The 105,512-nt window shown below is 43.7% G+C and overlaps 4 protein-coding genes across 8 annotated transcripts; 1 reads left to right on the forward strand and 3 right to left on the reverse strand.

Annotated features, from left to right (window-relative positions):
• Positions 1–21,600: 21,600 nt before the first annotated feature.
• On the reverse strand, positions 21,601–25,712 carry fkh (fork head domain protein). Of its 2 annotated transcripts, XM_014162052.2 has the most exons (2): positions 25,207–25,712; positions 21,601–24,292 (listed from the first exon to the last, which is right to left on the reverse strand). In XM_014162052.2, exons 1-2 carry the CDS (start codon positions 25,276–25,278, stop codon positions 23,057–23,059), a joined length of 1,308 nt encoding a protein of 435 aa, XP_014017527.1. In that variant the 5' UTR covers positions 25,279–25,712; the 3' UTR covers positions 21,601–23,056.
• A 1,128-nt stretch (positions 25,713–26,840) lies between these two features.
• LOC106580746 (interferon regulatory factor 2-binding protein 1-like) lies at positions 26,841–32,955 on the reverse strand. 2 transcript variants are annotated; one of them, XM_014162110.2, is made up of 2 exons: positions 30,783–32,955; positions 26,841–30,538 (listed from the first exon to the last, which is right to left on the reverse strand). In XM_014162110.2, exon 1 carries the CDS (start codon positions 32,699–32,701, stop codon positions 30,803–30,805), a length of 1,899 nt encoding a protein of 632 aa, XP_014017585.1. In that variant the 5' UTR covers positions 32,702–32,955; the 3' UTR covers positions 26,841–30,538; positions 30,783–30,802. The 2 variants fall into 2 exon arrangements, with proteins under 2 accessions (XP_014017585.1, XP_014017584.1); XM_014162109.2 differs by having other exon boundaries at positions 26,841–30,541.
• A 109-nt stretch (positions 32,956–33,064) lies between these two features.
• Positions 33,065–34,852, forward strand: LOC106580747 (DNA-directed RNA polymerase I subunit RPA34). Its single transcript, XM_014162111.2, has 3 exons — positions 33,065–33,347; positions 33,582–33,717; positions 33,938–34,852. Exons 1-3 carry the CDS (start codon positions 33,272–33,274, stop codon positions 34,677–34,679), a joined length of 954 nt encoding a protein of 317 aa, XP_014017586.2. The 5' UTR covers positions 33,065–33,271; the 3' UTR covers positions 34,680–34,852.
• An 11,426-nt stretch (positions 34,853–46,278) lies between these two features.
• Positions 46,279–101,903, reverse strand: LOC106580748 (RNA-binding protein Nova-1). Of its 3 annotated transcripts, XM_014162112.2 has the most exons (5): positions 100,168–101,213; positions 98,220–98,294; positions 88,724–88,867; positions 67,964–68,130; positions 46,279–56,403 (listed from the first exon to the last, which is right to left on the reverse strand). In XM_014162112.2, the coding sequence occupies exons 1-5, from the start codon at positions 100,322–100,324 to the stop codon at positions 55,375–55,377; spliced, it is 1,572 nt and encodes a 523-aa protein (XP_014017587.1). In that variant the 5' UTR covers positions 100,325–101,213; the 3' UTR covers positions 46,279–55,374. The 3 variants fall into 3 exon arrangements, with proteins under 3 accessions (XP_014017587.1, XP_014017589.1, XP_014017588.1); XM_014162114.2 differs by lacking the exons at positions 98,220–98,294; positions 100,168–101,213 and adding an exon at positions 101,772–101,903; XM_014162113.2 differs by lacking the exon at positions 98,220–98,294 and having other exon boundaries at positions 100,168–101,221.
• Positions 101,904–105,512: the final 3,609 nt, after the last annotated feature.

Genomic DNA, 105,512 nt, shown 5'->3' on the forward strand with positions numbered 1-105,512 from the left:
GGGTGGCGGTTCGCTTTGTTATTGTGTCACGTCCTGACCTTAGAAAGCTGTTATTTTCTATGGTAGAGTAGGTCAGGCCGTGACAGGGGGATTTTCTAGTTTAGTTTTTCTATGTTGTCAGGTTCTAGTTTTGTATTTCTATGTTGGGTTTTGTTTGGGATGATCTCCAATTAGAGGCAGCTGGTCCTCGTTGTCTCTAATTGGAGATCATACTTAAGTAGGGTTTTTTTCCACCTGGGTTTGTGGGAGATTGTTTCTGAGTTAGTGTATGTTTCTACTCTGCGTCACGGTTTGTTGTTTTTGTTCGTTCAGTTTATTGTGTATGTATTGCAAAGTTTCACAGTGAAAATAAAATGTGGAATGACACACACGCTGCACTTTGGTCCGCTTCTTCCTTCGACAACCGTGACATATTGTTTCAACTGCTGATTGCCCCTTTAACTGGCAAGTTATTACATTATATAATCAAATCAAATTGTATTTGTCAAATGCTTCATAAAAAACAGGTGTGGACTAACAGTGAAATGCTTACTTATGGTCCCTTCCCAACAATGCAGAGAGATAGAAATAATAGAAAAGTAAAACCCGTAATAATAAAAGTAATAATAGATACACGATGAGTCGCTATTTAGCAGTCATATGGCTTGGGGGTAGAAGCTGTTTAAGGTCCTGTTGGTTCCAGACTTGGTGCATCGGTGCTGCTTGCCATGCGGTAGCAGAGAGAACTGCTGGAGTCTTTTACCATTTTTAGGGCCTTCCTCTGACACCGCCTGGCATAGAGGTCCTGGATGGCAGGGAGTTCAACCCCAGTGATGTACTGGGCCATACGCAATATCTTCTGTTGCGTCTTGAGGTCAGATGCCAAGCAGATGCCATACCAAGCAGTGATGCAGCCAGTCAAGATGCTCTCAATGGTGCAGCTATATAACTTTTTTAGGATCTGAGCACCCATGACAAATCTTTTCAGCATCCTGAGGGGGAAGAGGTGTTGTTGTGGCCTCTTTAATAGTGTGTTGGTGTGTTTGGACCATGATAGATCTTTAGTTGTGTGGACAGCGAGGAACTTGAAGCTCTCGACCTGCTCACTACAGCCCTGTCGATGTGAATGGGGGCGTGCTCGGCCCTCCGCTTCCTGTGGTCCACAATCAGCTCCTTTGTCTTGCTGACGTTGAGGGAGAGGATTTTGTCTCTGACCTCCTCCCTATAGGCTCTCTCTTCGTCATTAGGTGATCAGGCCTACCACCATCGTCATGTCGTAGGCGAACTTAGTGATAGTGATGGAGTCTTGCGCGGTCAAATTAGGTAAAATAGATTGCAGTTTTCCTGCATTGAAATCACCTGCCACTAGGAGTGCTGCCTCTGGGTGAGCATTTTTTTATTTGCTTATGGCCCTACACAATGTGTTGAGTGAGGTCTTAGTGCCAGCATCGGTTAGTGGTGGTAAATAGACAGCTACAAAAAATAGAGATGAAAAAACTTGGTAAATAGAACGGTCTACAGCTTATTATGAGGTATTCTAACTCGGGCAAATAGAATCTTAAGACTTCCTTAATATTAGAGATCGCGCACCAGCTGTTGATAAATAAGAGACACACACCACCCCCCTCGAGCTTACCTGATGCTGCCGTTCTGTCCTGCCAATGCATAGAAAAACCAACGAGATGTATATTATCCATGTCTTTGTTCAGCCACGACTCCGAGAACCATAGGATATTACAGTCCTTCAGGTCTCGTGGATAGGATAGTCTCAAACGGAGCTCGTCCAGTTTATTCTCCAGTGATTGTACATTCACCAATAGAACAGAGGGTGGAGGCGGTTTATTTGCTCGCCGCCGTAGTTTCATCAGGGTGCCCGCTCTTTCTATTCCGAATGTCGGGGTGTAGGGCCTCATTCGGGTTGAGCAGTATGTCCAGCGCCGTCGACTCGTTGAAGTAGAAATCTTCATCCAAATTGAGGTTAGTGATCATTTTTCTGATGTCCAGAAGCTGTATTCGGTCATAGGAAACAATGGCGGAAACATTATGTACGAAAAAAGTTGAGATCAGTGCAGAAAACACACATAAAATAGCAGAATTGGTCAGGAGTCCGTAACCAATTTTATTACATAAAAAAATCTAAAAGTTATTACATTTAATAAATGAACCACTGTTATTATATTAACTTTTGTTACAGACCTTTGTCCAGTGCCAGGTCATAACCACTACATTGCGGTTTTTGATTCAGCCTAGGAAAATTAATTAGTGAGCTGTATGAATGATGTATTTTGTTTCAAGTTCCTCGTGTCATTTACGGTACAATTAATAATTGTGTCTGAATATGCAGCCATAGGTTTAACATAATCTACAGAACTGAGTTCATGGGTCGTAGCCCTTTCCTGCAGTCAAATGACCTCAGGGGTGGAATGCTATTCATATTTTTCATAATTTCATATTTAATACACTTTTTTATTAACATTTTTTATCCATTGTTTCTATGTCAAACAGTATTGTTATATGTGATGTATATAAAGTGTAATATTGCGATGCAAACTCAAATGTAATACATTTCTTCTCTATATCTGACATGGTACAGGTGTCTTCTTTTTGTAAGCCTATAACCATGTGTTTTTGAGGTGTATACTTTTGTTTCAAAGTAGATTTGTTCAAGACTACCAAGAAACACTCTGTGTGACTCTGATTTAGCCCACTGCAGTAAAAGGTTAAAGGGTGTTTCATTTATGCTACAATACCTGCTTCTACCTGCTTCAGTTTTGGATCTCACAAGTTGACATTATTGGAGACCAAACACTAATGGAATGCTTTCCTGTGTATTCTAATTAAGGCACCATAACAAGGGGACATAACATGCAAATCATACTGATAAAACCCAACCAATTACACTTTCAACAGTCTGTGTGTACTCTCTGATTGGACCTGCTATCATTAATGGTGATGGTAATCATAATGTCTTTTTGTGCTATTATTTGCTTGGCACACATCTTGGTCTAGTGTAACCTCCAACTCTCACTACCGTTTACTGTTTATAGATGACGTGGTTAAATCACACTCACCGGTCGAAACAGTCTCACAACCGTAAACTGGGTTCAAATGCAATGAAGAGCACATCCTATGTGGCCAGAGAGCAGTCAGACCCTCCTGAGTACTTCTCACAATACTATTCCAATGCAGAAGAGGGGAAATAGTCTGAATGAATAACGTCTTCCCCTTTTGGGGGTCACACTTTGTTCTTTACACATCTCGTATCTTTGTCTTACTTCATTTATCATAGGCATTCTGTGTCCGTCCCAAAATGGCCCCCTATTCCCTATTTGGTGCACTATATAGGGAATAGGGTGCTATTTGGAACACACCCTTTAAAATTGAGTTTTGGTACGAACTACGGCTGTCACAGTTAATTAGTTAACTCGAGTTAACTTTTTGTAATGTTAGTGCACTCATTTTTTTTAATCATGATTAATCTCGCTGTCTGAAAACGTTCAAAATATATTGAAAACTCTCATATATACAGCAAAAAAACTGGGGTAACCCAGATGTGGAGATCGGGGGTCACGCTGTTGAGGTCACAATGGATTTACTTCATCTTTAGAGGCATCCTTCCCACAATGCACATTGTTTCTCCCTGATGGTCCCTGCTGAGCCATTGTCTCGTTACCCAGCACCCTTCACAAATCTTGACAGCCTTCACATTATGTCAGAGAGGCATACATACCGTACCTGTGTGTATGTGTGTGCGTGCGTGTGTGTTTGTGTGTGCATACAAGCGCATGTGTGTGTGTGTGTGTGTGTGTGTGTGCCTTCCTTGTCCTGGGTGACACACTAGAATAGGGGTTCCCAAACTTTAGAGTGCATTAAATTAGCATACAAGGAGTTTTTACTATAACTGCTGCAGCGCATGATTGGACTAACCAAGTTTAAAGCCCCTCCTCTTCGCATCGGAGATAACATTTAAACGTTTTCAAGGTCATTTCCTGCTATTGCCATTGGGCAGAGACACACTTTTGCAGTTTTAAAGCTTAAATTACAGTGCAAAACAACATTTTAAGGAATACAACAAGTATTGAGTTGAAAATTGTATCCTTGTTAGAGTACTGTGGATCCCTGTGAGCCTCCCAGGCCCAGTTGTGCGTCTAAGGGTAGCCTGTATTGTAGTTTAATAATATTACACTGTATTGTAATGCACCCTGTAAAATTGTTTAACAGACCTCTAGGCCAAATTTGTTTCATCTGTTGTTGCTAGCAAAACATTTCAATTTTTTTTTTTAGAACAATTCATTTGGGGTTCGTGGGAGATCTGGCCGCGGACCCCCTGCAGTACCTCCACGGACCCCCAGGGGTCTGCAGACCCCAGTTTGAGAACTCCTGCACTAAAAGACAATCACCCGATGCCCTCACGACCAAACAAGGGCTGGGCCGGAGCAGGTTCACACAGAGGCTTCTCGCTGATCCCATTAAAAGCAATTAGCGGTGTGTTGACTCAGTTGTCAAAGCCACAGTGTTCCCCTCCCCAGCCTCTCTCAGAACCAGGTGGACACAAAAAGCCCTCTCTCAAACACATGGATGCGCTGGTGGTCTCGGCAGGGGGGAAACTTCCATCATCGGGTGATAACAGGAACAGGAACTGATTGTTGAATTTACACTACACTCTTAGAAAAAGGGTTCCAAAAAGGTTCTTCGGCTGTCCCCATAGGAGAACCCTTTTTGGTTCCAAGTAGAACTCTTTTGGGTTCCATGTAGAACCCTCTATAGAAAGGGTTTTACATGGAACCCAATAGGGTTCTTCAAAGTGTTCTCCTACGGAGACAGCCGAAGAACCATTTGAGGTTCTAGATAGCACTTTTTAGTCTGAGAGTGTAGATCTGTTGAAACTTGTACGTTCAATCTCAAAGTTGTCAAGTGTAACTGATGCTATTAAATGGGCAAATCCATTGTGGATGGATACATCTTCAACTGGTACAGGGAAGCATCTAAAACCGATTTGGAGAACATCTTATCACTGAACTGTAACATAACACCCCACACAGAATATAAAGACTGGTGCCATTGATAGTATATTCAATGAATTCCATATATTCAATAATATTTATATCCTTCAATTAACTTTTCCATCTCCTAACCCTATGCATCCTAGCCCTGCTGCTGCCTAATCCCTGAGCCAGGCATTGTGAGTGGGCTGAAACCCTCATCCCAGCCATCCATTCACAGATAGAGCCAGGTGAGTAAATTAGCAAATAGTGGACACAATACCAGCCAACCCGATCATCCACTCTCCTCTCACTCTAAGAAGCCAGGCATTGTTTTGGCCCTGGCTCTGGATGTGAGTGATCTACCTGAGCTAGTCCCCCTGCTGCCCCCCACCCCCCACCCCCTGCCCCCCTGTCCCTCACCCAGGTGGTTCAATTATCTGCAGAGTCTCCCACTGGCTATCTGGAGCTATGGACCCACCCCTCACAGAGGGGATAACACAAGGGAGGGCTAGGCTCACTCAGACCAGAGGCTAATTCCTCTCTTAGCAGCCGGCCGACTATAAACTATTATAGAGCCGTCGTTTTATGTCATCTAGGAAAGGTGGCTGAGAACACCTGGCTTCACGTACTGTATTGAGGGAGCGAGAGGAAGCTTCTCCTTATGGCAGATGGGTATTTTGAGGGCCAGCTGTTGGCTTGTTTTACATGCAGTGCCTCGAAAAGAGTCATAAAGACCTTATCTAGGCCCTAGAGAAAATGTGCGCTCATTGAAATATAAAATTAAAATATGCTTCAATGTGAATCACATGCAAATATTGTATGTACTGTCATTTAGTGCATATTTTGTACGTTTGCACATTGTTTACTATAGAGTTACATAAAATGTTGATGTACATCCCCTAAATGGCAAAATGAAATCATAGATACAAATGTCCAGTTAACATTATATTGCTGAATAAATGTGCACTATTCTATTACTATCTCTATGACTATTCTAGTATCAGATGTTATCAAGCACTGTCTATATCCATTCAATAATCTATCAACTTGTGCCTAACAATCTCTGTTATTGTGGAAATTATCAGTTAAGCTACTGCACTGCTGTTTCTTTAAGTTTATCCCTGGGGATCTGTTCACACACTGTCTCGGGCTGTCTCCCCTCTCTCTCCCCAACCAGTGGTCGCCCCATCCCCAGCCCCATTGCCCTGTTGCCCACCCACCATATTGAGCAAACAGGACAAGCAAACAGCGGGGAGTGCCTCAGATAGGTCCCCCTGCCTCCGCCCAGAGCACGGGCCATGAGCAAACACTCCAGCCTGCAGAACAAAGGAGGATGAATAATCGGAGGGAAATGTCAACGTTTCATCATGGCTGCCTTGGCCCGGTGAGTTATCCATTAACCACAGGCTGAGTGCTCTATCGCAGGGACACCTGAATGTACCTGCAACAATAGAGAGAGAGAGAGAGTGAGAGACAAACACCATTGTAAATACAACCCATATTTATGTTCATTTATTTTCCCTGTTGTACTTTAACCATTTGCACATTGTTACAACACTGTATGTATACATAATATGACATTTGTAATGTCTTAACTATTTTGGAACTTATGTGAGTGTAATGTTTACTGTTCATTTTTATTGTTTATTTCACTTTTGTATATTATCTACTTCACTTGCTTTGGCAATGTTAACATATGCCAATAAAGCCCATTGAAATTGCCAAAAATTGAGAGAGAGAGAGAGAGAGAGGGGGAGGGGGGGTGGAGAAGGCTGAAACATTTCACACATATAGAGACAGAAAGAGGGTAAGGGAGCTAGAGAGGAAGTGTGAGAGAGAGATTGAGGCAGAGGTGAAGAGGAAAGACAAAACGTGTGTTGAAGAAGTAGTTGAAGAAGTGAGAGACAACATGGAGTGAGAGAGAGAGAGAGGGAAAAACACGATTCTCATTAGTATTATTGTAGACAGACACATTACGTCACCCTGCACCTGTTGGGGGAGTAGTAGGACTGAACCAAATCTATTACTTCAAAGCCAAATTACATAACAGTAAGTCATGCTTACCAACAATGTTGCCAAGTGCTTATTCAATTCTAATGAAATATTGGACTATTTCGTGGCAAAACCAAGTAATGACTTTGAATCTGATGCTTGTATTCATGACGATATATCAAAGAACTTGATAGTCATCGCTGTCATCGCAATTTTCCCATCACAGCCCTGTAAAGGCGGACTGTAGAGGTGCACCGTAATAAGGCCTATACCTATATCTATACCCCTAAGTGTGACCGTATCAATGTCCACAGAACATCTCTCCTGCCCTCCTCCCCATATAAAGCAATATAAGATGCAATTAAAGGAGATGTAATTATAGTTTCATTGCGTATGTATAGTGTACAAAGAACTTAGTGTTGGTGTCTCTTTTCCCCGGGTTCGAGTAGGGAAACATACCAGGGTATTTATTCCAGAGAGAGAGAGAGAGGTGGAGGGAAGAGGGAGGTGGTCAAGACAGTAGGGGCGGGTTGGAGGGGGGGGGGTACTCTGGAAATAAGATGTCTAATTCATGAAGCGGATGTTTTGAAGGAAACTGTCTAAGGACGTCGCTGCACCAACTGTACCTTCCAGCGGCTGTTTCGGTGCCGGTCTGCTTCCCAGGTTCCTCAAGTATAACTGTGATGATACACGTGTTTTTTTTTCCTATTTAAATGGACTGGAAAGCATGGCCTTAACCAGACTCATAATTCTCCCATTGATAGACTTGTGAAGCCTGTGTCCAAAGGCCATCCTGCTGGTATATGTCATTTGCGAGAGATGTAAAATTCACTACCCTCCATTTATTACCTTCAAATAAAGGGTGATTTCCTTCTTAACGATACAACAACAAAAAGATTTAAAGAAATGTTGCATTGGGTCAATTGAGGTGTTTGCGCTGGGTAAAGTCTGAGAACTTGTCTGACCTGTGGAAGTTCAACCATAACCTTTAAATTGCCACTCTGTGCCACTCTATTCCACTCTATGCCACTCTTTCCTATTTATTCTTCTATTTATATCGAATGTGGGGAAGGTTTTTTTTCCACGTTTTTTTTCAGTGCGAACCAGAGGGAAAAAAACTGTAAATGAATCTGCATTATTTATTTGGTTTGGAGCCCTGAACCTTTAGCAGTGAAAAATCACCCACCGTATCACTAATTCCGTCTCCTCCGGCTGCCTGTGGAATTAAAAGACCCCTGAAAGAAACGCTGAACAGAACCAGCCTGTGTGCCCTGCCCTGCCCTGCCGGACATGAAGGATTTCGGCAGCCATGTGCAAAACCACAATTTTTGTCCCTGACTACTGCCCTCTTCTGATAGAGTGGCCTGAATCTGATGTGGCCACTCATAGTCCATTCAGAAAAATACTCTCCTCTTCACCTATTCTCAGTGAGTATAAAACCTCCTCAATCTTTGTGTGAAAAATCCATAGAAAATCCAGAACTATTTTTGTTATTTATTGTCTTACACGTGGACACCACCAATTGGCCAACACAGTTTCAGGAAGAACAAGTGCAACATTGAAGGACAGGTCATAATACTGTCTTTACACAGGGGAAACAAATAACAACCAGCCAGCCTCAAAACAGCAATCAAAATGGCCCCCATATTGACAGAGTAAAGCCAAAGAGACACAAGAGGGACAACAGCATCACCTGATTCATCCATGTAACGGGGTTTGGACAGTATGATTATTCTACACCATGGGCACACCTTCATAAGAAGACATAATGGTGAGTTTGAAAAAAGGCCCGTACACAAAGAGGTCTTTCTAACGGCACACATTACTGTGGTAGAAGAGAGAGAGAGAGAGAGAGAGAGAGAGAGAGAGAGAGAGAGAGAGAGAGAGAGAGAGAGAAGCCAGTGGGTTGTGTGAGGGATAAGTGACGGTGAGTCATGAATGAGTACACATTGTTAGCGCAGTGAAATATCCTCGCAGGTTCCTGGAAGAAAAAAAGTATTACGTGACACCAGGATGCAAGACAGCTCCTGAGAACAGGATCACCCACCCCTCCCTGCAGCCTGCAGCCAGGCCTCCAGCTAGCTGCCCCAGGCCTCCAGCTAGCTGCCCCAGGCCTCCAGCTAGCTGCCCCAGGCCTTCTACCTCCTTTACTGTCTACAGAGGGATTCTCATTCGCATCAAGACTGGCCCCAGGACAGCTTTTTGTATTTGACATTTGTTTTTCAATGTCAAACTCTTTGATTCAATGTTTTGATCAAATGTTTGAGATGTCATTTGTATTGTTGAGAATGACAGCTACCAAAAAGATAGTAGAGCAATGATCAGCTTGGTCTCACAGACTAGACGTAACATAGTAAATGTAAATCCAGGACACTGAAATTAGTAGGATGTGTTACGTTTGGTGTGGTTACAGAAGACAGAAGGTTGCTTAAGGCGAAAACAAAAGGAAGGTGGTTGGTTAAGGGGGATGGGTGATTGTATAATGCAAACGTCTAGCAACGCGAAGGTTGCGCGTTCAAACCTCATCACGGACAACTTTAGCATTTTAGAAGCTTTGCAACTGCTCACTACTTTTTAGTTACTTAGCATGTTAGCTAACCCTTCCCTAACCATAACTTTAACCCTTTTAGCTAACCCTTCCCCTAACAATAAACTTAATCCCTTAACCTTACCATGATCTTAATCTTAACCGTAACAGAATAATACGAAATGCTCTGAGACCACTTTGCAAAGATAGCTATTAAGGCAGCCCCCCGCACCTCTCTGACTCAGAGATGCTGAAGATACATTTCTGTTGAAGGCATTCAGTTGTACAACTAACTAGGTATCCCCCTTTCCCCTTTCCCTTTGTTGAATAAGCAATATTGCATGGAATGAATTTTATGCTGTGGTTTATCTCTAAGTGAATCGAGCATTGCTTATCATTGACGTGATAGGTCTGTGTCCTGCCTACTGAATGGGAAGATATGGGAAGCAAGAATCCCTTTCTCACCTATGTCTTTCATTCAGGATGTGAAGTAGTGATGTATGTTTTGATGATCAAGGATTATGTTTACTGTTTCCAGTCTGAATGTGGCACGGCTAGGTTGTCCTCAGATATACTGAACCCCTACACTCATCTCGAATCCCTCTGAATCTGAGCGTCTCCATTGAGCTAATCTTTATTTGGTGTTTACCGCAACTCTTTGAATAAGGCACACAGCTCGTTTATGGGAAACACACAGGGCACCATCACACCCAGCCACCTCATGCGTCCAAACCTTTTCCAAATTGCTTTGCACGAAGCAAACCATTTAGAGATTTCTTTAGAAAGAAATCCTACTCCACGACAACCCCAGTAGCTAAAAAATGGTCAGCGGTGAAAAATAAGTTTTTCTAAATATAAACCCGTAAAAAGGTAGCTTTGTAAACCAAGGTGGCTTGAGAGAGTGAAAGTGAGAGTCAGAGAACTTCTCCCTGCGGCCTAACTGCTAGGATGGAGCCAGGGGTCTGATTCTTTGCCCACTATGAAAGGATTGATTGTCCCGGGTCCCACAGAGCCAGGAAAGTTCCCCCGGCAGCGGTTAGAACCCTATCTGCCAGGAACGCAGAGCGAGAGAGAGAGGATGCAGAGAGAGAACCAGCACTAGTTATGTCAGATACCTTTCAAGAAAAATACCTTTTGAGGTGTTTGTAAATGCCTGTGTCAAAGTAAGGAGCACGCACCGTGTGTTCGGACCATCTAAATAAAAAAGAGCTCTCAATCTGTTTGTTTTGACAGAGAGGAGTGAGAGAGGGTGGGGGGGTGAAAAGGAGAGAAAATAAGGAGGGAAGAGGATAGATATTTTGGGGTTGGACATTCCACTTTGAAAAGAACATTCCATTGATTGTCTGTTGAGATAGACAAAATGGCGTACATGTTTTCAGGCACTTCGTAGCTGTCACAATGCAAATATCAGAGCCTGAGGGAATGTGGATGGTGGACTGGGAGCCAAGGTGTCTCAATATAATGAGAGCCTGGGACCCTTCTCTTCCACTAACTCAGAAGGCCCTGTAAGGTTTATAACACTGTACCAGTCTATGTCCATATTAGATCAAGCCAGTTCAGTGAGAATTGGCCAAAGTTAATTTGATAGAAATGCTGTTTTAGGAAAAAAAACATACACAACACAGTATAGATAATCATGGCAGTTCCAGAAACAGAATGGTACTGAACGTTGTGTCCCAGCTATAGAGTCAGGACTCCGCAGTACTCTTGGAAATGGTGGTGTGTGGAACAGGTGCTCTAAGCAAATCTCGCTGACACTTGGTGTTGTTGATGTGAGAATACACCCGTTCCACCAGTGCTGTGAAAACCTTGAGTTTGTTTATGGTGCGTGAGACGTTCTGGGCTTTCATGAAGTCCTGTTTGTGAGAGAGCCATCGACTCAGGAGCCTCATTCATCCCTTTGCGGCCCAGCTCCCTCCCCTGCTTTTTTCGTCCCCCATCCTCCTCTCCCTCCCCCTCTCCCGACCACTGGCGTTCATGGTGCCCAACAGCACGTAAACAGGCTGGGGTAGAGGTGTGTGGGACGGGACAGGCCAGGGGATGCGTGGTGGACACATTCGTGACAAACACATGGTGTTCAAACCAGTAGTGGTATCCAACATAAAGTGCTGCTCTACTGTTAAAGCTGTATCATGCCATGTTAAAGGGTATAGCGTATGTGTTGGTGGGATGACATTGTGTACAATAGTAAGGTAAATGTGAGTCAACATGTTTGTGAGAGAGAAAGAGAGAGAGAGAGAGATCAGAGAGAGAGAGAGAGAGAGAGAGAAAGAGAAGAGAGAGATCAGGGAGAGAGAGATCAGAGAGAGAAAGAGAAGAGAGAGAGCGAGATCAGAGACAGAGAGAGAGAGAGAGAGAGAGAGAAAAAAATAGAAGAGAGAGATCAGAGAGAGAGAGAGAGATCAGAGAGAGAGAGAGAGAAAGAGAAGAGAGAGCGAGATCAGAGACAGAGAGAGAGAGAGAGAGAGAGAGAGAGAGAGAGAGAGAAAGAGAAGGGGAGAGAAAGAGAGAGCGAGATCAGAGACAGAGAGAGAGAGAGATAGAGAGAGAGAGAAGGGGAGAGAAAGAAAGCCATAGGGCGGCGCACAATTGGCCCAGCGTCGTCCGGGTTTGGCCCGGGTAGGCCGTCATTGTAAATAAGAATTTGTTTTTAACTGACTTGCCTAGTTAAATAAAGGTTAAATAAAAAAAATTAAAGAGTGAGAGAGAGAGAGAGAGAGAGAGAGAGAGAGAGAGAGAGAGAGAGAGAGAGAGAGAGAGAGAGAGAGAGAGAGAGAAAAAGAGAAACTCAGAAGAAGTAGGAGTGTGTCTACATAGGTCCAATGAGAGTGAGTGTGAATGATTGTGTATGCTCGGGACATACTGTATTGTTGCTGGCAGCCCTTTCTCCCGTCTTTCTCGCACCCTCGTTGTTTTTAGCCCCTCGCACCAGTAACCCGAGAGGCGGGCAGCACGCCTGTAATATGGCCCAGCTGGTTCCTGATGTTGCTAATTGGTGCAAACGAGAGGGACCTGTGATTGCGTGGCCATGAAAACAAAACCCCCAGTAACAGGCTTGTGACAGGGCGGGGACCCAGGCTTCAGGGGCTGCTTCCACCAAACTGTGACCTCTCACTCAACCAGGAGCCAGGGGTGGGGGGCGACCAGGGACTCCAACTATGGACTCCAACCAGGGACTCCAACCATGGACTCCAACCATGGACTCTAACCAGGGACTCCAACCATGGACTCCAACCATGGACTCCAACCAGGGACTCCAACCAGGGACTCCAACCAGGGACTCCAACCATGGACTCCAACCATGGACTCCAACCAGGGACTCCAACCAGGGACTCCAACCATGGACTCCAACCAGGGACTCCAACCAGGGACTCCAACCATGGACTCCAACCATGGACTCCAACCAGGGACTCCAACCAGGGACTCCACAGGCTCTTATAGATGTACAGACACAGGGAGAGGCTTTTTATGGACTTACTCAATTTAGAGTAATCATTCTGCCTTTAGGTGTAGACATGTCTAACATCCTTATATAGCCATAACTGTCACCTGAAGTTAGATTTTTATGTTCATGTAATAACCAAGGGTGGTAGATGAAGTGTCAGTGTTTTTAGCTAGACTTTTGCCAAGTAAGTGATGATAATGATGATCATAATGATGCTGACAGGGATGAGTAAATACAGCCAGTGTTATGGATGATAAGTCGATTCAGGAGGATTGCCATTTCCAGGGTAATATAGTCACCACACAGAACAACTGATAGAGCTACAGTATTATCCATTTGTACAGCTGAATACACACTGAGGTCATTCACTTTAAGTGTCTGGCTCAAGTTCTCACACCCGTGTGACAACCTTTAACCCTCTGGTCAAAAGTCCAGGTCTGTTATAATAGCCTTACTACTCCTTTACTACATCTGTCAGTGGGTCAGGGAAACTAGTGTGTGTCAGATATGGGACAAGACAAAGAAAAGCTTATCTGATTGGACTGAGTAATGAGGTCACATGCTGTAACGGTAAAGGTGCTCCAACGTGCTTGGAGAACAGGAAGAAAATCTGTAGATTTCATCATCTACATTTCATCAGATCATTAAACTTGGTCTAAAGCCTGTGAGATCCTAGCTAGATCCTATCTTGTCTACAATTGAGCACATTCAGATTAGTTTTGTAAGGATGATAAAACCCTTTTCAAAATGACCATGTATTGTGCTATGTATAGGGGCCATGTATTGTGCTATGTGTAGGAGCCATGTATTGTGCTATGTATAGGGGCCATGTATTGTGCTATGTATAGGGGCCATGTGTTGTGCTATGTATAGGGGCCATGTATTGTGCTATGTATAGGGGCCATGTATTGTGCTATGTAAAGGGGCCACGTATTGTGCTATGTGTAGGGGCCATGTATTGTGCTATGTATAGGGGCCATGTATTGTGCTATGTATAGGGGCCATGTGTTGTGCTATGTATAGGGGCCATGTATTGTGCTATGTATAGGGGCCACGTATTGTGCTATGTGTAGGGGCCATGTATTGTGCTATGTATAGGGGCCATGTGTTGTGCTATGTGTAGGGGCCATGTATTGTGCTATGTGTAGGGGCCATGTATTGTGCTATGTGTAGGGGCCATGCATTGTGCTATGTATAGGGGCCACGTATTGTGCTATGTATAGGGGCCATGTATTGTGCTATGTGTAGGGGCCATGTGTTGTGCTATGTATAGGGGCCATGTATTGTGCTATGTATAGGGGCCACGTATTGTGCTATGTGTAGGCGCCATGTATTGTGCTATGTATAGGGGCCATGTGTTGTGCTATGTATAAGGGCCATGTATTGTGCTATGTATAGGGGCCACGTATTGTGCTATGTGTAGGGGCCATGTATTGTGCTATGTATAGGGGCCATGTGTTGTGCTATTTATAGGGGCCATGTATTGTGCTATGTGTAGGGGCCATGTATTGTGCTATGTGTAGGGGCCATGTGTTGTGCTATGTGTAGGGGCCATGTATTGTGCTATGTGTAGGAGCCATGTGTTGTGCTATGTATAGGGGCCATGTATTGTGATATGTGTAGGGGCCATGTATTGTGCTATGTATAGGGGCCATGTATTGTGCTATGTATAGGGGCCATGTATTGTGCTATGTCTAGGGGCCATGTATTGTGCTATGTGTAGAGGCCATGTGTTGTGCTATGTATAGGGGCCATGTATTGTGATATGTGTAGGGGCCATGTATTGTGCTATGTATAGGGGCCATGTATTGTGCTATGTATAGGGGCCATGTGTTGTGCTATGTATAGGGGCCATGTATTGTGCTATGTATAGGGGCCATGTATTGTGCTATGTGTAGGGGCCATGTGTTGTGCTATGTATAGGGGCCATGTGTTGTGCTATGTATAGGGGCCATGTATTGTGCTATGTATAGGGGCCATGTATTGTGCTATGTATAGGGGCCACGTATTGTGCTATGTGTAGGGGCCATGTATTGTGCTATGTATAGGGGCCATGTGTTGTGCTATGTATAGGGGCCATGTATTGTGCTATGTATAGGGGCCATGTATTGTGCTATGTATAGGGGCCACGTATTGTGCTATGTGTAGGGGCCATGTGTTGTGCTATGTATAGGGGCCATGTGTTGTGCTATGTATAGGGGCCATGTATTGTGCTATGTATAGGGGCCATGTATTGTGCTATGTATAGGGGCCACGTATTGTGCTATGTGTAGGGGCCATGTATTGTGCTATGTATAGGGGCCATGTGTTGTGCTATGTGTAGGGGCCATGTGTTGTGCTATGTATAGGGGCCATGTATTGTGCTATGTATAGGGGCCACGTATTGTGCTATGTATAGGGGCCACATATTGTGCTATGTGTAGGGGCCATGTATTGTGCTATGTATAGGGGCCATGTGTTGTGCTATGTGTAGGGGCCATGTATTGTGCTATGTGTAGGGGCCATGTATTGTGCTATGTGTAGGGGCCATGCATTGTGCTATGTATAGGGGCCACGTATTGTGCTATGTATAGGGGCCATGTATTGTACTATGTGTAGGGGCCAAGTGTTGTGCTATGTATAGGGGCCATGTATTGTGCTATGTATAGGGGCCATGTATTGTGCTATGTATAGGGGCCACGTATTGTGCTATGTGTAGGGGCCATGTATTGTGCTATGTATAGGGGCCATGTGTTGTGCTATGTATAAGGGCCATGTATTGTGCTATGTATAGGGGCCACGTATTGTGCTATGTGTAGGGGCCATGTATTGTGCTATGTATAGGGGCCATGTGTTGTGCTATTTATAGGGGCCATGTATTGTGCTATGTGTAGGGGCCATGTATTGTGCTATGTGTAGGGGCCATGTGTTGTGCTATGTGTAGGGGCCATGTATTGTGCTATGTGTAGGGGCCATATGTTGTGCTATGTATAGGGGCCATGTATTGTGCTATGTGTAGGGGCCATGTGTTGTGCTATGTATAGGGGCCATGTATTGTGATATGTGTAGGGGCCATGTATTGTGCTATGTATAGGGGCCATGTATTGTGCTATGTATAGGGGCCATGTGTTGTGCTCTGTATAGGGGCCATGTATTGTGCTATGTATAGGGGCCATGTATTGTGCTATGTATAGGGGCCACGTATTGTGCTGTGTGTAGGGGCCATGTGTTGTGCTATGTATAGGGGCCATGTGTTGTGCTATGTATAGGGGCCATGTATTGTGATATGTGTAGGGGCCATGTATTGTGCTATGTATAGGGGCCATGTATTGTGCTATGTGTAGGAGCCATGTATTGTGCTATGTATAGGGGCCATGTATTGTGCTATGTATAGGGGCCATGTATTGTGCTATGTATAGGGGCCACATATTGTGCTATGTATAGGGGCCATGTGTTGTGGCTGCTCATGTCCTTACTCTCCAGAACCTCCAGAGGACAGAATCTTAATTGTGGAGGTGGTGGAGGAGGCTTCACCCAGGGGAAGCAGGGTGGGTGATGAACGCCTCTGGAATGTCCTTCGCCATCTGGGGTCCATGTGGACGTGGGGGCCAGCCCTGACCCTGGCCCGGTGGGAGCAGAGGAAGAGCGTGTTAGCCCCGGCTAGACCTTAAGACAACACGGCCAGGTCTGACAGCCACTGTCCACTGCCTCGTAAATCACCGGCCACACTGTCACAGACTGTCTCTCTTACCCTGCAGCGAGACACTGCTTTGTTTGGACTCGGAGAGTGCCGTGTTTTTGGAAAGGAAGAAACAAGCATTCCTCCCTCTGACTGAATGTCCTCGTCAAAATGTGTCAGCTCGTCTGTCGCAGTGTTAGTACCGAGAGGCAAATGAGGGTTTATGGACGTGTGAGCGACCGAAACTGTATCAGACGTACGGAGGGCAACTATTACAGGCCATACCAACAGTATGTGGTAGTTGGACATCAGCCAAGACATAAGAGCAGACATAAGCTCCTACGTGCCGAGTTAAAGCCAGAGGTGTGACTGTGGCAGCGGGCTGGCCATGGAACTTTTCTCTCTGTATCTGTTGACTCAACGCTCAGGCCCTGATCAATCCAGTAGCTTTCCTTCTTTCTTTCTCACAGGGAAATATAATCAGTCCCCTTCCCTGTCTCGTTCTCTCCCAGTCCTGCTTTATCAGGAGCCACTTTAACAACACCCACAACCCAAAGAGCAAAGTCCAGCGTATTATCTCTGCCTCTGTCTCTCCCGTGTGCACTCGCTGACTGGCCTCCTCTGCACAGCACAACATTCAGCTGAAGAGAGCTGGAGCAGGATATGAAGTAGTGGGCGACAACAAGCACAGTCTAAAATAAAATATCTATATCTGTGTCCCGTTACCACACTCTAAGAAAAAAAGGTGCTATCTAGAACCTAAAAGGGTTCTTCGGCTGTCCCCATAGGAGAACCCTTTGAAGAACCCTTTTTTGGTTCCACGTAGAACCCTTTCCACTAAGGGTTTTACATGGAACCAAAAAAGGGTTTGACCTGAAACCAAAAAGGGTGCTCTTATGGGGACAGCCGGAGAACCCTTTTGGTACCCTTTTTTCTGAGAGTGTATAACGATATAAGCACAATGCCTAATGTACACTATCTACATTAAACATATGACAAGGCATGTTTTCATAGTCTCATATCTAATGTAATTATTATATAAGAGATTACATTATGAATGTAGGCTATCCATTATAACTGTAAAAACATGCAATATCACAATGTTATATTTCACAGGGCTCAAACTTGTAATATTTCAGTACATGCTTCAAAGGGCAGCTACATTTAAAAGTGCAGTCATCCCACTTGCGCAACAAGTCTTTCATTATTTCACAAACGTTTTCCTCCAACAATCCAACACGAGAGTATAGCCTGAGGGTTGAACTGTAAGCCTCGGCTTTTTCTTTCTTCTCTTTCCCTGCTTAGGAAATGTCAACAGGATGCAGCGTTGCATCCAGGATACAGGATACAGCTCTCATTTGCATAGTATATCTTAAAGGGATGAGCCAGGAGCCACCCTTCCCTCTAGCTTTACCTGTCACATCCACAGGTAACAGCCAAAATAATGGAAACGCTTGAGTAAATGGGGGGACCAACGTATATTGAAAGCAGGTGCTTCCACACAAGTGTAGTTCCTAGGTTAATTAAGCAATTTACATCCCATCATGCTTAGGGTTATCTATCAAAATGTTTGGCAGGCTATTATTTTGGCCAATATTTTGGCAACCATGGCTATGCCCCAATGGGATGATAATGCCCCCATCCACAGGACACGAGTGGGCACTGAATGGTTTGATGAGCATGAAAATGATGCAAACCATATCCAATGGCCGTCTCAGTCACCAGATCTCAACCGAATTGAACACTTATGTAACATTACGGAGGGGCGCCTGAGACAGTGCTTTCCACCACCGTCAACAAAACACCAAATTATGGAATTTCTCTGGGAATAATGGTGTCGCATCCCTCCAAAAGAGTTCCAGACACTTGTAAAATCTATGCCAAGCTTCATTGAAGCTGTTCTGGCCCAACACTCGATTAAGAAGCTCTATGTTGGTGTTTCCTTTATTTTGGCAGTTACCTGTACATTACATTTACATTTTAGTCATTTAGCAGATGCTCTTATCCAGAGCGACTTACAGTAGTGAATGCATACATTTCATAAAAAAAATTTTTTTCTGTGCTGGCCCCCCGTGGGAATCGAACCCACAACCCTGGTGTTGCAAACACCATGCTCTACCAACTGAGCTACATACGACTAAAAAGACACAGCCAGGTTATAGGTATCCAACATCAACCGCCTGCTATGACAGCTTTTAACATCCCAAATTGAGTGATGGCTGACAAGCCAGGAAATCCAAAGTGCATTAAGCAACAACTTAACTGAGGGGGAAAAAAAGAGTTAATTAGATACATGGTCTGGATGAACAATACATCTTTCCTATCAGTGTCCGTGTCATATATCCAGCCATATTCCCTAACAATCAACCAGCTCGCCGGAAGCCATTATTCACTTATTTTTCTCAGCATACTGTCACGCCTTGACCATAGAGAGCCCTTGTTTCTCCATGGTGTTTAGGTCAGAGTGTGACTAGGGGGGTGTTCTAGTCATTGTATTTCTATGTTGGTGAGTTGTATGGTTCCCAATTAGAGGCAGCTGGTAATCGTTGCCTCTAATTGGGGATCATATTTAGATAGCCTTTTTCCCCACATGTGTTTTGTGGGATATTGTTTTTGTGTGTGTGCATGTTGCACCCCGGCTATCACGGTTGTTGCCTGTTTATTTTTTATGTTTCACTTTAAATAAAAGATGTGGAACTCAACTCACGCTGCGCCTTGGTCCATCCATTACGACGATCGTGACACATACAGAACACCCGAAAGTGTTAAAGTATGTTTTTCCCCTGTGTGCTCCTGGCAATCGCATTAAATTGCTGTCACCTGTTCCTGGGCCTCAGGTGAAACGCTAAACAAGAGCAACTACAGCGGAGTTTCTCTTGAGAATTACATTTTGAGATACTATGCAAAACTATACCCTCTGGGTAAAACTGGATTGAGTCGAAATAGTTGACTTGCTATTTTCATCTTACTTTAGTGACGTGACTTGGTTGAATTGGCAAAAAGTTATCAAATTGTAGTTAATATTTTTGTCTCATTATGCTGTTGTCAAAAGGGAACCGATTCTGATCATCAACAGTGTTATGTTCATACAACTATCTGAGAGGTGTTTGAATGGGGTTATCATGGTTCACAACAGACTGCAAAACCAATCACAGCTAATATATGGGGGTGTTATTGTTGCAGGTTAGTCATAACTGGGCAGGGCTCTGTCCCTTGTTCCCAATGTACTTTTGTGTAGCTGTGGCTGCCATATCAGCTAAATACTGGCCTATCTTATCGAACCAACTGCACCATTTTGTGTGAAAGATGACGAACGGCCATAGATTCCCATGAAAACATTCAGACCAGAGAGAGTGCGTGCGTGTGCGTGCGCGTGCGTGTGCGATCTACGGTCAGCTTCAAAAGCTTGTGACGTCACACTGGAGAATGGCTTTGCACCCCTACGTGACAACTCCGAAAACACAGAGCAGTGTTGAGCAAGAAGGCTGTGGAGGGCTGTCCTACTGTCAATGGAATGCTGGTCTCTACTGAAACTCAACATAAAGGTCTCCTCGCCCTGGATGACTCCTTCTTGTAAAAAGTGAATAACATGCAGTTATAGCCCCTCCAAGAACAACACAGACAATGAGTCCTGTCTAATATGATGCAGAGATGTCTTCTTTTGGTCACACAAAATCATTTGAAGGAAACATTTTATCAAACTAGAAAAAGTCAATGTTCTGAAGAAACTTTGTGTGTTCGCTACATCTGTGTCTGGCAAGGCATTACAGGTCACTAAGAAGTATATGTAAGAATCTAAGTTAGGGTAGCCTGAACACATTCAAATTAGTTTTCCTTTAAAAATTTGAATAGTTACAAAGTTACAGCGTTTACTAGGGACGCAACTGTTTTTGTTGTCGCATAAACACTCCAAACAGCCTACCCAACCACTCGGAGGCGTCCGCATGGTCCTAAAGCAAAGCATCACATTCCAATGATAAAAATGCAATTTCAGAATGTGAGGGGAGACATTTTGAAGTTACACATTTTAAAGATTATTTTTTATTAAGTTAATTAATATGAATCCATGAAGTGTTTCTATCTTCCTGAAGTTGTTGTTGTGTTTCTAGCTTAAATGGTTAGTAGTATTTTGAATGTCTACCCATTGACTCCCAGGTTATTAATTGGGCATAACATAATCCAAAACAAAACCAAAACAAGCTGCAAATGCATCTAACAAGTTTGTAGAGTCACAAGCTTGATGTAGTCATTGCGTGCAATGAATATGAGACCAAATACTAAACGTACACAAGTGCTTTCATTTCTAACCGGTAAAATAGATATGTATGAAAATACCCTAAAATAAAAGCTGACATTATGTACTGTCGCCTAATACGAAACACTATCTCATATCTAAAATGCTTGAATATAGAGCCAAACTTAAAATGTTTGCTTCACTGTCCAAATACATATGGAGGGGAGTGTATGAGTTAAGATTATTTACAGTCAAAGTAGGATATCCTGAAACAGCATGACAAAACAAAACTGCAATTAGAGATTTTTTAATACCTAGAATTATACTTTTTGTTAAAATGTGAAGGCACCCGATCCTGATTGAAACACTCTGAGATGATTCACTGGCCATCACAATACAGTAGTGTCTAGAAGCCAGTTTATGTTGGGGCCAGAGGGCCAGCATGAGCTCGACACTGTTTAGTCTAACCTACCCAAAAGTCACATACAAGAGTAATTTGGTACTGTAGGGAGCTGTTTCAACAACCCTAGAATTCAGCTGAACCTGTCAATCCTGCAGCAAGACCTTCGTCACAGAGCCTCTGTGTTACCATCCAATTGTAAATAAAAACAAAATTAACATGTAAATGACATACATCTGATATATTTGATTTTTTTAAAAAAATTTCATGATACGTCTTTAAATTATTTTAAAGGATTTTGTAAAATAACATATACACCCATTTCATCAAGTCTATAGATAATCTCACGTATATATTTACTTCAACGGAACAGACAACAATCGCGTTTCACCCCAGTTTTGCTTTTTAATAAGAAAAACATGAATCATTCAAATCACAACATTCAAACCATGAACAACAACCTCACAATATATACATAAACATACTTTTCCAAGTCTGAAAAGCAACACAGTTTAAATAACAAGTCTTTAAAAACTAAAATACAAGAAATAAAAACAGTATTTCTGACCTGAAACTCATGGTTTATATTTCAAAAAGTGTTCCTTCAGTGAATATTCACTTATTGGTCCTCCATTATCAGAACATCTTGAAAGGCACTTTGAGGATGAGGGTTGCAACATAAAGCTCAATTGCTTTCATAAAGCTCGTTGACATTGTTACAGTGGTCCAATTCTAATTGGCCATTTGCAGTAGAAAAAGGTCATTACATAGCATTGTTGTAACATACACTATCAGGGCCACCCCAGCTGTGCAAAATGGTGGGAACTCTTGTGCAAAGTACTGTATGTAAATGGTCCTCTTACTGCATTTCCATTCAACTTCTATCTTAGTAACTGACATACCATGGCTCCTCTCCCTCACAACCCTTGGTATGGTGTGTAATATAATGTGAAACCATTCCAAAAGATCCTATGCCATGAAGAGCTGTGGAACAGCAGGCTCTCATCATTGATAATGAAAGGGTCCTCTGAAAAAAATCATGTTTTAAAACAGACAAACAAAGCTGAAATTAGATCTACCACAGTTGTATCCCTTTTTAAACAGACTTCATTTTGGATACCTGGTAAAATGGATACCTGGTAAAAGAATACAAGAAATGGCTCTCTTAAAAGTAAAAACAACATCCTTCCACCACTTGTAAAAATGAACCATGGCAGCTCATTTGTGTTCACGGATGTGTATTTGAAGAGATTAAAACAGCATGTTAAGAATAGGAATGAAGCATCATGCTCTACAACACAACAAGAATTCCCTGTAATGCAGTAACAACTGCCTCGGAGCAGTAACCTGAACCTTTTCTCACTCCCACAATCCCTCAAATTGTTTCATGTCACATTTGTTTTGTAACTTGTCAATACAGCACTGTACAAGATATATTAATTTTCTTCCCTTCATAAATAAATGCACAACTCCTTTCCCCCACTCTGTCTATTTACAATGTGTACAACCCAAGTAGTCCTGCTTGTCTGTTGAACAAACTAAAACCCAGTATGAAATAGTCTAAAAATGGCTTCGGTATGAATTTATGAATGTATCAGTTTAAAGACCTTCTGATGAATGGGTGTCTATCCAGCACTGGGTTTTACCTTTGTCTTCTACTTCATGTAACTGCAGGGTTTCCCTGATCAACTGTGTATTCAGCTCTGCTCAATATTATTTCGTCCCTTTGGCCCCTCGTGAGTAGACTTTTAATGGCAGCCATCTTACACTTTGGGATTTCAAGGCTGCTAAAAGTCCTTGTCAGCACCACTTGGCTGTGGTCCAGAGGCCTCCATGTTAGGAGGCATTGAGGACCGACCGGCTGTAGAGGGTTTGGTAGTAGGCCCCAGAGTCCATGACCGAGGGTCCTGCGCTGTCGTAGATCTGCTTGGCTGCTATCGGAGAGGAGGCGGCGTAGCCATTGTAGGCCATCACCTGGTCCTGGTACGTCTTCAGATCCATCTTCTGCTCATTGGACATGAGGTTGGTGATGGAGAAGGGGTGATTGAAGTTGTAGTGGGGATCCATGGCCTTGAGAGGGTCGTTCTGCAGGTCCAGATTATGCATGGCGCTCGGGAGGAGATGGGGGCTGCCTCCCATGACCTGGGAGTGGAGGAGAGGGGTGGAGGAGGTGATTGCCACAGGGGCGCTCTGGACGTGGGACTGGTGCTGTGGGGGGCAGTCCAGCTGGACCATGCTCCTCTGCTGCTGCTCCTCTGAGGAGGAACCAGGGTGGGAGTTGTCAGAGTGAGCCGAGTCGGCCCCCTCTGAGCCCCCCGCTGGGCTGTGCTCCTCCATCAGGCTGTCTCCATGGCCCCCTTTCCCCGAGCCTCCCTCCTGGGCCTTGCCAGACTTCTTCGCAGCCTTCTCTTGATCAATCTTGAAGCGCTTCTGGCGGCGCAGGTAGCAGCCGTTCTCAAACATGTTGCCTGAGTTGGGGTGCAGGGCCCAGTAGGAGCCTTTGCCGGGCTTGTCGGGCGAGCGGGCCACCTTGACGAAGCAGTCGTTGAAGGACAGCGAGTGGCGGATGGAGTTCTGCCAGCGCTGCTGGTTCTCGCGGTAGTAGGGGAACAGGTCCATTATCCATTGGTAGATCTCATTGAGGGTGAGCATCTTGCTGCCAGACTGCTGGATGGCCATGGTGATGAGGGAGATGTAGGAGTAAGGTGGCTTGGCGTGGGTCAGTGAGCGGCGGTAGGGCTTGGGCACCTCCTTGGCCCGGTTGAGGGAGGTGGGAGAGGGGTAGCTCAGCTGGCTCATGGGCTGGCCCATGTTCTGGTAGTGGGAGAGGGAGCCCAGGGAAGGGCCTGGGGAGCCCAGCTGGGAGAGAGAGCTGGGGTTGAGGGATGAAGTCACCGGGGACAGGTTCATATGGTTGGCCCCTCCACCCATGGATGCCAGTTGACTGTTGAGCCCAGAGCTGCCATAGCCCATGTTCATGGTGGCTGGAGAACCAGCTGGGTTCAGGTTGATGTAGCTGTTGATGGTGCTCATTGAGCTCATTGAATTCATGGCAGTGGGAGAGGAATACATCTGAAAACAAAACAGAATAGTTGACTTAGTCATTTAGAAACAAAAAAATATAGATATGTCGGTTTAAACAATAAATAATGTAATTCATTTTTCGTATCCAAAAGCCTGTACTAATGGAAAGCATCAATGGACAATGATACCATTCGTCTGAAAGGGACATGGATTTCACATATCATTGTTAAACCTGAAAATGCGTAACATGCGCGTCATGGATTCTTTCCCTTTCATTTAGTAGTTCTCCCTCGTCACTACTAAGTGTTACTTAACCAAGTCAAATAAAACAAACTTTTTAAGAAACGTTCCAAAATATCTGACCTGATCACCCAGCCGTAAACTACATAATCATCAAAGTATCCTAATAATTATTTGAGAGCATATAATGTTGATTAAAGACAGGATTTCATTTGCCTTTAATTTAATCACGAATTTCTTGGGGGAAATGTATCGTTTATTTCAACTCTCGGAGGTAGCCAACCTTAATCAAATTCACTGATAATTTCATTTCCGAGATGCTTTATCATTCACATAATTTGCATATTTAAATGGACTAGTCCATAAGTGTTAGTATAAACAGACTAGGCAATTCATTTAAAAAATAAGATAGATTTTATGTAAACAGGCCTCTAAATGTCACATACAATTTCAACAGGTCGCACAAGGACAAATTGAGCCAAATCCTATCACATCAGTGTTATATGTTGAATTGTAAAATTCTAACAGTACTAAATCAAAGAAGTTGCAGCCACAATTCTGGAGTGAAAAATATCAAAATCAATCCAATGTGTTGGTAAAATACTGAATTTTCGATTCAATAACTTACTTTTAAGAAACTCTAGAATAGACTTTAAAGAAACAAATATCCAGCATCCACACATAGCCCATATGGTAAACTTATATAGAAAATTGTGTTTTACCTCACTGGCTTCGCTGTAGAAGGCATTCCACTCTGGCAGTTCATGAGACTCCATCTTCACTGAGCTCAACATCCCAAATACAACTTTTTATAGTAAGAAAATATATTTGAGCGAATGAAAGACAGCAAATCCTTTTTTGAGTTTATAATACCTTTGAGTCTCTGCTCAAAATTCAGGACTCCAGCAAAAGGAGTAAAATGTTAATCCAGGATAACGAAAGAGTTCCACTGACTAGATAGAAGACTATAATAAAAATAAACAAGAACTAAAAAAACAAACAATGCTTCCTCGGGCTATGAGTGGGTCTTCAGTGAAATGTCAATATTTATTCGTCGATTTATCAATCATCCATCGTTTCATAATCAAGAGTAACAAGTTATTTATCTAAAGCGGACGTGCTCTTTGGGGAACGCTAGATCCGTATGAAGTCCGCAGAACGCTCCTGTGCAAGGCCAGGTCCGTGTGCGTCAGTCAATGTGCTATGGGCAAGTAGAGTAAAAGTTGGACGTGCCTTCTTAAAAACTCAGGTAAGGTCCCGCCCCATAGGGCCATTTGAATATCGTCCAAGGCAATTTCAATATCGTAAAAAGACGTCTCTTGCCCCCTAGTGAGGGTGTATATTGGCCCGGGACAGACACATCCATCTCAATTGCAAGCATGCATCCTCAATTTCTTGTCTCAAAACTGCTGCTTTACCGTCTCTGGATGCAGATACTGATTGTAGGCTATTTTCATCATTTATTTTACACCACAATTATAACCTCATAAGTAATTTATGGATTTAAATGATTAGAATATGAACGTATAAAGGATTGCTTAACACCGAGTCGTCTTCTGATTGACTTCAATTCGCAGTCAAACCGACGATCAATATGTAACTCAATGGAAATTAAAGACCTTTATTTGGCTCTCATTTTAATACACTCGACCAAAGAAGATATCTGCTCAATAGGTCAAGATCCGAAATGAAGGAGAATTATTGCAGGCCTTGATGAGGTATTGATGTGGACAGGGGTATAACGTTCTCACGGGTTATTAAAGTCATCAGTGGGAGGTCTGATAAGGGAGCCCGAGGTGACTGACCAGTGTGAGAGCTGCTCATTCCCGCGACAATCACTTCTCTGGAGCTCCAACGGCTTTATGGAGGGTGATTAGTTGCTGGGGAACTTGACTTCTCAGAAACACGTTGGTTCCCAACTCCCATAGCTTCGTTATAGGTCTGCAAAGTGTTAGTCCAATTGAAGGCCACATGAACGAAAATGTGTATTATACGTGTGCAATACAGGTTTACATGTTAAGGTAAATTAAGTGAAGAATATATTGGCAAACCAAAATAATGAAAAACAAATAATGTAGACCTAATCCAATGTGTAATGTAGGACTATCCTTGGCCTGATTCAGAATACACATCTCGTTGTCAAGCGCAGACAGTAAAATCTGAATGTCAATGAATTTCTTAATTGACCATGAATAGAGCTGCAATGATGCGCATAGGTGGTCAACAGGATTAGTTGAGAAAAGCACTAAGGAAATACGCAGCAAGGAGACGTCGCGTTCAGCGCAATACGTAGAAATGTCTTACTTCGGGACACTGCTTTTTAAAATAATTGAATGAATGAAAAACAACATAAGTATTTAAAAGTTTCAAAACAACAGAATTCGTTTATTTAGTCTGATTTTTTTGATTTCACAGTAATATTAAACAGGACTATAGGAAAGCATGATCTCGATCAGGCCTAATGGTCTGAACACTTCCAACGATTTGCGCCTTTTTGCAAAACGTTGTCAGGTCACATTCAATGGGATAACACATGGCTGTCTGTAATGATAGTAATTAAGCTTTATAGAACAATGCTTTCCTAACCAACTATATACCTACATGATTAAAGTATCTATAAGCAACACATTTTAGCACTGATTTGAACAATTATATTCAGGCATGGGCCAAAATGTAATTGAACTGTTTCCCATGGCCAAATACACATAGCTAAACTCAATTGTCTTGAATCGAAGGCCAGCTATTTCGATAGATATAGATAACCCGTTCAAAAATGATTCTACAATATGGAGAGCTTTGGAGGAACATGCTGCGCGCGCTGAAACGCATTTGAGTAATGAGCAGAGAACTACTTCCGCATTAATCCTATTCCCCCATCACAGATCCCTTCATCCTCCTGCAGGTCGGCCGCTTCTAATGCCAATGTGACAGTAGATCGTTCATTAACACCTCAACAATTAGCTAACAATAGCTTTAATGAGTTGCCACTAATAGAGGAAGCCAGAGATTTCAATATGCTTTCTAGTGGGGGGAGTTACGATTGGGATTCGCCCTCTACAATATCTTGGTAGGCGGCGTTGTACAATTAGGCCTACCTTTAAGTGTGTTTAAAGAAGTGTATGCCTACAGTAAAATACATTGAGAAACAAATGTCTCCATCACATAAAAGAACACATTATCTAAGTGAAATTATGGCCGGTGTCAAATACGACGCCATCTAATTGATGAATCGGTAACTGTGCCATTTCCCTCCAATATAGACGACCGCCTAGATTTGTATTTACAAAAACATTTTTTTAGTTCACAACACATCTCTAAAGTCAAGATCTGCACAGGTTAAAGTGCGCCATCTACTGGACATAGCAAGACAATGACCATCGAGCGTTTCATTGCGACACAGTATAAAACCGTGGTAGTATTTTAATTTTTATTTATTTATGTACGCTTCAAATTTTGGGGTCAATTACGTAGAAGCTTCATGAGAAATAACAAATAAAATGTGACATTTACATCCAATGAACAAAACAAATTATATGAAACGAAACAGAGTTTAAATAGTTGGAATACAAGCTTTTCCCTTAAACTGTGTTGAGATAAGCAACTACAAAAAGAACTCAACAGGAGTCCATGGCAGACAGGACCATAAAGGACCAGAATAATAGAAAGGCCAGCACAAGACAATCCAAAACAATCCTTACTAATTTAGGGGCCAAATACAAAAGTCCATAGACTTATATGGATTTTTAAAAAGTGCTTTCAGACAGAGGAACGCCATTAAAGGCACTTGAGGAAAGTTGCATGAACATAGTGCTTTTGTGGGAAATTCCTTTTTTGTTGTATGGGCTACATTTGAATTACAGTATCCTATTTTAGATAAGAAATTGGCCTAGGCCTAATTTTAGTACTAAATACACTTTCAGATACAGCCACAAGTGTACAATAGCTATGTTTGTACAGTATACATTCATGCCCATGTGATCAGCAATGGCTTGATGCATTGTCCTCATTTAATTTCATATTAACACATGCACATGGTAGGGTATTGATTGGCACCAGCTTTGCAAATTGATAATTAAATTCATATATTCATTTTGGTGACGAACATAAAAGGTTATGGAAAATCTGACAGGGAAGTATTTTGATATACATGTATATATTATCTTTTAAACAATTCAAAGCGTTAAGTTCATATGTAAAACTGAGCATAAAATTGGGATATTATAGAACTTATTAAAAAATATATCCTAATTTCACGAGGATCACGTGAAACAAACCTTCAATCTCAGTCAATATAGAAAAAAACCTTTGATTTTACATGAATAGTAAATTCCTTTAAATGAAACACCATAAAGTACACAATATTAGTTTAATCTCTACAACTTCAATTAACCGAACCTATAGCTATCCTAACAAGAACCGTTTCACCCACTCTTTCCCTGGCACATATTGAATTAATAAAGACATTTAACACATAAATGACATAAATGACATCTACGCCCCCTTCGACATTTTCCACATTTTGTAGTTACAAAGTGGGATTGAAATTGATTTCATTGTCATTTTTTCATTAACAATCTGCACAAAATACTCCGGAAAGTCAAAGTAGAAGATTTTTTTGAAAGATTCTTCAAGCTCTGTCAAGGTGTTGGGGATCATGGCTAGACAGCAATTTTCAAGTATTGCCGTAGATTTAAGTCAAAACTGCAACTTGGTCACATTCACTGTCTTCTTGGTAAGCAACTCCGGTGTGGATTTGGCATTGTGTTGTAGGTTAATGTCTTTCTGAAAAGGTGAATTCCTCTCCTAGTGTCTGGTGTACAAGCAGACTGAAGCAGGTTTCCTCTAGGATTTTGCTTGTGCTTAGCTCCATCACATTTCGTTTCTTCCTGAAAACCTCCCCAGTCTCTGCCTGTATCAAGCTTCTGAACTCATTTAGGCTTGCCTAAACAAAAAGGGTGAATACTTATACAACGACTATATTTCAGTTATTTCATTTGTAAACATTTTTAGATTTTTTTCCCCCCTTCACTTTGACATTACGGAGTATTTTCTGTAGATCAATGGCAGAACAAATTACAATTAAATATATTACAATCCTACTTTGTAATGCAACAACATTTGAAAAAAGTTCAAGGTGGCGTAGACCTTCTTTAGGCACTGTACATTTACTTTAGCATGAATCTTTGGTTTCTATGCACGTGTTTAGGCTACTCAGTGGTACACACCACAAGCTGTATTGTCTCAAAACTATAGATTGCACATCTGATTACCATGGAGAAAGATTGTCTTGCATTCTACATTCAGTATAAAATAGAGAGGTATCCATCCCATTTCATACACGCTGGATAAAGCATCTTTGTTCGCCACTGTGAAAGCCACGTTACTGTGTCGCATAGCACTGAAAGTCCCCGTTACTGTCGTGTAAAATCGATGGCGCGACATACATTAACTACTGCTGGTTTGAGGTTTCAACAAAGGCAAACCATTCACTCCGTGACAGTCGACGTCAGTTTTACGTAAAGCGCAAATGTGACGCAAAACAAAACAGTTCTAGTCTGTGTGTTGCTGTAACATTTAGTGAAGTCATCACTCTTTCACATTGCCACTCAGATATCTGTTAGAAAGATGTTCAATGAAAACAGCAGCCCTAAAATCACCTAGAACCGAGGCAAGATGAAGTTCATACTTCTCAACCATGGTCCAATGGTTTATAAAGTCAGTGACAAATACTAGTGACCAATACTAATGTAGATAAGTTGATGTTTGAGGGACAAAGGGGTGAATTAGGTATTAGAGGTGAGCTGGGGCTGGGGGTACCGTCACCCCCTAACCAACCAGACAGTGATGTGGTAGTGTAAAGTCTGCCCCATGCAGGTGGAGGTGTGTGATGATTGGCTGTGAGTTGGGGAGAACCTGGTGGATTTCCGTGGTGATTGGCTGCGAGGTGGGGAGAGCCTAGCGGATTGCTGTGGTGATTGGCTGTGAGGTGGGAAGAACCTGTTGAGATTGTCGTTATCTCTCTGCAGGCTGCAGCTCCACTCAGGCGTCAACAGCCTTCTGTCCAGACAGACATCACACAAACAAACAGATTAATAGATGGTAGGCTGACCATATTCAGTGACGATTTAGGCTACATATATTATACTGTATCATAAAGCATAGGATATATTACCTATAAGCATGCCACAAACACTAAATTAGCCTATGGCCTAGCTACATAGAGAATACTTTGGCCTAAAGACTGACTCCAAGACAACAAACTCAAAGGAAACCAAGATGTAGTGAAATTGCATCTTACAGTCAGCTGTCCCAGAGGATTTAGGGGTCGCGCTCCTTCTTCACCTTGACATCTCCAGCCAGGATGGTAGCGATCTCTCCCTGCATGAAGGCCCAGGGCACGTTGGAGCCCACCAGGGGACACCTCTCTCCACTGGGGCAGAACACCTCGCTGCCGGCCCCCCGGCTCCGGATGAAGTCTCTGGTGCATGGGAAGCAGAACTTATGGGCCGCAACCGAGGGGCACTGGACAAAGTGAGTGTCTTCCAAGCGCTCGTGGCAGATGGTGCAGCAGAGAGGGGGACCAGAGGAGCCGGAGGGGTCCCCTGCTCCCTGGTCCGAGGCCCCAGCCAGGGGGAGAGCTGCTGTGGTGCCCCCTGCAGAGTTGCTGGCTCCCTGAGGTTCCCCATTCCTGGAGGCTAGGCGCCGCTGCTGCCCGGCAGGGCAGGCTGCCATGGGGCTGCTGCTGCTCTGTCTCACTGCCAAGGAGGAGTGGCCCAGGCCTCCACCACTACTACTGCTGCTGCTAGGGGCCTCTCTGGGTGACTGGCCGGCGGCTGCACCTGCGTTATCAGCCACGCTCATCAGTGCTGTGATAGGGGAGGGATCGCTGCTGTGGGAATGGGAGGCTGAGCCCTCCTGGTGAGGAGGAGGCTGGCTAGCGCTGGGTAGGGAGGAGGCAGCTAGGTGGATAGCCATTCCCGGGTACATCCCCATGGGCCAATGCTGCCGGAGCTGCTCCTCTGTGGTCACCACCTCTCCACCCTGGGGCTCTGGGGAAGCCTTCCTCCGGCGCCCGCGGACTGGCGGTGCCGAGCGGGACATGTGACACAGCGCTGTGGGCAGCATGGAGCAGCTGGTGTCCAGGTAGGGCTGGGGGAGAACGTCAGGGCCGGGGGTGTCCTTAAAGGCCCGTACCGCATCGCTCAGCAGCTCAGAGAGCAGCCGCCAGTCCCCCGCGCCATGCCTTTTCTCGTACTCCACATACTTCAGGCCCGAGTTGACCACCTTGCTCCCAGAGTCTCTCTGGCTGTCGTGGAACATCTGCTTGACCAGCGCCGCCAGGCTGGAGAACATGTTCCCCGAGCCGCACGGGTACTCCGCAAAGATCTTCAGCTCAAAGTCCAGCGTCAGCTTGGCGTCGAAGGCAAAGATCCGCCCCACCAGGCTGTGGTCCTTCTTGAAGCGCACGTTGAAGGGGGTGCAGCCGGAGAGGGTGAGCAGGACCCCTCGTACAGCCTTGGGTCGGCCGGCCCAGTCGTCTGCTCGGTACCGTACACTCTCCGACAGCTCGGCCAGAGCCTCCGCGTTCCTCTGCTTCTCCCTCAGTTCCTTCTCAAACTCAGGGCTCAGGAAGGAGGCCACACCCATGCCCATGCTCAGCTGCCTCTTGGTGATCTCGTTCAGCATGGGGGCAGAGAGGGTGAGGGGGGTTCCCCCGACTCTGGCATTTAAACCAGGCACAGCTGCTAGTAACCCGTGCGGAGCCCCCACAAGGCCTTGTGTCATTAAATTGGGGGGAACGGTACCCACCATGGGTCTTCTGGCGTTGTTAGGGCTCTGTCCACTGAGTTCTTGTTGTGGGCCCCCGTCATCCATTCTGTGCAGACCGTTGGGGATCCGTGCTGGGGCTCCGTAGTCCCCTCTTCCCCTTTCAAAGCGTTCAGGAAGTGGCCTGCCACCCTCCATAGGTCCATCTCTCCCACCTGGGCCATGTTTAGTGGGCTGGGGACACGGGGACCTGTCATCCTGCATAACATGAGTTATTTTCAACTGCCTTGCAGTCTCTATGAGGAATTCAATACGGTCCGTACCTTCATAATTCACACAGCCTCGGCAGACAGTCTCGCTAAAGTCCCAGATCATAGCCCATGGCATCTTAGGCAAATCACAAAGGTAACAACACCACTGCCGCCTTGAATATGACTGGGAGGAGGACATATTTGATAGGCCCTTTTATATCTTTCTTGCTTTCTGAGGTCCTGATTAAACAGATGCAACGCTAGCTTTCAATAGTTCAGAAATAATCGCCGCTTCTGTTACTTCTCAAATACCTTAACAAATATGATACACTTTCTGTATTAAACACAAAAAAAGTTGTGTTTACTCCATTCCGGTCGCCTTGGCACATGAGTGTTTATACTAGAAGACTGCCTTTGCTGGAACTTACACAACGCCGTGCTAATGGTGCATTCTGGGATTTGTTGTTTTCGTTCCGGAGGGCCTTCGTGAGTATGTGCTTCGTGAACAGCATCAGTTGCGTCTAAAAAGGAAGACTGCACACAGATTATGGTTTATATTAATCAACACTCTATGTAAAAGAAGATCTATTTACAAAGGTACCGATATGCGCATCTCGCGCAGCCCAGATCATCGCGAACCGAGCTAGTTTTAGTGTATCCAGGTCAAAGGTACTATATATATATTTTTTTGTAACAAAACATGTTGATGCAGACATGAGCTTTTAGTTAGACTAAGTTAAATTTAGCCATTTATCAGTACTCCGAGATCATGCCAAAAGACGTATCTTCATCAAGTGATGAGGCAAGTGACACGGAGGAGGTTCCGCAAAAACGGAGAAAGCAGGGTAACGCTGTTTTTTTTTCTAGCTTAACTAGCCAACTTAGCTAATGTTAGCCACTCCAATCAACCCCGTCAAAGCTGACTGCAAAATATCTAGTAAATCCTGTTAGGAATCAAAAGTGAAATGCTGTAATGGGCAGACAGCATTGTGCATTCAATGCTGATTTCCAAAACACACACAGAGTATGTTCACTTAGCTAGCTATCTATATAATAACAATAACTATGTCTCACCTCAGCTTCAAGGTATCAGTGTCCAGCTGATTTTGTGGCATTTGCCCACAAACCCTGTGCCAGTACCCTCATCGAAAGGCTTCGTGATGACAACACAGAATTATGGCTAATCAAAGCTCCCAGCGGTTTCAACCCGGACAGGTAGGCAACCCCGCTTTCCATTTATTTGAATTATCATACAAGCGGCATGATTCACTTCTAATAACAGACAGAGAAATATCTAACAAAGTCCTCAGCATTTCTCTGTCTGTTATTAGAAGTGAGTCACTGTCCACTTCCATTGCTTTACACCTACATTGTCTACATCTGGTGTGCCTCTTAGCACACTGTCTGACTGTCAGCTCTCTTTCCCCCCTCCCAGTTTCAGCAGTCTGAAGATGCCTCTGTCTGGGCTGCAGACCATGCAGGCCCCTGCCCAGCAGGCGCGTGGCAGTGGTGGGAATGCCGGGCAGATCTACAGCGTGCTGGGTGGGCCCTCTGGTGCCGCGGACCTCCACCTCCTCACCAGCCACCGCCAGAGGCTCGACTCGGTGGTCTGTGCCCCGGCCTTCAGCGGCCTCCTCAACATCTGTGAGGGTTACGGCGACTGCAGCACCAACCAGACCCCCATAGCCATCCCAGCCACCCCGGCCCCCACCGTGCCCCCGGGGCTCTGCCAGCGCTTCCAGCCTTTCGGAAGCAGGACCCCCACCCTCTCCAGACTGATGGCGGATACTCCGCTGCCGTCTTCACCAGAGACGCCTCTCAGGGTCACACTGGACCCGGGGGAAGAGAGGAAGAGCAAGAAGAAAAAGAAGAGGAAAGACAAACTTATAAAGACTGAGGAGGAGGAGGAGGAGGTGGTCAGGGTGAAGCAGGAGCTGCTAGACATGAGCCCAGAGGAGTCCTATGAACTTCCTTGGCAGGAAGCTGAACTCTCAGAGGAGAAGAAGAGGAAGAAGAAGAAGAAAAAGAAAGATAAGGACAGAGGAGAGGCAGGGGGTACTGTAGATTCGTCTTTTAATGTAATTAAACAAGAGGTGGAAGTAAAAGTTGAACCAATGGACTGTTCCTATGGTGACGTTGAAGATTCTGGAAAAAAGAAAAAGATGAAGAAAAACTAGCATGACGATGACGAGTCTGTTGTTTTTACCGTCATCTGGTTTTGTGAAGTTATGCTTTGATATAATTGTATTATTCAATTAAGCACTTCAACAAATAATTGTTATGCTACTGTACTGTCATTTAGATTTTTTGGGGAAATGTTATTGTCTAATAAAACCTAGCCAGTAACATATACCAGTGTTCAGACTTGTGCCCCTTTATTCACACTGAACAAAAATATAAACGCAACATGTAAAGTGTTGGTCCCATGTTTCATGAGCTGAAATAAAAGATCCCTGTCATTTTCCATACGCACAAAAAGCTAATTTTCTCATTTTGTGCCCAAATTTGTTTACATCCCTGTTAGTGAGCATTTCTCCTTTGCCAAGATAATCCATCCGCCTGACAAATATGGAATATCAAGAAGCTGATTAAACGGCATTATCATTACACAGGTGCAGCTTGTGCTGGGGACAATAAAAGGCCTCTCGAATGTGCAGTTTAGTCACACAACACAATGCCACAGATTTCTCAAGTATTGAGTGAGTGTGCAATTGGCATGCTGACTGCTGGAATTGAATGTTCATGTCTACCAAAAGCTGCTTTCAACGTTGATTTAGAGAATTTGGCATCACGTCCAACCGGCCTCAACCTCAGACCACCTGTAACCACGCCAGACCAGGACCTCTATATCCGGCTTCTTCACCTGCAGAATCATCTGAGACCAGCCAACCGGACAGCTGATGAAACTGGGTTTGCACAACCGAAGAATTTCTGCACAAACTGTCAGAAACCGTCTCAGAGAAGCTCAACTGCATGCTCGTCATCCTCACCAGGGTCTTGACCTGACTGCAGTTCAACGTCGTAACTGACTTCAGTGTGAAAATGCTCACCTTCGATGGCCACTGGCACACTGGAGAAGTGCTCTTTACGGATGAATCATGTTTTCAACTGTACCGGACAGATGGCAGGCTGCGTGTGTGGGCGAGCAGTTTGCTGATGTCCACGTTCTGAACAGAGTGCCCCATGGTGGCGGTGGGGTTATGGTATGGGCAGGCATAAGCTATGGCCAACGAACACAATTTCCTTTTATCGATGGCAATTTGAATGCACAGAGCTACCGTGACGAGATCCTGAGGCCCATTGTCGCGCCATTCATCCGCCGCCATCACCTCATGTTTCAGCATGATAATGCACAGCCCCATGATGCAAGGATCTGTACACAATTCCTTGAAGCTGAAAATGTCCCAGTTCTTCCGTGGCCTGCAAACTCACCAGACATGTCACCCATTGGGCATGTTTGGGATGCTCTGGATCCGCCAATATCCAGCATCTTCACACAGCCATTGAGGAGAAGTGGGACAACATTCCACAGGCCACAATTAACAGCCGGGTCAACTCTATGCAAAGGAGATGTGTCACGCTGCATGAGGCAAATGGTGGGCACACCTGATACTGACTGGTTTTCTGATCCACACCCCCTACCTTTTGTTTCAAGGTATCTGTGACCAACAGTTGCATATATGTATTCCCAATCATGTGAAACCCATAGATTAGGACCTAATAAATTTATTTCAATTGACTGATTTCCTTATATGGACTGTAATTCAGTCAAATCTTTGACATTTTTGCATGATGCGTTGATATTTTTGTTCATTGTAGTTCATTTACCCTCAATGTTGCCATTAACTATTGATTCTGCTGCAGTCCTGCAGTACTCTGGCTCCACAGGCAGATGGTGCTGTGGTTCTTCCCTCGTCACTGGACACAGATGCGGTAGGTTGCCTCTCAGCCTGCTCTTACTCTGCACTGGAGTATGGTCCTGTTTTCTAATGAGTTCAGAGACACCTCTGGTGCTATCCGACTCAATGTCTGTACTTTCCTCCCACTACACCACCCCCTGCATGTATGCCTCACTTACTCACTGCAAAGCTGTGGTAATGTCGCATTTCCTTCTTTTTTTCGGACACTTTACTGTATTTTTAAAAGTTGCGTTTGGGTTTGTGAGTGAATTATGAGCCGTGAACAAAATAATGTTGAATAGGCTACATATCCAATTAAATTCTTTGTATAAAAGGTTATGTATTGTTAAAAAAATTATATTTGATTTTGTACATGAATAATAATAAAAAACTAGCATGGAATTTCTGGTCATCAGAATTCTTTCTTGGTTCTTGATGCTCAGAGAGTATCTCAAAGACAACAGCTGCTATTTTATAACTCTGGTATGGAGGGCATAGAACTTTGGTGTTGGATCAAACCTTATGCGAGATGTCTATACTCTCACAGATATGTGCAATATGTGTGTGTGTGTGTGTGTGTGTGTGTGTGTGTGTGTGTGTGTGTGTGTGTGTGTGTGTGTGTGTGTGTGTGTGTGTGTGTGTGTGTGTGTGTGTGTGTATGTGTGTTAGGGATCTGCTTCAGGTATGGTGCTGCAGACAACTTGGCTCCTAGCTAGTGGGTTACACAACAGGTAAACAGCAGAACATTGACTCCTGTTCTGTGGGTGTCTCCTACACCACCGCTACTCACCTTTGCTGTCTCACAGGCTAACACGTTTCACCATGCCTGGTTATTTGTCTGTTTCCATTTGACCCACTTGAGGAGAGCAGTCGTTGTCCTCCAGCAACAAACCAAGATGGACACTATCATTCTGGTGCTTGTGTCTTCCTCCACATTGTGCACACAGTCATTAGGCCATAGGGTCACCAGGCCAAGTCACAGCTGGGACAATGAGGCCCTGAAGTGAAGCACCTGGACGTGAAACAGAAATCTAGTAGAACTCTTATTATGTTCCCGTCTATCTCTATGCATTGATGTATTGTTTAATGGGGATAGTTTTGCTATAGGCGCAGCAGGTTGCTTGAACAGTAAGTGCTGTCTGGCAAAGCAGATGAATAATTGAATGCAGTCTGAAGTTTAGATACAACGTGTCCAGACTACAGAGCAGGATTGGGCCCTGCGCGCCCCAACCGATGCAAATTTGGGGGTAGGGAGAGGGGAGCGACTTGTGGGGGTAATGCATTGGAGAGCCAATCTCGCCTGCTGTACCCACCCCCTCCTCTTCCCCCCCTCTTCCTTCCTCCCTCCCTATCACTGCAGCGATTCCCTCTCCCCCCGTCTCCCTCTGTACTGCTCTCCTTTTCAACCAGCGCGCTCCAGCTAGCCTGCTGCAATGTGAGGGTTTCCATGGCAACGCAGACCTGCCAAGGACCATGGTACTCTGCTCTGTGGCGATGGAGGGAGAGAGCGAGAGAGAAAGAGCGAGAGGGATTCGGCTCCTCAATGTATTATATGTGAGCTCCACCACTTCGGGCATGCTAAGATTGGTGTCTCGGAAAGCTGCAGTCCCCCTCTGCTTTCCTCTCTGTCCTTTTCTTTGCAAGCCTGTAACACTCAGCATTTGATGGAGATTAAAGTGCATGGATCAATGCAGAGAGAAATGGTTCATTGGTTTAAGGATGACAGTGAAATTGGTCTGTGTTTCTTAAATGCAATGAGAATTGGTCTTGCGTTCTGGCGTTGTTTGCCCTTTGATGAATAAGTGCCTCCCTGACATTGCTTTGGCTGCAGCAGAGTGCCTCCAAAACAAGTCTTACCACACCAGCAACTTCATTGCATACTAATGCCTTGACATGACGCACACTCAGCCCTCACATTCATAGAGCAGAAATATGTTGTTGAACCGAATAGGCTAAGGCCGCCTCTGCAATATAGAAGAAACACAATACAGAAGTACTGATACGTAATATTTGAAAGTGTTGAATACCCATTGTGCTCAGAATGAAAAGACGTTCTGTCAATGGAGACTAACCGTGTACCGTTGATCAGGTGGACGAGGGTTTGGGAAGCTGTCGTTGATAATGTTTGGGGTCTTTTTCGTCTCCTGGGCTTCATGTTGATTTGAATGGGCTCCTCTTGTCTGCTTCTTTTCTGTTGAATGTTACTTGAAAAACTGAACACCATGAAAATACTGTACCTATTAATGCTTGAGGGAAAAGCGTTCAGCATAAATGGCTATCAAATGTAAATAAATGTGTAGATAATTGATCGTTGTAGATAAAATGATTAAAAAAAATAAGAATTTACATTTGATTAGCCATTCAAATGAACAAAACTTCAATGGGGGATGGTCTGCACTGAGAAAAATCTGTTGCTATGCACTAACAGACAAGTCAAATCAGATGTATGCTGTGAAAGCAGCCCGAGCTGTCTTTGCAGCCAGTCTCCATGACAACCTCAATGCTATTTCCCTCATTGTTGCCTTGGACTAGCGTTAGATATGCTGAAAGCGTTTCTTGGACCGTAATTCGTAAAAGCCTGGAAGTCCTTCTTTGGGCTTGCATGCATTCATAGTCCTCATTCCCAGGTGGCAGTTTCGACTTTTGGAGGAACAAGACAGCAGAGAGAGACAGCAGTCCCCCGGGGAGAGAAAAGTCCTTGCTTTGACCTTCACAGTAGCAGGGAAGAAGGAGCAGTGAGCTGTTCAAACATCCACCTAGCCTATACACTGGAGACTAAGACACCTAGAAATCAACCTTGGTAGGACTACATTGTCTGCATGCTGTACAGTGCCACTACACACTGTGACATTAGCCATATGATGCTGCAGAACATTCACTCCTTTAATCCAACATATTAACTATTTCCATATCAGCGCCATATGTATGGTACGGAATGGAATGTGTATATGTATATGTACTGTACACCTTAAGATACATTCTGGCATAAAATATACATAATATTGGTGGGATGTTAAAACATTCAGTAAAAATATTGAATATGGGCAGTAATGTGGGTTACTTTTGTTCGAGAATGACTACGTTGACTTGAATTCAGTGAAATATATCACATAACTACAGTCCATTGTTACTGTAATTCCTCCTTTATTCAGAGTGGACTGCACAGCTGATCTGTCTGTACAGCTGGACAAGCTGTGCAGGTTAAGTGCTTTGCTCAAGGGCAGAGCAGCACTTTCTTCTCCTGGGACTTCACATGGACCAGATGACACCATACCTTAGTCCTTAAGAATGCACCATCTCACTGTCTCTCATCAATTGCGATCTTTCAAGACTTCATAGCATCTCATTTAACAGAAGGAATCAAACCTACATTGTTAGCAAAAATGTGTACTATACTATTTAATTTATCACGTCATATACAGCCCTAAAAAAATGTTGTTCTATTTAGAATCACAACATCCTTACATTTTAGCAGCGTAGCTAATTCAACCTCGTATGAAGGTTCAATGTGTTTTGCCGTGTTGCTAATTCAACCTTGTATACATTGTCATACCAGCTCAGTGTGTTTTAGTAGTGGATGAGGTTTGTTTGTGTTTGTTGTTGACAGTTTTGTCTCTTCGTGTGGCCTGGGGGACCGTTGTCAGAGGCCGGGTTTCAGGGGCCAGGGCGCTTGATGAGGAGCACGTAACCTGTCGAGGAGGGCCTCCGCTGCCCCTGCCAACCCTGCTGTGCACCCATCTGCCGCTGGGCAGCAATATGCCCACATGGTTCCGTCTGTCCAGTAGCTCACCCCACATACACGCACACGTACATATTTTCACCCACCGTCTCCATGTTGTTTTAGGGTTGAACTAGATAAATGGGGAAGCGGAGGAGGAAAATGGGTCACGGGTGCTTTATATACCTCCTCCATGTGTATGGTTTAACCTTCAAGTGCTTGCTGCTGTCGCTGGAACGGTGGACGGGCATTTTATATGACTCAAAGTGGAAACCCTAGAGTGTGATCCACTGACAAATATGGCAGAGGCTTTTTCCTCCAGCCATGTTCAGTATTACAGTATGCATGAAGCTTGAACCAGAAGTTTTGGTTCAGAATAGTATCACATTTGAATTAAGTGGGTCAAGATTGCAGTAGGCTAACTTTTTCCCTTAAATAATCACTGATTAGTCGGGGATATTAACATATTAGTGGTCCTACAATTGGAGAGTACTCCATACATTTTAGTATGATAGTAGCAGAAATGTATCTAGGCTGAAACTGGACTTTCTGAGTTCTCAGAAAGCAGGCTCTATAATCTGAGTTATGTAAAACAGGATTATGTCTACTGCAAGTATTGCATAAATAACCCTGTCATTCTAAATTCTCTGTGTGATGTTCATCCATTATTTTGTATCCCTGGGCAATACACAGGTGACCCTTCAATCCTCAGCCTTAAAAGTCAGTTCAGTTTACAGTTGATGTATTTTTATAAGTGATTTTGCTGCCAGATGTCAATTATCTAACCATTATGTTTCGTCTTGGTCTCCAATAAATAGCAGTCGTTTAATTTTCCTGCCCACTTTATCTGATTTGATTAGTCTGACTTATTGAATGGCCATAAAGCCTATAATAACTTGGATGGGTTCAATCTAAAGGGCTAGTATTATTTGTGTCCTACTTAATATATCTAGTCTATGACCTTCCCCAGTTGAATAATATCTTACCTCGTGTACTTTATTCAACCTTTACCTTCTTGTCCCTGTGTGCCTGCTCTGTGTGCCTGCTCAAGTTAAAGTAGCAGCTCCTTACCCATCAGCCCATGGGAGTAAAATCCACACAACTGCCTCAGTCTGTCTCAAACTGGGCCAAGTCATTTTGAGCTCCCCTGGCTTCTCCCTAATGGTTCATTGGCATGTTGCAGAATCTTCCATCTGAGGCCTTCTAAGTGTCAGGCCAGGGCTCCATAGAAAGGTAAATTATGTTTGTGTTTCTGGAGGCCCGAAAAAGACTAATGTGTGCCTCTAGGGTTAAAGCAATCCTTGGAAAGTCTCCGGGTGGCAGGTGTACAAAATAAGTCTGTAGCAGGACATGAAGCCAGACGTCAGGTGATGAGTGGTCGGTTGGTGTCGAAGGACTTTGAATTTCACCATGCAGTCTGTATCGACCAGTGTAGAGTACCTAATAGTACCCTGTCGTCTCTGTAAGGAAATCACAGTGTTGCACCTCTGTGATCGATTAGCAAGCCCTGGCTGGAACTCATTATCCTAAGCAAATGGGTGAGTCAGTGTACATTTAATATTCCTGGCTGCTTTGATTTGTAATTGTTCAAATTAGCTGTATAACACAAATTGCTGGAACAATGACTATACATGGTACAGCTATGGTTGATAATCAATTATGTGAGCATTTATAAAGTACAGCGTATGCTGCTCCCTTTGGGTAATTTAATGAAACAAAGTATCGTATACAAAGACAGTTTAGGACCGTACAAACATTAAGATACCAAAGCTATTGAAAGGACTGAAATGAATGATGGCATTGTCATTTCCCTCAGCCAAATGAAAACGTTTGTTTCGTGCTAATTACCTGATGTCATTACAGAGTGTTCCTTTGTCCATTGGTATCATAGTTGTTCAGATTTCCTGCAGGTACTACATGCCAAATAATTTCAGATGGGCTCATTAATAAAACACACACATGCAGAGTATCATCAGTTGGAAAATTATATGCACCCAAAAACCATTCTCATTATGCAAATCCACTTTCAATCGACCCAGGCTCAGAATTCTATTGGTATGCTGGATGTACTGTCACCCACTCTATTTCCCTGTAGGATCATGTTGCTACTAACCACACAGAGACAGTTCACATATAGGATACTGGAATAATACAGCAGGCACTACTTAGGCTTCCCTTGTATACTGTAGAAAATGTATTTATTAAAGCATATGCTCAAGAACTGAAAAACAACAACTGCAAGATTGCAGAACATATCATGTATCATAAAATTGATAAAGGAATCACTGTACACGCTACAGTGTTTTAAAATCACAGCTTTTGCATCGCAATTTAAACGTATTTATTCTCATTTGTATTTATACACATAATAATCAAACATTCATGACATTTCAAATACTTTTTGGAATAGTTAAGAATGAAATGTGTTTCTTATTTTAAACTTAGTCTGTAATGTTGGTTAGAAATATCACAACAGCAAAAAATAAAAAATAAAAACATACAAAAACGTACAATCATTGTTCAGTATTTTGCTTATCTGACTGGCATAAATTACTAAATCAATTTGATTTAAAGACAATTATCAACCAGATGGAATACATTTTGGTCTGTGGAATAAATGCTCGGAAATATAATCTATAAACTGGCCCGTGAAGCAAAGTACCATAATTATAAAATCATTGGCTACACCTGTCCTTACATAGGCCCGTCTCATGCCAATGTAACTACCTGTGGAACAGCCTATTACACTGTAACAGGCTAGTAAGTTCAATGCCTATGTAATGTAAAGTGTTGCCAGAGGACAATAGCCAGTTTCCACTTTAGTTACTTAGGATGCGAGAATAATTTGAGCGTTGTTGCTAGTCAAAGATGGGCAGCTCTTGTACCAGCACAGACGGCAAGTTTTAGTGAGAGAAGTCCGTTGAGGTTTTCTCCAACCTTGGGATTTGTTGTAGCTCAGTGGTTTGAAGTTTATTTCCAGGCCCAGGAATTTGATATCACTTTTATGGTGAATACTTGTTAAAATGCATAGAAGGTACACGCAAATGGGAGACAGCAACAACTGAATGCTGAAAGACAAGTGTTGATTTAGTTTCAAGATTTCAGCCTTGTGACAGTCTACAAATGTGTATCTTCCTTCAATCAAAGACAACATATTAGTTTCCTAGACAAACATGCAATAAGTAGATGAAAACATTCAAGAAATAACCCAAACATTGACCTGAGTCCCTGTAAAATTGCCAAAATTGTGGTATAACTGTTAGAACAGAAACGTGGTCTTCCACAGGCAGTCGAAATACAAATAGCATTCTGTTTGTCAAAAATATACATTCCAATTTCAGATTTAATTAAATTACAAATAATCTCCTTTATCAGCCACTACTTTAAAATCTGATGTAGTCTATAATTGAAAATGTGTCTTCCCTCATTTTGATACAAAATATTGCATTAAAAAGACATTTATCTATTGATTCAAGCAGAGGGAAGGGTGAAATTGTCATTAATATAAACACAGGATAAAAGTACTCACTAATTTAAAGTCAATCAAATGTCTATGTACCTATGTTAATTCTTAGTCAGAATTTTCTCTGCAATTCTTGGTCAGAACTTTCTCTTAACTCTTGGTCAAAACATCTCGTAAGGGAACAAATCTCAAACATTGGCTGTTATGACACATTATTATTCTTATCCTCTGTGTCAATCCGTGCCTGGAATAGCCAAGCACAAGAGAATAGAATAGAAATGAGCTTCCATGGAATTCAATTAGGCAGTATAGCACTGTGATTTGCCAAGGATGAAGTGCTTGTGTATTTTATAAATTCAAAACATATGTTGTGTTTATTCTGGCAAATGCACAGCCCCCTACCAGCGACCTAGGTAACGGCGCAGTAGGGTGTGAGTGGACATGGGTGTGATGTTGCAGACAGAAATCTGAACAGCTACATACAGTAGGTATGGTGGTGTGACTAATGCTACTGTACTGTAGCCACAGGCAAAGCAGGTTTGATTTACAATCTGATTGTGCAAAACGCAGGTTAAAAATAATTATTAGCAACCCACCACCCCCGCCTTTGTATCTATGGCACATAATAAATCGCTATCATCTTATCTATGAGGGGGATTATCTATATTTTATCCCATGGACCCCATAGGGTCAAGTCCTGACTGGGTTGTTATTATGACATTATCAATTGGAGTTGATTTTGATGTCCTTGTTCTTAGGTGAGGGTGCAACTAGGTGCACAGTCTAGTCGCTCCAGACTCAAGCATACTGTATTAGGGCAAACTCTTTGTCTCTCACTCTCTGTCCTCTAGAACTGAGTAGGATGTTAGCCAACACTAGCATCAGCTGAGAAGCAGTTGAGGAGAAGCACCGAGATCTCAGCGACAAGATGCTGTACGAAAGCAACAAGGCATTATGCCTATCCTACCTCTCCTATCTAACTTCCGAACAGGACGAGGGAATTCCATGGAACAGCTGGTCTGGGATTTACAGGGATTCTTGGGTTTCAGATGAACAAGGGAATGGAAAAAGAGCAGCTAGGAGAAGGAAAATCAATACCGCCTCAGGCAGGAGAGATGCACAATTAACAGGATTGGCTGCATTGGCAAAGATGAAGCACAAGCTACCACCACTCCAGTCCCACTGGCAGGAGAGATAGATGGGAGGGATATGGAGGGGCCTAATCTGTCATTGTAGCGGCTTCACCAGATGCCCAGAGGTTTTCACGAAAAACACAAGCCACAAATGAGGCTTGCAGAGATTGAGTGGTATTCCGTAGAGTGAATAATACAGCGCAAACACACCCTTTAAAGGGATAGTTTACCCAAATTCCAAAAATGACATATTGGTTTCCTTACCTTGTAAGCAGTCTATGGACAAGGTATGACAGCAATCCATGCTTTGGCACTGTTTCCACATGCTAAGGTTTTTGAATTTGTGGCATAAATCCCATTCAGGCCATGGGACCGATATTAGCATTTTTTGCGCATCATTTTCAAAACATATATGTGACTTTGTTGAGCTTCACAATCAGTTTTAGATACTTTGGATGATTTGGACATGATGCATGAAAAATGCTAATATCGGTCCCATGACAGTAATGGGATTTGTGCCACAAATGCTAAAAAGTAAAGTATGGATTGCTGTCATTCTTTGTCTGTAGACTGCTTACAGGGTAATGGAACCAATGTGCCAATTTGTCATTTGGGGTGACTATCCCTTTAACATTCAGTTATTCTCCATTAATCTCATGACTTACCTCCTTTCAGTTCATTGAAGTTCTGGTATGACTACAAAGCTATCAAGGAGACAAAACAAACACATCTACAGTAGCGCCTAACGAAAGGCACATCAAAGTTCTGACATTGCTCTATCAGATAGCTCAGGGGCTCATTACAAACGTTGGGAGGTGTGTGCAGTAAACCATCAATTCTGTTTCATTCTGAACCTTGGAGGTACTTCTTTAGTGTATAGAAAGTTTGCGAGACAGGTTAGGTTTTCAGACCATGCTGTGAATATTGATATGCCGGGAGACTCTGCTGTGCTGCAGGTCAATAAACCAATAGCCAATGCATGGAGAGGTCTAAGCCCATTGGCCAGAAGTTGCTTGGATCTGCCTAAATCCGCAGGTCCGGATAGGTTGGTTGTGGAGACATGGTGAATGTGGGGGTGGTTTTTGCTGGCTGAATGAACTGGTTGGTGCACAGTGATCGTGGGAGGATGAGAATGTCAAAGAGCAACATCTTGACTGTGTCATTTCTAATGTATTGGGTGTACTGGATGAGGTGAGAGGAGTCCCAACCCTTCAGATTGTTTCATAACCTCTGATTGCTATGCTGCAACACTCCTGATTTCCTGATGCTCGTTCAGCAAAAACATGGTTATGTCCAACATTGTCATTCATGTCCTCCTTATATAACTAAATCCTCTTGAAATATACTTTCTGCCTGGGGTAAACGTGTGTTTGTGAAACACCCCAATATCAGGTGCACATTGTATTACAGAAGTAGGGGTGTTTAACTTACCTCTTTTGGGGTTTGGTTATAGTAATAACTGTATTCTGTCCAATATCAACTGTTTTCCAAGCACCTCTTTGAGTATTAATGTGGTAAACCAATGTGTGGGCCTTGATTAATTAATTAGTAAGACTAATGATGTCTACCTGACAATTAGCTTCAATGGTTTATTTGAGCCATTATTACCATGTACAAATGAACAAAACCTTTACAACATTTTGCCATTCATTGGTCCAAAACCTCTCCTGATGGTGACATTAACACTGACACCAACATTTGTTTTATTATTAGCGTCTAAATGTTGCACGAATTTGACAATGTACCATCCATTCTAACAGTTCAAAAAATATATATTTTCATTGCAAAAAATAGTACCATGCAATGACTCATAATTACATTAACTCATGTCACAAAAATTGTCGTTGAAATGTCATCATTTAGCAATACGGAATTTGTTTTTGTCCTACACATTCTTTTTCAACAGCGTTGGTCTCATTTAGGTTGTAAACAATACAGTATTTGCACGCTCCTTTAAGTAGGTGCATATCATCCCTCAGAATAATTGCTAAGCAACCATTACATGAACATGGAAATCATCGTCGTCTTTGGGCTCCATAGAAATCATTAGGGCAGAATAAAGTGGGACAACTGCAGAACGCAGGATATAAAGGTAGATCAAGGAGACACCCTGAGAATCACTATTTCTCTTTCTCTCTATCCTCTTGTTTTTAGACAAATCGATTTCTGATTGGCCTGGCCCCGGCAGCTAGAGAGGATGGTTGAGTATCATGTGGGAAGCAGGTTGACTGGCAACGCGCTCCTTTTGGAAACATGGAGGAGACATGTTAATGTGGATCTGGTCGAGTAGTATGTTATCGATGGAGAACACCACATGGTGATGACGTGTGGTAAGGGGATGACTCAGGGATAGGGTAGCGGTGGAGAGTGGTTGGGTGGGAGGGTTATGAACGATAGAGTCGACTCAGGTCACATGATGAAGTTCCAGCTATAACGTCAGGGGATTCCATTGGTGAATGGAAGCCCTCCAGGTTTTAGCTTTGGTGGACATTGGACAGAACACCCACCAAGGCTGAGATAGCAGCCTTTCCATTCACACGCACGCGCGCGCACACACACACACACACGTCGCTCATACCTTATGGCCCCGCCCCCAGACCGAGCACATGGTTTCAGGCACAAACTTGCAATGTGTTACTTGGATGAGACTGAGTGTAGTGGGAGGTGAAGAATAAGACAACAGAAGACAGGTGATGCTAAAATGAACATTTATAATGACTGTTGTTGCTGTCGGAAAAGAATAATCCTTAAAAAAAGATTAAATATATATTAGCACTAGATTGCCGACTTCACTGGTAATCCACAAGTCAATAAACACAACTCACTACTTTTTTTTCTTTTTTTTTTACAAACACAATACTACAATTACATTAAATATTCAATACTCTTTAAGTCAGTTAATGAATGGTGTTAAAAGCAACCACTAAAATACTAAAAAACAAAACAATAATTCACCTTTCCAGTCATTCCCTTTTTCTTGTTGTCTTGTCATTTATTAATAGTATATTATAGGTTGAAAATAAATAGCTCATGAAGTGTTATCAGAAAATGAGGCTGGCAGCATAAAACTTTGTGAGTGGAGCACAAAGCTAAGCAATGATATGGTCAGTCCAGTCTAGCTGTGTCAAATGAATACTTTCAGTCAGTTTAACTGTACTAAACTCACTGAGAGAGATATGTCTCAGTTGGTACTACGGGCACCTTTGTCATGTTGGCATTTATATTCACCAACACCCACCTACAATATGCCTAATTAACATAATCATAGTTATAAACTATATCACTTCTATCATGTAAACCACAGTAACTCTATTGCACTAAAGAGGACTCAACTTCCTTTTTGTGGTTTGGGAGCGACACGTTTATTCCCCCCTAGTCTTGTGTGTCCCACATTTAGTGTAAGGTGCTGAGCCCAGCAAGTTCTCCACATTGATATGTTCTTCCACTACGAAGCATTACAATAACTACGACTCACACTAAGCGAAACAAAACCACCAACGAATACAGCTACGGTAGCAAATGTAAACAATTCTATCATGAGGAGGATTTTCAGCTCCAGAACTTAATTATCTGTTGCGTTTTTATATCCTTTTATCTAAGTGGAGCTAGCATGGCGATAAACAACAACAAATACAGCAGGTCACACCAATGTCAAGACCACAAGCTACCGTAGCAGAACAAACGAGTAGATGTATGAGGTGCACCTTTCTTTTCCTCTTTCCACTAAGTGGATTTTATGCTGCCGGCCCCATTCTGTTGAACACGCCTCTCTTTACAGCTCAACAAAACCTGACAAAAATATTTACAATGAGAGAAAAATGAAATTGTGGAGAAACAGTTGTTTTGTTTTTTTTGTTTGTCTGTATTTCTTTTGTGGATGATTTTTCCTTCTTTATCTCTGTGAATTGCCCCACTGATAAGAAACAAACAAAAAAAATCAAATAATTTCAACTAGAATTGCACAGTCTCAAATAGGTTTGGTGATGGAATGGAGATTTAAGTCCAAACAGTTTGATGAACATAGAAGGGGAGGAAGAAGGTCAATAAAGTTCATGAGGGGTGAAAAGTTCAAAGTTCAGAAGACAGAGGATGGCTGCGCAGCTGACGATTACACTCCTCACACCATTCTGAGTGTGGTTTAATGTTAAAGAAAAAAAATCGTCATTAGAGATGGATTTTTTATTTTTCCCATCGAAATCAAATGGAGAGACTTGGGGGTGAGGAGAGTGACAAGTGCCCCCAACACTATGGCACACAATCAATGATGTCCTGGAGGTTGAAGAGATGATAGAGAATTAGGAAAAGCAGTTTATGAGAGGTAGCCAGCCTTTACCGGGTTAATCCAGGTCTGCTTTTAGCTCGGGGGTTTTTGATCTGTTTCTTTTGGGTAATGTTGAGGCGTCATGACTGACATCATGTTATGGAGGAACATGCTGGCTTCATGGGTGCGTCCAATGGATGTCCAACATACAAGAAAACTCAAAAAAGTTTGGAATGGTACTGTTTTTGTTTGGCACTCGGGAGAAACTCGAGGAGGAGGAGGAGGAGGAGGAGGAGGAGGTGGGGGGTTTGGTGGTGTGGCGGGATCGGAGCAGAAGTGTGGGGGAGTGGTTGGAAAAGGAGGGCAGTGAAAGTGCAAAAAGGAGAAAAGGGGAGTAAACAGGATACACATGAATGGCATTTTGTTATAATTGGTCTAGGTTAGAGAGCGTAGTACAAATAAAAAACAGAAAAACAATAAAGAGGAACTGAACAGTGATATGACAAATGCAGTTTAAAATTGCTGGTGCTTCGATGGGGTACAAGCTCAAGAGTGTGACCCTGGGTTCCGTGAATGTCTGGCTAAGGGTGGTGGGTGCGGGTGAGAGCGAGGAGGGCGGGGGTTGGGGCATTGTGAGGTTTTGGAGTTGAGCACTAGTAGCCACACACCAACTGAAAAGCAATGATGTCACCTGTAGCAGGTGAACCATAAGTTTGCATTCCTCTGCACATCACAAAACAGATCTGTTCACCCAGCAACATGGGAACGACACCATGACGCTGACCTACTGCAGACACACAGACACAAGAGCCAGACAATAGCACATGCACAGCAAGGTACTACACTATTGCACAAACCCCCATCTCAGCTTACTCTACAGAGCTATACAGTATACCTCATGCTGACATTCTTTTGCAACTGAGGCATCGCTAGGAACAGGGATGTCAATTTGGTTATAGTTTAAACTGAGTGTCCCTTTTCGACACTATTCTAGATCATTGAACGCTTCAGAAATATACAAAAGGCAAAATCCTGTGTTAAATGAGGAAAAGCTATGTTTTCTTGTGGCTGACCAGCTTTCGTTATTTACAATCCCTTTTTGAGCATGCCAACACCACTCAGTTGTCTAATGGTGAAACTGAATGACAGTTGGGCAATGGACAACATGAGGAATATTGGCAATATTTGTCCTTTTTTCTCTCCCTAGAACTTTTTGTCATAGAAAGTGTAATCATGTAATGAGACCAAATTCACTGAATAGAGAGTAAAACACACCTTGTCCCAAATTCTGGAGAGAGACCCAGGGGATTGAGGAATACAAAGCTGAACAGCAACAGAGAGTGAAAAAAACATGGTGTCTACACACGGCCTAGCTTGACACTTCAAAATACTTTTCCTAGTTTCCTTTTAGGAGATGGGGGTTTAAATGAGAAATCTGTCTAAATGAGAAATATAAAGTGCATATTTACATCAAGACAAGAGATCAAGCTCAGAGGGAGCGAAAAGGGGAAACAGATGGTTAGAATGACACTAGGGCCAGATCTGGCCTACCTGATGTTAGTTATTCACACAAAACACATGGACACTCAAGCCCTGAAGTCATGATCAAAGAGTGATATGCAAACTTATGCAGAGGTGAGTACATTCATGGACAATATCTCGGTATCTATGGTAAAAAGCATAAAATGTGATCCGGAATTAAATAATGCAGTTTTAGTAAAAGAAGCTCAACCAGCAAAAAAAAACCCAGAATTGTTTCATGTTTGATCAAAAGTTTGTTCCTATCTCTCTAAGAATGTTTTAATGCCTAGACAATGTTCTCACAAAATACTCATCCAGTCATACAATCTAATTACACTGTGGCCCTGCTCTAATGGACTAAGTCCCTGCATGTCTTTAGTGAAAACAACACACGTTTCAAAATGTGTCAAGGAAAATTAAATTGCTTTACCATTGTTGGCATGCAAAGATTTGTCTTCAAAACGAACAAAACACACCGCCTAATTTTTTTTTTTTACAATTTTTGTTTCTTACATTTTTTTTTGTCCACGCTTCACTTTGATATCATGCAATATAGACGTGCAAAAAAGATAACATCTATCTCCACAAAATACATTTTCAGAACTATAAAAGGCTGTATTAAGAATGTTAATATCATGTGTATCATTAACCATGCTAATCTATCTATACATTGATTCTTCTGGCCCCGGAGTCTAAGTACTGTAGAATTCAAGGAAATTTGGATAACTGGCTAACAAGATGGCTCCCTTCCTTCACAATCCCTTATTTTATGTCACATAGTAGTAAAGAGGGCATTAAAAGGTTTAACTAAAAAGCTTCTTTTTTTAATTGATTTTACTCACACAAAAAAAGTCTCTTGTACCATTCCCTTCTATTTACAATTATAAATATGGTTCGTTTGGCACTTTTCACATTTTTTTTCTTATAAAAGTATGTTTCCTTTCATGTAATGTTTTTTAAATCACGCGCATTTTTAGTTTCAGTCTTAAAAGATCTATTTTGGCACAGGTTTATTTGTTGAGTTTGTTTTTACAGTAATTATTATCTTATCAGCATGTATAGCATTTAGCACACCTCTGGGAACTACAACATCCTGCTAAACGACCAATCAGATATGTTTTAACTTTATTTTTAGTACATCACTTATTAAATAGCAGCAATTTCACAAATTAAAAAAGTTGTAATTAGGTAAATCTATTTTAACATCTAGGTAAATCCAAAGCTTTGACAACAGACAGAATAAAAAGACAATACAAGGACAACATGCTACTACATATATTGCTTCCAGTACTCATCACATTTTATCTACATCCCCTCAATTACAAACCAAACAAAAAATGGACGCCCTAAAACCCCATCATCATGGGGTAATTTTGTTGAATTCGATAAAAAAGATAACAAAGCCATCCTTTGACAAACTTTGTTGGCACCTTCTCGTGATCTCCAACTACAGGTAATTGATATTGTTGTATTTGATAACGTTCACATTGATTTGTCACAGTTTTAGTATCGCTTATATCCAGTAATCTCTGTCATTTCTTCATTACTTCAACAAGCAGTATTTCCCTTATTCTACTCGCAATCTATGTGAATGTGTTAATGAATGTACTGTATGTATCTGCCCATGCATTCCAAATGTAGCAAATGCTTTCACTCCTGTCATTAACATACAATATAAAATATGGTTTCAAGCCACTGGCCATTGGGTTGACAGAATTAAGTCAGTTGGTATCTTTCTCTCTTAGTTGCCTGGTTGCAGGTTCTCTTTCCTACTTCCACTGTCACCTACTAATTTGTTCTCACTGCTGCTGGCAAAATGGTCACTAACTAGACTCTAATGCTCAGCTCTACAATCAAGGCGACGCTGTCCTCTCTACCCTCAAAGCATTAGGAGACTCAGACAGTCATTGTTTTGTAGTAGTTGTGGTCTGGAAGGGCAAACAGACATGCATCGTAACACCAGACATTATCACCCATGGAGAGATGTGAGAGGGGGGCTCTGGGTTGATGTGTAAGTATGGGGTGCACGGCGGTACAAGGGTTGGAGGGTGAGGAAAGTGGATGGTATTAGATGGGAATAAAGAAGCCTCCTTACCAATCTGTCGAGATACGCGCTCACTGTCGCTCCAATAGACAATAGAGAAAACATTCCAATGTTGAATAATAGTGAGAGAGCCCACCATTGGATAGATTTCCTTTACATTAGTGTCTAAATGTCCAATTGGGGAGATAGGTTCCCTTACCAGACCAAGTTAGATTGTTTAGGGTCGACCAAAATGTGCCCCCTTCCTCCTTTGGCATTTTATAAGTCATCACATTTTAGGTTAGCCAGCCATTTTCATTTGGCTAACAGAATATATCAATTTCAACTGTTTGTGAAAACAGCAAATATAAAAAGGGAAGTCGGACGATTAGAGCAACCCTGTCAAAACTGGGATAAAACTCCACATACCTCCAACTATTGTTGTCTTTGAATAGCAAAAGCTGAACATGCACACTTGCCACTCCTCCCCAATCCCATCCTCCAATTAGAGACTGTTTCTACAACCCCATTACTTTCATTGCCAAACTGAGTCAAAGCACATCCAACGCCTCAATCCAGGATCCTGGTTTAAATGTAGTGTTTAGAAACATGAATACTCTTTCCTCGTCTTGCATATCTAAATGAGAACTGATATTGTATTGCAAATAGAGTTCTGTTCGTGAGATATGATTAGTCGCCTGGTATTTCATATGCGTACATTTCCCTGACATAATAACGCATACGCCTGTGACAAAGCTCCCTACAGAACACAACCCTGACCTCACGGGCAGAGAAAACGATCCCCACACTTCACAGTGCATTAAGATCAACTTCAGTGTACTCCGATTGCAAAAAAAACAAGATAAAAAAAACAAAATCATAGCAGCTTATAGGTTAGTGGGCAGTATCCATTGCATGGAACGTGTAGTGGGAGGTCCCTGCAGTTTGCCAAAAGCAGAATAACCCACAACCATTAGACTTAGCTGTAGTTAACGCCCAACAGACCGTAGCACGTTACATTCCCCCCCGTGGACAGAAGAATACTGCTTGATAAGAGCAAGTATTAGGGAAAGCAACTTCTAAATATCAATAGCTCTGCTCGCAAAAAAGACAAGGCCTGGCAAACTGCATGGACCCTAGTGAGATCAACTTTCTCATCTTCAGTGTTTGTATTTTTCAGTAGTATGGACGTATCCTGGCGGGGTCGCCACCTCTAGGTTCTAAGTGCCCCTGTTCCTGGTCTCTCGCCTGGCCTGTCTAGACAGAGTGTTGTTAGAGTGCCACAGGCAGAAGAGCAGCGCTCGCTGGATATCTCAGTGGAGACGCCTATGGCCCTACAGTCCCAACAACACTTTGGCTTTTCACAATGTTGAGGGACACAGGCTAAACTGGAGGGAGGAAAGACATCTGAGCTCAGACAACATTGAAACAACTTTGGGTTGACGTTATTAGAGCGCTTCGTCCCAGCCAGAATGTGAACGGTGCTCTTGGGCCTGTTGTGCAAGTGGCATTTTCATTTTGCAGCTATGTATGTATATACTGTAGAGACTAGCCTGCTTGATTTCACCGTAATCTGCCATGTAGATATGTTATAATCCCTTTTTAGCACTGAAATGGCATCACAGGGTGTGTGTGTGTGTGTTTTAAATGGAATATTTACTGTTCTGCTCTTTACTGGATATCAAAGCTGACCCTTACTCTTCATCATCACTGCAGTGGTGCTTATACTCCATTTCTTACTGGACTTAAATAAGACATACTGTATATTACACTATGTGACATGTTATTAAATCCACTTAAATTAAACAAATCAAATCAAAAATAGTCTTTACATTCATGTCAACCTGAATTTACAGATTTAAAAAACAATGAAAATACCAAACGTTATGGGTGAAATCATATTAATAAATAATGATGATGATATCGATAATAATCATAATAATAATATCAGACTGCAAACCTTGTTGAGAAAAATGCCCCAACCTCTATATGTACTCTTGCGCTACGCTAGAATTCTGACCCAATGAGATGCACCATGCGTCTCTGCCTTCGTCCTACATAAGAAACACGAGCATCCCGGATATAAATATGGAGCGTGGCATAGCATGCATCTGGCTAAATCAGAACCTAAGGCGCGAGGCTATAGGGATACGAGGATAATCCATGTGTGGAAGGCTTGGGCACATCTCTCCCGTCCCCTCCTTTGCTCAAACCAGAGTGGGGGTGGCTGGGAGAGGGGCGAGGGATCGGGGCATGGAGGGGGATGTCATCAACTACAGGAATTTTCCTTAGATCTCTAACCAAGCACTGGTTTGCAGTCTTATCAGACCCTTGTAGGGGGAGGGCGAAAAGTGGGGGGCAGGGTAAGGGGCAAATTGAAATTGAAGGCAAATCTGAAGAAAAACATCAGTGAGCTACACAGGAATGGGGGTGGGGGTGGGGAAGGGGCTGATTCCATGGGGGTCGGCCCCCAGTACCCCCACCGCCCCCCTTTTCCAAACTGCAGCGCGGCAGCATGCCAGTTTAAAATCGCATTCACCACTGTCCGGAGAATACACAAACAAACAAAAAACAAAAGAACTAGAAAACAAAACAAACAAAAAATCCCGAAACATCAAGACTTAAGTAATAAAACCGTATTTACATTTTACACCTTATTTTCCTTTGTTTTCCGCGTTACACTTTCTCCTCTCTCCCCGAGCAAATTTTTGCATCGCATAATTTTTTGAATACTGAAACACCAAAAAACGGGTGGATGATTCCTTCCAGCATTCTTGCTCTCCTCTCCCTTTCTCTCTCACTTTGCATTCCTCCCCAAGCCCCCACTCATTTTCTTCCTTTCCATTCTCATTTTCTAGCCCACCTTCTGTGGGTTGGTGGCGCGCACACCCTGCTCATACGTGATCCGTTGGCTGATCAGATACTGAGCTGCCTGCGTTGACGCGGGAGAGCCGGTTATGGTAACTTTACGGTTCCGGGTGCCGGGAATGAACTCTCCCTTTTTGGAGATCTGGATCCGGGCTCCAGTCAGCTCCTGGTACTCCACTAGCGTTTTCCCTCCTTTCCCCAAGATGGCTCCTACCAGGTTTTCAGGAACAGCGATCTCCACCACGTCCTTGGCCCCCTCCTGCATCTGCTTCTCAGTGGCCATCAGGGATTGTGCCATCAGCGGGGACGAGGCGCTCAGGTAGCCGTTGGTGGCCCCCGTGGCCGCGGCCAGCGAGCCAAGGGTGAAACCTCCCAGGGAGGCGGCCTGGTGGCTTGCGCTGGTGGAGGCATCGCTGGCGTAGGACGCCAGGAGGTTAGCAGCGGCAGCCGCGGCGGGGTTAGCGCTAGCCGCTACGGCGGCCAGGACTCCTGAGGCTGCGGCGGGGTTGAGCCCCAGGCCCAGGGAGTTGGTGTTATAGCCGTAGCTGGCTAACGTGTTGAGGGCAGAGGTGATGGTCAAGAGGTCGTTGCCTGAGAAGCTGGGACCCATGGTGGTGGGGAAGCCGCCCATACTCTGCATGGTGGCCTGACCCAGGAGGCTGGAGGCTGTGGCAGCGGCGGCAGCAGCAGCAGCGGGGTTCACCTCGGCTGAGTTGGCATAGGGGGAGCCGGTGGGGTTGGAGTTGGCCACAGGGCCAGAGATGTTGGAGTAGCTGATGTTGAGGCAGCTGCTACTCTGGGGGTCCTCTTGGATCTTCTGAACGATGATCTCCACGGCTTTACGGTTCTGCTCGGGCTCTCCGCTAATGGTGACCACTCGCTCCTGCAGGTTGATGCCCTCTGGTTTTTGGGAGAGCTGCACCCAGGCGCCCGACTGCTCCATGACGGCCTTGACTGTGGCTCCACCTTTACCAATGATCAGACCTGCTGTGCTGTTTGGCACTATCAGCTTGGCCTGGGGAGAGGAGCAGAGAGAGAGAGGACATAGAGATGGTTACCGCACTGCTTTAACATTGTATCTCCACATGACAGAAGTGTGATATCAATTGAATAGAGGAAGGGACTGGGCGAGGGAATGGAAGAAAAGAGATAACCAAGATAAGAGCTTGAAATAACCCGGAACAATGGAGAAGGGTGTAAGATAACCAACAAAGAGTGAAAATAGGGAATACGTTAGAAATACCTGACAGACAGAGAAAAAGAGAGTGAATCGAGCTTGAAATAGGGGGGGCTAGCAAAGGGGAATAAAAGCACAAAAAGGGGGATACACTCAAGATATTTTTTTTACGGCGTAGCATTTTTGACAAATAAGAGTGAGTTGTTTTTACTCCTTGGACCAAACATTATAACATTGACAGAGCGAGTAGTTTCTGGAAAGAAAGGGAGAGAGAAAGAGTGTATTTTTTCTCTTTGTTTCCTGAGCTGTGAATCTGTGGTTATGAAGAGGCTCCTGGAGAAAAGCATCTACTCCCAGGGGTCCGTGTTACCATGGAAACACAGCTCCAGCATTCAAGGGGTACTGAAAGGGAGTCGAAGTGATGCGTAGCAACTAGACTCCCCCAAATTCACACAAGCGTGCACACACACATACACACTAAACAATTCTCCATACAACTATGTGTATACTATGTACTGTATAAACAGGATACATTCTCACATAAACACCCATATTGAAACATATTCACGCATTCACTGTCCTTTGTTATACAACTTTAGAGAAAAGCTGCCAGCTGGGCAGAGAGTAAGGAGGGGGAAAAATTATTTTTTCTTAATAAGTACAGTACTTGATATGTACTTGATAAGGACCACAAATGATTTATGATCGTTAAATGTACTGTAGTGGTATTTTGAACAAGGGTAGTTTTGTACCAACGCAAGTCACACAATGTTCTGAATAAACCTACTAGGTAAGGATGATACATGAGAGGAGTTTCTGTTCTAAAGTCTCACAGGTTACCTACAATATGTCCATATCAAACAACGTGGAAACAGTTACAAAACGATTCTTTCAATATATTTTACAAAAATGGCAAAAGAAAAGCAAGTGAGTGTTGGTTGGAGGACAAAGCAAAGAAAGAAAAGGAAGGAACAAGAGAGAGAGAGAGAGAGACGTGTGTGTGTGTGTGTGTGTGTGTGTGTGTGTGTGTGTGTGTGTGTGTGTGTGTGTGTGTGTGTGTGTGTGTGTACAGGGGAAGTATGGGGCTAGTAATTGGCATGGACTCCATGTTTCTCCTTTTGTGTGGCTGGATTTGATCTTTACACGTTCTCAATGTTTGCTGCAGTCCTAAAACCATCAACATTTCTTTACAGAGGCGCTGCTGTAACCTTGATTCTGTAGCCTTGCTGGCTGTGAATTTCTATAGAAATGGGAAATTAACAGAAAGCAGGGACAGAGGGAGATCAAGACTTGACTTCAAACTATTAAACAGAAAATATTATTTTGTGTTTGTATTCAAATATTTTATTCACATATTTATTTGTGACAGTGATGAAGAATAACCATGCATTGGAATTGAGGGATTATTTTAGTTTAAAAAATAAATAAATTAAAAAACACATTGATTGGGCCCCATATGGATAAGTGCCATATAAATTGGTCTTGGCTCATCCAGTTTATCACAACCAATTTTTCACAACATTCCCCCTAATTTTCATACAAATTTGTGTGGTTCAGTGTTGAGGCAAAAATACTTCCCTCTTTTTCGTTCAAGCACACATTAGAGATGTGGATCAAAACAACTGAGTGAGGGAGAGAACGAGGAAAGATTCTCCTAAGAATCCTTTTCATCTTCTACATTGCACATACACGCGCGTGCGTGCGCACATACACACACACACCTTTTGCATGTTGTTGGATTGGATGTGTAATGACTCAGATGGGACTTGCCTCCTAAAGATTAGAAGAAGCAGTGGAATAAATATCTCAATGGTGCGATGCATAAAACCCATTACTGCTAATGATGAGTCTCAAGGACCACATTCAGCTCTTCAATATTTAATAGACATTCAAACTTGTATTTGTCTTTCTCTCATAAGTCCTTTACCCCCCATGCACTGTTTCTAAAGCGTTCTTTTTTTTTCTTGGTCGCCGTCGAGTTTCCCTCGCCATGACATGGGCGGCCATTTTAATCTAAAATAATCGTCCTCATCCCCGAGAGTTGTAGCTGACTTTCATTTTTTTCATATTTTTTTATAAAGGCAAGAACATTTGGCCTGTGCGTCGGAGCAAGCTGCTGATTAAAATGTAGGCTCTTTAGCGTGGGGTAAGAATAGAGCAACGTCGACAGATACGCCGAACTCATTCTGCTGAATGTGTGTCTAATGCTCAGGCAGACTGACAATGAAGCCTCCTTCCTCTTCCTTCAAAGACAGAGAGCTAGACAGAGAGAGAGAGAGAGAGAGAGAGAGGGAGAGAGAGAGAGAGGGGGGGGGGAGTTGTGAAGGAGGAGATGGAGAGAATAGCGGGAGAGGTGAGAGAGACCTGCTGCCGTTTCATCAGCCGTGGCTAGTCATTCATTATGTACTGTGTGTGTGTGGGGGGGGGGGGGGAGGAGGCTGGGGCTGCGCTGATGGGGAGCAGGGATAATAGGGATGGGGTGTGCTGAGGGATGGAAATATGTCAGAACCAGCTTTCGGAGATAACAAACATGAAAACAAAACAAACATACCCCAGAAGTTAACAAGGCCAACAGCAATCAAAGAGATAAAACAGCGTCATTTGCTAGGCTGCCGCCGTCCCCGATATAGAAACCGCTTCTTTTTCGGTTCCAGGTTTCCATCACGCCCATAGCTTGTCAGAATGTATTGCTGTAGCATTACTACACACCCACTGTTCATCACCCCTTCTCTTGGTTTCTCGCACCATGCTCAGGGATACTGAGAGGCTCAGCTCATGTCTTCTCTATGTCAAGGCCTAAGGCTCACCCTAAACCCCCCACAGCACTGTTTCAGCAAGGAGCCCGAAGGGCGTTATTGTCTGTGGACGCCAGAACCACACCCCACCCTTCTCTAACCTCCCCAGCCCCCAGTTACGTACGAGCCCCCAGTTACGTACGTGTGGGGACACGGAGCAACTGTTGCCCTCTGTCCATCCCATGGACGTGGAATGATCCATGAGCAGGGGGCTGTTTGTACTTTGAAGTCTTAAGCACTAGACTTTAGGTTAATCGCCTGTCTCCTGATCCCCGAGCTTAGCCGCTCCTCTCTGCCTCGTCTGCCATTCAGTGTGTGGCTCTCTCTCCGAGGCTGGAAAAAAAAAATCCTGGTTAAAAATAACACAGAAGCATCACACTGCAGCCGACCAGCCGCTCCGCTCCAAAGGTTGACAAGAAGGGTCCCGAGTGATGGACCTTCGTCCGCCTGCTGCGCACGCACAATGCAAATCAAATGATGAAATGAAAAATGAATGCATGCCTGGAACGAGCGCTGTGGCACGCACTCTGGGCCACTAGCTAGATGTAACAATTGTCATTTTTCTTGAAATATTTTTTTTTTTTTGTGGCCGTAAGGATTAACCCTGGTGGTCATCTCAGCCCCTCCCTTTCTCAGTAATGTTAATCCACTCATTCTCCCTCCATTTCACTCCCTATCACACTAAGAAAGCTGCATTTAGACATGCTAGTGATATAAAGGGAGTGTGTGACTTTTCTTTCTTTCTGATGCTATAGCCAAACACAATAGGGTGGAACTGATATCTAAACAGAAAGATACAGTATTTGAGGAGAGGACTTTACAAGTGGAACTCACAGTTTTTTAACTACTTTGCAGACATGAAACAGACAAACATAATATTAGTCAAAAATATCAAATTCACAGTTCATGCTTCAAACCAACTTTATAAGAGGTTGAGAGAATAGATGGATGCAGGTCAATGCATTATTAATATAATTCACCAATACGTTTCTTGGTAGTCCAAAACATATTGTTATCAGGTTGTAAATCACAGCTGGTCTGATATAATTGTTTGCTGCCTCCACCCATTCGGGATTCACTGTTTCAGTTTCAATGAATCAATATTTTGAACAAATACAAATGACTGTAACTAAGTCTGGGAATGTCAATGCAATCAAACTAGCAAGGGCAATGATCACAAGTCAGTCATAACGTAGCTAATAGGCTAGCGCACACGTGTCAAGGCCCGATACACAAGCGAGTAGGATACACAAGCGAGTAGGATACACAAGCGAGTAGGATACACAAGCGAGTAGGATACACAAGCGAGTAGGATACACAAGCGAGTATAAATCAGTCAACAGTTGAGTCATCAACTAATGACAGCTTGATGCGCTCGCATCGGTGAATTCAACTTCAGTTGCGCTGCTTTCGCGTGTCTCGTTTACAGCGCGCCGCAGAGGGAAAGTGTGCAGACATGCCACAGTCAGGCTTCGGTTTTTAAAGCTTGACAATGAATAACCAAAAAACCATGCAAAGGGGAACAAAGTAAGCCAATAACTGCAACATTTGAGCAGTAGCCTAGGCTGGCTACTCAACTACATTGCATTTTGAGTGTAACATACAGCAATTCAGCAATCAACCACAACGGTGATCCATGCAGTGCAACGTTTTTTAAAAACATGTTACAGTACATGTTTAAATGTTACAACAACCTACAGCTTATGTTTTGTTGTTTGGGGTTATTAAACACTTTTTGATTAGGGTCGCAGCTGATTATGCACATCTGCAAGAATAGCAGCAAATGCTGGACAAATATTATGCCTCTCTTTTGTTCAAAAGCTATACACAGCATCCAATGTAGATAGAGTAAGTGGACGTTATAAAGGGCCATATCTTCTCAAGTAAAACAATGGCCGGCGAATTTGTTGTGTTTTGATTGAGTCTGACTTCCCTGGGCTAGCGTATCTATTTGTTTTTGCTAGCTATTTCAGCAAGATAAAAACATGGAGACTAACGTTAACTAGCTAGCTAACCGCTGGGAGGCGTGTGGTGAGTGACTAACTTTTTCCCCCCTCATATAGTTTTCGGTGGCTACAACTAAAATATTCAGATGTCATTTGGTTAGCTAGCAAAGGAATGTTAATGCTGAATGTGAACGACTGTTATCCACAGTTAGCATACCTCTTAGTTGTCAATCAGATGTATTTGGCGTCAATCAAATAGGCAGGCGGGCCGGAAAGTTCCCATTCAGTTGTCAAAACTTGGGTTGGGACATGCATTGGCAACCAAGCTGCAGGAGGAGCAGGCCAGTATTCCCCATCCTTCATCAGTGCAATTTTGACGACCAAATAGCAGAGAAAGTTTTAGAGGGTTTATCTAATGTTCCCTCGTTAGATTTTTAACTCATCTCGCTCTGGTTAGCATTAGTTATTGATATTGTTGTTGTTGATGTGCATAAGCAACCGAGGGAGAGCTAGCTATACCTTTTCATCGTTGTTTGATCAATAGGACTGTGAAGTTCGCAAATGTATTTTGGTATTTGCAGAAATCCATTCAGGTGTATTTTGTGGCTTTTGGTGAATGTGTTCTAATGATCTAACGTCACGCTGTGGCTATTGCCTGTAAACACACAGTTCAGTTCATAGTGAATGATGGCAGGCCCGTGTGGCAAATGGCTTGTTTTCATTATAAGCCTACTGTAGCTCAAATTGGCTATGGCGCACCGGTCTGCGTAGACTCTGCTCCTGAACAAGACAGATGTTTTTTTTAGGGTTTAGTTTTACTGCAGTGTCTATTAATTGTCCAAACGCACGGTCGCTCTCCCACTCTATATTGATATAGAATTTTCACAAATGCCTTACTCTACGTCATTCCCAAACATTCTATGAATTTATGAAACTGCGAAAATGACCATATCTAAGTGCTCGCTTGTCAGAAAATGTAAAAAAAAAGAACGTGTCATATTCTCCCTGGGGGTATATAGTAACTGCCCCTGAACAAGGCAGTTAACCCACTGTTCCCCGGTAAGCCGTCATTGTAAATAAGAATTTGTTCTTAACTGACTTGTCTAGTTATATAAAGATTAGATAAAAAAAATATGAACAGATTTGAATGATTTCATGTTGCTAAAATGCCATCAGTTCCACTTTAACTGTATTAAGAAAGTAGTGATCTAAAATAGGATCTTAAATTATTTGGGTTAGTATATTCACATATACTATAATGTATAGTACATGAACATATGCACGTGTGTTGCAAACACACACAACCACATGCACACCAACTTTGCTCAGAGTCGTGGCTGGCTCTGATCCCAAACCTGGGTCCTAGATCATGCATTAAGTGACCTCATGAGGCCTGCCATCTAACAAGTGCTGATGAGGCCCAAAATAGCCTGTCCTTGTGGGGCTGAGGTGGGGCCACGTCCGTCCGAGGAGCCTCAGTGTGCTGCTGAGCCGGGCCGACGGGCCGCTCTGCCAGGACGTGTTCACTCACAGACCCTAACACACTGTGACAACATGGAGCGGTGAAGAGGGAGAGAGAGGACTGAGAGGAAGACCTTTTCCTTCCCGCTCTAATGGAAACAGGGCTGATGCTGTGTTCAGGCTTTTAGGCTTGGAAGTACCATTCAGCCTTAAGTAATACAACACCACTGTCCACTTAGCCCCCTCAAGGCTTTCATTAACAGGAGAATCCTGAGCTGCGACATGGCTGATAGAGAATTTTAAGTCACTAGGGAATGACAGTGTGTTTTGAGATAGGCTGGGAAGCCCATGTCAAACACTAGCTATCCAGAGGAGGCAATGGATGGCATGCTCAGAAATGTTGGCGACCACAATCTTATCGGATTGTTTTTACAGACATCCCTTGTCACAGTGGATTACAATAACTCAGAACATTGGTGTGCCGCTGGGTAGGAATTTTTCTCACGCATATTTAATAAAAGGGGACTAGTAATGAATTGTTCTAGTATCCATGGCAACTGCTGACCTCCATCCTCCATCTTGGTCCCATTCCTGGTCCAAGCCTTGCAGACAGATATAGTACATTACATTGCGGCTACAAAACATACACATTCAAACAGCATACAGACGCACGCAAACATCACTTACATCACACCTGCCCAGACCCACCTGCTGACACCCCTATCCCCAGTGCCCGCATCACTCTCCGCCACATGGCCTCAAACTGCACCATTTTGATTCTCTCCATCGCCCACGCACTTTCAACATTTAGTGAATAAATAAAACATTTAAACTTTCCATTCTGTTAACGATGGAGCATTGGTGACGATGGTTAATTTCCAGTTTTTAAGTATATGTTTTGGCCACACATTTAAAATACTGGACATATCACATACAAATACTATCTTAACACCAGATATGTTAGTTTTGCTTCCACAAAAGCCTGATCTAAACCTGATCTAAGATTCCTCTCCACACATACTGTAAAGCAGCAAATGGATAAACCTGTAATTCAAAAACATGAAACACTCTCCTTCAAATGACCTTTCCCTCCCAAATACACGCACGCATGGAAGAACGCTCACACACACACATCCATACACACTGTGGCACATTTGTCCTTCCTTCCTAAGAGATTTAACCCAACATTAGCGGGTGCATATCCTTGTCAGACAACAAATATCTTGTTGTGCCTCTCTCTACCGGCTTCCCTATGAATGGGATCGATACTTGCCAGAGGAAGTGACCTTTTCCTTAGCCAGCTGATGAATCTGAAGGTTAAAAATGGCATAAAATATTTTCTGCTGGCCATCGGTCCTCGTGAGACAAGGCTGGAGAGGGAGAGGGGGGGATTGGTGGAGAGGTTGCATTGCTCTGTTTTATTTTTTTCATACGTTACAGCGATTTTTTTCCTGACGTCGCTTTTCATTTAGGAGATGAACGGCCCACGCTGCTTGCGCTAGGCACGACTGTATAGATTAGCCGGCGCTGTGTGCTGTTCCAATGAGCACAGTTATTAGATTCAGGATGCTGGTTAATGAAATAGACTGGGCTTGGTGATGTTACAGAGGGAAGGGTGGGCTGAAACGGCGCAGCCACTTAAAGCAATCACTTATGTCTTCCCAATGGAGGAGAGCCTCTGTGTTACAGGGTTCGGGATCATTGTAAGAGTTGAGGTTTACGGTTCTTCTAAGAGATTAGAACAAAGACCGATAGTTTTACTGTGTAGGATCTTCATGGTCGCTTACATGTTGATTTTCTGAACCGTTAGGAATATAAACAATATTGTTTCTGTGACCGACCAGAATAAAATCCACATTTCAATTTGGAACGAAATCACTGAAGCACAATTCCTTGTAATTGACCACAAAACCTCAGTTATATCAGATGATCATCACAGAAGCCAGAGAATATTTTTACATTATTCAGGAGTTGCTAGGCTCATGCTGTGAGGGAGGGCTCATGTTGTATGGGAAGCCATTGTTTATACTGTGCAGAGTCACTCAAATATGAAACTATTTCTGGATCACAATAAATAGCCCTCTACAGGCAATTACATATGGTGTGCTAGTCACAACTACAATACATTTTGGTGTCCAATGGTGGAGCATGACACATTTTGGGAGAAATTCCAATTCCATATCCCACATTTCCACTTTTCCACTCACTCACATCTAACTCGAAGTTAACCTGACTCCTGATTTCCTTTGCATTGATGGGCTACTTCCTGTGTGGACAGGGCAATAACAGGAAGTAGGAAGCAGGTGTTCCAGCATGGGGTGAAAGGTCACAGGAAACTGCGGTTGGCCAGAGGAAATCACTGGAGGGAGGATTCTGAAAACATCTGAGACCAACGGCAGCAGGGCACAGCGCAAAGTTGACACATCTCACTGTCATCATGTTATTTTAGACATCACAGTCTCGCCATAGTGGGCTGTTGTTGCCTTGAAATGCCAGATCAGATCAAAGTTAGCTAGCACAACAATGCTATTTAGAATTACAGCTAAATCAGTAATGTAGTAGCCTAGGTATCAGTTTGAATATTGAACGTCGCTCCATGTTAAGTGAGATTCAGTGTCAGTGGGTGTGAATGGTTTTTGTGCCTGCCTGTTTGTCTGTCCTGAGTAATTTGATTGAGTTAGGCGTTAGCTTTAATTTTTTTTGTAAGCTGCCTGTGCTCCTGCCTGTCCTGTCTCCATTTGGCTAGTGGAGATTAGCGGCTGTAGCCCACAGAGAGCCAGGCTGGCAGCTGTTGCTTAACATGACTTTACATCTTATCTTACATCGCTCACTCACTCCGCTCCCTAGGGCGACCAACAACGAGACACATGCCATGACAGCCGTGCTCGTGGCAACAACCACGTTAAAACAATAACCACGCACGAAACCAAAATAAGCCCTCAAAGCGCATGCGGTGTGCCTTTTGGGTTGAGTATGGAAGTCCATTCATCAAATGAAACCAGACTATTGGAGTTCGGAGAAGAGCTTACATTACTAATAGTCCAGCAATCAACAGGCTACACTGTCTGTAATTAAAACACACAATCCTTCCATACACCACTTTCAAACTCATTATTATTAATAGTAAAAGAGAGGCACGGGAATTATTTCTGTCTAAAATAACTGCCCTTTATCTGATGCCATAGGAGCTGTTCTTTTTCCAGCCCTGCCATCAATCCATCGTTGGATTGATCCAAGTTCACTCCAAGTTCACTCAAAAGCTTAACGGAACGATTCACCCATTTTGAACGTTATTTCGTTTTAGTGTATCTCTGAGTGATGTTCTATCAATTCCCGGGGTCATTTCATGTTTTCATGTGCATCTGAGCTAATTGCCGTTCAAGCAGGCAGAAATACAGCTGGTGTGACGAGTTTTGCATCGAGATGCACAAAAAACGTATAACATTCAAAATGAGTGACTCTTTCCTTTAAATACTGGTTTGTGTATTTCGATATGTACTGTATGTGTGTGTGTGTGTGTGTGTGTGTGTGTGTGTGTGTGTGTGTGTGTGTGTGTGTGTGTGTGCATGCATGCCTGTGTAATGTGTATGTAAGTGTATATTATGCATAAATTCCTGACTATATCAGAACCACAGTGTCCACTCTGCAGTAACTTTTTCCCAGTGGACTATTCTTTGCCCAGCAGAGAGGTGTGTAACTCGTCTGATAACTCCTACAATTACACACGTTAATAATCAGGCTGGCCGCGCTAGGAGAAGGAGCAGGCGCCACCATCGGCAGAAGCCTCGTGTTGTGTTCCACGAATTTAGGTTATGGCCTCTCATCACCGAGTCTGCTCAGTAAGCACAGAAGGGACAACGCCATGAGGGATTAGCATGGCTGAAAACATAGCACAGATACCAGAAAACAACTCAAGTTCTGAATTATTAATACCCAACATGTGCTCTTTGTCCTAAAGGGTAATTGAATTAACGGGACGATAAATAGATGAGCAGGGTCAATGTTGCAGATGAAAACAATGCAGGTCCTCCCCGAACGATCAATGGAGTGCAATCATCAAGTGGCCAGAAGTGATAATCACTTAAAGAGATTGGGAGGGGGAATCAATGGCTTGCCTAATTGAGCCTGTTCTGTGTTGGTATGAACTGGTGGACTCTGAAAGGCCAAACAACAGAGTTCTATATGAAAAAATACAATGACAATTCTTGTAATTTTCATTTGATGGTTCCGCTATGGTTGATTTTCAAGGAAGTGGAAGGCGGAGAGGGTGACGGAAAGAGCAAATCATCTGGATAGAATGCCTCAGCACAAATGAGCTGAAAGTCTCTGCCCTGATGTGGATTTTGGAGGATGGCCTTTGCCACTTCTAACACCTCGTCTATGTGTTTTAGCTGGACGACACTTATGAGCCACACTTCCTCTGCGGTGCTGGGGGAGCTTCCTTCCAGACCCTGGCCTGTGTGATAGCTAGTGACAGGTTGAGGGTAGTGAGGCTAGCGACCCGTGGTTAATGTCACATGTGTGGCTTTAAGGGGGCCTATCTGGAAGAGCCAGAAACCCCACACCCCAGCCTCCGTGTCCTGTCTGAGTGGATTATATCACAGCCGGAGGATGTCTCTTTCTGTCTGTTAACATGGAAGCCGGGAACACTCCCTCCCTGCATCGAGTCTCGTGCAGACACAAAATCAGAGCTTGGCCACAAACTCACGCTGAAAAGATTTATTAGATTGGGCCTTCTTCGAAAGACAAATAATAATGACTTCCACCCCTTGTGAGATGGTAGCTGCGAACACACAGACAACGGAGTGAGGCTATGTCGAAACTAATGACTGGGATTAGAATCATCCATTTTGGTCTGACTAGCTCAGGGGTCAACATTTTGGCTCAGCTACCGCACTGGCGTTGGTCCATAATGGTTCAGTCCAGGATTGTCAGTTTGCAAAGTCATATTCATGCCTACCTACCCAACACACACCTACAACCGCACACGCACGTACACACGCACGCAGACACTTTCATTGCCTCAGTTGGGATAAAATAGGTACAAAAACACATGGAAAAATCCCTTTTACATTCACTATACACTCTCAGGTTGAACTCTTATTTAGTCCAGGGAGAGAATGTAGTCTTGGTCTCAACACTAGAGGGTCTTGAGAGAAAAGAAGCAGGGGTTGGGATCATGGTAATGAGTTTCACCTGTTTGATGCGGTCAGGGTTGACGGTGGTCTGTGGCTGCAGTACGCTGACCGGTTCTGATTTCTGGGTGCTCTGCGGCATCTCCCGCACCTTCTCAGCGATGAAGTTATGGACTCCATTCAGAGCCTCCACTGTCCCCTGGATCAGACACACCCGCTCTGTCGTACCTTGAGAACAGACGGAAACATACAGAACATGACTTACTAACTTAAAGATTTTGGCTCCTATAAGGAGCATTGGTTGTTGACAAATACATATAGAACATATGCAATATTAATTACTGGTAATGTACTCTCATTACCAATCAAGCATCTTAAGAAAATGTCATTTTATGGGTATGTGTAGGCCTAATCAAACATAAAAAAAACTGAATGTAATCAGTATGTGTATTTCTTTAATGTCCAGTGACTCCCTCTTTTCACAAATTTCAAAAGTTTCACTTCTCGTCTTTCCCAAGATGGCTGCCAACATAGGAATTGTGTAATAATATTTGCCATGTCATAAAATACAACCCTGTAATTTGTAAATACAGTCTCGTCTAATGGGTTCCCCATAGCAGACGCTCCCTACAGTATTTATGCAATGACCCAATATCATTTTTTTCCTATTTCAGTTTCCTGACTTCACATTTCCCATCTGTGAAAGTAATATCAGTAACACCTGGTCAAATTCCATCAGTAAAGTCATACAGGGTCAGAAGGATGAATACAGCCTGGTTACAGATCTGTTTTGTACTGTTTTGCCAACTCCTATTGTCATTGTCATACCAAAAGTATCATATAGGAGTTGTGTATACATCACAAACAGATCTGGGACCAGGCTAGGATGAAAATACTCAATTGACTAGAGGCATGCCTAAATGAAGTCCATGACTATTATACTATGGTGTGTCAGGTCATTTGAAATGTACACAGTGATGATATACCTAATGAAGCCTGTTAGGCGGCATGAATACTACTGAGTAATTAACATCACCCAAGGTCAAAGTGCGCTTACAGTAATACAGCAGATTAAGGATCTATGTCATGCTATATGCACTAGTGTGTGTGTGTGTGTGTGTATATATATATATATATATATATATATATATATATATATATATATATATACACATACATACATACATACATACATACATACATACATACATACATACATACATACATACATACATACATACATACATACAGTGGCTTGTGAAAGTATTCACCCCCTTGGCATTTTTCCTATTTTGTTGCCTTACAACCTGGAATTAAAATTGATTTTTGGGGGGGTTTGTATCATTTGATTTACACAACATGCTTACCACTTTGAAAATGCTAAATATTTTTTCTTGTGAAACAAACAAGAAATAAGACAAAAAAACTGAAAACTTGAGCATGCATAACTATTCACCCCCCCAAAGTCAATACTTTGTAGAGCCACCTTTTACAGCAATTACAGCTACAAGTCTCTGGGGGTATGTCTCTATAAGCTTGGCACATCTAGCCACTGGGATGTTTGCAAGGGGGATGAATACTTTTGCAAGGCACTGTACTAGCAACCCATCTGCTACATTCATTATCAACCATTTGGCTTCACTATTGCATGTCTACAACCATGATTAGCAGTGAGACAAATGTTTAAAACGTCCACATGGCCACATCTGTTCAGTGTTACACTGTACTGCGATCCCATGACAGGATGAAGTTGTGAACGCAGCTGAAACAACAGCCACACGGCTATGGAGTGTCTTGTTGTTCAGAGAATGGGCTATAGTACAGTACATAATGACTAGTGTTGGACAGGGAGTCTACTGAAAGACTTCATATTGCAACTAATTCAATAGTAACTCAAGTCATTGACTGGTCTGACATTGGAGTGTCCCTCAGGAGGGGAATTGGACAATAAAAGGGTTCATTTACAATGTTGACCTCTGCGTTACCAGTACTATACAGTAAGCAATTCATTTTTAGGTCCAGATTTTATCAGCCTTGCTACAGACCTTGGTTAATTATCTTCCTCTACTGCCTTTATCAGTTGCATTGGCGCCATGCATCCAAGACCAACACAAACTTCTCTCTGTGTAAATATATCGTCACCGTTCTCTCAGAACGTGCGTTTAGACCATGAAAGGAAAACAACCGGCCTAAAAGCCCTCATAACGTGGCAGAAACTAGGCCAGTCCCAAACCTCTCCCTCCCTCTTTTTCTTCCTGTCTCCCTCCCTCTCTCTTCTGTTAGGGCCGGACTGACATTCGTCCTTATCGCCTCCGACCAGTCACAGCGTCCTGCTTCCTCCTTCCCCCCATTGTTTTCTTGGGCCAATGGGGTTGAGTTTGGCCCTACGCAGTACCAGTTGTGGCGAGCTATTAATACAGAGAAATTGAGGAATCTCAGACTGTGGGTTGGGGTAAAGAGCCTCTGTGAGTTCCTGACAGCTGGTATCCCATGGGTAATCTGGGCCTGACCAATCAGCCAGTGGATTATTAGGGCAGAGATGGCCATTGTCTTGGCATGTTGATGTGGGTAAGAGGGGTGGGGAGGGGAGGGCAGGGCAGACTGGTTATACCGCAGCAAAGGCCATCCTATCAAATTGTACCCTTTTTTTGCAACTGTTTTCCTGTATTTTCAATTGTATAGGTCATTTCTATAGATAGACTGTCTGAGGTTTGATATTCAGCAGCACAGTTGAACCCTACTAGTTACATGAAGGCCTAGGAAAGTGATGACTATTGTAATGTAGCTAAAGGGGAAAAGTGTGTGTGTGTGTGTGTGTGTGTGTGTGTGTGTGTGTGTGTGTGTGTGTGTGGGTAGGAGGGGGTGAGGTTACATGGGGTAACCCTGCAGGAGAAGTGTCACTGTTTGACCAAGCTTTTCTCTGCTATGTTGACATCTCCCACAGTGCTCACAGAGGATGCTCAGTTGGCAGTCCCATCCCTACTACTCGTGTTGGTCTGACTAACCTCTACCTGGTTACTGCTATAGTTACAGTTACTATGGCAGGGAAACCCCTTGTTTCCTCCCAATCAAAAGCACACAAGACTGCTTAAAAGTATTTAGTACTTTCTTATTTACAATTTCTAAGGGTGAAGGATTTCCTTCTGCAATAATCTGAACCTGAAATTAATGAAAATGTGAATACAACTGAACTGCTGATGGACATTATAGGGAACAGGTCAAATATTGTCTTGAAATGTGGTCAGATGAACCACGTTTTGGAGCCTTCGGCCTGACAAGTCATTGAGACGCACTTCATGTAGTAGATGGATGGCCTGGCTGGGAGAATTCAGCTCAGCAACAACTGCCATGCTGAGAGAGATGGGCCATTTCAAGAGCAGTTGTTTTTATGGATTCATTAATTGTGTGACTCATTCATTCCCTGCACGAACGAGCAGAGAGTGGAGCAGAGGGGAGCTGCTGAGAGATGATGTGTGCTCCGGCCCCCCTGCCCCCCCCCCCTGCCCCTGAGAGCATGACAAACCTCACATGCAGAAGCAGCAGAGGGGGCAACCGTCCGCCTAAATGTCCTCTTACACAGCTCTTAAATACACACTTCCCCTGGCTAATTCTGGTGGACGTCCAATAACAGAGCCCATCTCTGGATCACCAGGAAGTACTTGCAGATGTATTTAATTCTACCGCTTTCACTGAAATCATCCCAGTTTAATCCCTTATTCCAATTCTGAGACTTCTTGAAAACAATCCAGTATTCTATCATGGCTGGATTCACACTGGGATAACCTTAGAGAGGAAAAGGCTGATAAATACCAATCTTAAACATTGAGATATGGTGGGTAGGTTTAATGTAAGCTCATTAAAGGGAGCTCCATAGGCCCAGGCTAATCCCACCAAACTGTGTACCTTTGATCTAATAGAAGGATTATCAGCCTATTATAGGTGAGACTTTCATCCATTTTGTTTCAAAGGGTTAAAAAATATCAGAATTCCCTTGCCTGTGTAAAAAAACAATATCAGAATTCCCTTGCCTGTGTAAAAAAAATATATCAGAATTCTCATGCCTGTAAAAAATATATGAATTCCCATGCCTGTGTAAAAAAAAATATATCAGAATTCTCATGCCTGTAAAAAATATCTGAATTCCCTTGCCTGTGTAAAAAAAATATATCAGAATTCCCATGCCTGTGTAAAAAAAAAATATATCAGAATTCCCATGCCTGTGTAAAAATAATATATCAGAATTCCCATGCCTGTGTAAAAAAATATCAGAATTCCCCTGCCTGTGTAAAAAAATATCAGAATTCCCCTGCCTGTCTAAATGCAGAACAAAAACGAATCCAGATTTTAAAAAAGCTCTCAGACACTCAGTGTATTGTTCTCATGGGTAAACAAAATGCATACTCTCCAGTATCCTTATGGTCAAATTATGGTGTTAAACTATTTCTAGATTACAGGTTAACACAGAGTCACACCACAAAGGTTGAAAAGATCAAAAACCCATATCTCCAAGGGAAGAACTCACTGTCATTTAGAAAGTGCTGACCACAAGCTGATACCAGCCTAGCAGAGAGAGATTGATTGATTGATTGATTGACAGGGCACTGAACCCATAGAAACGGCTTAATGACCCGGCCCAGCTCCAGGGACAAAGTAGGCAGAGCTATCTGTCTCAGCAGACAGGGGGACACTGTAGCAGAAGACTCTGCCTGCCTGCCTGTTCTGACTAGGTTTTGGAACATGAACTCTCACCCGTGGGTTACAGATGTTTCCTGGCTTGATGACCATCAGAGAGAGAGAGCAGAAGAGAGAGATAGAGGGGGGAAAAAAGAGTGTGTGAGAGTCAACAAGGACGACTGAGAGACAGCGGAGAATATAAAAACAGGCTTCACCCTTCCTCTGTGACTCGTATTTTCCTGTCCACCCATCGCGGCTCACTTGATTGCACTTTTGAAACAGATGGGTCCCCTGAGTGTCAGGGGCTCATTGTCTCGCCCTACACACAAAGCAGGAGAGAGAGGTGCTGGGAGACAGGGGACTCCAGGGATGCAATGTGTTTATGTGTGTTTTGTTGGAGAGAAGGAGGGGGTTGGTTCAGTCCAGACCCATGACTATTCCTCCTAGTCACCCAGGCAACCGGCAGGCCCCCCGAAAATATTACGGGGCAGCTGTTGCCTGTTGGGTGACGTAATATGCTATTATTTCAAAAGGAGAGGTTGCATGTGAGGCGACTACACTGGATGTGGACGTTGCATGTGCTTATGCAATCATGAACAGTAAGGGAGGAGGGGGTGGGGGGTCAAGGAAACTTGGCAAATGGTTGCCGTCCAAAATCACTTTATGTCTTTTGAATGTGCTCATGTCAGTCATGTTCCAGGGTGCCTGTGGATGAGATGAGTGGTCACAGAGAGAGAGAGAGAAAACACTCTGCAGCCACTGAGTCTGAGGGCCAGGTTGGCCCGGAGTACAGCCAAGGAACGCATTTAGGTCATTTAGGAACCATATTAAAACTGAGTGTTGGTGTGGACAACTGGCCTGCAGCTTTCTAGAGGAATAAGTACCTGTAACAGAAAATCAGCAAATATAATTCATAGCCTCCTTCTCAGCTTTGCAATGATTGAGTGCACCAGAGGAAGAATAAGAAAATCTCAAAAGAATAACAAAAGGACTTGGAAGAAACAGTAAAATCCTATAAGGTGATGTCACTCTTTTGAGTGAGTCCTGGGCCTTCTCCCCCCTGTCCACCCAGCCACCCCCACTTTTACTCAGTTCGACTTCAGCCAGCAAGAATGGCGTTGTCATGGTTATGGGGCCCATGCCGTGCAAACAGCTGAAAAGATGCCATGTCTGCTCTCTCCGCTGGTCTGTGCTTCATCTTCTCTCACACTCTGTCCCTCACCCCCCTAAGGCCCTCTTTCACACCTCTCTGAGACCTTCCAGCTAGTAGACAGTACACAGGAGAGGGAGAGAGGGGGGAGAGAGTGGGGGTGTTCGAGAGAGAAGATAGGGGAGGGAGAGAGCGATAGAGAGAGTGGTGGGAAAGGAGGGGTGTTACCCAGAGAAAAATACATTCTGCCAGGTTGCTGTAAGGACTCTTGGAAGTTGTAATTTCTATGGACAGTTGTCACTTTTCTTCCAATGAAATTTCAAACGGGTCTAACTGCATGTTGACATGGCCATAGAGCCAGAGTAGGGAGATGTGTCAAACCAGCCTTGTTTGGCTGTGAACCAGGCTGCGTTAGCAAGGAGCAACGTGGTTACTATGGAGATGATTTCAAGTGGCTGATACTACTAACATCCTAAAACATCTGACCCACAATACACAAAGGACAAGCGCGCGCACACACACACACACACACACACACACACACACACACACACACACACACACACACACACTGACACACATATACCTAGAAAAGATGCTCTCTTCCAGCTAAACCGTGCACATTGGAAACACACACAGAAACACCGTTACATATACACATTTCAGCAGCTCATTTGTGGTCTCAGGGCTAGTGTGGTAACTGGACCTTGTGTGAATTCCTGGTCAGCCCAGATCAGTCTAACGGTGACTGATTGCCATCCGCATTGAGCTCAGATGGAGGGAGGAGATGAGATCAGAGGATGGGGGGGGCTGGAGCACTCTGAAACCCTGTCTCATCAACCCCTGGGCCGGGCCGGGCCGTACTGCACAGACGGCCTAATTATGATACACCCACACTCCCCTTCACACACACACACACACACACACACACACACACACACACACTATGAATAATGAGGCAGCTACTCTTGGCTAGTGGGTGATGGAGAAGAGCGAGAGAGTAGGAGGGAGGGAGGTAGGGAGGGATGAAGGAATGAGGTTAGGGGGGAGAGGAGAAGAGAGGCTCTTGGCTGCCCTCCCTCGCTGAACATCACCCCCCAGCCCTCCCTCTCTGAACATCACCCCCCCAGCTCTCCTTCTCTCTGAACATCACCCCCCAGCTCTCCCTCTCTGAACATCACCCCCCCAGCCCTCCCTCTCTGAACATCACCCCCCAGCTCTCCGCTCTCTGAACAACACCCCCCAGCTCTCCCTCTCTGAACATCACCCCCCCAGCCCTCCCTCTCTGAACATCACCCCCCCAGCCCTCCCTCTCTGAACATCACCCCCCAGCCCTCCCTCTCTGAACATCACCCCCCAGCCCTCCCTCTCTGAACATCACCCCACCAGCCCTCCCTCTCTGAACATCACCCCCCCAGCTCTCCCTCTCTGAACATCACCCCCCCAGCCCTCCCTCTCTGAACATCACCCCCCAGCCCTCCCTCTCTGAACACCACCCCCCCAGCCCTCCCTCTCCTCAACCTCTCACCACAGCTAGGTATTTCATTTTTTTTTATTGAACCTTTATTTAACTAGGCAAGTCAGTTAAGAACAAATTATTTTTTACAATGACGGCCTACACTGGCCAAACCAGGACGACGTTGGGCCAATTGTGAGCCGCCCTATGGGACTCCCAATCACGGCCGGTTGTGATACAGCCTGGATACAGAGGGGTCCCTCAGATCTCCTCCACCATAGATCACACTTGAGAGGTGTATGGGGGCCCTGCTGTACTGCCACATCAGCTAAACCACTGTGCTGATTACCGCTGAATCTTGACAACCACAACAGGAGGATAGATGACAAAGTGTCTGTCCTGCTTTTCTACTTGGATTCTATTATGTTGAATTGACTATTTGACTCCCACCCGAGCTATCCCTCTAGCGTCGTGTGTGTGTGTGTGTGTGTGTGTGTGTGTGTGTGTGTGTGTGTGTGTGTGTAGGACAGGAATGGAGGTCTGAGTTTAGACTGGCAGCAGTGGCCCAGGGCTTTAAGGAGCATTAAGGCTGGCTGTGACCTTCCCTGCAGTGGGCCTGGGCTCCAGGGTCAACCAGACCATGGTGGCTCCTGTCGATGGAAAGAGATGGGGGCCTGGTGAAGCCTTCACTCTGGGGATGGGGTGGAGGCAGCTGAAGGCAGTTGATTAGGGGTCTAAGCCTCTAACCCTCCCACCCCAAATGCTCCCTGTCCTCAACTCTTTTGAGCTCCCATTAAGAATATCTCTCCTTGGCGGTGTTGGGTACCGCACACCTGTCCCCGCTCGCCCCGCGTCCATCAAAGTTGTCTAAACATCCCCCTGGTCTGGTCTGGAGGGTGGCCAGACTGTGTCAGCTGGCATCAACCACCCCACCCTACCCTTTGCCCCTCTGACCGTCTCCTATCCGTGTGTCAGCTGCCTCCCTCCCTACCCACAGTGACTCACCCTCCGTTGCCACCCTCCTTCCTCTATCCTCCACCCGGTCGTGTGGCTCCTCTGACGAGCTGCAGGGTTTACTGGGACGGTCACTCAGCTTTACCACCGTTTTCACGACTTTATAGACCGCTCTAATCCTGCCGCCGCTCCTCTCCCCTTGTTGCCCCCCCCGGCCTCATCCCTCTAACGGTAACCCATCACTGACACACATACTGCCACACACATGCACCGAAACACACACCATGGCAAGACTGTACTGCCCCTCCCCCACCTGCCAACAACATCCCTTCTCCACCTCTTCCTCTCCACCTCTTCTTCTCCACCACTGCTTCTCCACCTCTTCTTCTACACCTCTTCTTCTCCACCCCTTCTTCTCCACCTCTTCTTCTCCACCTCTTCTTCTCCACCTCTTCTTCTCCACCTCTTCTTCTCCACCACACCTTCTCTAGCCATGACGATGGAGTCCAGTGGGAGCCACAGATTCGAAACAGAGCTCTTTTCATTGTTTCTATGGGCGCGTGTTGTGAGTAGTGTTGTTCCTTCTAAACTCTTATTCATCTGCACCACAGCGTTTACTCAACAAATGACCTTTTCCATGGAGACAGGGGATGCTTGCCGTTTTACATCATATAAAATCTGTTCCCCATTTTATACAGCTGCAAACTGCAATGAGGCAATGGAGCCTGTGAACGGGCCTCAGCCAAGTAACAGAGGCTCTGTAGTCTGCACTCAGCCCTACATGGGCTGCTACTTGAACTGCATTGTTGGTTAAGGGCTTGTAAGTAAGCATTTCACGGTAAGGTCTACACCTGTTGTATTTGGCGCATGTGACAAATACAATTTGATTTGAATCGCGCAATCCCACGGAAAAAACACATAAGACCCATGCTTGCCGATGTCGGCACATTCTTTATCACAAGTATTGTTCTACACTATGTAAACACTATGGAAAAAATCCTCACCTATATGAATGCACTCTCGCTCTCTCCTAAACAAACAGAACCTAACACTCACTGGAGTGTCAAATAGACAGCTACGTGTCAGTCAATATGTTGTGAAATAGCTAAACAACCTCCTGGTACAGGACGGCATGTTTTAGAAAACAGGGAAAGATTTCTCAAGTGGAGACCCAGTCTCTGAGACAACACTAGTAAAGACTCTACAGCTGAATATGTGGATCTGTGGATTAGACTTTTCCTTTCAAATGTGGTTCAGCATGAGAACGCCAAAGGTTTGAGTGTATGGGTCAAGGAGAGTCATTTGGCTTTTCCCAGGAAGCGTGGAGGTTTGTCAGGGTTAAAATGTTGCCTTCCTACCTCTCTTCCCCCCCCTCGATTCCCCCCTTTTCTCTCTTTGCCTGTTGGCAGGCGGACTGACGATCCCCTGTCCCCTCGCATCCCGGTTAGAGGTGTAAGGCGGTATAGCGCGCGCTGCTCCAGAAAAAGCCTCTGAAAAGCAGCCTTCTCCTCTCGCACCTGCCAGGAAGAGGAGGCGTAGGGGGGCTGAAGGCTGGGATCGCACGTGCGGCCCATGGGCGACCCTGGCCTGGGCTGCCTCTCATAGGTCTCTCTGTGTTTAGACTAAAGACATAATCAGCAGGACTATAATTATGCAGAGGAGAGGGTCTGACTCAACTAACAAAATGCATAGGAGGACACCATTCCTACTCCATCCATTCCCCTTCTCTCTCCTCCTCTTTCTACAGATATTTTTACACTTTCTCTCTCTCATGTGATTTATGGGAGCAGTATCCTCTTTCAGTCTTTTTGGGGGGTGTTTGTGTGGTTCCAACAGCAGGAGGAGAAAATAGCAATTAGCTATCAGCAAAACAACAATTAGCAATGTTTTTTTAGTGACTAACAGGACCAAGGTTTCACCCGTCTTTACTAATGTAGTGGAGCTGAGGCCGCTGCTCTAGGAGTGACATGAAAAACTCACGGATGGTAAAGCATCCCCATTCAACACTGATGTCATTATCATTCATCAAAACCCTATGGCGTTGGATGGCTATGATTTCAACTGCCCCAAAATAATTTGTTTCATAAACAGCCTCACCAATTTATGCCGGGTAACATTAGGTTGATTCACTGTTTCCATATATCTCCGTAAATAAAAATACATCGTAAATCCCCATATACTGTATTTTTGGTTAGCGAGTTAATAAAAACTGTCTGAAATGATCATCTAGAGTGTGTCATTCAAGAGAAGAACAAGACCCCAGAATGTAGACGCCACCCATCATCATACGCAGGTCAAGGGTTATAAAACCCATCAAGATCTCATCACGAGCCCTGTCAGGGCTCCAGCAGCCATGTGACAATGGGTCCGGCTGTCTCATGACGTGGCCGGACACCAACTGTACTGACCCCAGCCAACACACCCACAGCCCTGCTCCCCTGCCCTGTTGCCCCCTAACGAGACCCCTCTGCCAGGTCACAGTTAATTAGCGCGCCCCGATCTGCCGCAATTAAAGTGAGAGTGCAGATTGTGTGTTGAAGGGGCCGTTCCAGCTAATGGCTTTGGGGAAATGAACCACAGAGAGGGGGTGAGGATATAGGGGGTTGGGGAGGACTTGGGGTGTGAAGGGGGGAGCTTTTCACTGGGGATTAGAGATAATGGAGGGACAGGGGGCGGAGCTAGAGGCAGCTGTGGAACCTGGTCTTTTTTCTTTTAGGGGGGAGATGGGGGTTACCGGGGGCGACTGGGAGGGGGCACAGGGGGGAGCTTTGTCCCCATGTAAGAGACTGGGTCTGTAAAGAAGGGGGGGGGGAATCCACTACCGGGGCGGCTCTCTTTTTCAATGAACCTCTTTGTCAGCGCTCACCTTCCATTTTAAAGGGAATGCAACCTCCACACAAAGCAGGTCTCCATTGTCAGGCAGTAAAAGTGCAGCACGCTCCTTTAAGACCTTCCATTTCTTCCCCCTGAGAGTTGCGGCATACACTCTCTTTCCCTCAGACAGAGTCTCCACCCACGGCAAGGGCATTAGGAGATTTAGACCTTTGCTTCTAACCTCATTCAGCAACGAGGGACGTCTCCATGGCAACCATAAATGCTAAGTGTCATTGTTGTGAGTGTGCAATCACAGGAGAGTGTACTCAGGGCCCCAACCCTGCTATTGGGTGTCTGCGTGGCAGAGAAACCAGGCAATCCAGTTGGAGCACAGATGGCTCGATTTGCATATAAAGATCTTGTATTTTTCACACGTTCTCCCTTTGAATATCTGCGCTTGTACAGTAGCATAAAGCCAGCGACCATAAGCATGATTAAAAGCTCACTAAATTTGCTCTCCCCTATAAGTAATGCATCACCTATAACAACCACGATAGACCCAACCAACGTAAACGATCAAAACCACAATGTTATCGAATCCAAAAAGGCTTCGAAACAATCCAGTTCTCTTATCGAGGTAGGACTTCAATAGAAGTAAAAGGTCAATGTGACATTGTTGTGTTTTTGCTTCCCATCCTTTCTGCGGGCGCACAGAAACGACTGCAGCGCTGTTCGCTACCCATTGGTTCCCTGAATCTGTGGCCCCCTCGATCTGAGTCGAACACGGAGAAACGCAGATGAGCTGCGCAGCCGCAGTCCCGCTTCACTCTCCCCTCCTCTAGCAGAGACACAAGGCCCGAAGTGACAGGCATCTTCCTCTTCCTGCTACACCTGCTGAGGCAGGGGGAGGGAGGAAGGGAGGGCGCCGTTGCTTGGGGGGCTGTCACTTTGATTCCGATCACCAAGGCAACAGGGTGTGCAGTGCAGTCCCACAAAACCCCGCTTTGTTTTGGGAGACGGGGTGGAATACGAGGGGCGTGCTGTCTCCTGCTTTGTACCTCGAGAACACCGTGCACACGTATACACACACAAGCATACATGTGAGGCTGCTGAGGGGAGGACGGTAAATAATAATGGCTGGAAAGGAGCAAATGGAATGGCATCAAACACATAGAAACCATGTGTTTGATGTATTTGATACCATTCCACAAATTCTGCTCCAGCCATTACCACGAGCCCGTCCTCCCAAATAGAGGCGCCACCAACCTCCTGTGATGCGAACACAGGAAGTCTCTCTCTCTCAGCTCTCTAACATCCCACAATGCAGCTCAATTCAGATCACCAAACAAGTCAATTGTGGTGGTGATTCAGACGTCTCAGTGGGTGGGGCTGAGCTTTGTGACAACATGTTTCAGGAGAGAACATGTCAACTCTTTTCTCCACTCTCTAACTCGACTCTGTTGTTGAAGCCAGAACGTCTGTTGTCTCCTACACTGTCACTCATGGCGTGTTCCACAGTAACGTTTTTTCCCCCCTCTTTTTGTCTGAAGAGGCAAGCCTTGTTGCTTAGCCAAGCAAGCCTAAATAAAGACCACGCATTTTTGTGATGAGCTCGCAGAAAATATGCAGCTGATGACAAGATGTGAAGAGAGAGTCAGGCAGTTGTCTGATAAGCATCAACTATATTCTGCTGACTTCAGCAGGGTGGCACACAACAACAACATATATTGTGATTATATCAAATCATACTCATGGCATTGACAAGACAAGGAGAGGGAGTTGCATTATTTCATTAACTGCTAGGATAGTACAATGAGTTAGAAAGCCTGGATTTGTATCTCCTTAGACAGCATAATTCAGTGGAGGCTGGTGGGAGGAGCTGTAGGAGGCCAGGCTCTTTGTTATGACTGGAATGGAATCATTGGAACGGAGTTAAACGTGGTTTTCATACGTTTTGATGTTTCATACCACTCCATTTATTCCATTCCAGCCATTACAACGAGCCCATCCTCCTATAGCTCCTCCCACCAGCCTCCACTGGTAGAATTACTGTAGCTATCAAACTTATACAACACACCCAAACATGTGGTCAAGCTAGCAACCAAACAAATGCATAACATGCTAAAACTGATCAAACTATAGGCCAGTGCCTGCACACACACCACACACAGTGTGATATGAACCTCTTGAGGCAGATGGGAGACCAACTCGCTTCCCCCTTCCCCCACCCTTGAGGGGCTGTTCGGTCACAATGTCAAAGACTCTATTGTCATTAAGAGTGGCCCACCACTCTCTATTGTCGCTGACAGTTTGGGGCCATCATTGACCATTCAAACCACTGGATATTGCTTTCCTTCATCACTCTCTCATTGCATTTTTCCCTCCCATTCTCTCTGCTCCCCCAATCTGTCACATACACATTTCCACCTCTAATTAACGCACAACTCTCTCCTTCTACTTTCACCTCATCCATTCACACAGCTACTATCTCAGAAACCTCATCCATCCACACAGCTACTCTCTCAGAAACCTCATCCATCCACACAGCTACTCTCTCAGAAACCTCATCCATCCACACAGCTACTCTCTCAGAAACCTCATCCATCCACACAGCTACTCTCTCAGAAACCTCATCCATCCACACAGCTACTCTCTCAGAAACCTCATCCATCCACACAGCTACTCTCTCAGAAACCTCATCCATCCACACAGCTACTCTCTCAGAAACCTCATCCATTCACACAGCTACTCCCTCAGAAACAAAAGACCCGTAGACATAATCTCTTTACTTGTGCCTTCAACCATAGAAATGAATATGCCTGCATCAACCCCCTCTAACAAATAGGCTCTAGCGCTGATTAGTCCTATGTAGGTCTGGGCCTCTTTAGGTCAGGCAGTAGCAGTTGTTGCATAGTCCCAGAGAGGAGACAGCACAGCTGGGGCAGAGCTTTGTCATGCCAGCACAAAGGAAGGATTGAGGTGGGATATTTTCGACTCCCTTTGTATATAATCAGCCTGTAACAAAAGCCCCCGTCCCTCTCTGTCAGCCAGCCCGGCTACAGCCAATCACAGGACACCTCTGGCCTGTCTGCTGTGCCGGCAACCACAGAGGTGTATTCTGATTGGTTGCCAGGTCTGATGATATTGTGATTGGCAGGTGCCCTGTGGCGTGAGATTCACTGGGTCAGATATCCCCAATTTAGACACAGAAGAGGAACCTGTTCAAAGATTCTTAAAAGAAAGTAAGATTATGACTGGATTCACTCTCCCCTGCATTCTTTTACTGGAGACAATATTGTCGCAGGACTTTGTTTTACCATGTTTCATGACATACAATTTCAGCTGGAGATGATGCACCCGTTTGGTTTTTATTCAAGCATTTTTAAGAAAACAATGCTATTTTTTTAAACTCTGGTGTGAGTTATCATGCTGACTGGCTGTGGTGCTGCAGGGGGAGTCTGGGGGGGGATATGAGTAACCGTGTGATAAAACTCAGCGGGCGGAAAAAGATTACTGCTTCTCTTCCCTTAACCTTTCCCTGCACACTTAGCCACAGTTCTCATTTCCAGAAGTAAACACAGAATTATGCCTGTTAGATCAATGGAGGTTATGCAGGGAATGGATTATGGGGGGTTGTTTGATAGTGAGAGTGTAGGGGGTTGATGACAATCATATTTCACCATGCAGGCGGGCAGGATGCTCCCACTCCCGGTACAATTGATCTGTGGGATATATTGACGGAGGCCGGTCCCAGTGAGTTCATTTATTATATCTGATTAAAAGGCTGGAGCACACGGAACCGGCGAAGGTACACCACATCAGAGACTGAAGACAGCAGGGAGAGCGAGCGAGAGTGAGTGAGTGAGAGAGAGAGAGAGAGAGAGAGAGATGCAAAATGGGATAGCTGCAAAGGGTCGGAGGGAAGAGGAGAGGAATGCATCTGGGTATATACGTCTGCAGGTAGCTACAATGTCCTGCACTCCGCTATGGATGTGGCTCTTAGATTGATTAGCCATGCCTTTCTTGGCTGGGCAGGGTGATTGATGTGGCCTGATGCAGCCTCTGGGTTAGTTACACAAGGCAGCTGGGTGATGGAGTGGACCTGGAAGCGTACAGAATGTCCAGCGGTCTATCTCGCCAAACTGAATACATCACAAACATAGCTGTCATATACAGTCAAGCAAGGCCACCTTGATAATGCCAGAAAACCATTCAAATCAAAACAATAACCCGGTGAAGATAATGTGGATGATGAGGCTGATAAGTAGTAGTTTAATCCTCCTCATTATAATCCTCCCTGTGCTCCTGTGTGCTCCTGTGTGCTCCTGTGTGTGCTGCCTGCCTGTGACGTGACAGCCCCATGGTGGCATGGTAGACCGCGCAGTGATCGCTCAGGCACTGACTGGCACCGAGGAATTATTCAGCCAGTGGGCCGTTTGTTGGCATTCACGGTGACGTCACACATGATGGAAAACAAAACAAAGCCAGTGGGATTAGGGGGACCTCCTCTGCCCCCACGGTGACGCTGGACACCCTGTCACCAGCCTGTGATCGCTCACTGGTGCGACTGCGACTGCTGCTGTTACTACTGGCGACACTGTCACTACCGCTGCTCAACAAAGACCCTCCACATACTAGGCTGACATGCACACAGGCACTGAATACAATTAGGTAGCATTGACTCAACATCAGCGAAGTGCTGTGGAGTTCATGATATTGCATTAAAATGAAGATGGAGTGTATTGCTATTAAAATGAGAATTGTTGCTTTTAAAGCTGCAGCAGTGGAGGCTGCGGAGGGGAGAACGGCTCATAATAATGGCTGGAACGGCGCAAATGGAATGGCATCAAACCATGTATTTGATACCATTCCACCTATTACCACTCCAGCCATTACCACGAGCCCGTCCTCCCCAATTAAGGTGCCACCAACCTCCTGTGAGCTGTACATGTATGCCAATGGCATAATGTTGGCAGTGGTGGATATGGGAGAATTTTCTATGTTTTCTAAAGGTAATCAATGACAGAAATGATCAACAGTTCAAGGCAAAACTATCTCAACCCAATGAAACTGGCCTGTCTCTAGGTGTGAGTTCACCGAGTTTAACATCAAAATACAGTGAAAATAGTGGTATCCTTCCACCATTAGCCTTTACAATGCCCCTTCCCATATCTAACTACTCCCCTGAACAGCATCACTTCCTAGAATAAAACTACAGCCTGGAACATGGCTGACCAGAAGTGAAAAGAGAGAGGGCAGTCTAGAGAATGACAGCATAACTTCATATCAACAGTGAAGCTCTCGGTTAAGCGGCATGGCCACATCAAACTATGCATTCATCACAATATTTCTGACATTCAGTCAGAATCGACATCAATAATTGTATTTAGATTACATACTGAATTAACTGAATAACTGAATTAAACCACAGATGGTAATAATGATTCATCTTGAAAATAGACCGTAAATGAAAACAAACACAAAACTCATTTCACCCAAACGAGTTGGATATGCAATATTGCGGGTTTTCATCCCTCAGTCAAAAAGCTTAGAGCCTAAGCGGCTTAGAAGGGCGAAATCAGTAATGTTGATAATGCCTGGGTGGGTGGGTGGGGGGAGGGGGGCAGCGGGAAGGGCTGTGGGGTTTGGCAAGGTATTAAATACTGAAAACCGAAATCATGGCAGAGGATTAAGACAAAGCTTCAATATGGTGCGACGCTCCAGCGATAGGGAGGGACAGAGAAGCTGGAGGGAAAGATCAGTGCGCGGTTGGTCGGGACAAGCTGAACGTGGAGGGAGTCAATATTGAGGAACAAACAACAAGACGGGGGGGACTGTCTCTCACTTCAAGGGAGAGTTCTTTATTCTTCCACCATCATCACCTTTGATCCCCATTAAACTGTCCCTGTGGTGACGTCATACCGGGAGGGCATCCTGAGGGATGGGTGTCATAGGTGGACAACAGCAAACGATTTGTAGGTGGTAGCCTGTAAGTGGGTTCATAGGTCAAAGACATGTAAAGGCTGTGGTCTTTATGAACCCAGGGGCGTAAATCCCGGGGGGGACGGGGGGACCCCCCCATCCTGGGAAAAATATGATTTGTCCCCCCCAATATATCACTGAAACATAACTATGTAATTTAAATAATATTAATAATACGCAATGAAAGCAATTGTTCTAATTATAGACACTTAATAGCACGTTTTTAAGTTTCAAAAGATTGCGACCCCCCCCCACCCTTTTCCTCACAATGGTTTGATCCACTGGCAAGGTAACAGAGGGGTCGTAGCCACTGTCTGAAAGGCACTCAATGAACGTAACTGACGTGAGGTTAATCCAGTCAATCGCGCACACACACTAGCTGAATATGCAGAGCTAGCGCGCAAATATTAACTATTAAGCTAGCTAGTACCTATTCCATTTATGTGGCCTCGTCAAAGATGGAATCTTTGCTATCGTCAGTTTATTCCGAGATCAGCATGCAGATGATGTAAGTTAGTGCTTCAAAGTCCCTGTGATAAGGTTAGCGATAAACTGAAGTCCAAACTGAACAGAACTACACTCTCTTCTACCATTGTCTTAAATATATTTAATGGTCTCGTTGCAAAAGCTAAATTGTCGCAAGGGAACTTTTTATTTATTTATTTTATTTAACCCAGGTAGCAAAGATTATAGCAAACACCACTGAAACTGAATTGGTGCTCGCTAGCTTTGCAAATTCAGCTATTGTTGGAAGCCAGCCAATATGAAACAAACTATTAAAATTACAAAAGGTTGCAGCATATGTTGTGTAAATGGTGAACTCATACAGCTGTCAACTCTTGTCATTTTAATCCGTTTCACATTTACTAGCTACCTTTTAGATCAAAGCCCAAATAGAATGATAAAAGATAAGATGATAGAAGCCCATCTCCTACTGTAAATAACCTACACACTGTGTGTGTGTGTGTGTAGCCAGCCAGCCAGGTAGAAAAATGGCAGAAAAATAAAAGACGGACATCAGAGTATTTTTCAGTACACCAAAACGCAAAGTAAGAAACCTAGTAGCCTAATATCTCAAAGACTAGTTGATAAAATTTTCATAAGAAAGAAATGAAATTCTAATGGAAATGTTTCACAATGATGTCATTAGGCAGAGCAGGCAACCGATGGCACACAGACAGCAGAGTTGGGGACAGATATGGAGGGACAGACTGGCAGAGACAGGGAGTCTCAGGTAAGTTTGTTGAGTCTTTGTTTGGCAACATGAAAGGTTCTCAATTTTTTTTACTTGTAAAATAGGAACATAATTGGAAAATGCCATGGATACCCCCACTCCCAACTTAAACTGGTGACTGAACTAAGATTTGTTAAAGGCAATGGTATTGCTGTTGTGAGTAGTTGTGTAGTTTTGGGTACCGGTAGTTAGGAGTACGGCAAACACCTTATTTCTTTGGTTCCTCAATATACATTTACCATATTACAATGTAGGCTATGTGTTACAGCACTACTTTTGGTGTCCCCCTCAGGAATTGCTCTTGAGAAAATGTCATGTAATTGTCCCCCCCAAAGTTGATATGAGATTTTCGCCCCTGTATGAACCATGTGTCAATGAGCATTTTACTGTAATGTATCTCCCAAATTTGCAGCAGGTCCTCAAATTAAAGGGGGGGAAGAGACACCGCCTCCATTCTCTTGACCTACTTAGTCTCTGGAGACAGTAGACAGCTTCCAAACTGGACAGGTGACCCAGAACAAGTAAGCTCATCACCTGGATGATAATTGGACTGGAAAACACCTAGCTATCTTCTTGTATTCCTTAGTCAGCAGCTAACATATGAAAGTGAACGAGCATATAGCGCCTTGGGGCTCTTTGCCATTTAATTGTTTTTTATTTTTTATTTTAACCTTTTTATTTAACTAGGCAAGTCAGTTAAGAACAAATTCTTATTTAGAATGATGGCCAAACCCAGACAACGCTGAGCCAATTGTGCGCCACCCTATGGGACTCCCAATCACGGCCAGTTGTGATACAGCCTGGAATCGAACCAGGGTGTTTGTAGTGATGCCTCAAGCACTGAGATGCAGTGCCTTATTCCGCTGCGCCACTCAGGAGCCTATCTGAAGGCATGAAATAAGAAATGTTGACATTGACTTTCCTAATCAGTTTCCAGCATTTCTCAAACGTCAATATCAAATACAGCATGAGCGGGAAAAGATTGACTAACCTGCACCCCCGCGCTCTGGGTGCGATGTCTAATGTTTAATATCTTTGTTCTGCTTGTGATCCCCAAAGAAAGAGTAATGGATGACCTGAGTGGCTGCAGCATCCTTAACCTACTCTCCCTATAGGCTCAGACACCTGCAGGTATGAGCAAAGACGCTGTCATACAGAGATCTTTTTTCTAATCTACGTTTTTTCAGCCCTTGTAAAATGGAGCAGCGCGCCTCCACTCTGTCAACGCAAGGTCGCAGTAAAATATGGCCGCTACTTTCCAGTAAACATTGCAGCGGCCTATATTTGGAAGGGGCTGTATCTAATAAATCTTGGCTCCTATAATAATGAATGTTTCCTGTCTCGGCCCAATACTGCTGTGGCTAACTAATTGGTTGGGAATGAAATGCTGGTGAGGCACTATCCCAGGGTGAATTGAGGGAGCGCGTCTTGTGCGGTGGGACAGAGTCTCAAGCACTACACAGCCATTCCTTCTGACTTGATTCAACTTTTTTCATCATTCCCCACGGCACCCACTATGCCCAGCGCCTCCCTCCGTGCCCCCCTCCCAGACGGGACATCGCAGCAGGTGGACCTTTTGATTTGTCACCCAGGAAGAGCTGCCCGGTGCTCATTTGCATACAGATGCCTCCTTCAGTGCAGAGGAAGGACCCCCCCACACACACACGTCCCCCCCCTCCCCGCACTCCTCCAAGACGACAGAAAGGGGCCCTTACAGCCATCTCTTTCTTTAACCCCCTTTCACTCTCTTCCTCCCTCTTTCTGTGGTCCTTTTCACTCTCTATCTCAACGAGGCCGTTCTCAACATCAGATCGCTAGTTACTGCCAATTCCAATAAGGGAGGAGTGTTGGGGGTGGTGGGGGTCTCGCATCTGCTCTAGCTGGCTGGAGTATGGGGTCTTGAGTCCCAGGGAGAGGAGATACAATAGAGATGGCCTGTTCTGTTGACATGGCTAGCAGTAGAAGGATGTACAGGGAATTAGAATGCTCTTCTAACAAGGAGCCCAACATCTGAAATTGATTCTACCGTCTCCCATTTCACATGTCCAGACAAGAATCCCATTGAGTGCAATAGAGATATAACATGTACAATGATTGGTTCATCTCATAATTTCAATGTATCCCTTCCTGCCTGTGTTGTTCAGAGCAAATTCTCATCGAGCACACAAGCTGCTTCACTGACAGCCTGGGCACACAGCTGAGGCGCCTCTCATGTGTCTAGCTGTGCAAAATGTAACGTCATGAGGGAATTAAGAGTTTAGGCAAATACAATTTCACCTTTAATTAACCCTAATCCTGTATCTGTGGTGAACTTGACTCTGTGTTCGCTCCACGGCTGCATGAAACCTGAGCTCTGACAGAGGCCATGTCTGTTACCCAGTGGAATCAGGTTCCAGACAGAACACGTCTGGGAAAAGGGAAGCCTCTTTGAGAGGCAGAGGTCAGAAAATAAATTCATATAGGACACTCCGGATATAAGCTTATTTACTGTATATTGAAAGATCTCTAAAATACAGCGTCATTGATTGAAATATAGCACTGGTCAACGAGCACTCACCAGGGTAGAAGTCTTTGGATTTGGACAGCTTGATGGTGGCGCCGGTCTCTTTCTGCAGCTGGACGATGGTCTGTCCACCCTTGCCGATGATGGAGCCGGCCGCATAGCTGGGGATCAGAACCTTCAGGAAGTACTCACCTTCCTCTGCAAGCAGGAAACAGAAAAAGGAAGTAAGAATATACTACACTCAGGTGATCCATTTACCTGTAGTAAAATCATACAGCCACTATCATCCATCTCTGTGTTGCACCCTCTTTCTCCCCCTCAACCTATCCATTCATCTTTCAGGCATCCTTAAACTCCACAGAAAATCATCTAAGGGAATGATTAGATTATCATTCCATGACAACTATCCTCTTTCTAGGCATTTACAGCTGTAAATCATTTCACTAATTGTTTTAATCTAATTTTAGCGTTTCACAGAAGAACCTACTCTTTGTCATCATCTTGGCAGACCGTTATTAATAAAGGTCTATGGGATTTGTTAAATCTAATCGAATAGACGTAATGCTTTTGGAAACACAGTCACACATTGCATAACCATATTCCCATATATACACCATCTACTGCTACACACTCTGGTTTCCATAAATGTCCCTTACACTTTGGCCAGTTTCAAAACTACTGTATACATAACAGAGAAAACTTTGCCATTGCTCTCAGCTCCTGTTCTTCCGCCCACCCTTCTTGGGATATAGGACAAAACATGAAGGCACACAGGCTACTGTAGTAGGAACACAACGGAAACATCAAAAGCTTGAAGACATGAAGGCGTTGCTTCAAAGCGGGCAGATGGGGGTTTAGCAGCAGAGAGGAAACAAAGCCCCCCCCCGGAACAAAAGTACCTTTGTTTTGTAGGGCGATAGCTACCTGCCTGCTGAAGCGTCCACATGCTTCCCATCCAAAACAGTTCAGAACAGTTCCTACATATATTATAACAACATTTTGTGACATTTTTGTTCATTTTTGGCATTTGGGACAGGTTTTTTTGGGCTGTTCGTTGCACGACATTCTTTCTCGAGGCAAGCCGAAGTTCAAAAGCCGAAGTCTACGCCGCTTCGTCGGTGATTGGTCAACAGTAGGGATTCTTAAATGAAGTGTTTGTTGCCATTCAACGATAGACTAATCGTTTTCATGCACATTGTTTCACTTGAGAAATACTGCATCAAACATCCTAGTTAGATGTAAAATTGTGCAACTAAGATCTCCTTGGCAAAAACGTCCAAATTAATGACAGATTTCTTGAATTCTGACTATTCTGAGGAAGTGTTTTACTGGCTACGGCATCTCAAGATGGACAAACTGTTTTTTCAAGCAAAGGTCTTTTCAAGCGGTCGAGCACACTTGCATACCTAGGCGCCAGCTGAACTGAAGCATGTGGAAACCTTAAGCCAGCAACCGGCTGTAGCCTATTCCCTGGCAGGGACTTTAAGGTCTATAGCCTCTTCCCTGACAGGGACTTTAAGGTCTATAGCCTCTTCCCTGACTGAGACTTTAAGGTCTATAGCCTCTTCCCTGACTGAGACTTTAACCCTCAAACTACCGACTGGGGACATTCTGACCCCATAGGCATACTTTTGATCATAGCCCTACGGTGGTTTTATTCAATTCTTCCATTTTTTGGACTTTGTCAGTCAACTTTTTCTTAATAGATCTAAATAATTGTTTAATATGGATTTTTTTTTTTTACATTCATGTCCTTTGGGGTCATTCTGACCCCCAGCCAAATACACATCATTCTGCCTATAGAAATGGTCTATATAGGACCTTCATTTGAATCTAGGTTTCTCTGGGGACATAATTACAAGTTATCCATGCCACCAGAGGGTTGAGGGGGACCTGTATCAGATAGACGGATCATCTGCAAAGATATAGCTCCCCATGTACTCACCTAAAATTAGACTTTTCTGTACCACGTATTGTATGACCGTGTACAAATCCAAAACAACCTTATTTTTGTGAATATAAAAATCTGCCATTGGTATACCAAGTCTGCCAATGGTCTAAATACTTAATAGAACTGCAATACAGAACTCGGATATGTTCTGAATCTCTGTGTATTCTCCAAAAATTCATTTTTCTAGGGCAGGGCCCTCCAACACTGTTCCTGGAGAGTTACCATCTTGTAGGCTTTCGCTTCAACACAAATGTAGCACACCTGACTCTAATAATGAGCTAGTCGATAAGATGAATCGGGTTAGTTACAACTGGGATTGGAATGAAAACCTCCAGGAGGGTAGCTCTCCCGGAACATGGTTGGAGATCCCTGTTCTAGGGAAAATCTAAAAAACGATTTATTTGAATCCAGGTTTCTCCAGAGACATAATATTAAGCTGAGCAGCTCAAGACCCTGGTTCACCTGGAGAAGATTGACCCCAAGACCCTGATCCCTCCTGTCTCAGCCTCCAGCCTCCAGTATTTATGCTGCAGTAGTTTATGTGTCGGGGGGCTAGGGTCAGTCTGTTACATCTGGAGTATTTATCTTGTCTTATCCGGTGTCCTGTGTGAATTTAAATATGCTCTCTCTAATTCTCTCTTTCTCTCTTTCTTTCTTTCTCTCGGAGGACCTGAGCCCTAGGACCATGCCTCAGGACTACCTGGCATGATGACTCCTTGCTGTCCCCAGTCCACCTGGCCGTGCTGCTGCTCCAGTTTCAACTGTTCTGCCTGTTCTGCCTGCGGCTATGGAACCCTGACCTGTTCACCGGACGTGCTTGTTGCACCCTCGACAACTACTATGATTATTATTATTTGACCATGCTGGTCATTTATGAACATTTTAACATCTTGACCATGTTCTGTTATAATATCCACCCGGCACAGCCAGAAGAGGACTGGCCACCCCTCATAGCCTGGTTCCTCTCTAGGTTTCTTCCTAGGTTTTTGGCCTTTCTAGGGAGTTTTTCCTAGGGAGTTTTTCCTAGCCACCGTGCTTCTTTCACATGCATTGCTTGCTGTTTGGGGTTTTAGGCTGGGTTTCTGTACAGCACTTTGAGATATCAGCTGATGTACGAAGGGCTATATAAATAAATTTGATTTGATTTTGATTTGAAGAGACACATGTAAGAAGGGGTGTGTTATAAAGAGCCTCTGTTGGCTGTCATGGACAAAGTGTTTTTTTTTTTTTAATATAGGTTGAGGGAGACCTGTTGGAGTGATCTTGACCTGAGATATGGATATGGAGCACCTTATGTAATTGCCTATGTTTATAACTGGTTATAACTAGGTATGACCGTGTACAAAATCAAAATGACCTTAGATATATGCTTAGTCGCAGTCATAATAGCTCATAAAAGTATGTCAGTGGTATGAATGCTTGGTAGAATTGTAATGCAGAAACCAGTTAGCTCCCCTCTGAATATAGGGAAAGGGGATACCTAGTCAGTTGTACAACTGAATGTATCTTCCACATTTAACCCAGCCCCTCTGAATCAGAGCAGTGCGGAGGGCTGCCTTAATCGACATCCACGTCTTCGGGGCGCCCGAAGAACAGTGGGTTAACTGCCTTGCTCAGGGGCAGAACGACAGATTTTTACCTTGTCAGCTCAGGGATTCTATCCAGCAACCTTTCGGTTACTGGCCCAACGCTCCTACCTGCCAGGCTACCTGCCGGGTGTAGCCTGGCGGTGCTGTATTGTATATACTTTTGTATTGGTGTGTACTCTCCGGAAAAGAGTTATTCTACAGAACATGTTATATAAATACCAGAATTCCTTTAATACCCTTCAATATTCTATATGTGCAACTTGATATGGTATTTTGGTTGCTATAACATTTGTTTTGAAGTGACTTTAAGGATTTGGGTATGTGGTAGGGTCTAAGCATCCCGCCATAGACCCTACCACTCCCATTGTTTCACTAGCAGTGATGCTAATGCTGGCTGTGGGGTAAGTAAATAAAGCAAACTAAGCCATATGTCTCTCAGGATCAATGAGTGAATTCCTTTTTGTCCCAAAAATGTAGCATATTTCAAATTTTGGTGTACTGCCCTTTTCAATGACAGACATTTTTACCACAAATATGACACAATTAATTTTTACATAATTTGATTGTAATGTCATTCAGTTATGGTAAATCAGCTTTTTAGTGTTAATGTGGATGTGTATAAGGGATTTTTTTTCTTATTTTCATTTGACAGAATATGCTAATTAAACGTAGGTAAAATCGTAGCTAAAACCGTAGTTAAAATAAGTCTGTTTCTATTTTATTTTTTATTATCTGATAACATTATTTACGTCTAATGATGTTTTGAAAATAATGAAGCTGACCCAAGGTGGCAATTCACGTATATAAAAAAATGTTGGTCGTTTGAGGGTTAAGGTGACAATGTCTCCCAGTGTCTCAACCAATCACCTGGGTCCTCTCCTCCTCTCCTAATATTCCACCACAATTAATCCAGGTTGCCTCCCCCAAGGCGGCAGATATAAATAGGATTATTATTTAGAGGGCATGGTTTTGTGTCACTTCACGACACACATGCACTGTTGATGGAACAAGGCACAACACCTGTTCTATACTAATGCAACAGCAATCAATCCACTGTGCAAGATGTGGAGAAGGGGGTGGGGTGGGGGGTCATGAGTTATGACACCGATTATAATGATGGCTACACTCACACTTTGACTTGAGATGCAATAAAATAGCGACACCTCTTGCATGTGTATTGATGACTTCCTAGCATGTATTCAGGAGTGTCTCGTATTTCTAACCAAGAACACTGAGTACCTCATAGGGTGATGGTGAGAGGGGTGCAGGCAGGCAGACAGAATAGGTTTTGGTCTGGCTGGGGGAATCATCAGCTAATTGAGAGAGTTCATTATCTTTCATCGAAACACTCACTGGTCCTGCTATAATCTCATTAATCAATGCACCCCCACTTGTTGTGTTTTGTGTGTGTGTGTGTGCGTGCGTGTGCAGAGAGTCTGTGTTTGTTAGAAATAGTGTTTTCTAAGCACTGTTTTTCTCCTCGGCATGTTCCAAATCATAGAATTGCACCATTGGCACCGTCTGGGACCTGGTCTGTTGAACCCACCCAAGGGCGATGGAGCGAGAGCGCTTTACACGAGGAGGAAATACGATACTTTCCATTCTAACTGGGAGTAAGGTCATAGCGATGAAATCATACATAGAGCTGGGACGGACCTTTTGTGTTTTAAAGCAGGTTATAGCATTGTTTTCTCCCGCACAGCACTGCCTGACAGTGAGCCTGCCTGCACTGAGTATAAGAAGCAGTTGAACTGCCTGTGTTCTGCATTGACCCAGATTCCAAATAAAGCCAAGACTGACCTCATTTTGATTGGGGTAGGTCTACTTATAACCAGCCTCAATTAATAAGGGAATTGATAAGTAATATCAAACACAAACGGGTTCTGCTGCTGCACATGAACCCTGGTACGCACTACACAACACAAGTATACACACACAAATACACAGACAGACAGGTGGACATACATACACACTGTATATCCATGTAAACATCTCATAAACAGTAAACACACACCTTGCATACACAGTGGGTCACTTTTATACATGACAAATATGTTCTAATTGTCTCTGTTTTAAATACTTGTTTTATACAGATCTGACTGTATCATGGCGAGTCCCAGTCGCTCAGATGACAATCCTGAATGCAGCCCTTACTAATCAGGCATGATGACCGTGCACAGTTGCTCGGCTACTCCTGTCTAGGCAATCAGCACGCATTCTACATCGATCTCTGATAGGGAACATAAAACCACTCGCTCTAACCCGGTCAGATTTATTTCCTCGACGGTGTCAGAAAATCACCAAGGAAGGCTAGGGCAGAACATCCTTAGATTGAATTAGTACGTTTGGTGAGAAGAGGCTTTCGGCTGAACTGTTGGTTTTAAATATTTAGCTGATACGTCCCAGTGAGGACTGTGGATGGATTGATATAAATGAGCATGGACCTGACAGCGATGTGTTCCGCCCTGAGCAGATGTTAGGCATCAGGATTGTAGTTCCTGGTCTTTTGTTTTCTTTCCTCTTACACAACACAAACAGGGACAGATCCCAGCAGTTAAAGTTTCTGGAGGAACACAGTCATTTCCTCTTACTTGTCAGTGCATATGACTTGACGGTATACTTCAGGATTTTGGCAACGAGGCCCCTTTTCTACTTCCCCAGAGTCAGATAAACTTGTGGATACCATTTTTATGTCTATGCGCGCAGTTTTAAGAAAGTTGCTAACTAGTGCTAGCGCAATTGCTAACTAGCGTTAGTGCAATGAATGGAAGTCTATGGGTATCTGCTAGCACGCTAGTTAGCATTGGCTTGCGAATCTCTAACTTCCTTCTTACTGAACACAGAGACATAAAATGGTATTCACAAGTTTGTCTGACTCTGGGGAAGTAGATAAAGGACCTCATTGCCAAAATCATAAAGTGTCCTTTTAAATGGAGGAAAATCAGTCTAGTGTGTGTGTGTGTGTGTGTGTGTGTGTGCGTGCGTGCGTGCGTGTTTATGTCTGTTTGTGTGTGCATGCATGTATGTGCACTCGGGGCTCCCGAGTGGCGCAGCAGTCTAAGGCACTGATTCCAGGCTGTATCACAACCAGGCCGTGATTGGGAGTCCCATAGTGCGGCGCACAATTGGTCCAGCGTCGTCCCGGTTAGGGTTTGGCCGGGGTAGGCCGTCATTGTAAATAAGAATTTGTTCTTAACTGCCTAGTTAAATAAAGGTAAAATAAAATAAAAAACATTTAGCTTCCAAATCACCACTCCCTATGTGTTCTACTGGGAAAACATCAAAGTGAGCCAGCTAGGTCAGAATACATTCCGCATGTCTTACTCCTAGTATGCTTGGCATTGGATCAGTGTCATTTGTTCAAGAGTGTGCGTGCGTGTGTGTCATTATGTGTGTATGTAAGGGGTAGCTACAATAAATAATGAATAGGCATCTGACATAATAAACTAGTTGGTAAACACAGCAATCTGTTGCTAGGGGCTCCCAGGAGTCCTGGAGCCCAGAATAGGCTCCATCAGCCTGGACGGTTCAAATCTGGGGATCTGGTGTCGGGGGCTGGGGCTGGGTGGGCCTCTGGGCTAGGCTAAAGCATTGGGGTGTTATAAAAATGCAGTTCACTTAAGCTGGGTGAGTTTGTGTGGGGGAGCAGGGCTTAGTCTCACCCTCCACTCCTTTTGTTCAAGTTAAATCTCCACACCAGTTAGTGGACAACCACCTGTCTTGGTTCTATATGGGGCTACTCTGAGTCATGAAACCTAGAACATGAATAAGACAAAATAAAAAGTATTTCACATCTGTAGCCATTCTGTCGTCTCAGGGTGTTTTCAAGGTCACCAGTGAATCTGTATGAACCTCTTGGTGGCTGTCCTCTGTTTCTTATGTAGCCAGAAGCATAATGTGTTTCGGTTGGGTCTAACCAATGTATAATCTTTTCAAAATGTCCCCCCTTCTAGTGTCCACATTTGAGCCTTTCCGGACACGGCTATCTGAACTATGCTAATGCCCATGCTGAGCGGCACTCCATCTCCAGTGTGTTTGAGTGTGTGAAAGGCGCCATGCATTGTTCGTCAAGCACGGCTGTTTCGAGAGGGGGCTAGATCTTCCCCTCTGCATCGCTCTTTTCATCGCTCTCATCCATATTCATCGTGAGGCCTCTCCTCCACTCGGCAGCGGGCTGGAGGAGACTGGCGACTTCAGAGTCCAATTGTAAGCCACCATTTTTGAGAGCATCACCCGCCCCAACCGAAACCCCGCCCTATACAATGGGATTTTTTTTTTTTTTTGACGCAGTGCTTTAAAAAAAGAACAGATGATGAAGAAGAAGAAGCAGCGCCCCCTTCATGTTCATGGTAATGGATGGGGATCGATGGGCAGACACGGCTGCATGCGGTTGCTGGGGGTAGGTAGTGAATGGCAGCTGGTGATTGATGAGGTGGGTGGGTAGGTGGAGAAGAGGGAGCAGTCGTGATGGGCTGAAGGAGAACCGTGATTAGCATGGATGGAGAGAAAGAGAGCGCCGTGCTGCCTAGAAACGCTCAGTTGAAAAACAGCCATGCCACAGAGAAGTGTTTCGGTTACAACAGCCCAAGCTGACACACACTGGGTGGCTATGAGATAGGCAGGCGATAGGCTGGGACAACGCTTATATTTGCCCTTTGTTCATAGTGCTCCTTCACCATCATTGACAAATCAATTTGCAAATGTTTATGCAAAGCCTCTATAAAAACCAGCTCTTCTCTCTTTCGGGCTTTTTCTCTCTGTGAAAGTGTGACGCATTCTCCTCAGCACCAATGGATAGATCCGGGGGAAGGTAAGTCAGCTCCGCTCCGGAGAGGAAAGCAACACAAAACACTAGAGATGCGATCGCTAACATCAAAGGCCCTGTCCTATAGACCGATGGCTCAGTGCTCTGTATGGTATCTGCCAGGGGGGGGGGTGGAGAATAACTACTCGTCTGGGTCCTCATCGTCCTCGCACCCCCTCTCTGTTCCCTCTCCACCCTCCCCGGACTTATTCAGTCTCCTCACGTCATTTGGCAAGGGCATTACTGTCCACTAAAGCCACTTTGGTGCCAGTCCATCCATTTACAAAATGACTTCAACATATTTTATTATAGTGGACAGAGGGGAATATAATGTTTTAATTTATAAGAGGGGGAGTTGGGCTGAAGACCTATCTGAATATGCGTCCCATGGGTATGCAGTGGGAGCAAGTTAAGCATGTGGATAGTAAAATAAATCAAACCAAGGGAGTCAGTGATTTTTTTTCTTCCCCTGATAAGAATGTCACCTTATGTAACATATAATCATGATTTAGAGCCTCTAAAGGTTACAGCACAATGCACTCTCATCCCATCTCTTCTGCAGTACGAGCGAGACAGAGATGAACATTCAGAAGAGTCGGCAATATTTAGAGAACACAACATTCATTGAGGTTTAAATATGTCTAATCCACTTGATCATCATTCCCAATCAATCCCCCCCCCCCGTTAGCAATGTCATGCAAAAGGAATGAAGGTGATCATGTCAATTACGAAATTATAAACAAACAATTTCATATACACAACATATCCAATAGATGTGCAAATATGATAACCTTTTTCAATTCCACAAATATGAATAGCATGGCAAAATAAGCATGGCAGTTTAACATGAAAATGGATGCTATGGACTTAGCTATATAAAACGTAAACATATGCCTACATTTTCTGCAGATGATATGCTTATAATCAAAGCTTCCATGATAGTCCATATACATAAGATGCTTATGAATTGAGATACATTTCATCAGTTTAGCTCAATTAAAGATGTAGGCCAAATATATTAAATCAGATTTAGAGATTTTCCAAAATAGTTTCAGAAAAGATTGGGTTATTTTAGTCTGCAGACTATTTTTGCCTTTCTTTAGGAACTATTCATATCACTGTCAAACTGCTTTAACAATATTGTAATTTAGTAAGCGAATAGCAAAGGAAAGTAGAATAACAACAAAATCAAATGGTCTCTCTTACCATGTGCCTCAGAGTGTGATTCCTGGTGAGGGAATACAATGCCTTCAGTTTCAAAAAGGGGCTGCAGGAAGGCCACTATACAGGAAGAGGAAGCACATTGTGTGTGTGTGGCAAAACTAATGTTATCACAAATAATTATGAGGTACTGCGCTCCCCTGTAACTGGCTTCAATGTCCTGAAGTCTACAACTGGTTATGTTTAACCACAAACAACCTGCACATGAGGCCTGTTGATTTAGGTATTGGGCTCCAACATGGACAGACCTCTAGCTATCCTACATACAGTACAAATGGTTGCTCTGCTATTGACACATTCAATTACTCTTGAGGATTATGATCATGAGGGTATTGTTTAGAATGGTCTCAATGGATTTTTAGCGAACAAGTTCTGAATGTTTGTGTGTAATGCAAATAGTAAAACATCAAGCTATTGAAGTGGTTGCTGCTATAATGCTTTACTACTTGTTGTAAGCATGTCTGAGCATTTATAACGTGTTCTTATAAAGCGTGTATCTTTCCAGGACCTTGCTCTTTATATCACTTCTGAGAAAGTAATTCCAATGTTTAAACAAAAACAAACTGTCATTTTGCTACGTGCAATCTCATTGAGTTGATGCATGTGTGTAAGTGTTTTGACTGGGCGTCTGTTGACTACAATACTCCATGGGAAAGTGTGGTAGTTACTGCACTCTAGCTGTTCTCATAATCACAGACATTTAATTTGGCCAAATGGATGAGATGTGTGTGTAGGTAATGTCTCCCAAGAGTGCTGCATGGTTTTTAGATATGTGCAGCTGAGTATCGATTCCTTTTAACAAAGCTGTCTCACTTCAATTCTTTGGCAGCTTTTAATCTTCGTAATGCATTGTGGGAAATTACTTTTTGGGTCACTATATAGCTATTTCTGTGATGTAAACAATATCATGATATTGTTATGTGTGCGGTAGGTAGGCGCACCACACTAAAATTAATATTCTAAAATATATTTTGTTTACCTTCAAAAATGTTTTGTAAGCCTATCAAAAGTCCACGAAGTCAGGATAAGTAAATATTAATGGTATAGTAATAATGACTAGAAGGTTGGAAATGCTTGGCGCATAACAGCATGCTATGCTGATTACCTACGGTGACATCCATGTTTGATCCAACCAGTGAATAGAATCATGATTAGAATGTATTCATTGCCAATGTAGACTTTCTTTAATGAGAGGTGCAATATTTGGACTGCTACAATGATAATGATGAAGTATAAGCAGTGACTGCATAATAGCGGATGACAATGTTGCACTGAAATGGCGACATATACTGTAGACTCTTGTATTTGGGTTTATTACTAACGGTGTCTATATGCATGTTATTGTCTTCTTGAGTAATTGTACGCAAAGAGACTAGAGTACCCTTGCCTATGTGCCAGAGTATTGATAATCACACGATTACCCTTCACAAAGCAAGGGATGTGAGCGCGGTCAACAATGGAATGTTTTTTTCAGTTGTTTGTAGTTTGGAGACTGTTTTGTTATTTTGGACGTCCGCAATTTATTGTGCCCAAAACTAAAAATGGGTCAAATAAAATATGAATGAAATAACCCTTTTAGGTTCTAGATAGATTTTTTTTTAAAGTGCTAAGAGCATGAGATCTGAGGGTTCCCTCCAAATCAGCACCTTCTCACTCACCCCCTTCATTGTCTTCATTCCATCAACACAAAGGATTTTCCTTAATTTGTAAACAGATGCAATTGAAAAAAGACTATAACAAGTGGCAAAATATTGGACATTTTGCTTTATACATCACTAAATAACACTAGTTTCAGTGGTGTCGAGGAATGCTACATCAGGATGATAATCAACCTGCCATTCTTTCCCTTTCTCGGTGCTACCTCAGTGTGGGCATAATGATAAACTGGATTCACACATTCGAGATAATCCCCGCATCCCCATCTTTTACTTACCTCCCGTGTTTGTGCGTTTAGTGCTGCTTGCCTCAGTTGGGGTCTCTAGCGGTCTTTTACGCGAATCTGGGGGATCCGACTCCATGTGCGGCTGTTGATTGTGATGGTGAGGATTCAAGAAAATCCCGTTTTGCTGTACTGCCCCGCCGGCCATCATTTTTAAAGTAGGTTGGGTGAAACTGCGTTTATCCCTTTATGCAACGTAACCAATTGAAAAAAAAATGTCTTTGAATAGACGAAGCGATTTGAGAAATCGAAAATGCCTATATTCTTGAGAATGAAATATCTTGCGCGTTATCCTCGCCCTTTCAGAGAACACCGAGATGCTACGACGAGTATGGGCTATGTGTTCTAACCGAGGAAGACGATGCTTGCGCTGCGTATGGAACGTAACCTCAACAAAAATCCAATGAACCGACAAATTATGTCCCGCTCCAGATACTATCAGCGTGTTGTAGAAAGTAGGCTAATTTAATCTTCCATTAATTTCTTCATATGTGTGTTATTTCATTCCACTGCAATAAAGCGCGTATTCCTATCAAGCAATGCAGAACGACCTCCTCCTCGCTGTATTGCAGCTAGGCAATGGTCAACAGAATAAAAGGTCAAAACAAAAATATACAGACGACAAAGAGGTTAAATAAATAAAGGGAAAGGAAAGGTGTTGAAATACAAATATGGTGTTCTATCCGGTCCTCCGTTCGTGCATGAAGACACCCTGCAGTTCGATGTTAGAGGGCAAGAGGTGGGTTTTCAGGAGGGTCCAAAGGGGAGAGAATGCCGAGAATGGATACAAAGCTAGAGTGAGATGCGATTTGTTTGTAGTCTCTCAGGAAAGATGCTGCAATCTTGCGTTTAGAGCATCCCTTCGCTTACTGACTGTAGGAGCGCAGGGTATCGGGTGACGTCACGAGGATCAGAATAAATCCCTGTCAAATGTTGAGAAAACGAGCCGCCCCTCTCGAAACACGATTGGATGAACTGATTTTCTCTGGCAAACGAGTATAAAACGAATGTCACATGATAAAGAAAGAGGAGGTGTCGGGGACAACTAGGTCATGGCTAGAAAGAATATAGCTTTTGTCAAATTAACGTCGAAAGTTTATACTTTCTTTGTTTTTTAGCTAACCCTAACCATTTTCCTAAACGTAACCTAAGTGTCCTAACCTGCTACGCTAAATCTCCTAACCTGCTGCGTTAATTATCCTAATTTGCTACGAAAAGGTAAATCTGACAAAAGCTGTATCCCATCTAGTAAAAATCGGACAACTAACCGAGGGTCGCGATGCACAGGAAGATGTAAAACTAGGCTGACTTGAAGCCGTAACTTCTAACGGCGCTCAACTGTGCCTCGTTCACTGAAATAAAAAACAGCCACGATGAAGTGGCTTAGTCATAAAATAATATTATTATTCTTATTATTACCTATTGGGGTAGGCCTAATTATTATCTTATTGTTCGAGTGTAGGCCTACAGCCTATACTTTCCATAACATCGTTGACTAAATAGTTAAACATAATTACACCCCTTCAATCAAACAGATTCTAAAATAAACCCCTTTCAGAAACTGCTATACCTATAGGAAATGAAACTTGGAAGTCTACCTGTGTGGACTCCAGCCATCTCCGTGTGGAAGAAACCAAATGGAGGGATCCTCCGTGCGCGCGAACTCTCCGAGCCGGTCTTTACTGCCTCTCTCACACACAAACACACTCGCCGGCACACACCCTCTCTCCCTGTCCAGTCCAAGACAGATGCTGAGCGCCCCTCGTGCTCCTCTAGATTCTCGTCAAGGTGACATTGCGTCGACCGTGGCCTACACACAAGCAGGGATCTCAACACGATTTCACATGGCTGTGAAATTCTAAGCGGTGAGACATCTCGGTTTTCTCCGAGAATACGCCGCTTGATGTGTGGAAATACGTGACAAATCCAAGGCAGATGTATGACACTTTATTGGACCGTCGGAGTTCGGATAAGAAACAATTGCGCAGCATCCCACTTTCTTTCAGCCCATGGTGTGGACCTATAATGTCTAGCTATCTTTTTAGTGGTTGCCTGCTACAGTATTATGGAAAATGTGAAGTAGCTGAGCCCATAAGCTATTTTTACAATGAGGAATACTAAGAACATTCTTTGGGTTTTATAAAGCAGAATGTATAGCAGCTAACAGATGTAGCGTAGACTATTATGAAGCTTATCTGGGTGTACATTTCCTAGATTGCCTAATAGAAAATGTAGGATACTATTTGTACCTGTTGATAGAAAGGCTGATTATTCAGGCGATGCACTGTACAACATATGATATACATGTATGATATGATATATGACAAGGTTTCTATTGGTTCCTCATCTCAGGGGCGGACTGGGACCATAAATCGGCTCTGGCATTTCGACACACTGGACAATTCCCCGCCCCCCCTTGAAGCCCACAAACCTGCCCATTTTTGTCGCCCCCACACCTTTTTATTTTTTTTAATTTTTATTTCACCTTTATTTAACCAGGTAGGCTAGTTGAGAACAAGTTCTCATTTGCAACTGCGACCTGGCCAAGATAAAGCAAAGCAGTTCGACACATACAACAACACAGAGTTACACATGGAATAAACAAACATACAATCAATAATACAGTAGAAAATCTACATACAGCATGTGCAAATGAGGTAGGAAAAGAGAGGTAAGGCAATAAATAGGCCATGGTGGCGAAGTAATTACAATATAGCAATTAAACATTGGAATGGTAGAATGTGCAGAAGATGAATGTGCAAGTAGAGATACTGGGGTGCAAAGGAGCAAGATAAAAATAAATACAGTATGGGGATGAGGTAGATTTGATGGGTTATTTACAGATGAGCTATGTACAGGTGCAGTGATCTGTGAGCTGTTCTGACAGCTGGTATTTAAAGCTACACCTGCCTATTTTATTCCTTGAGACGTCCATTATTAGCCAGATATTTATAATTTTGGGCAAAAAACCCCAAGTAAGACAGGTCCACTAGGCTAAAAATCTATTGTCTGTCATTTGGAGTACCTTGCCATTCTCTGTGACAATAGGGCAGCTCTTATAGGGGTCCAGGCCAGGGAGACCCACTTTTAGAATGGTCTCTTCCAGATGTGGCGGGGCGGCATTTGCCCAAAATGCCAGATGGCCTGGCAACTAGACCCAATGCCACCATTAAAATAACTGGTAACTGCAGTGCATTCAGAGTGATATGGTACCTATTATGTGTAGGTAAGCCACCAATCTCTGTATTTTCCCATCAAAGCATTGTATTAATTTGGTCATTTTGGACAGATGGCTTGGGGTAAACCCCTCCATTCCAGCAATATGGATTTATGAGCTTTCACATAAACCCATGCGGCTCTCCTTCTGTGCTAGAAGTAAAAGGCTAAAGCCTGTGTGATGTAGACCAGCAGCGGATGATTCTCCATGCATAACCCCCATCCCATTGTTTGGAGGGGGTCCCCATCTGCCCCCTCCTACATGGTGTTGGGACTATTGTTCCCTCCTGACCTTCTGCCTGAAAGGAGCCGGTCAAATAGCCACATCTGGTGTGATCATCCTTATGTTATTTAAGTTATTAAAGTCTCCCATTATGTATTATTATTATTTATTATCATCATTATTATTATTAATAATAATATTATTATTCAACTACATGAAAATTAGGTCAAAGTTGTATGCACGTTTTATTATTAAATTGTATTGGTATTTACTGTTATGATGTTTTGTAGATATAATATTTCATATTTTTCCTGGGTCCTTGATCCAAAAATAACTGCCTTTGAATCCACAAACCCTCGTCATTATGCATTATAGGCCTATCCGCATGGTGATTGGTGAAAATAAAAGTAGGCTATGATACAGGTGGAATTAGGATTATTATGCAATGTCGCCACCTAGTGGTAAAACTGAGGAAACAGCTAAACTACTCTAGATACAATATGTAGCGGCATCCAGCTGCAGCCCCGGAGACAGTTAATGTCAAGGCAGTCCCTGACAAACATGGTCCCTAATGTTAAACCTTTTAGGCTACTAAAACTACTGCTACCGTTTTGTAAGATCTATTCAAAGTACAGGTTCTAGGGCCCTTGACTAATGTTAAACCTTTTAGGCTACTAAAACTACTTCTAGTGTTTTGTAAGATCTATTCAAAGGTTCTGGGCCCATTTATAGGGAAACATTCAGATATTTAAAAAAAAGGTTAGAGGTTTAGGTTTGCTTGTTTGAACCAGGTTAAGGCTACAGTAAAACACATTGACACAAGTACACACATATCTCAGTTCCTTTCAATGGGTGGCTCTATCACTTTCTAAAATGCTACAGTGCTCACAGACTACTACTCTTGGACACCCAGAACTTGATTAAGATAATTGATTAAGTTCTAGGGGAGATATGTTAGAAAATGTACTAACAAGAATAGCAAAGTCTCCTTCTCTCAACAGAAACTCTCAGCCAGTATCTGAAAAGTCTATGAGACAAATGTCCCCTCCCCTTCCGAAATTCCAAAAATGCTAGAGCTTGCAAAATCATTTTTTGTCCAAATGATCATACCTCCTGACAGCATGGTCCCCAAAATGGTTGTCTTCACACAAACAGAGTACACAGCATTGACGCCACACAATCTCTACACTGGACCTTCAGGTACAAAAGTACTCACGACTCACATGAAGAGATCTAATGGGTGCTTTTATGGTTAGTTCTATCTGGAATCCTTGGGATGTCCCTATCCTAACCATAACCTTAAGCAGTGGTGACCCGTCATTCAGGGCAGGTGGGGCAGAGCCTGCCCTAATCCTGTTTTAGAGAAATGACATCATTGAATATTGTAAGAGCTTTCATTGTCTGCTTATATGCCCCCTTTATTTATCATAGGATTCTGACTTGGTGTAAAGGAGAATACTGTAAGAATGTCCCATGTTCTGAATTCTGTCGCTGTACATTTCAAAAGTGCCGAACAAATAGTTATATTGACTACTTCTGTCTTGGCTCGCTCATTGTCGTAATTGAAATTACTGATTGCCTCTTATCCGCTCATCGTTCCCTCATGCCATAGTTTGTACATCTCAGTTGTCAGTAGAAACCACATTTGGTTAAGCAAGTCAGCAATATCAGCTATGTTTTTTTTTCAAAGGCAGTAAATGAGGCTGAATGAATGAGTCTCCACTGATAGCCAGGTGTAGCGGTGGTAAGGATTCACTCCATGGTGCTGAAAAGAAAGCTCTGCTGTTGGAACATCTTTATGTAGGCCCTACCAGTTTGTGTGTACCGTTTATCACCGTTATAATGCAATTCATGTATTGTTTATTGTTGTGTTGTGTATTGGCTTTACTGGCATGCATCT

This window comes from Salmo salar, chromosome ssa20 (assembly GCF_905237065.1).
Source record: "Salmo salar chromosome ssa20, Ssal_v3.1, whole genome shotgun sequence".
Taxonomy (NCBI): Eukaryota; Metazoa; Chordata; class Actinopteri; order Salmoniformes; family Salmonidae; genus Salmo; species Salmo salar.

Coding starts and splice junctions, on each gene's coding strand:
- fkh (XM_014162052.2), bottom strand. CDS start 25,278: ATGTTGAGCTCAGTGAAGATGGAGTCTCATGAACTGCCAGAGTGGAAT. Junction 24,293..25,206: donor TCTACAGCGAAGCCAGTGAG/GTAAAACACAAT, acceptor TTTTGTTTTCAG/ATGTATTCCTCTCCCACTGC.
- LOC106580746 (XM_014162110.2), bottom strand. CDS start 32,701: ATGTCCTCCTCCCAGTCATATTCAAGGCGGCAGTGGTGTTGTTACCTT.
- LOC106580747 (XM_014162111.2), top strand. CDS start 33,272: ATGCCAAAAGACGTATCTTCATCAAGTGATGAGGCAAGTGACACGGAG. Junction 33,348..33,581: donor GCAAAAACGGAGAAAGCAGG/GTAACGCTGTTT, acceptor GTCTCACCTCAG/CTTCAAGGTATCAGTGTCCA. Junction 33,718..33,937: donor AGCGGTTTCAACCCGGACAG/GTAGGCAACCCC, acceptor CCCCCCTCCCAG/TTTCAGCAGTCTGAAGATGC.
- LOC106580748 (XM_014162112.2), bottom strand. CDS start 100,324: ATGATGGCCGGCGGGGCAGTACAGCAAAACGGGATTTTCTTGAATCCT. Junction 88,868..98,219: donor ATCACACTCTGAGGCACATG/GTAAGAGAGACC, acceptor TCCTGCTTGCAG/AGGAAGGTGAGTACTTCCTG. Junction 68,131..88,723: donor ATCCAAAGACTTCTACCCTG/GTGAGTGCTCGT, acceptor TCTGTTCTCAAG/GTACGACAGAGCGGGTGTGT.